This window comes from Liolophura sinensis, chromosome 13 (genome assembly GCF_032854445.1).
Source record: "Liolophura sinensis isolate JHLJ2023 chromosome 13, CUHK_Ljap_v2, whole genome shotgun sequence".
Lineage (NCBI taxonomy): Eukaryota > Metazoa > Mollusca > Polyplacophora > Chitonida > Chitonidae > Liolophura > Liolophura sinensis.
In genome coordinates, this window is record NC_088307.1 from 29,128,021 (window position 1) to 29,270,101 (window position 142,081).

General features: G+C 42.2%; 5 protein-coding genes across 6 annotated transcripts; 1 reads left to right on the forward strand and 4 right to left on the reverse strand.

Annotated features, from left to right (window-relative positions):
• Positions 1-11,016: 11,016 nt before the first annotated feature.
• On the reverse strand, positions 11,017-27,451 carry LOC135480171 (sulfide:quinone oxidoreductase, mitochondrial-like). The gene is given in 15 exon segments (XM_064759937.1): positions 11,017-12,180; positions 14,446-14,564; positions 14,566-14,607; positions 14,609-14,626; positions 15,748-15,815; positions 16,421-16,492; positions 16,495-16,603; positions 17,417-17,454; positions 17,457-17,524; positions 18,357-18,460; positions 18,797-18,889; positions 18,891-18,995; positions 20,235-20,288; positions 24,053-24,223; positions 26,821-27,451. Coding segments are annotated over 15 exon segments (1,461 nt in total). The 5' UTR covers positions 27,160-27,451; the 3' UTR covers positions 11,017-12,119.
• A 16,794-nt stretch (positions 27,452-44,245) lies between these two features.
• LOC135481050 (uncharacterized transporter slc-17.2-like) lies at positions 44,246-58,964 on the forward strand. Its single transcript, XM_064760980.1, has 11 exons — positions 44,246-44,306; positions 46,106-46,377; positions 47,339-47,572; positions 48,268-48,365; positions 50,109-50,203; positions 50,299-50,429; positions 54,178-54,333; positions 55,207-55,339; positions 56,143-56,293; positions 57,517-57,607; positions 58,655-58,964. The coding sequence occupies exons 1-11, from the start codon at positions 44,246-44,248 to the stop codon at positions 58,844-58,846; spliced, it is 1,614 nt and encodes a 537-aa protein (XP_064617050.1). The 3' UTR covers positions 58,847-58,964.
• Positions 58,965-66,486: 7,522 nt separating this feature from the next.
• Positions 66,487-78,867, reverse strand: LOC135480158 (transient receptor potential cation channel subfamily M member 6-like). The gene is made up of 7 exons (XM_064759922.1): positions 78,729-78,867; positions 76,794-76,947; positions 75,863-76,047; positions 74,486-74,609; positions 72,510-72,588; positions 70,959-71,030; positions 66,487-70,594 (listed from the first exon to the last, which is right to left on the reverse strand). The coding sequence occupies exons 2-7, from the start codon at positions 76,913-76,915 to the stop codon at positions 70,430-70,432; spliced, it is 747 nt and encodes a 248-aa protein (XP_064615992.1). The 5' UTR covers positions 76,916-76,947; positions 78,729-78,867; the 3' UTR covers positions 66,487-70,429.
• Positions 78,776-85,953, reverse strand: LOC135480159 (transient receptor potential cation channel subfamily M member 2-like). Of its 2 annotated transcripts, XM_064759924.1 has the most exons (7): positions 85,858-85,953; positions 85,229-85,447; positions 84,137-84,194; positions 83,128-83,189; positions 82,521-82,649; positions 80,472-80,692; positions 78,776-78,902 (listed from the first exon to the last, which is right to left on the reverse strand). In XM_064759924.1, exons 2-6 carry the CDS (start codon positions 85,328-85,330, stop codon positions 80,495-80,497), a joined length of 549 nt encoding a protein of 182 aa, XP_064615994.1. In that variant the 5' UTR covers positions 85,331-85,447; positions 85,858-85,953; the 3' UTR covers positions 78,776-78,902; positions 80,472-80,494. The 2 variants fall into 2 exon arrangements, with proteins under 2 accessions (XP_064615994.1, XP_064615995.1); XM_064759925.1 differs by lacking the exon at positions 82,521-82,649.
• Positions 85,954-86,324: 371 nt separating this feature from the next.
• LOC135480715 (uncharacterized) lies at positions 86,325-120,665 on the reverse strand. The gene is made up of 14 exons (XM_064760628.1): positions 120,400-120,665; positions 106,027-106,145; positions 101,226-101,291; positions 97,487-97,676; positions 96,427-96,563; positions 95,917-96,070; positions 92,648-92,755; positions 91,851-91,918; positions 90,988-91,173; positions 89,975-90,061; positions 89,281-89,427; positions 88,483-88,530; positions 86,976-87,057; positions 86,325-86,428 (listed from the first exon to the last, which is right to left on the reverse strand). Exons 1-7 carry the CDS (start codon positions 120,410-120,412, stop codon positions 92,703-92,705), a joined length of 732 nt encoding a protein of 243 aa, XP_064616698.1. The 5' UTR covers positions 120,413-120,665; the 3' UTR covers positions 86,325-86,428; positions 86,976-87,057; positions 88,483-88,530; positions 89,281-89,427; positions 89,975-90,061; positions 90,988-91,173; positions 91,851-91,918; positions 92,648-92,702.
• Positions 120,666-142,081: the final 21,416 nt, after the last annotated feature.

Sequence of the window (142,081 nt, forward strand, 5' to 3'; positions counted from 1 at the left end):
CGAATGAAAGACGCTAATCTTACATGTGAGGTTTTATGAGTAAAATTTCCGCAATTGTAGCGCCTGCAGTGGTACAGTGTGATGGTTTAAGTGTGCTGAAATTGTTGCCTAGTTTCGTACGTGAAGAAAATGTTTAGTTTCGTGTGTCCCAATGTTGTTGTCTGATTTGGTGTGTCCCAATGTTGTTGCCTGGTTTGGTGTGTGCTGAAATCTGTCACCTAGTTTCGAGCGTGCCGACGTTCTTGCTTTCTCTTGCGCTTGCGGGCGTCGTTGCCTAGTTTAGTTTGCCCCGAGAGCTGAAATCTGTTGCCTAGTTTCGCGCGCGCTGACGTTGTAGCTTACTTTAGTACGTGACGATGTTATTGCCTAGTTTCGTGTGTGCCGATGTTGTCTATTTTCGTATGTGGTGAATTCTGTTTCCTAGCTTCGTGCGTCCCGATGTTGTTGCCTAGTTTCCAGTGTGCTGAAATCTGTTGCCTAGTTTCGTGCGTGCCGACGTTGCCGCTTACTTTAGTACGTGACGATGTTGGCGCCTAGTTTCGTGTGTGCCGATGTTTTGTGCGCTCCAGCGTTGCTGCTTAGTTCCGCGTGTCCTGATGTTGTTGCCTAATTTCGTGCGTTCCGACATTGTTGCTTAATTTCGTTTGTGCCAAGGTTGTTGCCTAGCTTCGTGCGTTCCTACGTTGTTACTTAGTTTCGTGTGTGCAAATATTTTTGCTTAGTTTGTGCGTGACGACACTGTTGTATGCTTTTCTGAGTGCCCATGTTATTGCCTAGTTTCGTGCGTTCCGACGTTGTTGCTTAGTTTTGTGTGTGCCGATGCTGTTGCCTAGTTTCGTGTGTGCCGATGTTGTTGCCTAGTTTCGTGTGTGCCGATGTTGTTGCCTATTTTCATGTGTGCAGATGTTGTTGCTTAGTTACGTATGTGCTGAATTCTGTTGCCTAGTTTCGTGCTCGCCCACGTGGTTGCCTACTATAGTCTATTTCCTTTAGAGAGTCACCTACTTTCAGGTCTGTGTTAAAACCAGTCATGTTCGATAGCAAAATTGCCTTTAGCCAGTGACACGTGACAACCCAAGCTCGACAACCCAATGAACGTCCATTACATTGAAAATACTGTTAAAACCCTTTTTCTCATTCGTAATGTTAAACTTCATAATCCTGGTTTCGACACCAAAAACTCATTGCTTCGAGTGACGTTATAACTGTTCAAAGCCAAGTTGCATGCTGGACAATGGGCATGGTGAGTAATTTGTTATACGACAGCTCAACCAACAAGTAGAGCCCGGGAGAAACTCATGAACATGTGCAGGTTGCTGGCAGACCTTCCTACGTAGGGCCGGTCCTTGCAATAATATACTTCCAACAAATCCATGTGTAGAGATTGCGTTGTTACTTGTCACTATCGAAAGGCAATTTTGTAGCCAGTGTCACTGATTTTTCAGAGATGAAATTAGGCCACTCCCTAAAAAATAGATCATAGGTAGTAATTCAGTTATTGTTCGGGCTATCTAAGTATCACGTCACAACCGGCTCATCAACGTGCATTTCTTCGAAAATTACAGGACCGACTCGTGAATGCGACTCTGCATGATTACTTGCAAACTCATGCGGAAAGAAAACATTTCTAGTTTGTGTTCACATTCAATAATTTCCACGAGTATTAATAAAAAAATGGGCTGTATATTGCGCGAATTACTCTGTTGATCGTGACGTAAACGTAATTCTGGCCACTGACAAGTGATTGATCCCCCCCCCCCCCCCCCATTCCTTTCCCTTGAGCTTCATATAACTCTAACACCCCTAACTTCCACGAGTCACTGCTCGGATTGATTGTGACCTTTTATTCTCCATGTAGAGATTCACTGACCAGATGAAAGAAACTCTCCAGGGGCCATTTTATAGCTGCGCACAGATGTGTGTGCCAGTATGAATTCTCCTGGCCCGGCTTCACCAAATGGTCAGACAGATATAGCGAGAGCCATAAAAAAGGTGACAGTTATAACCTTGCATTCAGGCTCTATGGACAGCTGGTATACAAACACACCGGTTTTGTGTGGGTATACACTTTAACCTGGCATATGCTAGATCACTGAGGTCAGATTGTGAAGGGCGGTATATACTGGTAAGTCCCTTACAGTTCCACTACACGACCACTAATTCACTAATCAGAAATCGTATACCGCACATCAGTCGTGTTAACGACAAAAGGGAACGCTTCGTCTTGGTTCATTTTTCGGCATTTATTTCACGAGGGTTCGAAAGTACTGAGTGAAAATAAGGCATTCTGTTTTCCTTGTTTATTAGATAAAAAACGTACCCGCATAATTATTGATTTGATTCATTTAATTGGTGTTTTACGCCGTACTCAAGAATATTTCTGTTCTACGACTTCAATATGGAGGGAGGAGACCGTCGCCTCTAGGTAAGGCGGCTTGACAGTTAACATGGTTAGGATCTGTCCGTTTTTCGGCTCCCCATAAACATGTCATAAATCACTATCGACTTAGTTTGTGCGTGACGAATCAAGAATATTTCACCTTTACGACTTCGGTCAGCATCACAACGACAGAATAATACATATTTCTACTTTTGTGTCGTTGCTTGGTTTTACAGGGCTTCTTTTCTGACACAAAAGCAGAGTAATGGCGGAGATTGAGATTCGACCAATGAGGCTTGAAGACGAGGAGGCGGTGAAAAAGCTGATGTGTAAGGAGTACATGGTCCGGGAACCGCTGGAGCGGAACCTGGAGGTGGACCCGGTTCGGGACGGAAACGTCAGGTTCGACATGATATTTCCGGTCTGTCTGAAGGAAGGGCTATCGGTGATTGCCGTGGATTCTGTCTCCGGAGAGGTGGTCGGTTCGGTGTTTGCAATATGCCTCTGCCGGGACGCTGCGAAAATTGTTCAGTTTTCCATGTCCGATCCGACCACTAGAAGCTTGGCTTTGACTTATGAAGCTGCCTATAATCTTTATGAAGGTTTGGACATTTTTGCAAAATACAGCGTTGACAAATATGTGAAACTGACAGGTCTGTGTGTGGCCCGGAAATGTGAACGAAGAGGGATCGCTGGGCAAATGGTGGCAATGACCCTAGACTTTAGCCGAAAACAGAACTTCCGGTTGGCGACGGCGGAAGCGACTAGCCGGTTCTCAGCTCGAGTTTTTCAGAAGTTGGGATTTGAGAAATTGGTAGAACATCCATATGAAACAATGGTGCTGGATGGGACACCCATGAAAATGACAGATGACATGAAATACCATTACTGTCTCTCTCTCAACGTGAAGAGGCTTTAGTTTTGACGACTTTGCTTGATTACTGACTTTCGGATAAACTTATCTCTGAGAAGTCAAGTTACTTAATTGTATAATTCATGTGACGTCTTCGTTTGACTTGTTATTTCCTTTTCTGCTTTGTTTTGCTCGACCTATGGTCAATTTTCTGGAGATAAAAAATGTTAATTTGCTACTTAACATCCTACTCAGTAGTTTATAACTAACACGATAGCGGTCAGTTTAACGGACGGAGGACATTAGAGGATAAAATCACCGACCTTTGGCAAGGTACTGACGAACTGACGAGCATACTCCAACAACACAACAACGAAGGACAAATGCCCTTCAACAAAAGTAGCTCAGGCACTTACTCTCAGTTTGCCCCTCAAATTGCGAGAGAGCAACACGGTAACTAACGCATGTGTGCATCTTGAACATTGACGGTTTGTATCCATACCTCTCAGACTTGATTATTACATTTACCTCTTACAGGGTGCTGTAAATTATACAGTGAACACTGCAGTTTTGTTAAGGTACCTACGGCTTAGGTCAGGGTTCACATGTTGGGTCAGGGGTCATATTTTGGGTCAGGCGGAGCGTGTGGGGTCAACGTCACAGCTGAGAAGACAGCGATTCATAGTTGACATCTATATACTGAGAACGATAAACATGTTCCATTTACTTATTTTTTGATTCATGTATTTATTTATTTATTTACTTGCCTGGTGTTTATAGGTTGTAATCATTAACTTTCCACTTGATGACGGCACTCACTTGAAAACCGGAGTGTCCGGATTATAAACTAGGTACCTTCACAAGGTACCTGTCAGTTCTCCTGACTCAAGACCACATACAAAGATTCGAGGACTGGATTCGAACTCGTGACCTCACTGGTCAAGGCCATTTCAGTTCCAAGTTGTCATATGATAAAACATCGGGTACGATATCCATGTAGTAAGTACTATAATTATTTTAGTTTGTTTGCTTTACAGAATTAATAAAGTGACATTTTCACTGAATTTTCGCTTTTTGCACCCTATCCGTTAGCAGACGTCACCATGTTTTACTAAGCAATATTAACTTTCACTTTGTTCCATGCCTGACAACAAATGATTCTAGATATATGCGTGGAAAAATTGGTATACCAGCCGTCAATCAAAGTAGGGGTCCCTAAATGCACACGTTACTAAGGCAACTGCGCTTCACATTCAAAGCTGTTGGGAATCTGCTGTCGGCGTCAGTGAATTGCATTCAGAGGTAGTTTGAACATCCGTATATTAACCTCTCTTACTTTGAAATGGTGTTGATCAAGGTCAAGTATTGTGACGTTAGTTGAGTTGTATGGGATAGGAAAATCCGAAGTATAATAGAACTTGTAATGTATGTATATATGTACGCTTGGGTTTAACTTCGAGCTTAACGTATTCTCCACGGATAATGTGTAAGATAATGTACAGTTAAAGTAATGTGAACCATTACACAGGTAAAATAATGTGGAACACTGCACACCTAAAATAATGTGGGAGACTGCTTAGCTAAAATAATTTTCAGATTGCACATGTAAAATAATATGGAACACTGCACACCTAAAAATGTGGAACACTACACACCTAAGATAACACGGTAGATGACGCAGCCAAAATAATGTGGAATACTGCACATCTAAAATGACCATGCCTTCAATTCTCCTATCGTCTTCGTTTTCACAACTCGTATTTACTCTCGTAAATACATAAGTTATAGGTTAAAAGCTATCCATTTAAAGCTTTTAGCACATCGTACAGATCTTACACGGAAATGCATTAGACTTCCAGGTCATGTACAGCCACCAAATGTAGCGCCATTATATCTACCCTTATAGGAAACGTGTCCGCTACACATCGAAGCCATAATGCAGGGAATTTTATGAATATGGTCTTCGGGCGTTGCATAAAAACGTATTCGCAATGGTTTATCAGGACAATATGGTTCACACTTTTACAGAGATGTACAAGTTATCAGTGGAATAATGAGGTAATAACCAAGTGAATCACAAACACCACACAATCCTGATTCCTTCTTCTTAGTGTTCACCCATCACCCGTCCAAAAAACGGCAGCAAGACGAGATAGGCTACCGGTAGTTCTTTGTCTAATTTTTGTACTGGGGAACGGCGTATTGAAGAGATGAACAGTTCCGACTGCTTATATATATATATGACAAACGAATCCTGTTTTCTAAAAATTCCCCTCATCAGTGTGATTCATGACTTCGTCTAGGGCATAGACTTCGTAGATGGGTGTTCATGGGGTCGTTAATGGCATACGGCTCGTGGATTAGTGTTCATGGCATCGTTTATGGCATACGACTCGTGGATTGGTGTTCATGGCGTTGTTCAGGGCACATTGTTCTTGGATTGGTGTTCATGACATTGTTTATGGCATACGACTCCTGGATTGCTGTTCATGGCATCGGTTATGGCATACGACTCGTGGATTGGTGTTCATCGCGTCGTTCAGAGAACTTGGTTCGTGGATTGGTGTTCATGGCGTCGTTTATGGCACATAATTCGTAGATTGGTGTTCATCGTGTCGTTTAGGGCACATGGCTCGTGGTTTGGTGTTCACGGCGTCGTTTAGGGCACATGGTTCGTGAATTGGTGTTCATGGCATCGTTTAGGGCATATGGTTTGTGGATTGGCGTTCATGGCATCACTTATGGCATATGCTTTATGGATTGGTGTTCATGGCGTCGTTTAGGGCACGTGCTTCGTGAATTGGTGTTCATGGCGTCGCTTAGGGCACATGATTGGTGGATTGGTGTTCATGGCGTCGTTTAGGGCACATGGTTCGTTGATTGGTGTTTATGGCATCGTTTAGGACATATGGTTTGTGGATTGGTGTTCATGGTGTCGTTTAGGGCACATGATTCGTGGATTGGTGTTCATGGCGTCGTTTAGGCATATGGTTTGTGGATTGGTGTTCATGGCGTCGTTTAGGGCATATGCTTTGTGGATTGGAGTTCATGGCATCACTTATGGCATATGGTTCGTGGATTGGTGTTCATGGTGTCGTTTAGGGCACGTGGTTCGTGGACTGGTGTTCATGGTGTCGTTTAGGGCATATGCTTTGTGGATTGGTTTCCATGGCGTCGTTTAGGGCACGTGGTACGTGGACTGGTGTTCATGGCGTCGTTTAGGGCATATGCTTTGTGGATTGGTTTTCATGGCGTCGTTTAGGGCACGTGGTACGTGGACTGGTGTTCATGGCGTCGTTTAGGGCATATGCTTTGTGGATCGGTGTTCATGGCGTCGTTTAGGGCACATGGTTTGTGGAGTGGTGTTCAGGGCGTCGTTTAGGATACAGTGTTTATGGATTGGTGTTCATGGCGTCGTTAATGGCATATGGTTCGTGGAGTGGGTTCATGGCGTCGTTTAGGAGACATTGTTCATGGAGTGGTGTTCATGGCGTCGTTTATGTCTCATGGTTCGTGGAGTGGTGTTCATGGCGTCGTTTATGTCTCATGGTTCATGGAGTGGTGTTCATGGCGTCGTTTATGTCTCATGGTTCGTGGAGTGGTGTTCATGGCGTCGTTTATGTCTCATGGTTCGTGGAGTGGTGTTCATGGCGTCGTTTATGTCTCATGGTTCATGGAGTGGTGTTCATGGCGTCGTTTATGTCTCATGGTTCGTGGAGTGGTGTTCATGGTGTCCTTTAGGATATATGGCTCGGTAATTAGTGTTGGCCATGAAGTACAGACCCATATTTCGCGGTTATGAAGCTCCTTTAACTGCCGAACTGTTTGGGGAAGTGAGCCGAAAGGGATTCTGTTAACCAAAGTCCGTCCCTCGTCCTGTATTTTATGTTGCCTTACTCTTATGCCAGTAATTCAGACAGAAAATGTTGTGTTCCAGTAACTCAGGTAAATTGACAAGAGACGGGATTTCACCGGTTACGTGTGACCATTTGACAATTCTACGTGTAATTCAATCTCTATGCTGTAGTATTTAAGAGATGTGTATTGAGATGTCGCGCATAAACTGAAGCATGCATTCTCTAATTTTTTTGATGCAATTATCTAAACACCGTCTTCTTGTACAAATATTTCAAGGGACTCGTAGCGAAAACATCCACTAATGCGTCATTCACTTGTTGGTTGTGGGTATTCTGTGGCTGGTTTGTAGCGGTTACGTGGTAGGTCTGTCGTCAGGATACGTGTAGTACGACTCCATTCGGCGTGCGTGGGCTGTCAATGACCTTAGTTAGTTACCTCACAGTAACCAGAGTTTGGGGCTTTTCATCCTTGTTGTTAAAAAACGGTTTGTGCACGTGTGCCAGAATTAAGCATGCCAAAACGGTATGTGTGCAAGCGCGTCTGCCAAAACGATATGTGTGCAAGCGCATCAGCCAAAACGATATGTGTGCAAGCGCTCTGCCAAAACGATATGTGTGCAAGCACGTCTGCCAAAACGATATGTGTGCAAGCGCTCTGCCAAAACGATATGTGTGCAAGCACGTCTGCCAAAACGATATGTGTGCAAGCGCTCTGCCAAAACGACATGTGCGTAAGCGAGCCTAGCAAAACGGTTTAGTATGACCTGAGCCTGGTTTGATCTGGAGTATCCAGACTTCGAGGCGGACGCCCTAACCACTGGGCCACCGAAGCGGTCAATATATACATGTGGTAATTGAAGTCATAATAATAAGTTATATTTCAGTATTTTTGTGCCATCGTCAGGAAATTTATTAATTTTTTTATTTATTTATTTGATCGTTGTTTTACGCCGTAATCAGGAATTTTTCACTAATACGACGGCAGCTATCCTCATGGTGGCAGAGCACGGGGAAAAGTGGGACCTTCCGCAGGTTGCTAGCAGACGTTTTCACGTACGGTCGGAGAGGAAGTCAGCAAGAGCTGGGTCACTGAGCCGCACTGGCACGCTAACCACCTCAGTCGTCAGGAAATACATAGGCTTGTATACATGTACATGTAACTGTGTTGGTTAAATTGCATGCAGGTAATTAAAACAGAACAAAGCACGATAAGTTTATAGCTGAAAGCCAGAAAACCCTGCTTTGTTTTGTCAGACATAAACCATACGGTCGTGGGTTTCCACCAATCAAATAAATAAATACAACCATGCATTTTAAACCTTCACGGTTGCACGCATACACATTGGTGTTACTTTTGCTTCTATTTGATGCACACTCATGTGTGGAAGCCACGATAATGCTGGCCGCCGTCGTATAAGTGAATTATTCTTGAGTACGGCGTAAAACACCAATCAAATAAATAAATAAATCAACACGAAAAATACATAGCCCGTAGCCCAGGGTTAATTTCAGTTATGTTTATCTGTAATACATTCACTACAGAGCAAACTTCAGTGAAACAGACAGAAGAGTGGACATAACAAGCTTACACATATTTGCCTATCCCGGACCCTGAACTGAGGTCTCTTCGGGGCAGACATGTCGCCTGTGTGACGAAAAATACACATATCGGTATGTTTAATTGATCATTAACACAGTATATATTTCCCTGGTGTTTTATACGAAGGCGGCCAGCATTATGGTGAGACGAAAGCGGGCAGATCTTGTGGTAGTCAGTATTCATAATTTCATTTGTAGAAACCTGTGCGCGATGCAGTAAAAATTACCGCCAGCACGAAACTTGTCGTATCCGCTAGTGACTTCCTGTGCTCTTATTGGCTATCCTGGACCTGAAGCACTTATAGAACATAAATTTGTCATTGAACCTTCTTTTGAATAATTATGACGTCACGCGTGGCATTGTGTTCCTGGTGCAGGAACCAAACTGACGGGAGTTTCTAGTTCCAGCCGCAAATGTTCCAGCTGCAAATGTTCCAGCTGCATTTTCGTCGTAATAATGTGGACATCCAACATATTAATGTGTAGGGCCTTTGGTGTTATCCGTCACTGACTAAAGGCAACTTTGATATGACAGGTAGCTAAACATGGTCAACTGGCTAAAAGAAACGGTCAATAGTTCAGTTGTTTTATTGGGGCTTAGCGCCATATCCTCAGGGTTACTTCCCTTATGTGACTGCGAGGTTTATAACTGGGGCATTCCACGGCCATTCAGACCCCGTACCTGACGATTACACTACATGAGCCGAGAGTAAACGAGAGAGTATAGAGTAAACGAGTCCAGAGTAAACCAGAGAATCCAAAAGTAAACCGGGGAGCCCAGAGTAAACCAGAGAAGCCCAGAGTAAACTGGACAGCTCAGTAAACCGGAGAGCCCAGAGTACACCAGCGACATTCTACATCTGGATTTGAGTCTACCATCTCATTGGTCAGACACTTACCGGTTGCAGCGAGAGCGGCCCTCTTGTCGAATAAGCCACGGAATGGAACTTGCGTTGTCACGTGGCTTAAAAGATCACCCATGGTAAGCTACCACACAAAACGATCGAGGGCTGCTACATTATTAAGGCCTACAGCATATAACAAGCGAGGAGTTCATATAATGCCACATCACGCTACATAGCGGGGTTTGCAAGTTATAAGGAAGAACCGAGTCTACATGTCAACCATACTGTTTTGAAGAAATAAAATTTACACCGAGAAGCGGGATTTTGCATTACATGAACCGTATATCCAGCATAGCGGGTAGAGAACCAGGGCAGAAACGACAGTGTGACGATTAATAAAATCACACGTTAAACAAGGCCTCTTCTTGACCTGGCATAACTGACACGGACACATTTGTACCATGGGAATCAGTTTGAACGCTTATCTGATCGCATGAGGAAACACGTTGTGCTATACACTTTTTCCGATACGGTTTTGGGGAATTGCAGGGGTAGTGATACCTGATTTAAGGGACCAAAAACGAACTACACAACATTTTTAAACAACAGAAATGTTATTATTGGTTAAGGGTTAAATTATCACACGCTAAAACGCCTCGTGAGCTTCGTTTTGCATCTGAGTTAATCGTTAAGTGAATGCGCAACATGTCATACGACACTTCTGCAAGAATAACAAGCGTGTAAATGCGTAATTGTCATTGGTTAACACTTACTACACTGAGTAGTAACTTACAGTCTCATTAATATGCAAAATTTTGTCACGTTAATATCACCTTTGATACAATTCAAATTTCAGAAGTCTAATTTATCACACGGATAAGAACAACTTTTCAAATTCAAAAATACTTTTCTTTTCTCGTAATGGAAAGGTGGATATACTATATGAGGAGCTTTAGAACATGTAAATCGCAAAATATAATATTTTCATGAAAAAATACAGCCGTTTATCTCATTAAAAGTACTCTATTATAGGGAGATCTTTGGTACATGGAAAGAAGTTTTCTACATGATATGTTGATCAAATCATACTTTAACATATTTCATGACTTGGGCTAATATGGAGAAAACCAGAAATTGGCAAGTTACTGTTGGACATTACCACATGTGGCATGTTACTGTTGAACATACTGATGTGGCAAGTTACTGTTGGACATTGCCACATGTGGCAAGTTACTGTTGGACATTACCACATGTGGCAAGTTACTGTTGGACATTACCACATGTGGCAAGTTACTGTTGAACATTACCACATGTGCCACGTATATCACTTGGTTAAAAAATTGGATAGTTTCTTAAATATACAACATTGAACACGACATCAAACAGAAAGGAACCGGCAAAGTAATTCGCTGTTGAAATACACAAGTGAATAGAGACCATCCAATTTCAGAGCCACAAATACTTTGGTCAGGCATTTTTACCAGAAATAAACAGGAGGAGTTTCTCAAAAGCAAGTGGAATCTGCATCTTCACATTACTCAGGCACAAACTTCACGAGCGGTTTCACCGTTTGTACCGGTCTTGATGGCACAACAGATAGCAAGCGTTCGAACAATGATACGAATTCAGCAAATAGTAACGTCGCTTTGCTTGCAACTGGAAAGTAACTCAGCCAATAGGCATTAGGCTCTCATCTGTCATTAGGCGCTATCCTCAAACCCTGCAAAGTTTAGTTTTTGTACGAAAAGAAAACGGATTATCTAACATGAGCTTGCTTTTCAAAGCCTATTTATAAGAGCAATTCTTAATGTACCACCCAGACTGCACTCAACAAAAGCAGATAGAATATAAAAGACATCCAATAAACATATTAACACATCACACATAATAAAAATACAAACAAAATCATATAACGATCTGTGGACTAAAAAAGCAAGAATAGCTGACACAACTACTGGAATTCCAACGATTTTAGATTAAAACACACCCCAAAACATTTCCATATAATACTAGACCCTTCCTGTGTGATGCTACTGTCGTTTGTCCTCTCCGGTTTCATTGCAGCACTTTGTTATCACATAAGTACAAGGGCACACATTGACTTTTCCAGACTCCTGATGAACATTGCAGTCACTTGCGAAAGTTCTTATGAAATACTTTGAAATGGAAATTCAAAACCGGAAGTCAGCTTCCAAAATTTTAGCTGACTACGGTCCTGCCTATAGATTTAAAGCAGTCTCAAGATAAGCCAAAGTATAAGAAATCATAAAACAAATGTTCTGTTGTAAGCAAGACAAAAGATGATTAGAACATCTACTGTACGACCGAAATACCCCCAAGACGGCTAGTACTCAAGGGCAAATAACTCTTATATATTACTGCATCACAGCTGTCAATAACATAAAATAAAAGAAAGCCACACACCGCTTTGCTCATGGGACATGAACAAAGTTGATTTGAAACACCAAATGAATTGTTGGTTATCACTCACATGTAATGAGAGTCATAGAAATATCTTGTTACTGTCTGTACAAACAGTTAGGATCAATCTGAAACTTCTGACAGAAAATTACAACAATCGATTTCTACTTTTTTGTTCCTAGACTCAACAACTTGCGGTATATTGCAGGTCCTTCCCATATGCCTCTGTAAAAATGAAAAAAGACAAAAAACAAATGTATATAATTTTACAGTTATTTGACCGCTCCATTTTTAGGTTTTAAAAGTAATGTGAATAACTTTCAAGAAGACAAAAAACACAGCACTTTGGAAACCTGAGTTGACATGTTACGTCATGAGTAGACAAACATGATAATGATTTGTCTGATAGCTGTGGGCATACTCTGTATGACCATGCCAGATTCCCCCCCCCCCCCCCCCCCCCACACACACAGCGGAATTGTGTGAAAATGAGGCTGTTATGATTTATAGACAGATTTGCCAACAGCCAATCAGAAAGCTAGCTCAGATGCAATGGATGTGGTATGTTTGTGAACTTGACCCTACATGTTAAAGCGTCAAGCCTCTGGACAACAAAGCTCGGCCATGACATCAACATGATCTAAGGTGAGATAACTTACTTGTGGCAGAGATACCAGTACTGCTTGGCCATGACATCAACATGATCTAAGGTGAGATAACTTACTTGAGGCTGAGATACCAGTACAGAAAGGCCATGACATCAACATGATATAAAGTGAGATAACTTACTTGAGGCTGAAATACCAGTACAGAACGGCCATGACATCAACATGATCTAAAGTGAGATAACTTACTTGTGGCAGAGATACCAGTACCGCTTGGCCATGACATCAACATGATCTAAGGTGAGATAACTTACTTGTGGCAGAGATACCAGTACCGCTTGGCCATGACATCAACATGATCTAAGGTGAGATAACTTACTTGAGGCAGAGATACCAGTACAGAAAGGCCATGACATCAACATGATATAAAGTGAGATAACTTACTTGAGGCTGAAATACCAGTACAGAACGGCCATGACATCAACATGATCTAAGGTGAGATAACTTACTTGTGGCAGAGATACCAGTACCGCTTGGCCATGACATCAACATGATATAAGGTGAGATAACCTACTTGCGGCTGAGATACCAGTACAGAACGGCCATGACATCAACATGATATAAGGTGAGATAACTTACTTGTGGCAGAGATACCAGTACAGCTTGGGCATGACATCAACATGATATAAGGTGAGATAACTTACTTGAGGCAGAGATACCAGTACAGCTCGGCCATGATATCAACATGATATAAGGTGAGATAACTTACTTGATGAAGAGATACCAGTACAACTCGGTCATGACATCAACATGATATGAGGTGAGATAACTTACTTAAGGAAGAGATACCAGTACAACTCGGCCATGACATCAACATGATATAAGGTGTGATAACTTACTTGTGGCAGAGATACCAGTACAGCTTGGGCATGACATCAACATGATATAAGGTGAGATAACCTACTTGCGGCTGAGATACCAGTACAGAACGGCCATGACATCAACATGATATAAGGTGAGATGACTTACTTGTGGCAGAGATACCAGTACCGCTTGGCCATGACATCAACATGATATAAGGTGAGATAACTTACTTGAGGCTGAGATACCAGTACAACTCAGTCATGACATCAACATGATATGAGGTGAGATAACTTACTTGAGGAAGAGATACCAGTACAGAACGGCCATGACATCAACATGATATAAGGTGAGATAACTTACTTGAGGCAGAGATACCAGTACAGCTCGGCCATGACATCAACATGATATAAGGTGAGATAACTTACTTGAGGAAGAGATACCAGTACAACTCGGTCATGACATCAACATGATATGACGTGAGATAACTTACTTAAGGAAGAGATACCAGTACAACTCGGCCATGACATCAACATGATATAAGGTGTGATAACTTACTTGAGGCAGAGATACCAGTACAGCTTGGGCATGACATCAACATGATATGAGGTGAGATAACTTACTTAAGGAAGAGATACCAGTACAACTCGGCCATGACATCAACATGATATAAGGTGAGATAACTTACTTGAGGCAGAGATACCAGTACAGCTCGGCCATGACATCAACATGATATAAGGTGTGATAACTTACTTGAGGAAGAGATACCAGTACAGCTTGGGCATGACATCAACATGATATGAGGTGAGATAACTTACTTAAGGAAGAGATACCAGTACAGCTCGGCCATGACATCAACATGATATAAGGTGTGATAACTTACTTGAGGAAGAGATACCAGTACAGCTTGGGCATGATATCAACATGATATCAACATGATATAAGGCGAGATAACTTACTTGAGGAAGAGATACCAGTACAGCTTGGGCATGGCATCAACATGATATAAGGTGAGATAACTTACTTGAGGAAGAGATACCAGTACAGCTCGGGCATGACATCCTTCTTCATGTGATACATCGTCCGTCTTTCCTTCCCCTGATCGATCGGAAATGTCTCCAGGGGTTGGGCGTTAAAGTCAAAACTCTGCCAGGATGCACTTGCCATAGCCTGTGATCAGTGGGCAGGGAAGTGTAGCCATCATACTGGAACAGAACAGGTAGTGTAAAGAACTCGGTGGCTGAGTCGTCCAAAATAGTATATGTATGTATGCTTAAGATATTATCTTTTACTTAAAAATGTTTCACCTCATATGACGAGGAGGAGTCATTAGGTGTCTGTACATATCCTGCGACTCCAAGCTGCCGCCCACTTACACATGGTCAACCAGTCCCGTTTCCTTGCTATAACCTTTCAGCGCCAAGTGAAGCAGCAAACAGGTATGATTTTTAAGTCGTTGGTATGACTTGACTCTGAAAGTCTCTGGGCATCGAGGCGAACGCCCTAACATTCGACCAGTGAGACTGTCCTAGTTATTAAAACTATGCAATGAGTAGAAGTGTAAGTTACCAAAATCTCCATGAGAAGAAGTGTAATTTACCAAATCTCCATGAGTAAAAGTGTAAGTTACCAAATCTCCACGAGAAGAAGTGTAAGTTACCAAATCTCCATGAGTAGAAGTGTAAGTTACCAATCTCCATGAGTAGAAGTCTAAGTTACCAAATCTCCATGAGAAGAAGTCTAAGTTACCAAATCTCCATGAGTAGAAGTGTAAGCTACCAAATCTCCATGAGAAGAAGTGTAAGTTACCAATCTCCATGAGTAGAAGTGTAAGTTACCAAATCTCCATGAGAAGAAGTGTAATTTACCAAATCTCCATGAGTAAAAGTGTAAGTTACCAAATCTCCAATGAGAAGAAGTGTAAGCTACCAACTCTCCGTGAGTAGAAGTGTAAGTTACCAATCTCCATGAGTAGAAGTGTAAGTTACCAAATCTCCACTGAGAAGAAGTGTAAGTTACCAAATCACCATGAGTAGAAGTGTAAGCTACCAAATCTCCATGAGAAGAAGTGTAAGTTACCAAATTTCCATAAGTCGAAGTGTAATTTATCATGTTTACCCAACGAATTTCATGAGATATTGGCCAGGGTTTTCATGTCATATTTATACAACATATAGGAAAACAACCAGAAGGAAAGCCTGCAGTGATGAATGTCAAAAAAAAAACAAAACTACTGCTAATATAATTAAAATAACCATTAAAAAATAAACAAATTACAAATGTAAAGCAAAGTCATAAATACCTTGAAGACAATTAGAATATTTACCCGTTTTTGGGGGCCTTTCCCTTCCATAAAAGCATCCAAGTTCTTCTTCAGGATTCCACTCTGAGCAGCTAGGAAATGAAGACAAGACATTGTACACAATGCACACCAGGACATGGGGCTGATTAGTTCGTAAACACATTCTCAACACAATTCTCTGAAAACAACACTGCATACTTGCGTTTTCCCTGAAAACAACACTTCATGCTTGCATTTTCCCTGAAAAACAACACTTCATGCTTGCATTTTCCCTGAAAACAACACTGCACGCTTGCGTTTTCCCTAAAAAAACAGTGCACACTTGCGTTTTCACTGAAAACAACACTGCACGCTTGCGTTTTCCCTGAAAATAGTTTGACATATTGTATTTTTGAAATTATCACCACATATTTGTATTTTTCTTTGAAAACATCACCACATACTGTATTTTTTAATGAGTGTCAGTCTGTGGTACTATGCCATATATTTGCTTGGGTTAATTACATGGAAGTGGTCCCTGTTGGGTGGGTGGGGTTGGAGGAAAGCACCACTCTCCAGCAGGTATGCTGACATAAATTTGTGGCTAATCCAGCCAGAGAAGCAGGATTGAACCTGTGCCCTCACTGGCTATTGAGAAGTTGACTTCTCTATCCATTTGCCACTTGTGACAGTGCAGATATACATTTATAAGGCTCACCAGCGGCAGCTGCTGTCTTTGACGTGGGTACATTGGTACAGTCTCCTATCCCGAAGATGTTAGGAACTCCAGGTGTTGTAATGTCTCCTTGTTCACATTTAGATACCCAGTGGCATCCACCAGGGGGCTCTGCTTTAATACGTCCGGTGCGGACATAGGCGGGGTAATGTGCATGAAGTCGTACTGGGAAAATAAACATTTGATAAATACATGTTTTTTTTATAAGCTATTATGCTCATCATACACAATTCTGAAGCAGCCAATGCAGGAAATGTGGCATGACATTTTCTTCGGTCTGTGTATATTTACACGTACTTAAAATATCACATATAAAATTCCACTAAATAAAATAAAGTCTAAACACATGCCTTACCAGAAGCCAAGTTAACAGCTGTGTAAACAGAGAGGTGTAAACAGTGAGATGTAAACAGTGAGGTGTAAACAGTGAGGTGTAAACAGTGAGATGTAAACAGTGAGGTGTAAACAGTGAGATGTAAACAGTGAGGTGTAAAAAGTGAGGTGTAAACAGTGAGATGTAAACAGTGAGATGTAAACAGTGAGGTGTAACAGTGAGATGTAAACAGTGAGGTGTAGGGACATATTTATGATCACAGTATCAATCTTACAACAACAAAAGATACAGAAATCAAATCAGAAGGAACACTTTTTTCAAAACAGCATTTTCAAGGCTACAAGTGCTGTAGACATACAAAATAATACATGCTAGGATATTTAATCTGAAAGATTTCAGTAACTTACCTAATATTTTTGCCCTCAAAAATAAACAGATTTTTAGAGGCAAATAAATGGCAAAAAATTACTTTTGGTGATGAAACTTACAATTTACCTACCTTCCAAACACACATCAAAACGCATTTCTTATGTCATTCGTGGAAAATGCGTAACAGTCATGGGCGAAATTTGAGGACATTTGTACAGCATAAGCGTCTCAGATAAGACAGACGTCTGTCTTAAACCCAGTTAGATCAAACTCACTTTATATGTTTCTGTCTCTCCTGCTTCACTGTCCAGTTTTTGAAAACTGCTTCACTTGCTTCTGGTTTTACCTCTATTAATTCCCTTTTATAGTTTACAGTAATATTCCTACAAAAAATAAAAGACATCTTCAATGCATGGTGCTAGCACAGTGGAGATACATGGCTATCTCTGTGTAAGCAGACTAAAGGGGAATAACTCTTAATGTGAATTACAGCATACTTGCATACATACTTGCCAGTACCGGGAGCAGTACAGACTGAAACGAGCATAACTGTTTTTCAGCACGGCTGACCGCTTGTTTTTACACAGGCCTCCAGAATACAGCTATATTCTGGCATTATCTGGGATTGAACCCTTAACCCTTAGCAATTCAAATGCAGACATCTCCACCACACAGCCACAACTCAACTTCTGAAATAGTGAGTGAGTGAGTGAGTGAGTGCTTGGGGTTTTATTACAGTACTATAACAATTTTTCAGTCATATGACGAGGGTGCATGTAATGTGCCTCCTTGTTGCAGGGACGAATTTCCACTGCTCTTTCATCTAGTGCTGCTTCACTGAGACAACTTACCGAAGGCAAGTAAGCCGCCCTGTCTGAGCCATTATACTGATACGGGTCAACCAGTCGTTGCACTATCCATTTCATGCGGAATGCCAAGTGAAGAAGTTACAACTTCCTCTCTTAAGGTTTTAGGTGTGACCCAGGAATAACCCTGGATCTACCATTCCTGAAGAGGACGTTCTACCAACTGTGCTACTGGGGCGGTAACTTCTGAAATAGGATACGATCCTGTTTGACTGTGCCCCTAAATTCAGCAGTTTGCACAGAATGAATTTCTGATGAACAATTGTTATGTCATAAATATCCATTGAACATAATCAATGAATAAACAAATGGCTGATTGAATGAGAGGGACAATGAAAGCAATGCAAACCTTTCTTTGATAATTTCCAGTAACCTCTCAGCATATTTCTTCACTCCAAATATAACACCTAGGGAAGAGTTGAATATAACATTGGCCTTTTCTCTCTTTCCTTCCTGTCGAAAGAAAATAAAGATTAAATATTTTGTTTCTTTTACAGATTTCAGTCATTAGATGTGAACCTATTTCATAGGTACACACGTACTTGTACCTACCTTGATCCTTGTCATACTAAAACAGCATTCAAATGGCCTTAATTATAACCTGAGCATTTAACATTTGTGGCCTTTACAATTATCATCATCCACTTTAATTTATATTATTTTCTTTATTCCCACAATACCCACAGCTAGATGGAAACTGCCAAATGGCATAAAAGTCATAATCGTTCATTCATTTTTATCCACACTATTCACTGTAAATCATTCAATCAGACATAACAATGATCAGACCTTCCTAAAGAAATGCTCAGCCAGGTACATGATTTTCTGGGGGGCACCTGCACATTTGATCGGTGTATTAGGGAAGGTGAAGATCGCATTTCCCTCCCTGGAATGCCTGAAGTGCTGGGAACGTTTTCTCCACGGTGTCACACGAGTAGTTAGAACACAGTCTCTTATCCACATCAAATGCTTCAGGAAGCCCCTTGATCTACAGTGAAATCAATGTCAAATGAATTATTTAGGATTTCAAAGAATGAAATATTAATTTATCCAGAAAGATATGGATAATGGAAATAAGTAACCAGTCATATTAACTGCAAATTGTGTCATTATTTCTGCAAAACAGAAGCTGCCAGAATGTTCCACATGAGATTGTTCATTCCCACATGAGATTGTGCATTCCCACATGAGATTGTTCATTCCCACATGAAATTGTTCATTCCGGGTTTAACACTACCATCAATATTACTCTGATCACATTGCCACAGAGTCTCAGTGCTTCCAGCAGGTCGATTATAAAGCTGACCCTCCTTAACTAGTGCTGTCTCAATGACATGCCATGCTGAACACACCAAGCCCTGATACAGTATCCATGTACTGACATCAAGCCTACTAGCATTTAGCTTATGCTCAGCTGCAAGCAAGACAGCTAGTACTAAGAATGCTGACCTTCATGTATCAATAGTGGAGGTGCCTCACTGACATGTCATGCTGAGGACACCAGACATGGTGCTAAGTCTAGACACAGAGTATACTGACAATGGACTGACCAATGTTCAGTGTAAAGCTCTCATGCTAAGCCGCTAGTAAGGTAGTACTAGTAAAGAGCACTGATTGAATGATTGATTAAGGTAGTACTGGTAAAGAGCACTGACTGAATGATTGATTTATTGAATGTTTATGCCACACTCAAGAATTTCTCTGCCTTTACATACTAACACTTTACACACTCAAGCAATTTACACACTCAAGCAATTTACACACTCAAGCAATTTACACACTAGCAGTGCCCGGGATTAAACTACCGACCTCCAGCAACTTAGTGACAAACTTTCCAACATTTGACACTGACCTGCACACCACACTTGTGGAAGACAAGTGGTCTTCATTGAACATACATGTAAGACTGTGCAAATTACACTTAGGAGTGCCATCAACCATATATTGTCACAAAGGTCCAATAAAGACTGAGAAAAGCGGGACTGGGTTCTGAGTCAGCTTTCATATTATTTATTTATTTATTTGATGGGTGTTTCACGAAAACGGCCAGCATTACTATGTATTATGGGAGGAAACCCCGCAGAGAAACCCATGGCCACCCATGGGTAAATTATATCATGCAGTTTAGTACATAGATATAATGAGGAGACATTTACAGTTACCTGAGCTGTACCAGAACAGGTGTCTGGCAATAAACCAGAACAATAGCTCCATTAGAATAACTTACCCAGTGATAATTGAGCTGTATTCCCATGGCAACCACCAGATAATCATAACCGATCTGGAAAATAAATTATGTTCAAAATTTAAAATAATTGATACTTTTATCACATACATATTCTTTCAAAATTTTTGTTATATTTGCAAATATCATTAAAAATATGTTCCTTGGGTGTAACCTGAGCGAGCCTTCAAAAATATTTTTTGGGGATTTTGATCCCAGTAACTAGTTTATAAAACTGTGTTATCTGTTATCAAACTTAAGTCGAATTTTCTACCACTCACCTCTCTTCCACAAGTCAGATTTACTCAAACCACCACCCACCTCTCTTCCACAAGTCCTGTTTTCATGCAAAACCATCCACCTCTCATCCACAAGTCCAATTTTCATGCAAAACCATCCACCTCTCTTCCCCAAGCCACACCCTCAAGCACCACCCCTCACATTTCTTCCCTAAGTCATACCCTCAAGCACCACCACTCACTTCTCTTCCCCAAGTCATGCTCTCAAGCACCACCACTCACTTCTCTTCCCCACGTCACACTCTCAAGCACCACCACTCACCTCTCTTCCCCATGTCACACTCTCAAGCACCAAGACTCACTTCTCTTCCCCAAGCCACACCCTCAAGCACCACCACTCACCTCTCTTCCCCAAGTCACACTCTCAAGCACCACCACTCACTTCTCTTCCCCAAGCCACACCCTCAAGCACCACCACTCACTTCTCTTCCCCAAGCCACACTATCAAGCACCACCACCCACTTCTCTTCCCCAAGCCACACCCTTAAGCACCACCACTCACTTCTCTTCCACATGTCACATTCTCAAGCACCACCACTCACCTCTCTTCCCCATGTCACACCCTCAAGCACACCATTCACCTCTCTTCCCCAAGCCACACCCTCAAGCACCACCACTCACCTCTCTTCCCCAAGTCACACTCTCAAGCACCACCATTCACCTCTCTTCCCCATGTCACATTCTCAAGCACCATCACTCACCTCTCTTCCCCACTCACCTCTCTTCCCCATGTCACATTCTCAAGTACCACCACTCACATCTCTTCCCCATGTCACACCCTCAAGCACCACCATTCACCTCTCTTCCCCAAGCCACACTCTCAGGCACCACCATTCACCTCTCTTCCCCATGTCACACCCTCAAGCACCACCATCCACCTGTCTTCCCCATGCCACACCCTCAAGCACCACCACTCACCTCTCTTCCCCATGTCACACCCTCAAGCACCACCATTCACCTCTCTTCCCCAAGCCACACTCTCAGGCACCACCATTCACCTCTCTTCCCCAAGCCACACTCTCAGGCACCACCATTCACCTCTCTTCCCCATGTCACACCCTCAAGCACCACCACTCACCTCTCTTCCCCATGCCACACCCTCAAGCACCACCATCCACCTGTCTTCCCCATGCCACACCCTCAAGCACCATCACTCACCTCTCTTCCCCACTCACCTCTCTTCCCCATGTCACATTCTCAAGCACCACCACTCACCTCTCTTCCCCATGTCACACCCTCAAGCACCACCATTCATCTCTCTTCCCCAAGCCACACTCTCAGGCACCACCATTCACCTCTCTTCCCCATGTCACACCCTCAAGAACCACCATCCACCTGTCTTCCACATGCCACACCCTCAAACACCACCACTCACCTCTCTTCCCCATGTCACACCCTCAAGCTCCACCATCCACCTCTCTTCCCCATGACACACTCTCAAACACCAACACTCACCTCTCTTCCCCATGTCACATTCTCAAGCACTACCACTCACCTCTCTTCCCCATGTCACACCCTCAAGCACCACCATTCACCTCTCTTCCCCAAGCCACACCCTCAAGCACCCCCACTCACCTCTCTTCCCCATGTCACACTCTCAAGCACCACCACTCACCTCTCTTCCCCATGTCACACTCTCAAGCACCACCACTCACCTCTCTTCCCCATGTCACACTCTCAAGCACCACCACTCACTTCTCTTCCCCAAGACACACCCTCAAGCACCACCACTCACCTCTCTTCCCCATGTCACACCCTCAAGCACCACCACTCACCTCTCTTCCCCAAGCCACACCCTCAAGCACCACCACTCACTTCTCTTCCCCATGTCACATTCTCAAGCACTACCACTCACCTCTCTTCCCCATGTCACACCCTCAAGCACCACCATTCACCTCTCTTCCCCAAGCCACACCCTCAAGCACCACCACTCACCTCTCTTCCCCATGTCACACTCTCAAGCACCACCACTCACCTCTCTTCCCCATGTCACACTCTCAAGCACCACCACTCACTTCTCTTCCCCAAGACACACCCTCAAGCACCACCACTCACCTCTCTTCCCCATGTCACACCCTCAAGCACCACCACTCACCTCTCTTCCCCATGTCACACTCTCAAGCACCACCATTCACTTCTCTTCCCCAAGACACACCCTCAAGCACCACCACTCACCTCTCTTCCCCATGTCACACCCTCAAGCACAACCACTCACCTCTCTTCCCCAAGTCACACTCTCAAGCACCACTACTCACTTCTCTTCCCCAAGACACACCCTCAAGCACCACCACTCACCTCTCTTCCCCATGCCACACTCTCAAGCACAACCACTCACCTCTCTTCCCCATGTCACATTCTCAAGCACCACCACTCACCTCTGTTCCCCATGTCACATCCTCAAGCACCACCACTCACCTCTCTTCCCCATGTCACACCCTCAAGCACCACCACTCACCTCTCTTCCCCATGTCACACCCTCAAGCACAACCACTCACCTCTCTTCCCCAAGTCACACTCTCAAGCACCACTACTCACTTCTCTTCCCCAAGACACACCCTCAAGCACCACCACTCACCTCTCTTCCCCATGCCACACCCTCAAGCACCACCACTCACCTCTCTTCCCCATGCCACACTCTCAAGCACAACCACTCACCTCTCTTCCCCATGTCACATTCTCAAGCACCACCACTCACCTCTCTTCCCCATGTCACACCCTCAAGCACCACCACTCACCTCTCTTCCCCATGCCACACTCTCAAGCACAACCACTCACCTCTCTTCCCCAAGCCACACCCTTAAGCACCACCACTCACTTCTCTTCCCCATGTCACATTCTCAAGCACCACCACTCACCTTTCTTCCCCATGTCACGCCCTCAAGCACCACAATTCACTTCTCTTCCCCAAGCCACAACCTCAAGCACCACCACTCACCTCTCTTCCCAATGTCACATTCTCAAGCACCACCACTCACCTCTCTTCCCCAAGTCACACTCTGAAGCACCACCAATCACTTCTCTTCCCCAAGCCACACCCTCAAGCACCACCACTCACCTCTCTTCCCCACTCACCTCTCTTCCCCATGTCACATTCTCAAGCACACCACTCACCTCTCTTCCCCATGTCACATTCTCAAGCACCACCACTCACCTCTCTTCGCCATAGCACCGCCATCCACCTGTCTTCCCCAAGCCACACCCTCAAACACCACCACTCACCTCTCTTCCCCCTGTCACACCCTCAAGCTCCACCATCCACCTCTCTTCCCCATGTCACACCCTCAAGCACCACCATTCACCTCTCTTCCCTAAGCCACACCCTCAAGCACCACCACTCACCTCTCTTCCCCATGTCACACTCTCAAGCACCACCACTCACCTCTCTTCCCCATGTCACACCCTCAAGCACTACCACTCACCTCTCTCAAGCACCACCCCTCACCTCTCTTCCCCGTGTCACACTCTCAAGCACCACCACTCACCTCTCTTCCCCATGTCACACTCTCAAGCACCACCACTCACCTCTCTTCCGCTGCCTGTGGTCACAATGTTCATCTTGGGGTTAAACTTGACAACTTTCTCTCGTATCCACTGGCAGTTTCCAGGGAGCACGGACTCCATGGAACGTGCGGACTGCTTGACCGTCTTGACGCCTGCCCCAACCAGCGTCCACATGGGCTGATAATAGTGAGTCTGACAAAGGATGGAAAGCAGTTGAGGATGAATGGAGTGAAATTTTAAACACATGCACATCAAAACCTATACATCAATCCAATAAGAACAATAAAAAATGTTGACAACTGATTAATTTTAATCCTCCTTGAAAAAGAAATAATTTGTTCATTAATTTGGTTGATTTATTTATATGATTGGTGTTTTACGCCATTCTTAAGAATATTCCACTGATACAATGACATCATTATGGTGTGAGGAAACCCACAACCATCCCCACATTGAAGACAGACCTTCCCACATACAACCAGAGATTCATTAATTTGTTAAAGCCTGTAGTGACTGCAGCCTCTTGACCCTCACCTAAACACATTAAGATAGAGGTCAACACTCAATTGTCCCAAATTAAGGTGTTCTGGCAGATCTATATGTTATCTGTAAACTTGTATGTACAGGTACATGTGTACTGATTATGGGCAGTACAACTGCCACACACCGATGTTCATTTTTGGTCAGCTATAACAGAACAGATCTACACTGTACATCTGCAAGGACTGGACTGGTACATCAGGCCAGACTGTTCACTCATGCTGGAGTCACGCACACATCCACAACAATCAGTCTGCTAAAAGCCCACTTTATTCAGCTCTGTTTGAGGATGTTTGTAATATATCTACATGTAGGTCAGTCTGGGGCCTATTAGCTCAGGTAAATGTAAGACGCTGACAGATACAGGTATGTTTTGACCCCACAGGCAGCAGCGGTGACCCAGATAATATATTACGTGTTATTATATAAATGCCACATGGCAGGGCTTCCATCCTACAGGCATACCTTCTGAACTCTGAGCCTAATTTAGAGAGGGACCTTTTTATATTCTGACATATCCTGTCTACATAACACATATGCATGCACGTTTTTTTCATTACACTGTAGATATGATATACCGGTATACTATTACTGAATGTCTGTATAAGTTGCTATGAGTGCACTATGTACATTGTTACTTTATTACATTATATTGTGTTACATCTACATCATTATTATCATACTTACAGTGTACACAATATTTCCTTATTTCATAATTGTTTAACATCAGATTCATCAATTTTCCCCTTAAACAATGGCAGCCAGTTTCATGGGTGAAGGAAAGTAGAGAGCCCACTGTAAACCACAGACCTTTGGAAAAGTACTGGCAAACTTTTCCACATGTGATATACTAAGTTGAATGCCATATTTACATCTTCCATGTTTTTTGTCAACAATGCTGTATAAATTCTGAGAGCTGAGGAATGCATCAGGGGCCTTACTACCATTGATAACCTTACACATCTACATATTCTGAAGGCATTACCTACCCTGTGTTGACTGATAAAATTTTTTTTTTAAATTACTTTTTTGTGATGCCCAGAAACTTTCCAATCCAATCAATGTAATTTTGTCTCCAAAATCAAATCAAAAATGTGCATAAATTGCCCTGGAAGTTGCTCTTTCACATGTGAAAAGGTTAATAAATGAATAAGGGTATTATCAGAATGTCCATTGCAGAAAAAATAACAGTTTACAATGTGTGATATTGTGATCTTATTACATTTAGTGTGGTATTTCACAGCATGTGATATCATTTTACACTTGATCTGAAATGTTGTTATTACACCATATTAGCTGTGATATTTATTACACACTGTGTAATGATATTCTCCTATTACACTCAGTGTGATATTTTACACTATGTTACTTACTGTACATCTTCAACCTTTTGGACCTGTAAAGCACTTCTCTCAGTGGAATATATGCTTATAATTATTATGAAAATGAGACCAAAAATGTCAGCTTCATAAAACTGTGCAGATTATTTCTCTACAACCCATAGTTCACTCAGAATGTTTCAAAATATTGTTCGTAGTGGTGACAGAAAATGTTGAAGAATTGCGGTAAGCCCTACATCATGCTGATCTTTAGGACCCTTCATTGATGAGTACAAGACTGGATCTTGTACAGCAAGCTTATGTAAATATTCAAAGCTGTATATATGTATATCTTCTAGCAAATATTGCACGGTAGAGTATATGAGAATATTAGTACTGCTACTGGTACCTGGCAAACCTTAAGTGAAATGAGTTATACTTAGTGAGGTTTAATTCACCTCCTACTTGACGTGAACACTTACTGAATTACAACTCCACATCTCAGTGAAAATATCGTCCAATCTACGTACTGATTAATACTGTGATGAAGTTCAGCCAGAAAGAATGTCAATAAATGTAACGATAAAGTGAAATTAAAGAAACTGAAATTGATCAAAATCACTGATTTAAATAATTAGTAAAATTCAGCATATAGCTCAAATGAACATAAGCACTAAATAAAATGAACACTAAATGAACATAAGCATTAATTAAAATGAACACTAAATGAAATAAGCACTAAACAAATCAATTGGACGTACGAGGCCCTACATAAAAAAAACAAAACATGCAAAACAAACTATTTTTATCATAACGATTATGAATTAAAAACAAACGTAATATAAATGATAGAATGGGTCATTAAGCACACCTGAGTATTTAGTCCGGTTCACTTTCGGCCTACCTGCTGACCTATTGCATAAGACTTACGTCATTAGGTTCGATGACAGCGACTTTGCCGGGTCCGAGCTTCCTGGCATACTTTGCGGCCACACTACACCCGCCTGTCCCCCCTCCAACCACAACCACCTGGTATTTGTTATTGTCAGGGTCAGACTTCGCCAATAACGTGTGTGAGGAGGTGAATTGTCTGGCGATAATCCCGTTCTTTGCGGGCCGGTAAGCCGTTGTCTTCATGGATCGACCAGTCTGATGAAATCTCGTGTATGCCGCACGTGTACAAACAGTTCTGCCATTCCTCAGTTCGCCTGGCTTGACCAATCTCAACACCAGCAACACATCACACTTTCTACATGCCTGGAGAGCCATTGTCAACGGTCCTGTTAGCTGTCACCATCTACCATTGACCAACCTCGAGTTTACGATCTAGGCGGCCCATGTAAATCCCTCACCTAACGCCTCTCTAGGCCGAGCCGTGGGTTGTGTTCTCCGCTGTGACGTCGAGAACCTGAACACGTGCGTCCGTGCCGCTGTCGACGTGCGCTGAGAGCTGCTGGGGATTGTCTGCGAGGCTCTCGTGGGTGAAATCCGACTGTCGTATAGCTCATCTTTATCATTTATCATATCATTTTATCAAGTAAGTCCACATTGTCTGTCTTTCATAACAGTTTGGTTTATTTTCCACCGAACCGAATCGGTAACAGAAACTCAATAAACAGAACACACACATCTATAGATGTGCATAGGCTATATATGCATACCGGTATCGTTTATTTCGTCATCTACACGACTGATGTTTACTTATGGATACTTAAGGATGAATAATTTCTTTCTTTCTTTTTTTTTTTTTGGTACTCACACCGACGATCGTGTTTAATATTGGTAAAAAAAAAAGAAAAAAAGAAAATGCCCCCAGCCAAGAAAAAACTACCGCCCTATTTCGCCAGGTACCTGACAAACCGCCTGACTTAAAGCCGAAGTAGAACTAAACATGCGCTGGGTATGAACCTGTGACTTCCTTGGTGAAAAGCCAGTTTACACAGTGCACGTTGAATAACGGCTTAGACTGCTGCGCTCCTATAAAACGGGATAAATAATAAATAGAGATCTTTACACCGGCTAAATGGCGTACCTGATCGTGTCAATGACAATTTGGGGTGTACCTGATCGTGTCAATGACAATTTGGGGTAGGCCTGTAGGACATGCTGACATTGTACTCGTCACGTCCGCACTGTCACTAATAGATCCTGATGTATGTGATAACAAATCCGGCATTTTTTTTACTTCTCTCTCTCTCTCTCTCTCTCTCTCTCTCTCTCTCTCTCTCTCTCTCTCTCTCTCCTTTAATCGTGTAATGTTGTTCACTTGTCACGGTCTATGTCGGCCCAGATAATCTGACATACAACGTAGGCCTACACGCACATGTAAGGTGCTCGCGTCAGTCCATGTATGTCAGCTTTCTTAATTTCTACATGTTTGAACATTTTTAAAAATATATTTATCAAACTGTTTTTGAACACCCAGTACAAGCTTTGCCGGGATTTGGTTGAAGTTCGAATTCAAAACATGGCGGACTTTGGCTGGTATTGCAGTTAAAAGAGCAGTTTACTCATGCTGGCTTTCATATATCTGCTCTTCAGATGACTTACGGAACCAGCACACGCCACATGCCAGGTAATTATGGGTGGCACTGTAGAGTGTTCAGCTAGCTTGGGTTACCGTGCACTTGCGCTAGTGAAGCACCTTGTTGTAATACAGTTGTAAGTTGCATGTCGTTAGTCTCAACGTCGATACGTCATTCGAGTGACGCAACCATGAGTGAGTGAGTGCTTGGGGTTTAACGTCGCACTTATTTATTTTTTTAGTCATATGACAACGAAAGAGTCTTTAGAGTGTATGCAGTGTGCCTCCTTGTTGCAGGACGAATTTCCACCGCTCTTTTATCTAGTGCTGCCTCACTGAGACGACTAACCGAAGGCATGTAAGCAGCCCCGCCCGAGCCAATACACTGATAACGGGTCAACCAGTCGTTGCACTATCCCCCTTCATGCGGAACGCCAAGCGAGGAAGTTACAACTTCCTCTTTTTTAAGGTCTTAGGTGTGACCCGACCCAGGATCGAGCCTGGATCTACCGCTTCCGCGCAACCATAAGAGCAACTGTTAGAGCCTAACACTTATGAATGTGTCCTAGTGGCCGAAGAAGCATATTTTTCTAGTGATTTCTTCAAGGCATAATCATTCATACATTCATTCATTCTTCTGCAAGATTGTGAAAATCCATATAGAATATGTTATTGAAACTACGTGAAATATTTCTTCTTGTAAAGTAAACATGCTTTAGTGATTTGAGTTTGTTGATTGTGTCATTTTCTGTTAGTTCCCATGCAATGACCGATGACTTTTCCAAAGTACAGGTGCAGTGAGATTCCTATGATACGTAGCTGCAATGATTGCTTAACCATTCTGTGTGTATATAATCTAGGTTTTATTTAAGTCTCTGCAATTATCTGCATTAATTATAACCATGTTTAATCATCAAAGTACAAATGCGTCCAACACAATGAAAGTTGAAGAGAGATTGATTGATTGTGATCAATGTTCCAGTGACATCGAATTAACATAATATATATCGATCTCATAATTGTGCCTTTATGTGGACTCCAAAATAATCTGTTATTTATTTATGCTAGAAATTCTATTATATTCCAACAGACAATTCTGTTACATATAGCACATGTAGGGGCCTTACCGTTTCCACATTTAACATTATAGTAAATATGACACAGCATTACGTTATAATAACACAATAGATTCAAACATTCCATCAGTGGCTTATATTGTGTTGATAGCGATGATTATCATCACCTGATAGAGGTGTTTATAGCGATGCTTTTCGTCACGTGCTGATAGAGGTGTTTATAGCGATGCTTTTCGTCACCTGCATATATTGGTGTTTATAGCGATGATTATCATCACCTGATAGAAGTGTTTATAGCGATGCTTTTCGTCACGTGCTGATAGAGGTGTTTGTAGCGATGCTTTTCGTCACCTGCATATATTGGTGTTTATAGCGATGCTTTTCGTCAACTCCTTATCACCTCCTTATAATGGTGTTGATAGCGATGATTATCATCACCTGATAGAGGTGTTTATAGCGATGCTTTTCGTCACGTGCTGATAGAGTTGTTTGTAGCTATGCTCTTCGTCACCTGCTTAAAGAGATGTTTATAGCGATGATTATCATCACCTGATAGAGGTGTTTATAGCGATGCTTTTCGTCACGTGCTGATAGAGGTGTTTGTAGCGATGCTTTTCGTCACCTGCTTAAAGAGATGTTTATAGCGATGATTATCATCACCTGATAGAGGTGTTTATAGCGATGCTTTTCGTCACGTGCTGATAGAGGTGTTTATAGCGATGATTATCATCACCTGCTTAAAGCAATGTTCATATCAATTTTTAATGTCAAGAGAGCTGTATATAGCGATGTTTATCGTCACCTGCTTATAGAGGTGTTTATAGCGATGTTTTTCGTCACCTGCATATATTGGTGTTTATATCGATGTTTATCATCATCTGCTTAAAGGGATGTTTATATCGATTCTTAACGTCAAGAGAGGTGTATATAGCGATGCTCATCCTCACCTGCTGATATTGGTGTTTATTTCGATGCTTATCATCACCTGCTTACAGTGGAATTTATAGCGATACTTATCGTCGCATGCTTGTAGTGGTGTTTATATCAATACTTATCGTCGACTGCTTGTAGTGGTGTTTATATCGATACCTATCATCACCTGCTTGTAGTGGTGTTTATATTGATACTTATCGTCGACTGCTTGTAGTGGTGTTTATATTGATACTTATCATCGCCTGCTTGTAGTGGTGTTTATATCGATACTTATCGTCGACTGCTTGTAGTGGTGTTTATATCGATACCTATCATCACCTGCTTGTAGTGGTGTTTATATCGAAGCTTTTCGTCGCATGCTTGTAGTGGTGTTTATATCGATGTTTATCGTCGCATGCTTGTAGTGGTGTTTATAACGATACTTATCGTTACCTGTTTGTAGTGGTGTTTATATCGAAGCTTTTCGTCGCCTGCTTGTAGTGGTGTTTATATCGATGTTTATCGTCACCTGCTCGTAGTGGTGTTTATATCGATACTTATCGTCGACTGCTTGTAGTGGTGTTTATGTCGATGCTTATCATCACCTGCTTGTAGTGGTGTTTATATTGATACTTATCGTCGACTGCTTGTAGTGGTGTTTATATCGATACTTATCATCACCTGCTTGTAGTGGTGTTTATATCGATACTTATCATCACGTGCTTGTAGTGGTGTTTATATCGAAGCTTTTCGTCGCCTGCTTGTAGTGGTGTTTATATCGATGCTTATCGTCGCCTGCTTGTAGTGGTGTTTATAACGATACTTATCGTTACCTGTTTGTAGTGGTGTTTATATCGAAGCTTTTCGTCGCCTGCTTGTAGTGGTGTTTATAACGATACTTATCGTTACCTGTTTGTAGTGGTGTTTATATCGAAGCTTTTCGTCGCCTCTTGTAGTGGTGTTTATATCGAAGGTTTTCGTCGCCTGCTTGTAGTGGTGTTTATAACGATACCTATCGTTACCTGCTTGTAGTGGTGTTTACAGCGATGTCTGTCGTCGCCTGCTTTTAGTGGTGTTGATATCGATGCTTATCGTCGCCTGCTTGTAGTGATATTTATATCGATGTTTATCATCACCTGCTTGTAGTGGTGTTTATACTGATATTTATCGTCACCTGCTCGTAGTGGTGTTTATGTCAATACTTATCTGCGCCTGCTTATAGTGGTGTTTATGTCGATGCTTATCATCACCTGCTTGTAGTGGTGTTTTTATCGATACTTATCATCACCTGCTTGTAGTGGTGTTTATGACGATACTTATCGTTACCTGTTTGTAGTGGTGTTTATATCGAAGCTTTTCGTCGCCTGCTTGTAGTGGTGTTTATGTCGATACTTATCGTCGCCTGTTTGTAGTGATGTTTATATCGATGCTTATCATCGCCTCCTTGTAGTGGTGTTTATATTGATACTTATCGTCGCCTGCTTGTAGTCGTGTTTATGTCGATGCTTATTGTCGCCTGCCTGTAGTGGTGTTTATGTCGATACTTTTCGTCGCCTGCTTGTAGTGGTGTTTATGTCGATACTTATCGTCGCCTGTTTGTAGTGATGTTTATATCGATGCTTATCATCGCCTCCTTGTAGTGGTGTTTATATTGATGCTTTTCGTCGCCTGCCTGTAGTGGTGTTTATGTCGATACTTATCGTCGCCTGTTTGTAGTGATGTTTATATCGATGCTTATCATCGCCTCCTTGTAGTGATGTTTATATTGATGCTTTTCGTCACCTGCTTGTAGTGGTGTTTATATCGATACTTTTACTGATGCTTTATTTAATGGTGAGCGCTCAGACGTTGGTTTGGGGCCATCCTTAGCCGAACAAACGTCAGGGCAATCTACAGTTATTGGTTTTGGATCACTGTTCGCTGTATTTAAAGTAAGAGGTACGTATATATTTACAACCTGACTTATTGCACGTCGTTGTGATAGCTGACAACTGCCGCAAACAGACAACCCAGAAATAAGATTTTCATTCTGGACGCTGTGTATATCCGAAGTGTCAAGTCGACATGTTCACCTGTGGCCGCTTTCTATGCATGTTCAGCTGGTAAAGTCGGTTCCTCTGGCTTAGATACCTGAGACGCTAGCACCTGCGAGTTCGTCGAATGAGGCCGTTGTTCTCGGATGCGGATTTCAGTCCGGAGGATTGTCAAGAGCACAGGTTCTCAGTTTCCCCCTCCGTTTCCTTCACTCATAGACCTGACCGCCGTCGTATAAGTGAAAAATTTCTGAGACCGACATCAAACGTTAGGAATCCAGCAGTCCGTTATTATACGAACAAGTCTACTGCATGTACAAGCTCCGCAGGGCCTCCGTGGCCTAGTGGTTATTGTGCTACTGCAGCACATTGAGTCAGGAACCTATCACCCAATGCGGTTTTTCTGAGTTCGAGTCCAACTCATGATGTTTTCCTCTCCAGCTGTACGTGGCAAGGTCTGTCAGCAACCTGCTTATGCTCATGGGTTTCTCCCAGGAAATGCTGGCCATAATGTTGGCCGCTGTCCAAAGCAATTAAAATATTTTTGAATACGGCGTAAAACTGTCATCAAATAAATATGTTGAAATTCCGTCTCTCGAGCATCTTCTTCGGTTAACCCGCCAAGAATGCGGCTTACGAAAAAGAAAACATTTTACCGTACTTTTATACTATAATGGAAATGTTATGCGCGTGAGACATCATCATTACTGGGAGGCGTGTTCCACTCATGGTTGTTTTGAAGTTTGAAAAAACAAAAGGTTGAAAAGAGCCGAATATAACAAAAAGAAGAATAGAGTTTTGCAACCCTTGGTTTTTTGTTTTATTTACATTTATACATACACTCTGTGTCTGTACATGTTTTAACTGCCTTCTATTTTATACCCCCAATAAAGACTGAATATTTATACCCACATGAATAGATTCAAACAGGGCAGTCAATACCAGGCTATTACAAGTACTTTTGTTATCTTTATCGAATTGCTACGTATATAATTATCGAAACAGTACCTGGTAATGTGGAAAAGAATCTTTTATTGTTTCTGCACATTCAAAATTAGCAGTATGTAAATTAACAGTGCCCTTGTATTTATAACAATTAATTTGTTTCAAACAGACGCATCCCTGATTAGAACGGATTAACAACATGCCAACCTGTCAATAGACTCACGTGTAGGAAAATATGCGTACCAAATATCTGTCTGACTTCGTTACCTTATATACCAAATCGTGCTAGCGCAGCGTTATGCCCCAGGAGTCTCTCACCGATGCGGTCGCTGTGAGTTCAAGTCCAGCTCATGTTGACTTCCCTCACAGCCGTACGTGGAAGGTCTGGCAACAAACTGCGGATGGGCGTGGGTTTCGCCCGGGGCCTTGCCCGGTTTTCTCCCACCATAATGCTGGCCACCGTCGTATAAGTGAAATATTCTTGAGTAAAACACCGATCAAATAAACAAATAAATATATACCAAATCTCTGTTCTGATTGGAGAAAACTGTCAAATATACATTTTTACTTCTTTACGACTTGTTTAATATCCCGCTCTGTGTCACAGTATCCCTGACTATCCTGGGTGAGAAACATGACGTCTTAATATTGTGCAAACCAAACATCAAATCTTCAGGGTTTGAACTGTCCTAGATACAATGGACTGCCACATAACAGCAAGCTTATAGACAAGGCCGGTGACCAAAGGCCTAATCCTACAAAAACCCAAAATTTGATCCTTAGTCTAGAGCCACATTTGAAAAATTATTTTTGCTGTTATCTCGGTTATCTCCCTTGCCTTTATCACCGTTATCCAACACAGAATGGCCAGAAACGATTTTTTCGTTCATCGAACTATTGCTGTTTGCGTCCGGAACTCTTCCCTTGCTCTTCAGAGAAGAGTTTTCCGTGACTGCTCCGTTGGCGTCACCAATTCTTGACACCGTTCCGATAGGCAGGGTGGTGCTTCCGTTATGTTTTCCTGTTCCGTTTGCCATCAAAGCATCGCTTGTACCCACGTGCTTCCCAGTGTCGCTACCCTCTGTCTCGGTCCCGTCTTCGAATGAAATGTACCCTGATCGTTTGTGCGTACCATCAATGTCCGATTCCTGCGGAAACCCATCAGTAGTGCGAGTTGGGCGCGTGGACTGATAATAAATATTGCCAATGATGGCGCAAATGGTGACGGCGGCGATGTTGATGATGAGAATGAAAGGCCAGAAGAAGCAGTTCTCTTTAATCGGATATTTCAGGAATCCATCCTCGCAGTCGTCGTAAATCAAACCAGCAATGACTTGTATAATCAGAACGCAGATTGCGGCTGTGCCGAGGAAGAGCCCGAATGTGAACGAGTAGTAAGCCTTACCGAACGTGTACGTCAACATGGCCACGGGGATGACGAACAAAGCACCCACGGACATCCCCGAACCGATGGCAAACGGAACGGACAAGTCGTCGATGTCTATGCCTATCGCGTACATTGTCATCACTGCGAGGAAAAAAGCACTGAAGCCAACTTTAAGATAGAGTTTTCTGCGCACGCTCACGAAGCCGGATGTGTCCATCACCATGCCGACGAAAATCCTGACAACGGCGTTAGCGACGGAGAAGACGGTAACGATCGTGCTGGGTTTAGTGTGCTCTTCCGGCACAATTGTCGTAAGGTTGTTCATAATGGTGACGCTACAGGAGTAGATGAGGACCGCTGGCCAAAACGTCAAGTGAAACAGCGAGCTGCCCTTTAAGCTGTTTATGATGTGTTTCAAAGGGACAATCGTTTGAGTGTTCCTGGCTTCCAAATGGTCGTTGCCCTTGGTTACTAAGCTGAGTTCTTCGGATTTCTTCACGGGTTTTGGCCTGTGGAATACAGCACTGAACACCATCAAGACAAGAAAACATATCCCCGATGTCACGAAGAAACCGCCCAGGTTGTCGTCTTCTTCAAACGCCAGCTCCAATAGGTAGATGAAAAACACTTTGCCCAGTGCGTACATAGCGGCGTAAACCGCCACAATCTTCCCGGATGAGGAGAGGTCAAAATGGGACACGGTGGTGGAGGCTGTCATTGCCGCTGCTATGGCGATCCCGGAGCCTGCAGGCAAAGAAAGTATCACAAGAAATATTTATTTATTTGTTTGTTTATTTATTTATTTATAAAACACAAATGCTTGTAGAACGATAGCAAGTGAACTTAGATGTATGTAGGTATTTATTAATTAAAATAAACGAATGTAGTGCGTCATTAATTAAAGTCGATTGTTATTTAGTAAACTAAGATGTACAAAGGGGCTGCCCGTAAAACTTCGTTACTTACAAGCGACTAGTTGGAAAATTGTCACCAGCAGGAACATGTTTTTGAAAATGTCCCGTTTCGCACAGGCCAGCCAGAGTAGCCATAAGCCGCCCGTGCCGGCGCTGCCCGATATGACATAGGTCAGGGTCACACCGCATAGCTTCACCAAGGACGGCTGCACTACGGAGAATCCGAAACCTATGATTCCAGCTGATGCTATCACCTCCACTGCAAACAGAGACCAAATAATGGAGAAATTCTTCTGATTTTGTGCGAAACATAAAGTGAAGTGGTACAATTATATAGGCACAGTTACACAAATCTTAAAGAGTTCTGTCACAATCAAGTTGGACATTGCGTGTAGAAATATTGGAATATTACGATATATATATATATATATATACAATATAATATTGTATATATTTATATACATTACCAGCACATTATATTGTCTGTGTAATTTAGAGACTTCTTGAATGTGTCGCCTTGTAGCAGGAAGTCACCAGCTCTACATATGTATAGTGCTCTCTCACTGAAACGCCATGACCATGACACCAGACATAGATGACTGACAATGCGTTAGTTCCAGACATCAGCTTTGCATGAAATAGATGGAAAGTAACTCCGAGTATTAAAGTCATGTAGCCATGGTTGTCAATCTACACTTAGGTCTGTGTGTTTGTGTCGTTATTTAGTAAGATACGGAAGCAGTCGCCGAAATATAGATTGAAAACTATAACTTCAATACTCAGAGTTACTGTCCCTCTATTTTTGACTGACAACGGACCGACCAGTATTTACCATGGTGTGGCCTTCAACTGATCGCCATGCAAGATATGAAAGCCGATAGAGGACACATCGGTACTTGGACCATTCCAGCACAGGGCGAGGTGGAGTGGTAACGAGGTAGCGAAGCGAGGTAACGAGGTAGAGAAGCGAGATAACGTGGTAACGATGAGAGGCAGCGAGGTACAAAGATTAATATAACCTCACTACATCGCTGCCTCACATCGCTGCCTCGCTGCCTTGCTACCTCAACCTTTGTAAAGGTCAAGGTAACGAGGTAGCAAGGCAGCGAGGTGACCAGTCAGAGAGGTAGCGAAGTGGGAGTAAGTTGGGGGGCCTTAGTCGCGTTCTTCAGGCACTTGGCCGGAAGCGATGCCGGTTGAAATCAAAAAACTCTAATTGCCAGGCTCTAGATATTTTACATAGGTAGATCAGAACTTTTGTTTAGCCGATTTGTGCAAGGAAACCATGCGAATTGGGGTGAAAAGGGGTTGGGTGAGGGAGGTGGCGGCGGGACAGGATTTTGCAAGATGGCCTATATCTTTATTTACACAAAAAGTATGTTTCCAAACGAAAAAAACTCTTCTTTGAGGTGTAACCCGTTCTCCACAGTGACTTGGTTGGTTCACTGTACTATGAAGTATGCCTGACAAGATGGCAGAAATACGGATTTTAAACTTGCCAAAACTTGCCATAACCAAAATTTATCACATTATAAGGTTTATGTTTTACATATGAAGACAAACTTTAACCAAAACAAAATATACACACATACAAGTTTTAGTAAAGATATGTTTTGATTAACGTTGATATTCATACTGTAAATTGAAAACACAGTATCTAGTACACGGTGTCTTATTTGAACGAAAAATTGGTCATAAAATTGGCCATATTACCCATATAACTTGTATGGGTACTTCCGATTTGGAAATTTACACAGTCGTGCTGGGATTTTGTAATTTGTACTTTCTTATCCTGCCTCTCGGGGGCCAATTCTTCGTGATACCTTACCAGGTCCTTTATTTATTTATTTATTTATTTATTCTACTCAATTGTTGTTTTATAGTTAACATTATGGTGGAAGGAAATCAGGCAAAGCCTGCGGAAAACCTACGACCAGCAGCAAGTTGGTGACAGACTGTAGTGGAAGCCAGTCAGAGCTGTTCTTGAACTCACAGGGACCGCAATGGAGAGAGGCTTTTGGGTCGTGTTGAGTGATGCAATACTTAACAAGGCAATGGGGTGCAAGAACTGATCTCATCTTATAATAACTGCTCCACACCTCGCCAGCTCTCTGCCTCGTTGCCTCGCTGCCTCTTTACCTCGCTAGCTCGCTGTTTCTCATCGATAACTGGCTACTTCGCTATCTCGCATCGCGGCCTCGTTACCTCACTGCCTCGCTGCCTTGATACCTCCTACCTCGCTGCTTCTCATCGATACCTCGCTACTTTGCTATCTCGAAACGCTGCCTCGTTACCGCAATACCTTGCTGCCTCGCTGCTTATCATCGATACTTCGTTACTTCGCTGTTTCTCATCGATACCTCCCTACTTCGCTGTCTCGCATCGCTACCTCCTTACCTCACTACCTCGCCACTTAGCTATCTCTCATCTCTACCTCGCTACCTCCCTACCTTGCGGCCTCGTTACCTCACTACCTCGCTGCCTCGCTGCCTCGCTGCCTCTCTACCTTCTCGTCGATACCTCGTCACTTCGCTATCTCGCATCGCTACCTCATTGCCTCACTACCTCCCTACTTCGCTATCTTGCATCGCTACCTCGCTGCTTCGCTGCTTCTCGTCGATACCTCGTTACTTTGCTGTTTCTCTTCGATACCTCCCTACTTCGCTATCTTGTATCGCTACCTCGTTACCTCACCACCTTGCCACTTATCTATCTCGCATCTCTACCTCGCTACCTCGCTCTCTCCCTACCTCGCTGCCTCGTTACCTCACTACCTCGCTGCCTCGCTGCCTCTCTACCTTCTCATCTATACCTTGTCACTTCGCTATCTCGCATCGCTACCTCGTTACCTCACTACCTCGCTACTTCGCTATCTCGCATCGCTGCCTCGTCACCTCACTACCTCCCTACCTCGCTGCCTCGCTACCTCACTACCTCGCTGCGTCGTTACCTCACTATCTCGATGCCTCGCTACCTCGCTACCTCGCTTCGCTTTCGTGCTTGGTAACTCTATAAAGCACCATTTAATCGAGAATTCCCACGAGGTCATGTTAGAGCAACCGGAAATTACTCATGACACACAACCACATGCTTAAAGGCAAAGCAGTGTTCCGATGACGTCAGAGTAAACAGCTGTGTGCTAGGGTTACCAAAATAATCCGCATCTGAATGGCTAAAACTGGTAACATGGCGGTGGCTTCAATTGTCTCAATGTGCGCGAACTTGCTTACTTTGAACAGCGATGTCTTGGTTGTGAAAGAGAAAAACATCTGCCTTGTATACTACTTGTGGGAATTTATCGATGTATATATAAGTTTGGTCTCATGCTTCTTTTCTTCTAAACTTCCGCCCTTCGCCAGATATTTGACACATATCCTGACTAATTCGCAGTCGATCTAGCGAAATCTGGATTTGAGCCTGGGACTGCATTGCCCAGTGACCACGTCGCTTAGGCAAATGAGTCAACGAGCGAGAATCCTAAGAAGTAAATCAGTGATCTGCGTATCAAAACAGAAGTTTACAGCAAGCAGTAAAAGCTTTATGTGACCAACACGTATAAAGCAGGTATCCTGAATTTCAGGACTGTTCAATTCGCGGTTTACTGTTTAAAATCAATGCAAGAAAAAATACTACAATACCTTGTGTTTGGGTGTAGTTGAAGTGCTCTTTCAAGGGTACAGCGTACACAGTGAAGGCCAGGTCAAACCCACAGATGACGGAGAGTGGCAGGGAGATTAACACACCAGTCCATTTTCTTACTTCCTTCCATTCAAAACTACCCATAATCCGTAAAGTTTGAGAAAACCGGGAGCTAATTTATCCAGCCAAACCACACCTCTAAAACGACTTTCGAGTGAAAAGAAAAACTACAATGCTCTGATTAACTGTGGGAGGCGTCATCTCTTCAGGTGCTAAATATGACGTGCGCACTGACATTAACAAAGTTCTCTGTTTTGACAACAGCCAATAAAATCATGCACAAACTGCAAGGAAAATATACAGGATAAACATACGTGATTGTCTTTCTCGCATATGTTTAGGTAGCAAATTGGTTTTACTGTAAATACGATATTGTTGTTATATAACCCTATCTACCCACACCAAGCACAAGTACCCAGTATGGCAGTTAATGTGTCACGAGCACCAACCGGATTGGGAGGTTGGTTTCGGTGGTTGTTTGTGTTTCTGCAGCAGGTGGTATCACAATGCATAGAAATTCGGGCGCACTCCACCATGGGTTCAATATATAAGGCAAAATTACCAGGTTGCAGCGAAGTATCTTGTCTCCCATACTTTGGAATATATAAAGCAGATATCTACCACCAAGGTACTGGCTTCAGAATTGCTCCCTATGCTAATATGCATCATGACCAATGGTTGACCGACTTGACGAGCTCAACATAATGACTACTGCTCGACCCACTTCGAGCTTTGCATGAGACCCGCTGGTCGGCTCATTTCGAGTTTAACACAATGACCAATGGTCGGCCCACTTGGAGCTCAGCATAATGACCACTGGTTGGCCAACTTCGACCTTAGTATGAGGACTACTGGTCGGCTCACCTTGAGCTTAACATAATGACTACTGGATCGCTAACTTTGACCTTAGTATGAGGACTACTGGTCGGCTCACCTTGAGCTTAACATAATGACTACTGGATCGCTAACTTTGAGCTTAGCCTATGGATTACTGGTCGGCTGACAATGATGTTTCCATATTTTACTTTGCTGTACGTTAGTAGAATCAACCGTCAAGTTTGCGTAGATGACTGGCCAGCAATGGAGAAGACATCTAGCCCCTAACAATCGTGATGCCAATAAAATTTGAAATATACGTTGTAAGCATGAAAATGCCGGTCAAATTGATATCCATATACCCAAGCTGTTTTCTATATAAACAACTAACAACAGCAACAACAACAACACAGTTAGTACCATTCATGAGACGAACACAAAGATTCCCCACCCCTACACACACTGGTCGATACTCTAGTAACTATAAGGCCTTTTTACCCTGCTGTTACATTCGTGGCTGTTTCCAGCTTTACTGCAGCCGACCATGAAACCCAAATATACATACATGTACATATGCATACACCCAAAAAATTAATCTGTTAAGTTTTACACAAAGTCTATTGTCTGAGATATGCTAGAATATATTTTGTTATAGCAACAGATTATTCTGTTAAATATAACACACAATGTAATCAATTCATCACAAAGACTCTATTAGACTAACAGGATGCTATTTTGAATATGGCGGAATATTGTGTTATAATAACAAAATACGTTCAAGCTTCACTCAGACAACAGATTTTCTGTTAAAAAGAACAAGTTAATTTTTTGAGTACACATAGTTTACTGCAGACCAAAGACAAATAAAGGGAATAAGCATCACTAGAATACTAAGTAATCAGGCGATTTGCTTTACTGGCTAAAAACGACTGTGTACAAGTGTACAGGATGTAGTGGCAAAAACGCACATCCACATAAGAGCACAAGAGTACACAAAGTATGCACCATTGATACACTTATCATTGTGGATGTGCAAATTTGTACAGAGTCATTTCCGTAGAGTACGCATTGAATAAAGCGTTGCTAAGACAGTGTAACAGCACTGTGTTATTATTTATAAACACGCTGCTTCGCAAGTGTATCAGAAACAATAGTTATCTTTGATGTATAGGAGATAGAGGTGTGTAGGAGATCGTAAATGTTGATAATAAAGTGTAGTTTTCTGTTTCTGCTAACATATACGTATGCTTTCTTTTACATTTAATAGCCAGTTTTTTAACACAGGCCATTGAAACGAATTTGCAGTATATTATATTGTGTTATATCTAATTATTTTCTTATCTGTAAATTCTACAGTTAATGGAAAAAATTTATCACCACATTTGGGAAAAGCCATGTACTATATACACTGGATTTGAATGAACTGTATCTTTTAATTGTTATTCATTTTGACTTTTATCCAACTTACCCGAGCACATTGCGTGAGATAATTTCACCACACACACACAGAGGACAGACGAATAAGTAATCTTCCCATACACATTAGCTCGCGCGTGGTGAAATCTACATATTCCGTGTAAACTCACAATTCTCGCAATAAAACCCATCTCGCAAAATCCCATGGCTCTCTCGAGATTTCAGCAAAATTCAGACAGAAGAAGAATAAAGCATAAGACTAACACGACAAACAACAGAAAACACGTTTCTTCTCCAGCTGATAGCTTAAGATAGTGCATATAATTCAGACGAAAATACCTCCGCTTTTTCTCCGTTATCGAGATGTAAATTACGGATGACTACGTATTTGTTCAGCATAGGTTTTTCTGCCAGTTGTCATTGATTCTCCTGTCCGGAGGTCACAAACGTCAAGTATGCAGAACTAAAGTCTTTCCCTATTTATAGCAATTTCACGTAACAATGCCAGGAGTATGCAAAAATTTACTTATCTGTCTGATTGTTGTTCGATGTCGTGCTCAAGAATTTGTCAATGATAGTGGTTAGGTTTGTCAGTGGAGAAAACTTGAGTGCCTGGAGTAAACTGGAGTGTCTGGAAAAGCCGGAGTGCCTGGTGTAAACCGAAGTGCCTGGGGCAAACCGGAGTGCCTGGAGTAAACCGGAGTTCCTGGAGTAAACCGGAGTGCCTGGAAAACCGGAGCGCCTAGAGTAAACAGGAGTGCCTGGAGTAAACCGGGGTGTCTGAAAAAAAAACGGGGTGACCGAAGTAAACAGACGTGTGGGGAGTAAACCGGAGTGTCCAGAATACACCGGAGTGCCTAGGGTAAACCGGAGTGCCTGGAGAAAACCGGAGTACCCGGAAAAAAACTGGTGTGGTTCGAAGTGAACCGAAGTGCCTGGGGTAAACCGAGGGCTTGGGATAAACCGGAGTGCCTGGGGAAACCTGGAATGTCTGGAGTAAACCGGAGTGCCCGGAATAAACCTGAGTGCCCGCAGAAAACCTGAGTGCCTGGAGTAAACCACAGTCCTGGCTAAAATCTGACTTAAAATCATAGCCGAGCCCGCGAGAGCTGGATTCGAACACACGACTTCGCAAATGAATGGCCTTTCATGTTAGTGCAAGAGCTTTCACAGCCTGAAGACTGTAGAGAACCCGGCGAGCACCACGCTGGTAAAGGATTAACCCCAGCTCAACCCACCAACTTCATCTCGGTGATCAGTTGGCCGTATGCAAGTTATTTGGACTCTTTTTAAATGTTCGGCCCCTAGATTGAAAAGGTCGAGAGAAACATAAATTCTTGAATGCGGCGTTAATAGCATTAGTCAAATAAATAAATATATTAAATATGGTACCCTTCAAGAATCTATGTAATTCAACGTACATGCATCCATTCTCGTTTGTTTAACTTAAAACTGCAAACTGCCGACGACAAAAAAGAACACACAGCGAGCATAACTGTTTTATCAGTACAAATGGACGAGGGGACGGTCCCAACAAGAGATTTGCTGCTAAATTTGATTGATTGATTTATTTATTTATTTGATTGGTGTTTTACGTCGTACTCAGAATATTTCACTTATACGACGGCGGCCAGCATTATAGTGGGAGGAAACCAGGCAGAATCCAGGTGAAACCCATGACTATGCGCAGGTTGCTGCAAGACCTTCCCACGTACTGTCGGAGTGGAAGCCACCATGAGTTGGACTTGAACTCACAGCGACAGCTTTGGTGTTAGAGACTCCTGGGTCATTACGCTGCGCTATCGCGCCAACCAACTGAGCCACGGAGGCCCCGCTAAATTTGATGGTTGACTTTTACCTGTGTACAACATTCTAAACAGGCCTGCGTCTGTATTGTTTGGATCAAATCAAGTTTGTTAGTTTTTACCGTCCGTTACCACGTTTGTATTTTATTCGCTTTCTATTATTATTCTTTTTGTTAGTATTCCCTGTAACACATCCAGTATGGGTCAGAAAAAACAACGACAAAATGACGAAGTATAATTCGGGTGTGGGTTGCTGCTTTTTATTATGTAACTCTTCGTAACGTAACACTACAACTATTGTGTGTTATTATACTTAATATATGAATAATTCCATAATTTGAGTCACGGATTATTCATATCGGATTTGTAACACCTGTATTGGCAAAGGCTGACATAACGGACAACAAAAAGAAATGTTTTGACATCTGTTCAAATGTCACATCGTTTTTTGGGATTCAGATATCACGTACGCTGATTTAAATAGCCTCACACAGCTAGCGTTAAACGTCGAGCATGTTACATTATTTTGAAGTACAATGGGGCAGTGAAATCGTGTCGAGACAAATGAACATAGCTGTGTTTCTGTTATGGCTTGGCAAAGTTAAACACACGGAAAAGTGACATCGCTCGACAGTGGAGCGGAAGTAGAAAGAAAAGCCTGTAAAATTGACGTTGGGACTAAATGAGCTAATATTTGCGCGTGTGTTGCCTGAGGCTCCCTGCGTAGAGGCCTTCACCTTTCACCCCCAGTTACATTTGGGTCAAGAAACTCCTCTTCCTTTCCCTTTTCACGTATGGTGGACTCTAGGCTGGGTGCATGTGGCTGTCATGGATGAATGCACCGAAACAGTCATGGAGGAAAGACAGGAAAAGGAGACAAAATGCAACCGTAAGTTAGTCAAATGCCTGCAAACCTCAGACTAATGCATGCAGTTTTGAAGCCCCGTTTGAGTATCAATGAAGCGGCGAAGCTGCTGGAACGTGTACACAAGCACTCAGCCCCTTTAGCTATAAATACTAACCAGGCCACGACATCTGACAATACTCGGCTACCTTTTTCACGTACAAAACCAGACATTCCTCTCTGCACCGGCTGATGAGGAGTGTCAGCTTGGCAAAACATGGTTAAGAGATGTTATATAACTAAGGCATTGCCATGCTGTTTGTTTTTTCTTGCACTAGCCGTATCTCTCTGATACAACAGTGTAGGATGTATGCTGGCTAAATGGAGACCGCCCGGGAGATTTTCCATTAGCTCAATGTAGTGACAGAAGTGCAGATTAAAGTCCGAAAGATCCTATTTTCGAATCCAGAGAGGTTACCACGGTACTTTGTTCGCTCCCAGCTGAATTTTGGTAGTTTAAATGCATCTTCTGATTGGACGAATGAATGATTACTGTAATTGTTTAACATTTTCACATGTTTGCAAGAGTCTATTCAAGCACATTTTGATGGCGTTTTTCTGGGTAGACTGATAAAAATTATACCTTCTTTGAAGCAGTGAAACTTGCAGGCCAGTTGTGTCTCCAACAAATTGATCAAATTCAAAAGGCACTTAGAACGCACTCAAAGTCGGTCTTTTATATGCGAAAAGACTGAGGAATTTGGGTATGGCTTGAGTGGAAGCTGGTAATATTTCAGCTTCATCGTCGACGCAGCTTTAGATGATGTTTAGACCTGCTATATGTCCAACTAACTTCATTCACGAATATAAAACATTCCCCCCACCGCCGATGTTATGGGGATAGGGCCACTACCAGCGTACACCGGAGTAGTCATGAGAACATTTGACTCTACGGCACTTATTTGAGCCAAAGAGCTAATTTCATTTCAAACAAGAATTTGCAAGCATGAATTCGTTTTAACTGACGGCGTGATGAGTGAGTGAATAAGTGCTTGGGGTTTAACGTCGTACTCAACAATTTTTCAGTAATATGATGACGAAGGAATCCTTTGGGTGCATGTGCGTGTAATGTGCCTCCTTGTTGCAGGACGGATTTCCACCGCTCTTTTATCTAGTGCTGCTTCACTAAGGCGACTTACCGATGGCAAGTAAGTTGCCCCGCCCGAGCCATTATACTGATCAATCAGTCGTTGCACTATCCCCTTCATGCTGAACGCCAAAAAGAGGAAGTTACAACTTTCTTTTTTAAAGTCTTAGGTGTGACTCGATCAAGGATTGATCCTGGATCTACAGGTCCCGAAGCGGACGCTCTACCAACTGTGCTATCCGGGCCGGTAACGTGATGAGTGCAGGTGTTTGTTCAGATTTATATAGTCAGTCATAAGTTATAGTTTTCTAAACGGATAACTCAAGAATATTACAACCAATTCTCTTCTGAGCATAGGATTTCTTTACCTGCTATTGCTAGGTAACTAACACGAAACTAATGTGACATGTAATTTTTTCTTTACTCAGGTCCGTACGTGGGAACGGTCTGTCAGCAACCTGCGGATGGTCGTGGGTTTCCCCCGGGCTCTGCTCGGTTTCCTCCCACCATAATGCTGGCCGCCGTTGTACAGGTGAAATATTCTTGATTACGGTGTAAAACACCAATCAGATAAGTAAATAAATAAAATTACTCGGGCCATTCTCTCATCCCTTTGTGCACAAAGAGAAAAACCATCAACAAAACAACAAAAGAAAACTATTAAAAGAAAGTTTAATATTTTGTTTCTCTTTTTCAGTTCGAGACGCCATCTCTCGAAGATATCAGATCTGCTTCATAAGTATGACTGGCTGTATGTTCGTCTTAGCTATGAGGGCAAATTTAGGTTTCGCCATCGTCTGTATGGTGATCCCATCCAATGCCACAAGCTTAATTAGGGAACCAAACCTTTCTCAGTATTCTCCGTGGATCGGAAACGATTCCGCTTTTGTGCCGATTAACTTCTCGATCGTGGAGAATTACCGGATGTGTGGTTCGGAAGCGATGTCTGCAAAATCCTTGATTGGTCAGGTATGTGCGTTTTTGAAAAGCAATTCATTCAAAGGGCAAGATTTCAACAACTTTTAGCTTTTTATCCAATTTCGACACTATATGTTTCTGTTTAAGACAAGAAGTTCTGTAAATCACTCGGTCACATTTTACATTCTATATTTTATTTATTTGATTGGTGTTTTACGCCATACTCAAGAATATCTCACTTATACAACGGCGGCCAGCATTGAGGAAACCGGGCAGAGTCCGGCGGAACCCCTCGACCTTCCGCTGGAAGACATCTCAACTTACGACGGAAGAGGAAGCCAGCATGAGCTGGACTTGAATTCACAGCGACCGCATTGGTGAGAAGCTCCTGGGTCATTGCGCCGGTCTGGCGTGCTAACCTCCTAGTGTACGTTACCTGATAACTCTTGCATTTCTTTATTTATTGATTGATTTGATTGGTGTTTCAAGCCGTACACACTAAAGTATCTCATTTTTTCAGTAATCGCAAAACTCATTGCCACAACCACGTTTGAAACGAACCAACGACCCTCCCCAATTTGCTATTTGATCTTCTCACGTACGACCGGAGAAGAAGGCTACCATGAACTGGACTCACTGGGGTAGCACTGGTGAGAGACTCCCGAGTCAATAGGCTTCGCTAGTTCTCTAACCACGATCTTTCTTGCTCAAAATTTGGGAAGCCTCCTACAAACGCACTGGATGAAACATCATGATATACATCTGACCTTTATCACCAAAAGTTGGTGGGTTCTAATCTTGTTCCCATCGACAGTTTGGAGCTCATCTGGCAAAGTGGCCTATTTTCACAGCGAAGTTTCCTCCAAGATTGGCTTCTCCAAATCTAACCGTTAAACTCAAATTTATTTTTATTAGTAAATGAATGTATATACCAGTAATTTGTGATTTTCAATTTGATTTCGCCAGTTACGTGTACAACTAACAAACTGTATCAAATACCTTTTTGTGGTAGGGTGGAGAATTTACGTGGGATCGGTCCCTTCAGTCCAAGCTTCTGGCCTCATTTTATTTCGGTTACATCGTCACTCAGATTCCTGGGGGCTGGCTGGCACGACGGTACGGCTCACGTGACGTCATAGGCTACAGCTTTATTCTGCTGGTCGTGGCCACCATCTTGTTTCCAGTGGCGTCACGTGCTCACACGTACCTTTCATTTGCACTAAGAGTTGTGGCGGGTCTCGCATCGGTAAGTTAGCCTTCCCTGGCTTGCAGATGAAAATCGTCCAATCAGACGTCTAATTGTCTGTAAATGAAAATGGCTACGTTAAACAACCACAAGAAGATCAGTGATTTAACCAATCAGGTACCTTGTCTGCAGATGGGTGTCGATAAGGTGACCAACCACATGCCTTGTGCACGGATGGAAATCCGTAAGGTGACCAACCACACGCCTTGTCCATAGATGAAAATCGACAAGCTGAGCAACCACACGTCTTGTATGTCGATGAAAAGTTGGCCAACCACATGCCTTGCCTATAGATGGAAATTGGTATGGTAGTCAATCACATGCCTTGTCTATAGATGGAATCAGTAAGCTGCCCAGTCTCATGCCGTGAGTATAGATAGAAATCGGCAAAGTGACCAATCACATATGCCGTGTCTGTAGATGAAAATCGGTCGCACGTGTAATCTGTAGATGGAAAGCTGCAAATGAAGATGGGCAAGGTGATTTCCCCATCAGATGCCGTGTCTGTGTTTAGCACCACTGCACATTAAACTGTAGTGTTATGCATAAAACACATCCCTCAGAATACATAATTACATAATTCTGTAGAAGAAAATCGTAAAGAAAACTTACATACCTGTCAGTGGCGTGTTATATTACTGAAGTCATGTGTTACTTTCATGATGTCAGTATTTGTTTTATTTCTGTTGTTTCAGGGCATGGTTTTCCCTGCTATGTCCTGTCTGTGGGGACGCTGGGCACCGCCCCTAGAGAGGTCCAAGCTGTTTGCCATTCAGCAGTTAGGTACGTTCAGGTATTTTCCAATGTCTCTACAGTTACGTTAGGTCTGCACAGGCCTATTGCAAATGTCTCAACAGTTACATGTAGGTCCGCACAGGCCCGTTCCAAAACTCTCGACAGGTATATGTGGGTCCGTACAGGCCTATTGCATATATTCCAACAGTTATACTACACAGACCTATTCCAAATGTCTCAACAGTTACATGTAGGTCCGCACAGACTTATTCCAAATATCTCAACACTTACATGTAGATCTGTACAGGCCTACTGCAAATGTCTTAACAATTACATGTAGGTCCGAATAGACCTATTGCAAATGTCTCGACAGTTACATGTACATGTCGGTCCGTGCAGGCCTATTCCTAATGTCCCAACAATTACCTGTAGTTCCGTACAGGCCTATTCCAAATGTCTCAACAGATACATGTACATCTGTACAGGCTTATTCCAAAGTTTCTCTAACACCCCGGTTTCTCTCACTCATAAACCTAAGTGAACAATTCCTAAACACTACTGAATCAATCATTCAAAAATGCGTTATTTGATTAAATTGATTGTGACTTCCTTGCCACCACACGCTGAAAGACATGTTTTCACTTTAGTTATTGCGCAAATAATAGCTTCGTGGTTGCGGGCCTTGCGGTGTTTACCTAACTGTCCCCCGCTCGTGGATGCGTGCCTTGCGGTGTTTACCTAACTGTCCCCAGCTTCTTGGATGCAGGCATTGCGGTGTGTACCTAACTGTCCCCAGCTTCATTGTTGCGGGCCTTGCGGTCTTTACCCAATTGTCCAAGCTTCTTGCTTGGGGCCCTTGCAGTGTTTACCTACCTGTCCCCCGCTTCTTGGATGCAGGCCTCACGGTGTATACCTAACTGTCCCCCGCCTTCGTGGATGCGGGCCTTGCGGTGTTTACCTAACTGTCCCCCGCTTTGTGGATGCAGGCCTTGTCGTGTTCATCCAACTGTCCCCCGCTTCTTGGATGCAGGCCTCACGGTGTATACCTAACTGTCCCCCGCTTCGTGGATGCGGGCCTTGCAGTGTTTACCTAACTGTCCCCCGCTTTGTGGATGCAGGCCTTGTCGTGTTCATCCAACTGTCCCCCGCTTCTTGGATGCAGGCCTCACGGTGTATACCTACCTGTCCCCCGCTTCGTGGATGCGGTCCTTGCGGTGTTAACGTAACTCTCTCCCGCTTCGTGGTTGCGGGCCTTGCGGTGTTTACCTAACTGTCTCCCGCTTTGTGGATGCGGACCTTGCGGTGTTTACACATCTGTTCCCCGCTTCTTGGGCGGGCCTTGCGTGTTTACCCATCTGTTCCCCGCTTCTTGGATGCGGGCCTTGCGTTGTTTCCCTAACTGTTCCCCGCTTCGTATATGCGGGCCTTGCGGTGTTTACCTAACTCTCTCCCGCTTCGTGGTTGCGGGCCTTACGGTGTTTACCCAGCTGTCCCCCGCTTCTTGGATGCTGGCCTTGCCAGGTTTACCAAACTGTCTCCCGCTTTGTAGATGTAGGGCTTGCGATGTTTACCTAACTATTTCCCGGTTGGGTTTAATGTTCAACCTACTTTTCCATGCACTTTTTATTTGTTACATTTTCTTTTTCAATTTTTTATGCTGCTTTCGTATTTTTATCTCATTTCGTATATACGTGACATGTTAATTTTTTTATTTTGATTTTAATTTTAATTTGGGGGGAGAGGGAGAGATATTTTAATTTTTCTTTCAAATTTTTCATCTGTGGAATACCTTCATTAACAGGCATTCCTCTTGGCAGCGTACTGGCCCTATTCATCTCCGGATTCTGTGTGACTACGGCTTCGATAACGGCTGGGGATCAATATTCTACGTTATCGGTAAGGTAACAACTCTATTCCCATGTTAACCATAGAAAGTAACAGATTTGTCTACTCTGTTTCTGAACCGGTTTCTAAACTCTCTACGTTGATAGGTCTGTGTGGGTTAGCCTGGGTTGTATCCTGGTTCCTGGTAGTGCACGATTCTCCATCACGTCATCCTAAAATATCAGACCAGGAACGGCAGTTTATTGAACGAGCGATTGGGGACAGAGAAGCGGCCTGGGTGAGTCGATAGTTAGATAATCAGTCCGTTTTTATATGATGCAGATTTCAAAATCGGCAGTATTGGAACATCTTGGTACTTCTTGGCTGACTTATTAACTTGACAGTAAAGGCTTCATATGCACGATGATTTATAAACAAAAATACCAGGATTATCCCATAAAATATTTTCAAAAAAAATTTAATCCAAATTAAAATTGTCTCCTGCAAGAAGCTACACATCATTCCCATCGGTAACCTTTTCCACGACTTGAAGTCACTTTTCCGAATCGCACATCATCGTTGCTCTTCACTCCGAGCCATTTTTGTAACAGCACAGATTAAAAAAGTACAAAAGTCACAAGAAATTTCAGGACAAATGAGCGGATGCTGCCTACATGATTCATGTGTCTGTTTTTACCTTTGCCTAAATAGATTTGGACCTATACACATGCGGCCAGGGTGTGTTTTGACCAAAACTCGTATTCATGTACTATGTCTGCGGTACGCAACGATTGCTTTGGGCAAGAACTAAGTAAAGGCCACGCCCATCACTGTCTTGCATGTGGGAAATAGCAAAACCTCAATGTACAACGTATATAGGTCTTGCAGCAACCTGCGGGTGGTCGTGGGTTTCCTCCGGCTCTGCCCTGTTTCCTCCCACCATAATGCTGGCCACCGTCATGTAAGTGAAATATCCTTGAGTTCGGCGTAAAACACCAACGAAATAAATAAACATAACACATATAGGCCTAAATGTATAACAATCAAAGATCAAACGATGAGTGAGTGAGTGAGTGAGTGCTTGGGGTTTAACGTCGTACTCAACAATTTTCCAGTCATATGACGACGAAGGAATCCTTAGGGTGCATGTACGTGAAATGTGCCTCCTTGTTGCAGGACGGATTTCCACCGCTCTTTTATTTAGTGCTACATCACTGAGACGACTTACCGATGGCAAGTAAGCCGCCCGCCCGAGCCATTATACTGATACGGGTCAACCAGTCGCCGAACGCCAAGCGAGGAAGTTACAACTTCCTCTTTTAAAGTCTTAGGTGTGACTCGATCAAGGATTGATCCTGGATCTACTGGTCCCGAAGCAGACGCTCTACCAACTGTGCTATCCGGGCCGGTTCAAATGATGAAACTTAGATACTTGTTGTTATACGTTTTTGTGTGGAGGGTATAAAGATAAACTGGTTTCTGCCTGGGCCAGCCTTTTGTAATTGAGGCATTGGATTCAAATTTTGCTTCAAGTCAGGGAGTGTGCAGGGGAGGTGGTTTTTCCCTCACATCAACCGAACCAAATACCAGTAAAACAAGCAAATACGTTATGAACTGATGATAAATAATTGTGAACATCGGTAACACTATTTGACAAAACTGAAGTATATGACCAGTTAAACAAGGATTGTGGGAATAGGGACACTAACCCTAACCGACCTAAAGTAGTTCGTGCCCACCCTTAGTAGCCTGATTCCTGTCTCGCCACAATAAATATAAGCGTCATGTCCGACATTCATATACCATTCGTAGTCCGTAAAGGGCGTTCCAAGTCGATAATCGCAAGATCCATTTCCAAAACAACGTTTTAACACTAGCTCCCAAAGACAAAGGTACGTAAGAAATTATACAGATAGGAAATAAAGCGGTAACACACAAGAGAAAAGCGGTCATCAGTTTTCAATGATGCCTGGTAGACAGTCGATATTACAGGCATGAATTCCGTATCAAAGTTCAAATTCGTAGTCATGAATGAGTTCCAGGTCAAATAACAATTAAACAAGGTATCTCAGTCGCTCTTTGATTGCAACTGTTCATAAAGGCATCATGCAGATGTAATGAGCATGGCTACCTTTACGGCCCCTAGTCCCAGGTTAAGCGGTATTAGATACAGTTCGAAAATGACGAGCGTTACAGACCTTAACCGAACAGATTGTGATTCAAAAGTAACGAATGATTATGTCTTTCCCGGTAATATGTAAAGATCTCATACAAGAGGCGCCATCTACGATGTTACACATGGCATACTGGTCTGTATAAAAGCTGTCTACAAGACATACGGTTACACTGGGCAACCGGTGCCATCTATGTTGTTAAATACCATGTACGCGATAGATATGTACATTAGGATAACAGCGCCGTCTATGCTGTTGATCACAATGCAGATTGCCAGAGATTCGGAACGCTCTGTCCATACCTGCCAAAGAGAGTGTTATACTCATTGTAAAATCTGAGAAACTTAGAATGAAGGCGTTTGATGGAGTATCCTTGACAAACTAGTTTTTGAACTAACAAATTGTTACGCAGATTAAAGTCATCACAATTAACGCAAGATCTGACAGATGCTACAAGGCGAGATATGTCTAGCCATATGCAAGACCCTTTGGTATATTGCTATCCAAATAAGGATAATTTACAATACCAAAATTGAAATTATCCCTTTTGTCGTAAAGGCGACGTGAAAGGAGACCTTGTTCGTCTTTGTACAGATATAGATCCAAATAAAATGTACCATCAGGACTATCTTTTGTCTCCTTTAAATCCAATGAAGGCGGATAGATTTCCTTCACCGCTTCAGCAATATGGGGGTTATTTAACGCCAGTAGATCATCAGTATACCGCTTGGTAAATGAAATGAATCGAGCTTTAAAGATATTACTTTTAAGTAATTTCTGCATATAGTCGTATTCATATGAAAACAGGTATAAGTCTGCCAAAAGAGGTGCACAACTGGTACCCATTGGAATGCCTATGCACTGTTGGTAAATGGTATCCCCGAATTTCACATAGATGTTATTAATGAGAAATTCAAGTAAATCAATAAATAATGTAACATCCCATGAGTGGTAACCTTTATAAATAGTAGAACTAAAGAAAGCCTTATTGCTTCTGACGTTAATGTAACGGTGACCTGTTTTAGTAAATAAAGAGACAATTAACGACACTATTCTTTCAACAAGACCTTTGTGAGGAATTGTAGTATACAGAGTAGAGAAATCCCATATGGATACGTCTTTGTACGGTATATGCATATGAGCATCAAGTTCTTCTTTAGGACGTTTGGAGTTAAGAATCCACATGTAGTTGACACCTGAATTTTATGTTATGGCACAACAATACTTATTCCAAAATGACTTTACTTCTTGTAACGCTCTCGTAAGTAGGGTTGACAAGAGCTTGGTGGTACAACTTCTTGAACCCGCAATAAATCGAGCCTTGTATGGGGATTTATGCATTTTAGGAATCCAGTAAAGCTGTGGTATTTCTGTTTGACGGGTAAGTATATTTATGCGCCTTTCTTTAAGAAAGGTTTTGTGTTTGTAAAATAGTTCCTCCAGAGTACATGCAGTAGCAGAATACGAGGATGTTGTTGTAGATCTACACGGCTCTTGAACAAGAATTTGATAATAACAATTCTTGCAAATAAAGATGAGATTATTAGGAGCCTTGTCTGCTACAGTGATGACAAATTTAATATGAAGGTCAGTGAGTGTTTCTTGCACAGTGGGACCCTTCAGAACCTGTTTAACTTTAGGTAGAGCATCAATGTCTAGACGGTGTATAGCTAAACTAACCTGAAAGCTGAAATATTGCCGAGGTGGCGTTAAGCCACAATCATTTATCCATTCGTGCCTGTGTAATGTTGCTTTGTGTGCAGAGTGGTAACATGGTACTCGTGTATTACAACAGGACAATGGCCAGTCCTACTTGGCCCCTAGCCGTTGCGGGAAAAGGCGACCTCTGAAGATGTGGTTTATGTTTGACAGAGTAAAGATGTGAAGACGCCCTGGCGGAAGCTGCTGACGTCATCAGCCGTGTGGGCGGGAGTCGTGGCACACACGGGCACAAACTGGACAGTGGCCACTCTACTGACTGGTCTGCCCACATACATGAAGGAAGTCCTCGCCTTTGACATCAAACAGGTCTGGTTACACAAACAGTCAGTGTTAGTGAGAGTGGCGATGGGGGTGGGGCTCTTGGGAGTGTGGAAAGAGTGGTTGTGAGACAGTGGCGACTCTGCTGACCGGTTGATCTTCCCACATACAGGAAGGAAGTTTTCGCCTTTGACACCAAACAGGTGGGGTTACATAGACAGTCAGTGTTAGTGGCGGTGGTTGTTTGAAGGGGGGGGGGGGAGGAGAGCTGGTGGATGGGGACGGTTGTGATACAGTCGGGCACAAACTAGACTGTGGTCTGCGCACACACATGAGGGTACGGGAGGGGGCCGATTATCAAAGACAGAGGCTCACGCTGGCGAAATACTTGAATAAAGACTACACACAAATCCTGAAGCAATGTGTATAATGTAGACAATATATCCAGTTTTCAGTATTTTATGGTAATTCATTTTAAAACTGACTATAATCTGTTACGGCCGTACGTGGGAAGGTCTTTGGTTACTCCAGGGCTCTGCCAGGTTTCCTCCAACCATAAATCTGGCAGCCATCATATAAGTGAAAATTACATGAGTACGGCGTGAAACATCAAATAAATAAATAAATAAATAATCTGTTATGAGCTATATCTGTCTATTTAAGAGATGTATGTAAATATTGCAAATGCAATAAGCAAAACCTTTGTTACTACATCATGAATGCCATCTTCACACAAATTTGTCAGAACTTTCAAATTCCTGCACGATCCGTACCGTGCAGAAAGCAAGTATTCTGACGAAGTTTCGAGGTTTCATTTTAGTCAAAAATGGCTTTATGGAATCGGCGGCTTGGCCCGGAAGCTGTATTTTACAACATCCTGTATTTTTTCAAGATGTTTTACTTCGTCCGTGACATTTTCAGAATGGCGTCTTGTCGGCCGTTCCAGCCCTCTGCGGCGTTTCCGCCATTCCTCTGATTGGCTACTCGGCTGACGCTCTTCAGGAACGAAACCTGTTAAGCACTCAAAACACCAGACGACTGTTCGAGTCCATTTGTAAGTTCACTGTTCACGTTTGATTTCTTCCCCACTGCAGTGCCATATAAAGTGAATGTCTCGATACAATTAAAACATTCTACACAAAAATTACAAAACACGTTTGGTTTTGAATACCGTTCGCTTGGTATTTCGTGGCTGTTTTGTTGCCTTCCAAAATGTCGCCATGTCAACAGTGCTGTCTCACTCTCGCATCATTTTAAAGAAAACTGACACGTTCCAGCCAGCACCCGACTACAACTCTAGTAACACTTGTCCAGCCAGTACAGTTGGACCTTAATCAAAGAAAACTGGCCCAGACAGAAACCATTTGCTTAACGCCATATTCAAGGATTTTACACTTTTATAATGGCGGCCAGTGTTATGGGTGGAGAAAGCCCAAAGTGGTAAACCAGTGACATTTGACAAATTTCTGACAAACTGACGCAAAGGTTTGCATTTCGTATCAGCTGATGGCAACTGGTTTTTCACAAGCATTACATTTCGCAAATGGCCACACGAGTGTCGTCCACTTCATTGTCATCAAAGAATCACGAACAATAACTGCAGTCATAAAATGTGTTGTTCATCTGTATGCAATTACTGTTAATCAGTTATAATGCTTAACGTGCGGACTGTGGATGGTTTCACAACAATGTTCTCTGCCTACTTAACTGGACATTTTTGTTTTGATATATTTGCACAATAACGTGTATTTTATCCCAGATGAAGGCGGCTTGTGTCCCCTTAACCTTTAATTCTAATGTGATTTTCCAGCAGAGTTGTATTTCACATAAAGCTGGTGCCGTTATGTTTAATTGTAGCTGGTATTGGCGGTGCCCTGTTCATGATGCTGACTGGGTTTGTTACCTGTGAAAACAGGCTTCTAGCTGTCGTGTATCTGTCCCTGGGGACCGTTTGTCTAGACGCTGTCAAAGCTGGACAGGGTCCTAACTCCTTAGACATAGCTCCTAGGTAAGTGAAACAAGAGGGGTTTTTTGGGGGTTTTTTTCAAACGGCGTAAGCTGAATATTAATTAGGCTACTCTCCGCCCTCAAAGTCTATGGCGTATGGTCCCGTCCTTATGTCTTTCGGTGCTTCCGTCCATCTGCCTGTCTGTGTGCCCGTCAGTCTGTCTGTCCATGCGTCCATTCTTCTGTGTGTCTGCACTTCAGTTCTTCTGTCAGACCGTGTTTCCTTTGTTATGACTGCCCGTGCTCCCGCCCTTATGTCTTTCCGTGCTTCCGTCCATCTGCATGTCTGTGTGTCCGTCAATCTGTCTGTCCATGCGTCCGACAGTCAATTTGTCTGCTGGACCGTCAAATTGCCCCCATCTTCGTGACAGCCATAACCCTGAACCTAATGAAAGGAAATTCCCTTTTGCTGAGATAATCATTGTGACTCTTGTGACTCTGACATGTCTTCGTGCATTGTTGTCTAAAGTTGCGTAGAATATTTATTCATTTATTTGATTGATGTTTTACGTTGTACTATTTCACTTATAAGTGACGGGGGGGGGGGGGGCAGCATTATGGTGGAGGGTGTTGGCAGATCTTACCACGCACGGGAGGAAGCCATCATGAACTGGACTTGAACTCACAGCAGTCTGCGTGGAACCGAGGAGTGTTGCAATTCACTGCTATCTTTTATTTATTACAGCTGAATATAAACATTCAGTCCCGCAGCGACAAGCACCAAGACAAACCTGATCAGTTATTTACACTTACCCTGTTCACATTAAAAAATTAATTCTATTAATGACTTCATCAATCCGTGTCTATCTCACATGAACCGGACGTGCGAGAATAAAATAACTTCAGCTCCACAGAGTGCGATCGTTTTACGCATGAATAGTGTATAGAGCAATGGAACGGGCTGTGTATACGGCACTTGTGCTTGGTCAAGCCTGAATGTAACATCTGGTGCAAGTAGCCCACGTGGCATTTAGAACGGTCTGTTTTGTTGCAAAAGTTCACTCCCTTGCAAAAGGAAACAAATGCTGCGATTGACAAAGAAACGCACGGCTTGATACACGTCACCCTTGTCCTAGTGAGGTGGTGTGAGAGGTGACATGTTTTGTTTCAAACCGGAATTTTTTTTTGTGATCGAGACATGTTAAAGATTGCGTCCTTTCGCTTTTATTTCGGCTAAATTTTAGTCAAAAATATAACTTTGAAGTGATTTGCTTATATTTCTAGGTTCTCTGGCGAAATCTGGGGTCTGTCCAACACCGTGGCTACAATGCCCGGAATGATAGCTCCTATTGTCAACGGCGTGCTGACACCGAATGTAAGTTTGGTCTGTGCTACAATACATTATCGTGTTTAAGGCCAGTGTAAAGTGCACATATTTTCCCGCACATCCCATTTTCCGAGGTGTCTGGAACAGAAATAAAAGGAACAAGCCCCCCCCCCCCCCCCCACCTCCCGCCGTTTACCCACACCACTAGTTGCGTTATCCACTATGAATGTGAAATATAACAGGTTTTGGTTGAATACAGTTACCCACCTTGCAGATGTAAAATCGCCACAGTACGACCATCGTACAGATTAACATTCAAAGAATGTTTAGTAGGGGTTTTTTAACCGTCAGCTTTTCAGAGGGTTGCTGAGTGGTGCCTGGTGATATAACGTCCAGATCTGCACGGTAGGTAATTCCATGAAGAGGATACATTTTCACAAAAGTTGATAGATTCCACGTTTATAATGTATATGGCCACTAGTGGTTATGATAAATGTGGTTTGGTTCCTTTTATTTCTCATTTTCAGACATCTTTCAAAATGTTAGTGCTGGAAAATTTGGTCATTATACTATTATCTTCATTGAATGTATAAAGAGACGGCTGGTGATCGCCTTGCAGAAAGTATACTTACCACATTAGTTTTGTATTTGTTTTGTTTGTTTTCTAAAATGTATTTGATTCCATTGATTCAGAAAGTTCTCAAGAACATGTTGCTTCTGCCAAAGACGGAGGTTAACTTTATGCCAGGCGAAACCACTATGTGGAGAGACATTTTCTTGTTAAAAATATGAATCGTTACTCATCTTTATGCTATTTATTTCATTGGTGTTTTACGCCTTATTCAAGAATATTTCACTTATACGAAGGCGGATAGCATTATAATTGGTGGAAACCGTGCAGAGCCCGGGGGAAACCCTCGATCATAGGCAGGTTGCCGGCAGACCTTCCCTGGTACGTATGAGAAAACTTGACGATAATATTTGGGATTTCGCATTACATAAATTATATCTTCAAAGAAGTTTTATTTATCCAGGACAATGAGTGTAATTTTGCTAACATTCCACATATATTGTCTTGTTTTGTTTTGTGTTCAGGGAACGCAAGAAGAATGGCAGACAGTCTTTTATCTTTGTGCTGGATTTTCTCTCCTCAAGACCGTCGTATTTGTCATATTCGTCAAAGGTCACGTGCTGCCATGGGCAACCGGAAACGTTTCCGTGGGAACGGAGATAGCCTCACCCATGTTAACAGAAGTGGCATTGAGGACGTCTGTGGTTACAGCGTGACGATAACGATTCAGATAAAGTATACACCGGTACCTGTATTACATAACTACCCTTGCCAGAGAAATGGACTTTTCAAGATTTAGTCTCATTTATTGAACATTCCTCTAGTGATATCCACGACATTCCACAATCGCAGTTTTGTAAATCTTAAAGATCCCACATAAAGCAGGGTATAAGTAAGTTGCACATCTACCTCCAGGGAACTACATTACTAGTAAATGCGCGTTCATATCAAATGATAGCTGTGTGCTAAATATATACGGATTTTGTCCATCATTCTACCTGCCATTCCCTTGATTTGAAGAGTAGTCTGGTACAAGTATGTCCCTATGGGTGTTGGTTTCAGTGCTCTAACTGTCCTCCCAGGGGTAGAAGTGAATGTGCTCTAACTGTTCTCCCAGGGGTAGGAGTGAATGTGCTTTAACTGTTCTCCCAGGGGTAGGAGTGAATGTGCTCTAACTGTTCTCCCAGGGGTAGGAGTGAATGTACTCTAACTGTTCTCCCAGGGGTAGGAGTGAATGTGCTCTAACTGTCCTCCCAGGGGTAGGAGTGAATGTGCTCTAACTGTTCTCCCAGGGGTAGGAGTGAATGTGCTCTAACTGTTCTCCCAGGGGTAGGAGTGAATGTGCTCTAACTGTCCTCCCAGGGGTAGGAGTGAATGTGCTCTAACTGTCCTCCAGGGGTAGGAGTGAATGTGCTCTAACTGTCCTCCCAGGGGTAGGAGTGAATGTGCTCTAACTGTTCTCCCAAGGGTAGGAGTGAATGTGCTCTAACTGTTCTCCCAGGGGTAGGAGTGAATGTGCTCTAACTCTTCTCCCAGGGGTAGGAGTGAATGTGCTCTAACTGTTCTCCCAGGGGTAGGAGTGAATGTGCTCTAACTGTTCTCCCAGGGGTAGGAGTAAATGTGCTCTAACTGTCCTCCCAGGGGTAGGAGTGAATGTGCTCTAACTGTTCTGCCAGGGGTAGGAGTGAATGTGCTCTAACTGTTTTCCCAGGGGTAGGAGTGAATGTGCTCTAACTGTTCTCCCAGGGGTAGGAGTGAATGTGCTCTAACTGTTCTCCCAGGGGTAGGAGTGAATGTGCTCTCTGTCCTCCCAGGGGTAGGAGTGAATGTGCTCTAACTGTCCTCCCAGGGGTAGGAGTGAATGTGCTCTAACTGTTCTCCCAGGGGTAGGAGTGAATGTGCTCTAACTGTTCTCCCAGGGGTAGGAGTGAATGTGCTCTAACTGTCCTCCCAGGGGTAGGAGTGAATGTGCTCTAACTGTCCTCCCAGGGGTAGGAGTGAATGTGCTCTAACTGTTCTTCCAGGGGTAGGAGTGAATGTGCTCTAACTGTCCTCCCAGGGGTAGGAGTGAATGTGCTCTAACTGTTCTCCCAGGGGTAGGAGTGAATGTGCTCTAACTGTCCTCCCAGGGGTAGGAGTGAATGTGCTCTAACTGTTCTCCCAGGGGTAGGAGTGAATGTGCTCTAACTGTTCTCCCAGGGGTAGGAGTGAATGTGCTCTAACTGTTCTCCCAGGGGTAGGAGTGAATGTGCTCTAACTTTTCTAACAGGGGTAGGAGTGAATGTGCTCTAACTGTTCTCCCAGGGGTAGGAGTGAATGTGCTCTAACTGTTCTCCCAGGGGTAGGAGTGAACGTGCTCTAACTGTTCTCCCAGGGGTAGGAGTGAATGTGCTCTAACTGTTCTTCCAGGGGTAGGAGTGAATGTGCTCTAACTGTTCTCCCAGGGGTAGGAGTGAATGTGCTCTAACTGTCCTCCCAGGGGTAGGAGTGAATGTGCTCTAACTGTCCTCCAAAGAGTAGGAGTGAATGTGCTCTAACTGTTCTCCCTGGGGTAGGGGTGAATGTGCTCTAACTGTTCTCCCAAGAATAGGAGTGAATGTGCTCTAACTGTTCTCCCAAGAGTAGGAGTGAATGTGCTCTAAATGTCCCCTCATGGGCCGGAGTGAAAGTGATCTAAGTGTTGCTTCATTGTCCGGAGTGAATGTGCTGTAAGTGTTCTCTCATGGTCTGAAGTGAATGTGCTGTAAGTGTTCTCTCATGGTCCGGAGTGAATGTGCTCTAACTGTCCTCCCAGGGGTAGGAGTGAATGTGCTCTAACTGTCCTCCCAGGGGTAGGAGTGAATGTGCTCTAACTGTTCTCCCAAGGGTAGGAGTGAATGTGCTCTAACTGTTCTCCCAGGGGTAGGAGTGAATGTGCTCTAACTCTTCTCCCAGGGGTAGGAGTGAATGTGCTCTAACTGTTCTCCCAGGGGTAGGAGTGAATGTGCTCTAACTGTTCTCCCAGGGGTAGGAGTGAATGTGCTCTAACTGTCCTCCCAGGGGTAGGAGTGAATGTGCTCTAACTGTTCTCCCAGGGGTAGGAGTGAATGTGCTCTAACTGTTTTCCCAGGGGTAGGAGTGAATGTGCTCTAACTGTTCTCCCAGGGGTAGGAGTGAATGTGCTCTAACTGTTCTCCCAGGGGTAGGAGTGAATGTGCTCTCTGTCCTCCCAGGGGTAGGAGTGAATGTGCTCTAACTGTCCTCCCAGGGGTAGGAGTGAATGTGTTCTAACTGTTCTGCCAGGGGTAGGAGTGAATGTGCTCTAACTGCTCTCCCAGGGGTAGGAGTGAATGTGCTCTAACTGTCCTCCCAGGGGTAGGAGTGAATGTGCTCTAACTGTTCTCCCAGGGGTAGGAGTGAATGTGCTCTAACTGTTCTTCCAGGGGTAGGAGTGAATGTGCTCTAACTGTCCTCCCAGGGGTAGGAGTGAATGTGCTCTAACTGTCCTCCCTGGGGTAGGGGTGAATGTGCTCTAACTGTTCTCCCAAGAATAGGAGTGAATGTGCTCTAACTGTTCTCCCAGGGGTAGGAGTGAACGTGCTCTAACTGTTCTCCCAGGGGTAGGAGTGAATGTGCTCTAACTGTTCTTCCAGGGGTAGGAGTGAATGTGCTCTAACTGTTCTCCCAGGGGTAGGAGTGAATGTGCTCTAACTGTCCTCCCAGGGGTAGGAGTGAATGTGCTCTAACTGTCCTCCCAGGGGTAGGAGTGAATGTGCTCTAACTGTTCTCCCTGGGGTAGGGGTGAATGTGCTCTAACTGTTCTCCCAAGAATAGGAGTGAATGTGCTCTAACTGTTCTCCCAAGAGTAGGAGTGAATGTGCTCTAAATGTCCCCTCATGGGCCGGAGTGAAAGTGATCTAAGTGTTGCTTCATTGTCCGGAGTGAATGTGCTGTAAGTGTTCTCTCATGGTCTGAAGTGAATGTGCTGTAAGTGTTCTCTCATGGTCCGGAGTGAATGTGCTGTAAGTGTTCTCTCTTGGTCCAGAGTGAATGTGCTTTAAGTGTTCCTTCATGGGCCGGAGGGAATATGCTCTAGGTGTTTCCCATGGGCCGGAGTGAATGTGCTGTAAGTGTTCTCTCTTGGTCCGGAGTGAATGTGCTCTAAGTGTTCTCTCTTGGTCCGGAGTGAATGTGCTCTAAGTGTTCCTTCATGGGCCGCGTGAATATGCTGGAAGTGTTTTCCCATGGGTCGGAGTGAATATGCTCTAAGTGTTTTCCCATGGGTCGGAGTGAATGTGCTCTGTGTATTACCCCATGCATCGGATTAAGTGTGTTCTCACTAATCCCTACAAAGTCGGAGTGAGTGTAATCTAAATATTCCCTCATGGGTCGGAATGGGTGTGCTGTAATTATTCCCCCATGTGTGGGATTGACTTTGTTCTGACTATTCACACTTGGGTGGGAATGAGCAGGGTCTAATGATTCCCCCAAGGGTCGGAGTGAGTGTACTATAAGTATTCCCTCATAAATCGGAGTGAATGTCCTCTAACTGTTCTCCCAGGGGTAGGAGTGAATGTGCTCTAACTTTTCTCCCAGGGGTAGGAGTGAATGTGCTCTAACTGTTCTCCCAGGGGTAGGAGTGAATGTGCTCTAACTGTTCTCCCAGGGGTAGGAGTGAATGTGCTCTAACTGTTCTCCCAGGGGTAGGAGTGAATGTGCTCTAACTGTTCTCCCAGGGGTAGGAGTGAATGTGCTCTAACTGTCCTCCCAGGGGTAGGAGTGAATGTGCTCTAACTGTTTTCCCAGGGGTAGGAGTGAATGTGCTCTAACTGTCCTCCCAGGGGTAGGAGTGAATGTGCTCTAACTGTTCTCCCAGGGGTAGGAGTGAATGTGCTCTAACTGTCCTCCCAGGGGTAGGAGTGAATGTGCTCTAACTGTTCTCCCAGGGGTAGAAGTGAATGTGCTCTAACTGTCCTCCCAGGGGTAGGAGTGAATGTGCTCTAACTGTTCTCCCAGGGGTAGGAGTGAATGTGCTCTAACTGTTCTCCCAGGGGTAGGAGAGAATGTGCTCTAACTGTTCTCCCAGGGGTAGGAGTGAATGTGCTCTTACTGTCCTCCCAGGGGTAGGAGTGAATGTGCCCTAACTGTTCTCCCAGGGGTAGGAGTGAATGTGCTCTAACTGTTCTCCCAGGGGTAGGAGTGAATGTGCTCTAATTGTTCTCCCAGGGGTAGGAGTGAATGTGCTCTAACTGTTCTCCCAGTTGTAGGAGTGAATGTGCTCTAACTGTCCTCCCAGGGTAGGAGTGAATGTGCTCTAACTGTTCTCCCAGGGGTAGGAGTGAATGTGCTCTAACTGTTCTCCCAGGGGTAGGAGTGAATGTGCTCTAACTGTCCTCCCAGGGGTAGGAGTGAATGTGCTCTAACTGTTCTCCCAGGGGTAGGAGTGAATGTCCTCTAACTGTTCTCCCAGGGGTAGGAGTGAATGTGCTCTAACTGTTCTCCCAGGGGTAAGAGTGAATGTGCTCTAAATGTTCTCCCAAGAGTAGGAGTGAATGTGCTCTAACTGTTCTCCCAAGAGTAGGAGTGAATGTGCTCTAAATGTCCCCTCATGGGCCGGAGTGAAAGTGATCTAAGTGTTGCTTCATTGTCCGGAGTGAATGTGCTCTAAGTGTTCTCTCATGGTTCGAAGTGAATGTGCTGTAAGTGTTCTCTCTTGGTCCGGAGTGAATGTGCTCTAAGTGTTCTCTCTTGGCCCGGAGTGAATGTGCTCTAAGTGTTCCTTCATGGGCCGGAGTGAATATGCTCTAAGTGTTTCCCATGGGCCGGAGTGAATGTGCTCTAAGTGTTCTCTCTTGGTCCGGAGTGAATGTGCTCTATGTGTTCCTTTATGGGCCGGAGTGAATATGCTCTAAGTGTTTTCCCATGGGTCGGAGTGAATATGCTCTAAGTGTTTTCCCATGGATCGGAGTGAATGTGCTCTGTGTATTCCCCAATGGATCGGATTAAGTGTGTTCTCACTAATCCCTACAAAGTCGGAGTGATTGTGATCTAAATATTCCCTCATGGGTCGGAATGAGTGTGCTGTAAGTATTCCCCCATGTGTGGTATTGACTTTGTTCTGACTATTCACACTTGGGTGGGAATGAGCAGGGTCTAATGATTCCCCCAGTGAGTGTACTATAAGTATTCCCTCATAAATCGGAGTGAATATGCTTTAAGTGTCCCCCATGGGTCAAAATGAGTGTGCTGTAAGTATTCCAATAAGGATTGGCGTGAGTGTGCTCTTAGTATTCCCAATAGTTCTGAGCGAGTATGCTCTAAATATTTCTCTTGGGTCTGAGTGAGTGTGCTCTAAGTATTTCTCCATGTGTCGGAGTCAGTGTGCTCTAAGTATCTCCCAATAGGTTGGAATGAGTGTGTTCTAAGTATTCCTAATGGGTCGAATTCAGCGTGTTCTTTCAAAGTTTTCCCCCATTTGTAGAAGTGAGTGTGCTCTAAGTATTTCCCTAGTGGTCTATGTATTCCTTCACGGGTCAGAGTGACTATGCTCTAAGTATTCCTTCACGGTCATAGTGAATGTGCTTTAAGTATTCCCTCACGGGTCAGAGTGACTATGCTCTGTGTATTCCCTCACGGGTCAGAGTGACTATGCTCTAAGTATTCCTTCACGGGTCAGAGTGAATATGTTCTAAGTATTCCCTCACGGGTCAGAGTGTCTATGCTCTGTGTATTCCCTCATGGGTCAGAGTGACTATGCTCTATGTATTCCTTCACGGGTCAGAGTGAATATGTTCTAAGTATTCCCTCATGGGTCAAAGTGACTATGCTCTTTGTATTCCTTCACGGGTCAGAGTGACTATGCTCTATGTATTCCCTCACGGGTCAGAGTGTCTATGCTCTATGTATTCCTTCACGGGTCAGAGTGAATGTGCTTTAAGTATTCCCTCACGGGTCAGAGTGACTATGCTCTATGTATTCCTTCACGGGTCAGAGTGACTATGCTCTATTTATTCCTTCACGGTCAGAGTCACTGTGCTCTAATTATTTCCATGTGAGCAAAATGTGTTTGATTCCCTAATGTTGGAGAGGTAGTGTGCTTTAAGTGTTTTCTTATGGGTCAGAGGGACTGTGCTTTAAGTATCTGCCCATAACTCTGAGAGACTGTGCTTTAAGTATCTCCCCATGGGTTGGAATGAGTGGTTTCTAAGTATTCCTTTATGTGTCGAAGTGAGTGTGCTCTTTCAAAGTTTTCCCTCTTATGTAGGAGTGAGTGTGGTCTAAGTATATCTTCTATTGGTCGGAGTGATTGTACTCTAAGCGTTCCCCCATCGGTAGAAATGAGTGTGCTGCAAGTATTCCCATATGGGTCGGAGTGAGTGTGCTGCAAGTATTCCCATATGGGTCGGAGTGAGTGTGCTGCAAGTATTCCCCCATGGTTCGGATTGAATGTCCTCTAAATATTTTGCATGGCTCGGAGGTGGCTGTGTTCTAGGTATTCCCATATGCGTCGGAGTGTGTGTGCTCTAAGTATTTCCCCATGGGTCGGAGTGGGTGTGCTCTAAGGGTACTCTCATGAGTCGGAGTGAGTATGCAAAATGTGCTGTCAGTTTAGACATACTGATTTATTTACTTGATTGAAGTTTTACGCCCTGCTTAATTAGTGTTTTGGAAACTGAAGTGAGCTCGAGCAGTTGCCGAAGGGAACAAACGCATGAAAGGAGAAGAAGCCATCATGAGCTGGACTTGAACTCACAGTGATCACATTGGAGAGAAGCTTTTAATTCACAGTGCTGTGCTAACACGACACGGAATTCCTCGGTCATTTTAGTGCTTTAAATCATAATTTTGCGTAGAGGAATATTCGCTTTGGATTTCGTTTGCTTTTATCGCAGTTTTCTTGGAATGCTTGGTTCGGGAGATTGACATAAAATACATCTGCATATGTTTGAGTATCGACCTTGAACTGCGGAAACAGACCATCGTGTGACCTTTACAACTTGTTATCATGACACTACGACAGTGAGAGTGAGGGAATCTTTACACCCGCTGTCCAAGGCCGTGTTTGAATCCGCACCTCTCTAGTCTTGTGATGGAACGGCAATCACTTTCACCACCCTGCCAGATGCTGCTCATTGAACACACACGTTGCAGACATGACACCGTTATATGTATTAATGAGACAGCCACTATTATTAACAAGTATCTTGATAATGCCGGGCATAGTTCCAATTAAATAAACAAATTTTTTTGATAATGTGCGACATTTACACATTACGATCAACTGAAATGTTTACAATCAGTTTACTTCCAAAGAAAATCTGAAACAAGACGCAAGATGTTATAGAAAGGCAACACAAAAGCACTGATGTTAAAGCAAGCGCGTTTATTCATCGAACGTAATGTTTTAATACTGATGCAACATTGACAGTCAGGGATCTGAATCTTTGTACGAAAATCAAAAAATATGTATAAAAATGTTCGACAATCCCAAAAGTGTGTGTATCAAAAGTAAATTTAATAATTCTATATTTAATTATATTTTATCAACTATCACTTATCGCATTTAATAATAGCATTCATATGGTATATATGATTAATAAACATGTTCACCAGTTGTGATATATGTGCATAGCAGTAACAAGGTTTGTTAACACAGCGCCTAAAAGGGTAAAAGTCTTACCCAGGATTGTCCTGCGATATCGAATTACGAAGTGAAAAATGTGTTTGGAATGATTATCAGCATACCGAGTTTATAAATCTACAGTTTTTGTGAAATCATAGGCCTACTGTTTACACATTGTTTCTTTGGAGATGTATCAAACTAGTGCGTTCATAAATCCAGATGTTTAATCGTAATTTTATAAAACGTCACGAAACATTGACTAAATCTCCGCATACATGCGTCTTTAAGACGCGATTCGTTTCAAACTCAACTAGTTGTATGCTAATGGCCACAGGACTTCGCACGGAACCGGCATGCACATAACTACTGGAGTACATCTCAAGTTGAGTGGCGTCGTTATTTGGCAAATAGGAGTGCGACGAAACAGTCGGGTTGACTTGAGTTCGGTCTTCTGCTTCTCTGTACGCCGAGTTTAACAATATATGATGATTTTCAGATATATAGTATCCCGTTTGAAAATATTATACAGCTGCGCACTTTTCAAAACTTCACAAAACAGCTGGTAACATTAATTCTGCATTACAAATAATTCCATCTCAAAGTTTATAAAGTGTTTAGCTAAAATGAAGTAAATAAAGTTTCGTAAAACATTCCAGATATCTTAAAACCGATGTCAAAAAAAGTCTAAAAATGCGCCCCTTCAGTGCGCTGCTAAACATGTAAATATTATAAACAGAAACGGTCAGATTTGCTCATTAATATAAAACTGCGAAATTACTGTTCCCAGGGAGTAAACTTACAGAGTAGATTATCACCTTAAGGCACGTAAAACTCGTATGAGTACGGGTACATGTACATTTATATTGCATTGTAGCTATAATGTTCCGTTAAACATAATGTTATAAATAGTTGCGTAAATATTAGTCTCATTTACGGTAATATCAAAATATATTTGCTCAAAGCTATGTTAAAATATGGATACCTTTGTGTTAATGATTCATCTTGTGTAAGGGTGTGGATGGTTCGCCTTGTGTAAGGGTGTGGATGGTTCGTCTTGTGTGGATGTTTCATCTTGTGTAAGGGTGTGGATGTTTAATCTTATGTAAGGGTGTGGATGGTTCATCCTGTGTAAGGGTGTGGATGTTTCATGTTGTGTAAGGGTGTGGATGGTTCATCTTGTGTAAGGGTGTGGATGGTTCATATTGTGTAAGGGTGTGGATGTTTCATCTTGTGTAAGGCGTGGATGTTTCATCTTGTGTAAGGGTGTGGATGGTTCATATTGTGTAAGGGTGTGGATGGTTCATCTTGTGTAAGGGTGTGGATGTTTCATCTTGTGTGAAGGTGTGGATGGCTCATCTTGTGTAAGGGTGTGGATGTTTCATTTTGTGTAAGGGTGCGGATGGTTCATCTTGTGTAAGGGTGTGGATGGTTCATCTTGTGTAAGGGTGTGAATGGTTCATCTTGCGTAAGGGTATGCATGGCTCATCTTGTGTAAGGGTGTTGATGCTTCATCTTGTGTAAGGGTGTGGATGGTTCATATTGTGTAAGGGTGTGGATGTTTCATCTTGTGTAAGGCGTGGATGGTTCATCTTGTGTAAGAGTGTGGATGTTTCATCTTGTGTGAAGGTGTGGATAGCTCATCTTGTGTAAGAGTGTGGATGTTTCATCTTGTGTGAAGGTGTGGATGGCTAATCTTGTGTAAGGGTGTGGATGGTTCATCTTGTGTAAGGGTGTGGATGTTTCATCTTGTGTGAAGGTGTGGATGGCTCATCTTGTGTAAGGGTGTGGATGTTTCATTTTGTGTAAGGGTGCGGATGGTTCATCTTGTGTAAGGGTGTGGATGGTTCATCTTGTGTAAGGGTGTGAATGGTTCATCTTGCGTAAGGGTATGCATGGCTCATCTTGTGTAAGGGTGTTGATGCTTCATCTTGTGTAAGGGTCTGGATGTTTCATATTGTGTAAGGTTCTGGATGTTTCATCTTGTGTAAGGGTGTGGATGGCTCATTTTGTGTAAGGGTATGGATGGTTCATTTTGTGTAAGGGTGTGGATGGTTCATATTGTGTAAGGGTGTGGATGTTTAATCTTGTGTAAGGGTATGGATGATTCATCTTGTGTAAAGTATAAATGTGTCATCTTGTGTGAAGGTGTGGATGGTTCATCTTGTGTAAGGGTGTGGATGTTTCATCTTGTGTAAGGGTTGGATGTTTCATCTTGTGTAAGGGTCTGGATGTTTAATCTTATGTAAGGGTATGGATGTTTCATTTTGTTTAAGGGTGTGGATGGTTTATATTGTGTAAGGGTATGGATGTCTAATCTTGTGTAAGGGTGTGGGTGGCTCATCTTGTGTTATAGTATGAAGAAGAAGAGGTAAACAGAGCAAGCCATTTTTCCTCTGGAAAATACACAACCAAGTCTCACACCCTTTGTAAGACGATTTCCCTCCTTCCTTTATGGACAAACCGTGTCCTCGCCACCAAATGGCGTTATAGGTGCTCCAGTTCTCCAGTGCTTTGTCGAAGGAAGAGTGTGTAACCTATAGCAGAAAATCTCCATATTTTTATCCCACGCTAAAAATTTCAAAATGTTTTTGCACTGAGGCGTTAATGTATGATGAAAATTGCAGGTTGAACATGGGTATAGCTATGTATTCGAGCAAAATGTGGCCTGTAGTCGGTGACATCCTCTCCATCAACAACACTGCTAAAATCCTACAGACAAGTCTCGTCTGTGCAAGACATGCACTCCATCAGGGACATTGGTGAAGTCCTACTTATAAGTCATTTGGCAAGACAGGGACTCCATCAAGAATAACGCAGATACGGCGCAAAAGTCTAACGAAGTATTAGAACTGTATTATCACATTGTAGATGCTCCAGATGGCGTAGCTCACACCCTCTGTCTGATGAGCTATACAGCATCACCGGCGATGGGGAAATCTCCTCACATTGTACGCATTCCTCATAATGTTACAGGGTCTCATTTTAGCATCACGGGGAAATGTCAAAACGTTGAACATTCTGGAAGTTGGCACATTGAAGAAGGCCGTGGATTTCACTAGTGAACTGGTCACATTTACGTCAGGTTTGTGACGCACAGCAAAACGCACACAACTCAAGCAGATCCTAATCATACTAAATGATGAAGCCTGGTTCACGACGAGAGAATAGCTAAACAGGCCTCTCTAATCGTTTCGAGATGAAGAAATAAAGACAAAAGTAGATCTCCGTGACGATTTCGATGAACTGGCAGCGTTTTGCGATTAGTAGGTGACCTGATTTTGTCCCACAACCTACGTCACTAACTTCAAGATCGGTTTTGTTTCTGATGCAGTAGCACGGATAGGGAATTCACACTCTAGAATGCCTGTCTTACAAGAGTGGACAAAACATAACACATCAGTTCACAGACACCATCAGGTAATCGCCTATTAATGACACGGATGTGGCTTTCTTATGGATAACATCTCTTTGGTTAATTCCACGAAAACGTTTCGGCGTAGTTCTTAATATGGTTGTCGCTTCATGAACTTCACCCAACCACACGGCAACGATTCTGGTAACGACCTGTAGGCCTACTTCAAACTGTCGTGTACCAATGAGCCATAAAGCCCTACACTATAGGAAAAACACCCTATTACACTTTATCTCCCAACCATATGGGAGAAGTCCATATAAATAGGAGCATTTGTTCTTTCACCTAGCAGTCGTCAGAATATTGTCTGCCTTTGTCAGCGTATCTGTTCCGTCTCAGAGTTGCCCGACCACCGTTTTGCGTACAGTGGTTTAGCGTCATCTTGATATCCCGGGCATTGGCTTGTATCTGAGACTCGACTCTTTGTAATCTATCACTGAGGTCAGCCATCTGGAATTATGGTAAAATAAAAGACTTCAGAAACAATAAAACTTCGGCACTTTAATGTGGTTTAGTAATTGATGTTTTGTCTGATTAGTGTTTGAAATGAGCAGAGGCTCAAAAATATTTTCACTTATACTACCTTTCCTGTCAACTTTTCCTGTCTTATCTCGTAAAGAAAAGCATCGCCATATTTAATTCTATCCCAAGTATTCACCAGATAGGGATTCACGAAACTGTGAAATTGAGCATACCATTTGAATCTTTGGCATAAAGATTTGTCGCCCAGGCCTACAGTTTTCTTTTGTATAGTGATGCATGTACTTGCGGTCGTTCCGAATTAAAGGGTTGCCAAGTAGTTTTGCCGTTTTACCTGTCTGAGAAAGATTCTTCTGAAGGAGATGAAATCGTCTGACGAGGCCGTCATGTCCTGATAAATCATACTCTGTAAAACAGAACAGTTTCTTGTCAACAATCACATATATATGTAACTCATAACTCTTTTATACTCATTAACGTACAATACAACATCTGCTTTGAACATCCTGAGCCCTTCAACAACCAATTTTGTGTACGTAACTACCATATTCACGTAAACACCACCGGAATAGTTGTAACGGTAATTACCCCCCACAATATCACCTGAATGTTACTCTCATGGTGTAATAAAACACTTCAGCACAGCCTCCCACCGTAATTACGTGCAAGTAACGTTACTGTAGGATTACAGACATGTAGCTACCATGTTGACATCAAACACCACCACAATGACGATATAAACCACCACCACAGAGGCGATATAAAACACCACCACAGTGGCGATGTAAAACACCACCATAGAGGCGACACAAACCACCAACACAGATGTGATATAAAACACCACCAGAGTGGCGATATAAAACACCACCACAGAGGCGATATAAAAGACGACCACAGAGGCGACACAAACCAACACAGATGTGATATAAAATAGCACCAGAGTGACGATATAAAACACCACCAGAGTGACGATATAAAACACCACCACAGAGGCGATATAAATCACCACCACAGTGGCGATGTAAAACACCACCATACAGGCGACACAAACCACCAACACAGATGTGATATAAAACACCACCAGAGTGACGATATAAAACACCATCATAGTGGCGATATAAAACACCACCACAGAGGCGATATAAAACACAACCACAGAAGCCACACAAACCAACACAGATGTGATATAAAATAGCACCAGAGTGACGATATAAAACACCACCAGAGTGACGATATAAAACACCACCACAGAGGCGATATAAATCACCACCACAGTGGCGATATAAAATACCACTACATTGTCGGTACAAAACACAACCACAGAGGTGACAAAAACCACTAACACAGATGAACACCGCTAGAGTGACGATATAAAACATCACTACAGTGGCGATATAAAACATGTATAGTTGACATACATGTAAAATAACACCTCCGTGATTACCACGTATCCATCTGTGCATAAATATGATAAACAGCATGCTTTTCCTCAAAATGTAGCCTGTGAGGCTCGGGTTTGTACATACTATTAGCATTCTGTTTCTTTTCTTCATTAAAACAGATTATTATGTATACTATGCTTTCCACTGGCAGTTTCAACTGAATGTTTGGGGTTTTGGCAACGCGCTTAGGTGGTAAAGTTTTAGGGTTTAGTTAACACTCTTTGGTGTTGATGTTTGGGGTTTAGCTAACACACACAGGGTTTTACGTCTGGGGTTTAGTTAGTAGGCTTAATTTTGATGTTTGGGGTTTAGCTAACACACACAGGGTTTTACGTCTGGGGTTTAGTTAGTAGGCTTAAGTTTCGATGTTTGGGGTTTAGGAAACTCGCTTAGGCTTTGATGTTTGCGTTTTGGGGTTGATGTCTGGGGTTAAGCTAACACACCTCTTTCTTCGCCCAGGAGAATGTGTTGGATTGTCTGGGTAGTGTAGACATTGTGTACTTCTCATCATAGCCAGCAGATCTGAAACAGACAAAACTCCGTGTAATGAACATATTGAAGCTACATTACAGCATGTTCAATAAAAAACAACTAAAATTGACATTTTTTCATTTATTTATTTAATTGATGTTTTAAGCCGTACTCAACAACATTTCACTTATTCGGTTTCATGGAACACTCTTGCCCATATATGACAACACCCATGTCCAAATACGGCAACACACATGTCCTTGTATGCCAAAACTTCAGAAAGATAAGCATTCCAGAAAGGCATTTTTCCCATCGCTCAGCTCATATGCTGAGTGAGATGGAGATCACATGGTTGAACCATCCAATAATATTTTTGGTAAAAATTTCCCTTCCCTCTGAGGAATTTCGGCAATTTGATTGGATCGCTGATAACTGGCTGTAATAACGGAAAGCAGGCTACATTTACCAGTGTGTGTACTGGAGTGAAACAAAATACTGGAGTGGGAGATGATATTGGCGGGGATTGTGATCCTGGAGTGGAACATAATACTCTAATGGGAGATCATACTGGCGGGGAATATGATCCTGGTGTGGGCATATAATACTGGAATGGGACATGATACTGGCGGGGAATATGATCCTGGAGTGGGAACATAATACTGGAATGGGAGATGATATTGGCGGGGAATATGATCCTGGAGTGTGAACATAATACTGGAGTGGGAGATCATACTGGCTGGGAATATGATCCTGGAGTGGGAACATAATACTGGAGTGGGAGATGATACTGGCGGGGAATATGATCCTGGAGTGGGAACATAATACTGGAATGGGACATGATACTGGCGGGGAATATGATCCTGGAGTGGGAACATAATACTGGAATGGGAGATCATACTGGCTGGGAATATGATCCTGGTGTGGGAACATAATACTGGAATGGGAGATCATACTGGCGGGGAATATGATCCTGGAGTGGGAACATAATACTGGAATGGGAGATGATATTGGCGGGGGAATATGATCCTGGAGTGGGAACATAATACTGGAATGGGAGATGATACTGGCGGGAAATATGATCCTGGAGTGGGAACATAATACTGGAATGGGACATGATACTGGCGGGGAATATGATCCTGGAGTGGGAACATAATACTGGAGTGGGAGATCATACTGGCTGGGAATATGATCCTGGAGTGGGAACATAATACTGGAATGGGAGATGATATTGGCGGGGAATATGATCCTGGAGTAGGAACATAATACTGGAATGGGAGATCATACTGGCGGGGAATATGATCCTGGAGTGGGAACATAATACTGGAATGGGAGATGATATTGGCGGGGAATATGATCCTGGAGTGGGAACATAATACTGGAATGGGAGATCATACTGGCGGGGAATATGATCCTGAAGTGGGAACATAATACTGGAATGGGAGATCATACTGGCTGGGAATATGATCCTGAAGTGAAGTATGATACTGGAGATAATTATCATACTGGAATAAAATATGGTAATGGAGTGGAACATGGTACTGGATGGTATATTATAATGGAGTGGTATATGATACTGGAATTATGAGTGTAAAAAGACCGAAGCTTCACACTTTGTGGCGACGCTCAGACACCTTTTTGGCGACGCTCTGACAGCTTTATGGCGACGTGTAGACAGTTTTATGGCGACCCACAGCCAACTTTATGGCGACGCACAGCCAGCTTTATGGCGACGCTCAGACAGCTTTATGATGTCAAGAAGATACTTTATGTCTACACCCAGACTATTTTGGCTTTATGTCGATATTCGGACTATTTTGCCACAAAGGAAACATCGTCATATGACTGATTTAAACATCAAAAACCATACTAAACGTCTTCTTTGCCAACACACAGGCAGATGGCACTCTATCATGCATCATACCAGAAAAAAAAATCTTGTCATATTTACCCGATGGTCAGTTCTCGCTCCTCGATTTTCTCAAGGTAGCGGTCCTGCATCGTCTCTTCCCATTTCAGGTCCTCTTTGGTTTTGTACGTCTCCATTCCTTCGTCAATGGCCTGACTGTGGATGTCTGCCAAGAATGAGGGCAACAAATGAGCGCCATGTAAAACAAAAGAACGTTTACATTCTATCACCAGAATAACTACGCTGCACAGATTCATATTCAACCACCACAAAAACTAAACGTCACAGATTCACATCCTACCACCAGAATAACTACGCTTCACAGATTCACATTCTACCATCAGAATAACTACGCGTCACAGATTCACATCCTACCACCAGAATAACTACGCGTCACAGATTCACATCCTACCACCAGAATAACTACGCGTCACAGATTCACATTCTACCACCACAATAACTAGACGTACAGATTCACATCCTACCACCAGAATAACTACGCGTCACAGATTCACATTCTACCACCAGAATAACTGCGCGTCACAGATTCACATCCTACCACCAGAATAACTACGCGTCACAGATTCACATTCTACCACCACAATAACTAGACGTACAGATTCACATCCTACCACCAGAATAACTACGCGTCACAGATTCACATTCTACCACCAGAATAACTGCGCGTCACAGATTCACATCCTACCACCAGAATAACTACGCGTCACAGATTCACATTCTACCACCACAATAACTAGACGTACAGATTCACATCGTACCACCAGAATAACTGCGCGTCACAGATTCACATTCTACCACCACAAAAACTAAACATCACAGATTCACATCCTACCACCAGAATAACTACGCGTCACAGATTCACATTCTACAACCACAATAACTAAACGTCACAGATTCACATTCTACCACCAGAGTAACTACGCGTCACAGGTTCACATTCTACCATCAGAATAACTAAACGTCATAGATTCACATTCTACCACCAGAATAACTACGCGTCACAGATTCACATTCTACCATCAGAATAACTACGCGTCACAGATTCACATTCTACCACCAGAATAACTACGCGTCACAGATTCACATTCTACCACCAGAATAACTGCGCGTCACAGATTCACATTCTACCACCAGAATAACTACGCGTCACAGATTCACATTCTACCATCAGAATAACTATGCTGCACAGATTCACATTCTACCACCAGAATAACTACGCGTCACAGATTCACATTCTACCACCAGAGTAACTACGCGTCACAGATTCACATTCTACCACCAGAATAACTACGCGTCACAGATTCACATTCTACCATCAGAATAACTACGGACCACAGGTTCATATTCTACCAAAAGGATAACAGCGTGCAAGGTTCCTCTCGGAGTAACGGGATTTACCTTGGGCCAGTTCTTCAAACGTGCTTCCTTTACACCTGAGACAGCGCCTGACAAGTGTGAAGATGTTACCAATGAGAGACAAGGGCGGGGGGAAGTAAGAGCGAACAGCGAACTCCATGGCCAGGCGGTAACTCTCATAGTTCAGGTAACGGACGGCGCTGTTCTCCACCTTTCTGTACGTCGAGCTGCAATCACATTTTATTTACTTATTTATATGATTGCTGTTTAGGTCTGTACTCAAAATCGTTTCACTTTTACCAGGGCTGTCAAGGTTTCTAGGTAGAAAAAGCCGGAATGCACGGAGTCAGTCATGGACATTTACTGGGTGTCTGGGAAATCCTGTTGATTATGTGTATTAAACCACTATTTTCCTAAAGCTAAAAGACCTATAGGCCTACTGCAACATGCGTGAATGAGGACTACAAATCCAGGCTCCGAACCTTTTGAGTAAATGTTTCAGTAGGTTTATGCGTGAGCGGAAACGTTTACCAAGATAAATGTTAACCTTTACATTGCAAAAGTAAACGTAAAGTTTCATGTGAAGTTCATCTTTACTTAATTGTATGCAGCCTAGCTGCACCATTTTCTGCAAAGGTTTACTGAGAACATTTAACAGGGCAGCAACGTCCCGTTATTATTCTAACCTAAAGTCTCTAAAATGGATAAAGCGCGTCGTATTATGTTTGAAATTTTAGAATCATTTTAACACCAAAAATGATACAGGTACGAGTCTGATACGTACTGAAAGGTAATAATTTGAACTATTCATGGAAAATAAGGAAAATTTGAATTGATTAGCGAGTATGTATTTTCTTCATAAATCTCCAGTATAGCATCTTATTATGGCAATATTAAGGCTAAATATTATGGCTAAATTGCGGCGAATTGCATTTAAAGAGTAGATGAACTTAGGATCGTTATGCACACTTACCTGAATATGGCAATTAGTAGATTGAGTAGCAGAACGTTTGTGATAAACATGTAAATAGCTGTCATGGCCGGAGCTAGCCTCCGACCCAAAGGGCTAGGACACATCTTCTGATACTCGTCCATTTCCGTCCGATTGCTGGCACATTCCTGTGATCCTGCAATTCGATAAGATAACGGACTGATTGTTAGACTGACTGACTCATCGAATGACTGATGTGCTCAAGAGTTTATCAAAAGTATATAACGACGGTAAAGTTTATGGGGCAAAGGAAACCAGAGCACCCGAAATAAAGCAGGTAACCTTAATAAGTTAAAGCTACATGTGACACTTGGAAAACCTGGAACGACTGATTTACTGATGACACAAGAGTTACGAAGATAAAGTTCCGTCAAAAAAGCTCACCTATGCAAACGAGTTGCCATGGTTACATTATAGTGACATGGCGCAGTTTTATGTTAACGGTTCCAATAAAAACGCAGCTGAGATTTTCTTGCTCTACGTGACCTTGCTGTGGACTACGTACTGGTTTTGACGGACCATATATTACCCACGTATGTCTTTCCGACATCATTAAAACCTGCTGACTTTTCTAAAACCAGGCAACTATCTTCCGTTAAAATTATATACCTTTTTAAAAGATTATGATGTTAATTTTATTCAATGAGTAAAATGGTCCCTGGGAAATTCAGTGGATATTGTTTTACTAGTTGATGGCCGGAACTGTGATTCGGACATTGTTTTGCTGGTCGACGGCCGGAACTGTGATTCGGACATTGTTTTGCTGGTCGACGGCCGGAACTGTGATTCGGACATTGTTTTACTGGTTGACGGCATGAACTATGGTTTTCACACTATTTTACTGGTTGACGGTCTGAACTGTGATATGGACATTGTTTTACCGGTTAACAGCCTGGACTGTGACGGGGCAATTTGTTTTAAAGGTTGACGACCAGAGCTGTGATTTGAATATTGTTTTACAGACTGACAGCCAGAACATTGATTTTAATAGTGTTTCACAGGCTGACGGTCAGAACTGTGATTTGGATATTGTTTTACCGGTTGAAGACCAAAACAATGATTTGAACAGTGTTTTACATGTTGACGGTCAGAATTGTGATTTGGATATTGTTTTAAAAGTTGACGGTCAGAAGTGTGATTTGGACACATCACTTATCATGTGCAAGGCTCACGAGTTAGGCATCAAGGTAAGGTGAAGACGGGTTGATGGATTCATTTACTGATTGGTGTTTAACGCCGTGTTCAATTTTTCACTTACACGACTGCCTTAAGGTTTATGAGTGTAAGAATGCGGAGAGCCCGGTGTAAGTCATCACACTTTTGCCAGGTAGGTGCTGACAAACCTCCTTACCTAAAGCTGCAGTAGAAAGCACCGAGAGCTGGATTCGAGCATGCGAACTCATTGGTCAGGGGCCTGATAGTTGCAGAGAGCCAGCGCTTTAACTGACGCATACAGCGTTTGAATTAGTTAAGAATTGGGGGTGTGCAAAAGTGTATCACAGAGGACGGACACACATGTATCTGATGTATTTCATCGTTCCAGGAAAGGAGAGCCATAATGTGGCCATTCTGACAGGCCTGATATGATAAGTCACCGCCGTCACCACATGCCATATTTTCACAGCATTGTAAACGCCATTTTAGGAGCCACGTACACAAGTGTCTGCACTTGTACCTTGGGCAACATTCTACTGCCATTTCAGCAGCTATTTACTAATCGCTTTTTAGCTCATATGATGCTTTAGATTAGGGTGATCCGAGTTCAAAAACAGTTGTAACCCACGAAGTAAACGCTTTATCTGTTTAAATGTTACCGCGAGGCATGGGTGTATCGTCGTGGAAGCGCGGATGTGTTATGGGAGGGGAGAAATTACATAAATGTGTTAGTTCTAAATCCTCTAACCATTGCAGACTAACCTTCGATTTCGTCAGTAAGAGTTCTCCGAACAGTTGCCAGACCGGTCGGCGGAGAAGATTCTTGGCGCCATGCTCGGCAATAGTGGCGTTAGGGAACAAGGTCACCTCGATGGCGATTCCGTAACCAAACATGATCGTTATCATGATGATCATGAAAATTACCATGTTAAACATCTGTAAGAAACAGCAGGAATGTGACCTTCAGACTGGGTAAAAATTATAAACATCTGTAAGAGACTGCAGGAATGTGACCTTCAGACTGGCTGAAAATTACCAGGTAAAACATCTGTAAGAGACTGCAGGAATGTGACCTTCAGACTGGCTGAAAATTATAAACACCTGTAAGATACAGCAGGAATGTGACCTTCAGACTGGATGAAAATTACCACGTTAAACCTGTGTAAGAGTCAGCAGGAATGTGACCTTCAGACTGGGTGAAAATTCCCATGTTAAACATGTGTAAGAAACAGCAGGAATGTGACCTTCAGACTGGCTGAAAATTACCACGTTAAACACCTGTAAGATACAGCAAGAATGTGGCCTTCAGACTGGGCGAAAATTATAAACATCTGTAAGAGACTGCAGGAATGTGACCTTCAGACTGGCTGAAAATTACCATGTTTAACATGTGTAAGAAACAGCAGGAATGTGACCTTCAGACTGGGTGAAAATTACCACGTTAAACCTGTGTAAGAAACAGCGGGAATGTGACCTTCAGACTGGGTGAAAATTGCCACGTTAAACACCTGTAAGATACAGCAGGAATGTGACCTTCAGACTGGGTGAAAATTATAAACATCTGTAAGAGACTGCAGGAATGTGACCTTCAGACTGGTGAAAATTACCATGTTAAACATGTGTAAGAAACAGCAGGAATGTGACCTTCAGACTGGCTGAAAATTACCATGTTAAACATGTGTAAGAAACAGCAGGAATGTGACCTTCAGACTGGGTGAAAATTACCACGTTAAACATGTGTAAGAGACTGCAGGAATGTGACCTTCAGACTGGGTGAAAATTACCATGTTAAACATGTGTAAGAGACAGCAGGAATGTGACCTTCAGACTGGCTGAAAATTACCACGTTAAACATCTGTAAGAAACAGCAGGAATGTGGCCTTTAGACAGGGTGAAAATTACTATGTTAAACACCTGTAAGATACAGCAGGAATGTGGCCTTTAGACTGGTTGACAAATTCCAGGCTAAACATCTGCATGAGAAAGTACACGTAGGACAGAGGAGTCCACAAAGGTATTGTACATTCAAATTGAGGAAGCCTCTGTGAAAACGGTTACTTGTTGGCAATGTGCATATTTCTGTTGGAAGTCATTGTATTTACATAAATTTATACGTTTTCGCTTTAAACTCTAGTATAAAACCAATGGCTGGTTTATTATCACGCTTCAAGTTGTAAAAGAACTGAACAATGTTTGTCTGTAGGTTTTAGTAACTAGGCCTATATAAATCTGAACAAATCTTTGTGAGAAGACATTTATTTATCTATTTCCTGTTAGCACGGGTCAAATTTATCAAAGCATCCAAAATTTCATCAGGAGCGTATTATTTTTATGTACTACGTGTTATAAAAGGTGTAGGATACAACAATCCTTCCCCCCCCCCCCGCCCCACACTCCCCGTCAAAATTGCCGTATATATGCAAAGTAAGAGTGACATCTTTTTAGTTTACGTTGGTTTTTTTACCAACGTAGTGTTGGTTAAACTCTGATGGACACAAAACTTACCATTTCTCTCATCATCACAACCTTTATCCCAATGGCCGAGAAGCCAGGAAGAAGCGCAGAGAGTTCAGGTAGAAGAAGGAGAGAGCGATGCTCAGGATTAAGGTGCCAATCTCATAGTGGATCACGTGGTGTGGGTTGCGAAGAATGAAGCCCACGACAAATAATAAATACGGCACAAAGATTAACGCTGTCATCAGAGATACCCCACGGAACCGGATTACCTGGTGAAAACATAAAAGGTATAATAAATACGCCACACAGATTAAAACTGTCATCAGGCATACCCCAAGGAACCGGCTTACCGGTGAAAACATGAAGAGTATAATAAATACGCCCACACAGATTAACCCTGTCATCATGGATACCCCACGGAACCGGCTTACCGGTGAAAACATGAAGAGTATAATAAATACGCCACACAGATTAACGCTGTCATCAGGGACACCCCACGGAACTGGCTTACCGGTGAAAACATGAAGAGGATAATAAATACGCCACACAGATTAACCCTGTCATCATGGATACCCCACGGAACTGGCTTACCGGTGAAAACATGAAGAGTATAATAAATACGCCACACAAATTAACGCTGTCATCAGGGACACCCCACGGAACTGGCTTACCGGTGAAAACATGAAGAGTATAATAAATACGGCACACAGATTAACCCTGTCATCTTGGACACCCCACGGAACTGGCTTACCGGTGAAAACATGAAGAGTATAATAAATACGCCACACAGATTAACCCTGTCATCAGGGATACCCCACGGAACTGGCTTACCGGTGAAAACATGAAGAGTATAATAAATACGCCACACAGATTAACCCTGTCATCATGGATACCCCACGGAACTGGCTTACCGGTGAAAACATGAAGAGTATAATAAATACGCCACACAGATTAACCCTGTCATCATGGATACCCCACGGAACTGGCTTACCGGTGAAAACATGAAGAGTATAATAAATACTGCACACAAATTAACGCTGTCATTAGGGATACCCCACGGAACTGGCTTACCGGTGAAAACATGAAGAGTATAATAAATACGGCACACAGATTAACCCTGTCATCATGGATACCCCACGGAACTGGCTTACCGGTGAAAACATGAAGAGTATAATAAATACGGCACAAAAATTAACGCTGTCATCAGGGATACCCCACGGAACTGGCTTACCGGTGAAAACATGAAGAGTATAATAATTACGGCACAAATTAACGCTGTTATCAGGGATACACCACAGAACTGGCTTACAGGTGAAAACATGAAGAGTATAATAAATACGCACAAAAACTAACACTGTCATCAGGGATATCTCAGGGAACGGGATTACCTGGTGAAAACATGAGAATAAATACGTATACGGCACAAGATCAACTCTGTTATCAGGGATACCTCACGGAACTGGAATACCTGGTTAAAAACCTGAGGTGTATAATAAATACCCCACACAGATTAACGCTGTCATCAGGGATATCTCACCGAACCGGATTATCTGGTGAAAAGAGTAAACAATCATAACAACATGACATTGCACGTCAATGTGTGGAACTGTTTTAAGGGCAGGTCAAGGTGGTGGGATTTTTTTGTACGTTGCAACAAATGATATTTCACAGTTGTGCGGAAGTGGTAACCAATTTATTTATTTGATTGGTGTTTTACACCGTATTCAAGACTTGAACTCACATCGACCGCATTGGTGAGAGACTCATGGGTCATTACGCTGTGCTAGCGCGCTAACCAATTGAGCCACGGAGGCCCCGTAACCAATTTAGAGAGGAAGAAACCAGATAAATGCTTTCACGTCTATGACTCAGGCGCCTTCCACCGATGCGGTCGCTGTGAGTTCAAGTCCAGTTCACGCTGGCGTCCTCTCCGGCCGTACGTGAAAATGTCTATCAGCAACCTACGGATGGTCGTGGGTTTCCACGAGGCTCTAGCCGGTTTCCTCCCATCAGAAAGCCGACCGCCGTGATGTAAGTAAAATATTCTTGACTACGGCGTAAAATTCTAAATAAATAAATAAATTTGTGTGTTGTCACCTGTGTGAGTTCCTCAATGAACGCGGTGACAACCCAGGTAGCCACGATCCAGCCCAGGGCGGGGAAAGCTTCGTCCCGACCCAGTAACAGGTTTATCGTGTACATGGTGAGGAAGGCGAGGTAGGACAGCTGGCAACATTAAAACAAGAAGACGACGATATTACAGGCGTACATAGCAATATAGTACATGGTCAGTCATTTAGAAGGGAGGTAACTCCTCTAACCAAAGGAAGGCAATATTTACACCCCCTCTAGCTGTCAAATGTTGGGCATGTGTTTTGGTTATAAGTATTCATTTTTTTCAGGACGTCTCCACTTAAATGTTTCTATTTATAATAAGCCTATCTATTTCTTTAACCATTTTCTATTTCCAACAGAATATCACTGTGACGAGGGCGACTTTGCTAATTTACAGAAGAAAAGCAAATAGGTCTTAACGTCGTCGATCTTCCAATTATTCGTTTGTTTTCAAGATTTCTGTTTCTTTCATCTCTTTTTATTTCATCAACATGATACTGTCAGATTACAGACGAGAAGTAATTTCTTCGTGACACTGTTTCTAAATCAAACCGTTGTACTCAAGTATGAGAGTGTTAAGAGAACGTACCATGAACCGGAAGTACTTGATGACAGGGGCTGCTGCTGAACTGCGGCACATTTCCCGTAGCCCTAGGAAACAATAATCAGACCCATTACAGGAAATCGGGGATTGTCATTGCCGGCGTGTGTGGCAAAAAATACCCCACTCGACCGCCGTCGACCACTGCACCTCGAATTAACAAAAATTAACAACACAACATTTATAATAATAATGTAATAAAAGAAAACATGAGTATTACAAGCAATAAATAAGTTTACTGAAGCATCACGTCTGTCTCGGTATCTGGTGTCAAGTGAGCATTCTGTTAGTCGAACCGTTCTCAGTATCTGGTGTCAAGGGAGCATTCTATTGGCCGAACCGTTCTCAGTATCTAATGTCAATTGAGCATTCTGTTAGTCGAACCGTTCTCAGTATCTGGTGTCAAGTGAGCGTCCTGTTAGTCGAACCGTTCTCAGTATCTGGTGTCAAGTGAGCATTCTGTTGGCCGAACCGTTCTCAGCACCTGTGTCAAGTGAGCATTTCGTTGACCGAATCGTTCTCAGTATCTGGTGTCAAGTGAGTATTCTGTTGACCGAATCGTTCTCAGTATCTGGTGCCAAGTGAGCATTCTGTTGACCGAACCGTTCTCAGTATCTGGTGTCAAGTGAGCATTCTGTTGGCCGAATCGTTCTCAGTATCTGGTGTCAAGTGATCATTCTGCTGACCGAATCGTTCTATCGTTCTCAGTATATGGTGTTAAGTCGGCATTCCGGTGGCCGAATGGTTCAATAGATTTAACTAATAATGATATAAGTGAATTATGACTGGATTGTAGCTCTACCACCTGAGCTTGTGTAATTCTGCTGGAGAGAAGAAAGTGCCCGAACATGAGACATCCCGTGTAGCCAGCCGTTGTTCACTAACGTGATGTGTCACCTTGTCACCTATAAGACTGTCCTTTTGACGCCATGTAATGCCAGACAACATGAGACTGTGTAAGACTAACACAATACTAGTGTCTTACTTCACTCCTTACCTTTGGCTCTTTTGTACGTGAGACAGAATCTCATCTGAAGCAGGGAAAAACAGAAGACCTACAAACAAAAGAATAGAACAGGCTGAAACAAACAGGTATGAGTTATAAAGAAAGTTTTGAAAACAAGATACAACTCGAATTCTCGAATTTCCCTGTGACTCACAATACTGTATAAATCAGACAGGTCACACAAAGAATTATGTAGGAAAAGAAACACATGTGCTTTAATATTAAGAAAAGACAAGCTACATGTATCTCTTTCCCCGGTGTTCCTTAACCTTAGCCCTCAAGTCTTTTCGTCCTCCCCACACTTTACGTTATCCACCCTTTATTGGTGTGACCATTGGTTTTACCTTCCACCAACAGCTGCACGTGACCCTCTCCCGCATTTAAACTTCTTTCTAGTTGTTCTCCCTAATCCAAAGTCCTCTATTTCTACAGCTGTCTCTTCCATCGACTATTAAGGTTAGCCCTAGGTCTCTCATGTCTGCTTCCTAAATTCCACCGGCTGCTGTTGTCGACAACCTGGTGAAGAACTTTGATGTGGTTCAGGCCCAATGCCAACACCTGGACTTCAACACCTTTCACCGATTACAGAAACTATACAGCTCTTCCAGCCACAACTCATCCAACTATACTATCCTACCCAGTATCTCCCCACCTCCCCTCTATCATGTACCTTCCATCGGCTTTGCAGTTCGCCACGTCTCCCATCCACACCTCGATTACCTCTCACCCTCCCAACTTATCACTTCTGTGACGTATATTCCTCCGGATCTGTAGTTTGTCCACATCCTCACCTCGTTGACCCTTTCCAACCTGTCTCACAAATTCCAGTTCTGTGACGCAGCTTCACACCGGCTTTGCAGTTCGCCATGTCCCCCATCTACACCTCAATGGACCCCATGCTCCCTCCCTCCCTTCTATGAGGTACCTTCCACGGTATCGCCAGGTCACCCATCCACACCTTGTTAACCCTTTCCTACCCATCATACATGTACCATTTCTGTGACGTAACTTCCACCGGCTTTATAGTTCGCCCATCTGCACTTCGTTGACCCTCCTCTCCCATTACCACTTTCTATCACGTACCTTCCACCGGCTATTGCAGTTTGCGAGGTCCCCCATCCACACCTCGTTAATAACCGGCTCGAAGGACTCGTGTGACATGACAGCCTGGCTGTCGATGGCCATGCGAAAAGAGGATACCTTGCCCCAAGCCTGACTCTTCTTACTGAGCACGGCCGGTGTGCTCCACGCTTGTCTCTTGGTACTGGTCCCAGTAGCTGCACAGCCAGGGTCTCAAACATGCTGCAAACACGGAAATTTGAACATTTGTGCAGGACTGGTTGTTTTATACAGAAAAATCGATTACGTTTTCTTCAGATATTTCAGAAGTACACTAGAATAACGTTCAGATCATCACTAAATTCATAGTGGTGGAATAGTCATAACCTCTGTTCAAGTCCAGCTCATGCTGCATTACCTTTCTGGCCATACACGGAAGGTCTGGCAGCAATCTGCAGATGGTTGTGGGTTCCCTCAGGGCTCTGTCCAGTTTCCTCCCACCATAATGCTGGCTGCCGTCTTATATATGAATATTCTTGAGACGACGTAAAACACCGATCAATAATTCAAGCCCTTTTTTCGAAATATTTCGCTACTATGACGGGTGTCAGGTATATAATCTAACTTAAAATCTGTAACATGATAAACCTCACCTTGCATGCTTCTCCAGACCTAGCTTTGGTCTGTTGAACTTCTTGGATTGCTGTGTCAGTATTGTGTACGCGACCAATGCTGCCAGCAACGGTTCCTGGAAATTGACATAATATAGGACATTATTTTTATGCCGCAATAATAGTGAAACGTTCCCTTGTGTTTTTCTTTGTCCATAAATGTATTTAGCGTATCTCAAGCACTAGAAAGATGAAACGTAACAAAACACTGGTAATATCCAAAATGTCCGGGAAAGGTAACCAATACATTCCTAGGATTATCATGATATGTGGTGAGGAAAACTTTGTTTTATAGAGTGAATTACGAGAATACGATGTCGCCAGACTTTGTACAAATATCTGATTAGACATCTTACGAGGAGGGGATGGTTGGTGTGTTTGCGGGCGGGAAGTGTGTGTGTGTGGGGGGGGGGGGGGGGAGGGGGGGGGGGGGGTTAGTGTTCACTTACCGGAACTTCTCCCACAATACCCTGGACACGGTCTCTCTGTTACTGAGGACGGACCACAGAAACAGGTGAATAATTTTCTCCTCGGGAGGAAGACGGGCTGTCACCTTCACAACACAGAGCGGTGGCAATAATGAAAAAAAAAAAGATGCAGGTTAATGAATGGATATACGGATTGGAGTTACTGAACTTAACAATGCGTGATAATGAATATAACGATGCGTGTTAATAATAATGAGCAGAAGGAAGCTTGTACATGAATATATTAATGAATAATTGGAATGTTTCATGTTAGCTGCTTAGTGCGCTTGTAAAAACTGGACGGACAAAAGGTATGAAACCATCAGTTTTGGGGGCAGGGGGTAAATTTTTGGGGGCAGGGGGTAAATTTAATGACAAAATTAACCAGCTCGAATAAACCACAAACGAAACATTTAACAATTTGTATCATCTGTAACAGGATAACGCTATCCCGATATTTGAATCACTTAATGTTTAGATTTCAAAAGTGGTGAGTTAAGAAGAATACTTAATTTAAACGTTTTTCTAAGAATGTGCCCTAAATTTTCGGTTTTTCAACACTTGAAGAATCGTGACGAAGGCTTCACTTCAATATATATATTATGATCAGTTGGACAATAAATGTGTGATTACCTAACCGGTGGAAGTAAAATCCTATGGATTCTAGCGGAGGATATAGACTCTTCAGAAGTTCTTTGATTTTTTGGAACGTCACCTGTCAGAAAGATAGACAGGAATCAAAGACAATGATGCAGATTGAAGATGATGGAAGATAGTCACATTAGATGGCCGCCGACAAAACTGTACAGTAATCTAATTAGCTGATTCTACACAGATGAGTACACGTTCACGAAGCCCCGATATCATCGCGAGCTCGCCCCTGCCACGGCGACGTCATACATACAGTGCTGGTTGCCATGGTAGCTACATGCACATAGCGACCGCCTCGGTGCCCTAATGGTAAGAGCCTCGGAGCCCGGGATCAATTCCGGGTCGGGCCATATCAAAGACTAGATATGGTATATGTTGCTACCTCGTTTGGCGCTGGGAACCGAGAGGTTATAGCAAGGAATTGGGACAGGTGTCAGTATAATGTGACTGGATGAGGTGTCATGATTGGTGTAATACTTCAGTGGCGGCATAAGACTCTCTGTGACAAGAAGACACAGTATATGTACACACACTTTGTGACTCCTCATCGTCATGAAACTTTGTTAAGTACGACGCAAAACTCATCAGTCTTATAGCATTACACTATTACATTACGTGCAAATAACGCTATTAGGGATTCGTGCAACGACCTAGGCATAAAATCGCGGATAACATAGAGAGGAGAGATATGATAACATAGCGAGGAGAGACATGATAAAATAGCAAGGAGAGACATGATAAAATAGAGAGGAGAGACATGATAACATAGCAACCAGAGACATGATAACATAGAGAGGAGAGACATGTTAACACTCAACACAGTCTTCACACAATACAACTAACACATGTCATACATACTGTGGTAAAGGGTGAAGGTAACCCTGAAAATCACACAGTGTACACAGTAAGGGAGACATCAATATCACGTGAACAGCGAGGAAGGCCAACATTTAGCGCTCTCACTGGTTCAGTCACGGATGTAAATCAGGAGTTTTGAAGGGTAACTGGCACGGGCCGGTCGTTTGCCCTGGGGTGTGCCCGGTTTCGGTATCGTCGTCAAGAGAGAACATTCTCCATAACGGCTACAAACATCGCTTTGAATAAATCTATATGGTCTGACACATTTAGCAACATCCCTTAGCGGCCCATGGCGTGCTATTATATACTGTATATACATAGACGTCTCTTTATGTATATGGTTTGAATGCCGTTTATTTATAGCAATTCACAAGAATTTTCCAAGTGTATGGCGGCGCTCAGCGTTGAAGTTGAAGGGAACCGGTTTGGCTGGAGAAAAGCACCGCCCTTCCCCCAGGTACCTGACATATATCCTGACTTACAGCCACAGTCTTAGCAGCAACAGCTTTATTGGAACACGCTACCCCATTGGTCAATGACCTGGCCATTGAGGGAGCAAGCCCTTTCATCGTTCAAACCAACGTGATGTTACGTGAGGTGCGTAACGCCATTAAGGCTCTTGTAGACTTACCTTCCATGGGGCTGTGGTAGGGTCAGGGTAAATGACGTCCTTAGACTCCTGCAAAACAATAACAAAATCATTAATTGATTTATTTACATGTTTGTTATTTATTTATTTGATTGTTGTTTAACGCCGTAATCAAGAACTTTTCCCGTATACGATGGCGGTCAGCGAGAGCGGCGGAAATTAATTTCATATTAAGGTACGATTTGTGCTTGTGAAACTGTCTTTCTTTGATAGCCTGCAGAAATTCAGTACCAAGGTCATAGCCGATCGCGGACAAACATGTTTTTCTTCTTTGTACTGGTAGCTATTGGCACCTTTCTCAGCCATGGTGTTTTAATCAAAAGGAGCTCGCAAAATTAACAATATGTCTGTGCGTTTGTTAAACGACTAAAATAATACGATTGAAATTATTACTGTGATCACTTTTCGTTAACTTTCCTTAAACCTGAATGTATGTTTTTAACTCTGGCCATATGCAGGATTGTAAGCCTATAATATCAAACTTTGATTTCCGTCACTTTGGACATTATCGATGTGGTTGTCCTTATGTCAAACCCAATCAAAGTATTTAACAATAAATTCATATTTAGGCCTTTAGTAAGCCTTTAGTAAGCCTGTAGTAAGCCTTTAGTAAGCCTTTAGTAAGCCTGTAGTAAGCCTGTAGTAAGCCTTTAGTAAGCCTTTAGTAAGCCTTTAGTAAGCCTGTAGTAAGCCGTGCTTACAGATATTAAATGAATAACTATCACAACAAAAATGTATCAAAACCAACGCCAGACAACGCGCGTTGATGGCTAGGCCTACCTGATACAAAGCTTGTATGTGGCTGATCTTCAGAAAGGACAAGATCTTGGTGAGGAAATGCCTCGTAAACAGAGCGTTCTTCAGCATGTGACCCAGCAGCTTGGGTTTCTGTGTCACCAAGGCGTCCATGTCGACGTCTTGAAGAAGCTGACGGAAAAGAGATGGACGAAGTTTGGCACTGACTGATGTCAATATGTACATAAAACATCAAGCTGTAAACAGAGTTTTGGTTATGTCTGTGGATGTAGCAGAAAAGACAGAAGGTGATACAATCCAACGCAGATCGTAGATTATAAGTTGCCACACAAATTTGGCTAAAATTGGAATTGTTTTTCTCCTCTTAAAGATTTTCGAACGGAGGGCGCCGCAGAAATTTGCAAGGGATTTGACAAACATCCTAAAATTTGGCCCGTGAAAAACTGTGCATGTATATAATTTTCTCATTTTCGCTTTAAACAAATATATATATATATATATTTGATTGATTGATGGGAGGAGCGTTATATATATATATATATATATATATATATATATATAACGCTCCTCCCATCAATCAAAACAAAGCATGCTTGTATTGACTGCAATAACGCCGACATGTGGTGTAAAGGCATAATCATTCAAACATTCATTCATTTAAATAGGTCATTCCTAAGTGTGAGTGGTATAAGCCATCGGTTTATCGTGTTGTACATACCGCTTGAGACAATGTCTGAAGGCTAGATAGATCATGTTCCCAGCTCAGGAATGAAAAAAACCTTGTCTTTGGTGTTCAAACGAGGACCTGTTCAAAAAAAGTACTCATTTTACACGGAAACATGACAATAAATCTTCGGGTTTTAAAATCACCCTTCTTAGTTGAGTAGGTTCGTTCCAAATAGTTGAATAACGAATGTAAATGACTTTGTAGAAATCCATCACTGCGGAAGGCTCTCCCTCCCAAGGATCATGAAACTGTCTTAGATTTAAGTGATACTTAGGCTTCCCTTCAAAACGCTTAACAATATAATAAAAATTTTACTTCATTGTTTATCGATATCGTAATATTTCGTAAACTTGAAAAACAGCGTTTAAAGCTAAGTTCAAATCTAAGATAATGAATCATGCAATAAGTTAAGACTAAGTCAGACTTAAGTCTAAGATTTTCTTCATGACCCTGGGGCAGACAAATAAATGTCATTAATCCTCCAATCACGGATATATTGCAAATTCTGAAAAGCATCAGTCAGCCACTGTAAATGCTTACCGAAACGTAACTTAGATATCGCCGCTAACGCTAAAAGCCACGAGAAGTTTGCCTGAAAGGCTGCAGCAGAGACTACACGATCTAAACTTGTCTGGGTATATGTTTCCCAATAAGAACCAATATTCATGACAGTTTGAATTACAAATGTAAATGACAGAATGGCCCGTTTTGAAATGGTCGGTCATTACTGCCTGCCAATAGCGCTTTGTATAAGGAATGAACTGAAAAAAGACCACAGGCCACGGGCCCTTGCGATGACAATTCTGTCTTCTAGAATTGGAAATTACGGTCTATATAGTAACAACATTATATTATATTTCAAAATGATATATATGGCTACAAGAATTGTTCATGTAACGCTTATTTTTGGCTATTTGCATCGCTCAAAGAACACTGCGTAGATAGACACACAATCGGATGTAGCATGCAGCTATGTGGTGCTTTATTCTGTCGAATTATCGAACCTCTTAAGGCGGATTAAAATGGCGATCTGTAAAGACGGCGCTGTTGTGACGTCACTGAGGTCGATCTTCCAGAGCAGATCGGGATTGTTTTGACAGAAAGACACTGTCTTGATAGCCTGGAGTTTTAGTCTACTTCCGGTTGTGTTATCCACCTCAGAATTCCCTTGATGTTCTTCGTCCTTCTCACTGCAAACAGACGTGCATTGAATTACATACCATTGGAACATTATCTCATTAGCAGCCAAATATAATAAGTATACAGTAAATTTAAATACTTCTCCCAGCGTCAACCGCTTCAGTGGATGAGAGGTTAAAGTGTCCATCTACAAGTCGGGAGACGTGAGATCAAACCCGGATCGAGTCATACCAAAGGCTTTGAAAATGATGCTTGATCCTGCCTCCCTTTTGGCTTAACACTGACGGGTTTAGGGCAAGGAAACTTGACTGGATGATCCGGTCGTTATATGAGTGGAAAATGTTGCGCACCAAGAGCCCAAATATACGAGCATTACCCAAAATTCAACTCAAAGGCTGGAAATCAATAAGAGACTGCACAGCCAAACATTACATTCCCAATTGCTCAGATTACTTAAGGCGAGAGAGTTCCCCTTTGGCTGTGGCTTTTCACCTTTTCAAGGATAGTGCACTTATATGACAAGTGCTATGTTTATCACTGAGAGAAACCGGACAGGGCTGCTCGGAAACTACCGTTCTGCACGCCAGACAACTGACAAACTTCCTAACGCACTGAAATTAGTAAGACTTTCTGTATTAATCCACACAGTATTCATACAGTGCATCTAACGAAGAAAACTAGTGAAACTGAGTACATGTATGCACAGTTAGCGTTTTAATAAATGTACCTGTCTGAAAAAGCGACGTCTAACTCGTCCATTGTTTCCGCCAAGACATCGGCGGCTCCTCCAGTACCCTGGCACGATAAAGACATACCGCCTATTATTAATGTCAAAGATTTAAATAAAGAAAACCGGAATGGTGATGAAGGAGATTTTGCTAGATCATAAATCAGTTACATCTTACAGATCAAAGACATCCAAGAGTTGTAGCTGAATTTGTAGAGCACGATAACGGAACTTTGAGGTCTGTCCTGTCAAATTAAAAAATCAAGTGCAGAAAGGAAGAAGGAAATATTCCTAGGATCTAAGTGGTGGTTTAATTGTGAGATAAGTTAATTGTAGTTGAACACATAAAAGTTTTCGTGATGGTGTCTGACGTTAATCACAGCAGTATTTCCTTGTTGCAGTTTGTAAGTCCGGCTCTCGTCGCACGCGAGGCTCTTATCTCAGCCCCATTTTTACTTTTAATGTCACCACAACGAAGAGCTATCGGCTCAGCAATCTGCTGACTACTGCGTCAGCTGTGTTAAGGTTGTATTATTCTGGCTTCAATAATCACTAACTTCATGTAAATTGGCAAACAGCTCCTTTAGGCTATGACTTCTCATGGGCAAGAAGTCTGTATTTTTACCCTGTGCAGTTTAAGCAGCGTAGAGAAACTCTCTTATCAGAATCAGCATCAGAATCCAGACAAAAACGTACTAATATTTTTTGCTTGGATTACTTCTGTCAACAGTGTGATTTCTTGAAGAAACGGTGTCGTTAAGGATGTATCAAACGAAGGGAGATAACTACGGACCCACCTTCAACACGAGGACTGGGATGTTATTCTCCACCGCCTGCTGGACTCTCTGAAGATCAGACAAACTTCCGCCGAGTAACAACTTTACAAACCGGAAGGGGGCGGAATGCTACGGAAATAACCGAGTTCTTGATTACGGATGTGTAGTGGTTTCTGTTACGCCAGGTGTCTATCACATGTACGTGTACAGTTACATTCTAAACAGCCAGCATAATACATGTAGGTCATGATACATGAATCAGGGAGTTCAGAAACAAAACCTGGAGGGGAAGCATGTGGTGGCAATAACAAAAATGTGTAAGTCTGATAAATATTAGTGATTACCTCTAGCCGGGATAGATGGCACTCTGGGCGAGAACAAAATTAAATAGAGCTATGGTAAATGAAAGTAAAAGCAAAAACAAATATTATTCATTCACCATATTCGTCAGTCTTCCCAAGATAGAAAATTAAAACGGGATATTAAAAAAAAACGTTTATGTACTTGTGGAGTGTTTTGGGGTATTCAGGCAGCATTCTCAGTCCATTTCAACAAAAACGCAGGTGTTTTGAATGAACGCATGAATGAATGTTATTTATTTGATTGGTGTTTTTCGCCGTACTCAAGAATATTTCACTTATACGACGGCGGCCGGCATTATGGTGGGTGGAAACCGGGCAGAGCCCGAGGGAAACCCACGGCCATCCGCAGGTTGCTGAGGGACCTTCCTACATACGGCCGCATAGGAAGCATTGGTGAGACTCCTGGGTCATAACGATGCGCTAGCCCGCTAACCAACTGAGCCACGGATGTCTCTCATGAATGAATGAATGAACTGATTGACAGGTACTTAATCGTGGGTGCATGGAAAACTGTGGATGCATGGAAAACTGCGAAGGTATGGAAGAACTGTGGATGCATGGGAAGACTGTGGATGTATGGAAAACTGGGGATGCATGGGAAACTGCGGAGGCATGGAAAACTGCGAAGGCATGGAAGAACTGTAGATGCATGGAAAAACTGTGGATGCATGGAAAACTGCGGAGGCATGGAAAACTGCAGAGGCATGTAAAACTGCAGAGGCATGGAAAAACTGCGGATGCATGGAAAACTGCGGAGGCATAGAAAACTGCAGAGGCATGGTAAGCAGTCGCTGACCATAGGTGGGATTGAACTATCCATCAACAACAATAAGCTTATCTTCGCTGAATATTTAACTGCGTTAAACTGTTCATGAAGCACATCTATGGATTAAATGGGTGTCACAGGGGAGATAAACGCTATCAAAGTCCAAGGTGTGGAATGTTATCAGTGTGCTATCGCCCATGAGTCGGATTTCTGTGGTATTCAGTGCTCACTCAAAGCAAAAAGCAATTCAAGATGTCGAACTAAAGATTAAAAATTAGATCATTATGACTGATAACAAAGGAGATAACAAGGGCCCCCTGCATAGAATTGTTGATCGAGTTTTCATATCATTACTGACAACTGTAAAACGACACCTCCTGGTAGAAGTACAAAAGTAGTTTATTGGGGACATTCTTTATAAGTGTTTTACGTCACTACTGCTTCACAGACGAGCAATCTAAGCATCAATTCCGATATTCGTTTACCAGCCGTAAATCATAAAGGGGCGTTGCTAGTCGATAATAGCAAGACCCATTTCCAAAAGAACCTAAAATAACAGCCCGTAGACGAATACATAGGAATAAATACACATATAGTAAATAAAGGTGGTGACTTGTTAAAGAGGAGCAGTTATGAGTTCTCGCTAGTGAAGGGAAGACAGAGGATTTTGTAGGTAAGACATCAATTTTCCGTAAATAAGTTCCAGACCGAATACAAATTTAGATATTCTAGTCAGGCTTTGATAGCAAATATTCATAAAGACATCATGTTGATTAATAAAGATGAATGCTCACACAGCCTCTAGTCCTGGGTTAAGCGAATACTATGACAAGAACGAATCAAATCACAAGGGGTTTTGAACGATCTGCCCATATCTGCCAACCAGAGTGTTGTACTCATTATAGAATTTAAGTAACTTGAAGTGAAGGCGTTTGATGGAGTATCGAAGACACAAATGAAGACACAAATGAACTCATTCACGGACTACGAATTTGAACTTTGATATGGATTTCATGCCTGGAATATTCATTGTCTGCCCGGCATCATTGAAAACTGATGACCGCTTCTCTCTTGTGTGTTACCGGCTTTATTTCTTATTTGTACAATTTCTTACATACCTTTGTCTTCGGGAGCTAGTGTTAAACGTTGTTGTGGAAATGGATCTTGCGATTAATGACTTGGAACGCCCTTTACGGACTACAAATGGTATAGGAATGTCGGACTTGACGCTTATATCTAAAGGGTTTCTCCCAGAACGCTCCCTGATGTAATCAACCAAATTAGAACTCTGTGTATACAAGCAATGATGTAGTCTTAAGTGCTCATGCAACCCTTATTTAATTTCTTTATTCATATTAACCCCTTTATTCATATTAAGGGATTAATCCCTGCGTAGTCCCTTCGCAATGTTCTCATGTTACTGTTTATTAAATGTGACCAGTGACGTCTAATAACTTAACATCACTGCATTTTGCCCCCTAATTCTGCCTAAGCCCTAGTGCTAGGGGGCGTGTAATTTGTTATGATTTAAGCATTTACATGAATGAAGCCGTAACTAAGGTAAATTGATTAGAGGTTGTGTGTCACCATTTACACGTATGTGTGACCATTTGCCAGCTATCACTCTTGACGCTGCTCTGGTCTGGTCCATATATTTTACTAAATCTTTTATAAAAAAAAACTCTGCCTGAGGTTCGGCAGAGTGTGGAATGGAAGTGGATTGTTGTCTCACTATCTGGAAAGTATTGTAGCAAGTTTACACTCTCGACACCTGTCCAAATCTAGTATAACGGTCATTATAAGGGCTCACTACTGTAGCAAGTTTACACTCTCGACACCTGTCCAGTTCTAGTATAATGGTCACTCAAAGGGCTCACTGCTGTAGCTGTACTGTAGCAAGTTTACACTCTCGACACCTCTCCAGATCTAGCTCACTAGTGGTTCACTAGAGAAGAGTTGCTCGGCATATGATTAAGATGCATTCCTTTACAGGGTTCTGTGGATCCGATGCAGTCTAGATCCAGACAGCTCAGCGGTGGAAAAGATACCGTATTATGAATGACGGTTATAAGCTGCACATGTTGACTTTTACGATGAATAATAAATTGCATGGGGAACCATATATATCTGTGTATATATGAACTGTGTAGACTGTATCTCACCCATGCGTGCCCGTTGTAGGAGGATTATCTCCATCCGAATACAGAGATCTTGTTGAGGTGACAGACGATTCAAACCTTTCTCGAAGAACATAAACATAGAATGATTTGTCACGAGATACTGCTTCTTTTCGTCACGAAGTGTAGCCGGTGTGTTCTGAAAATAAATCAGCAATTTCAGTGATCATAGATATCAGGCTTTGTATTTCGTGGTACTGTCATGGCTTGTTTTATGCTGTTATCTGATTTGCTTCCAAATTCAGGATAAATCCCAATATAGGCCTAATGAACAGGAAGATATCTACGTCTTGTGACACTGATCCTGTCTTCATTTCTAGATGTTGGCAATTTGTTTTTGTTACCTGGCTAGGGTATTGTTACATTTATTGGTTCATTTTGTGAACCGATGAGCCATTCAAGTGAATAAGGAACACTTCTTCATGAGTACTAGTTTTATTATTATCAATGAAAAAATGACCCAAATTTATCTAGGGTAAGAGCGCTCGTCTTTACCTCTGTCCGTCTCAGGAGCGGTTCGTCCCACTGCACAATGCCAACGGCTGGGACGACATCTGAACGCCTGGACCTGTGAGCGTCACCTACGATCACGTTCAGCTGGTTATCCAGTCCGTTTGTGAGAGTCCAGGCCCCTGCAACAGCACACCAAAACGATGCCAGAACAGCCAAGAACGAATATAAAATAGGAAAATGATTGAATTTTTCGAAGTTATGAGCTCTAGTGGCTAATTCTTAGGTGGAAATGCTGTCCTTCGGTTTTACAGAAAAGGTGAGCAAACCGCAGATTCGGGCAGATTAAAAATGCTTTACTGTCAACCCAATGGTGAACCGCTAGCCTGCCAGGTCTGTGCCTGTTGAATGCAGATGGAATTATTGTACAAATCCACATATCCCGGACGGCTATATATATTCACAGCAATGATGCCACCCAGCAGGTGAAGGGGAATTGTGCTAAAAGTAGTAGAACGTTGGCAGTACGCCTCATGTACGCTAAAGATGTAGTGGCGCGCTTTAGCCTGGTGGTCAGTGTAGACAAGCTCCGTATCAAAACAGAGGAAAGCGTTAAGGAGCTCAAACACAATCGACGGTTATTTAAAGATATTTTGAATTCGAAACACTGAGAGTTTGACTTATTGTGAATACGGCGCCGTTGAACACTGGAGGTGATCGAAGAGCCCACGAACCGTGAGAGCTGGGACGGTCTGTGTAAAGTCTACTTTAAGCCATGTTATTTGTCAATAACACAAACAGTACCAAGTATATTACACCTTCTTTATGGGCAACAAAACTGAATGACTAGCTGAATCTTATGTTAAGTTTCCACATCTCTATCACAGTTCGATCCCAGTTAGATCACAGTAATACAGCTCTACGTGGAATTGTTATGTGTGTTACTTTACAAAGGCTAGTGGGTTTGTCCAAACCATTGGTATCGTGTAATAAATGAACCTATCAGCCCTAAGAATGTTATATCTTCAAAACTGACCAAAAACTCAAGCCAAGCTAGACCAAATCAGTATTTAACTAAGTCTGTTTAAATTGAGCGAAGTCTGACCGGTAGTCCTGATGGTAAGAGAGAGAGCGTCTTGGAAAGTGTTCATAGTCCACTGTAGGGAGAGGTCATCTGTCAGCTCGCCGATCACAGACACAACCAGACCCGGTTCCTGGAAGTTAAACTTTGTTTTGAGGAGCTTCAGCGGCTGCTCGATACAGTCCGCGGTGGCTTGTGGGAACATGACGGCGTACTGAAAGTGAAAGTGATAATAAGTCCGCTTGATCACAATTCAGCTGGACCCCTACTTATCAAGACTTAAGTTCAAACGCAGCTACAATTAGAATATTTTGCTCGAGGTAGTTTAAAATTTCTACATTGATTCTTCACTGCAGAACAATATATCAAGCATAATTTGATCTATTTTCTGTTCTGAATTCAGCTTTTTGAGCTCTCGCAATTTTTAACTTAAGCTTAGTTACTTGGTAAAGACGAGTGGGTGAGAGGAAAGTATGAAAATCGTATACCAGCCGTTGACCAAAGAACACCTTCATGGTTAATAATCACAAGGTCAGTTCCCAAAACGACGAATAACACCAAAGATAAAGTATGAAAATAGGACGGAATCATGCAAATAGAAGCGGTGAGCAGTTTTCACTGATGTAGGAAAGGCGCATCATGTATGTTCTAGGCAACTGAGTGTAATCAGTATTCAAATCGTGTACAATGCTAGAATATCAGTTGTCGATAATAAAATATATATCTCAGTTATGCTTTGATTGTAACGGTTCATATATTCAACGTAACGATCTAATTCAACACGATGGATATTTATCCTCTAGCCCAGGTTTAAGAGGAATTAGAAGGCACTTGATGGAATAACTTTGACACACTAGTTTTCGCAACAAGAACTTGTGAAGTTGATTGAAATCGTCACACAACACACAGGATCTAACAAATGCTACATGGCGAGATATGTGCACGCCATATGCAGGAAATATTGCATATATATTATATTATAATATTGCAGTATATTGCTGTCCAAGTAGGGATGATTTACAATGTCAAAATTAAAACTGTCCCTCTTCACCAAGAGAGGAAACCCTTTTGGTCTTTGTACAAATATAGGTGCAGATATGATGTGCCCCATCTGGAGAGTCTGTGGTTTCCTTTTAATCCAGCGAAGGTGGATAAATATCTGTCACAGCCTTTGCTATGTACGGTTTGTTTAAAGCCAGCAGATCATCAATATACAGTTCAGTGGATGAAAACAGATCGAGTCTGGTGAGGGTTGCTCCTTAATGGTTTCTGCATACAGTCGTATCCATGTGAGAACAAGTGTCGGTCGGGGATTGTACCCATGGGAATACCTTTACACTGTTGATATATGGTTTCCACGAATTTCACATAGATGTTATTAATGAGAAATTCAATCAACTCAATGAACATGGAAACACCCCATGAATGGTAACTATTGTACGTGGTGGAACTGAAGAAGGCTTTTTTGCCTCTGACTTTAACATAGCGGCGACCGGTTTTATTAAACACCAAAAACAGTTAGTGATGAAATTCCACCTATTAAATTCGCGTGAGGAATCGTAGTATAGAGAGAGGAGAAATCTCAAGTAGACATGTACTTATGTACCTTATACGGTATGTGTATTAGAGCGTTCAGGTTTTCAGTGAGACGTTTAGAGTATTTTAAGTCTCCACATAAAGTTGAGGCCTGCATTTTTTGCAATTGCAGTACATGTACTTGTTCCAAAATGACTGTACTTCTTATAGTGCCTTCTTTAAGAGATTTGATACAAGTTTGGTTGTACAATTTTTTGACACCGCAATAAAGCGAGCTTTGTAGGGGGATTTATGAATTTTTGGAATCCATTAAAGATGTGGTATGCCGATGTGACGGGAAGGTACGGATATACTGTTTGAAAAAGGACTGATGTTTTTTAAATAGTTCCTCCAGAGTATAGGTCGTGATGGATTACGCTGATGTTGCGGCAGTTGTAATATGAAGCTCCTCCACAAGAAACTCATAGTAATAATTCTAGCTGACAAATATAATATTATTAGGGGCTTTGTCAGCAGGAAGAATAACGTTTTTTTCTCTGAATATTATCAAGTACCCTTCACACGGTAAGACCCTAAAGAACTTCCTTGGCTGTGACATGAACATTAATAAGAATACGGTGGATAGCATACACAACATTTTTCTTCACTAGCTCAAGCCATGCTTCAAGAACTGAAGTCTCTATCTTCTCCATTTTAGACAATTTTTAACCAAATTTCCAAGTTTCGGACCTCTCACCTTCGTAGATCATCACTGTTTACAATATCTAGGTTACCCGTCATGACATGTTCACATAGATTGTAACCCGTCATGACATGTTTACATGGATTGTAACCCGTCATGACATGTTCACATAGATTGAAATGAAGTCTGACGATTCACAGTCACAACTGTGTCTACCAGATATATAATCCGACATCTCAAAATCTTTCGCTTTCGTATAGTTAAATGTCTCGGATGTGGCAGGTTTTGAATATTTATAAGAAATGCACGGGGCTCTCGTATGCTGAAATAATTCGGCACAACAATGCAAACCTCTGGATTATTTAAAATCCATGGTACGTTGAGTAAATCAAGACCCTATCTAGGTACTTACATTTTACGAGCAGTACTTTTAGCAGTATGACCTGTCCTGACTGGATGGTAATGTCGAATATAGCATATTTCTGACATACATGGATCACATGGGTGGTACAGAAAGCGTAGAAGTAAATGTTACTTTTGTAGCTATTTTACTTTTTAAAGGGAAGTGCATATAATACTGTGCGTAGAGCGTCCATGATGTTAATTGTTTTAGACAAACCTACCAGATAGTTGACAGTTATGTTGCCATGAGTCGGCACCTTACTAAACTTCCTCCTACCATGACTGCGTTGATTTCTCTGATGGCTCTTCAAAAGTTGGGTTATGTTAGAAATGTGGTTAACTGAATGTTACGTTGCCAATCCCCACATCATTGTCATTTAAGCCATAAGGAAAGACTGAACCAGTATCCAGCATCCAAAATAGTTCCCCATCGCGGGTCCCAGTCATGGTCAAAGGCAAAAAAAGATTTGCCTATAAGCTGTTGTTTTTTCCGGACAGATTTTTTACCCCTAGATGTAATTTCTGGGTCGCCTTTTCAACGTAAGCTTGACCACACAGTTTGCACAAAACCAAATAAATGCAATATGATGATATACAACCAAGATTAACACAACATTGAACACGATATGAGTTACCAATTAGAGATGAATTAGAGCAGTTTTTTTAAGTGTTTAAGAGTGGACGTGTTGGCCATTTCCTATGTGCACACCTGGAAATAGTACATTAAGAACTTTGGGAAGTATGTGTTAAGCAGTCGTTTAATTGCATATTACCAGGTTTGTTTGAATCCCTTGTTTTGCCCTGTCATGGAACTTGACCCTTGTGTTGTGAAACCGTTTATGCACAGAGAGGGTCCCGTTGTAAAAGTGAAAATATAAGAAGCCTACGGTCGTGTAATCAATGAAGAAAGTCAGTCAAGTATGGACGAAATCCCTTTGATGAATGCAACGTAGTGAGAGCAAAGTGACACGAAGAACTTTTGTGCAATATACCTTAAAAATATTTGTATATAACAAAAACCAAATGGAGTCAATGCTGAATAAATACTGTTAGTCAGTGTACATGATTAACTGTAAATGATAAATTTTCACCATGTTTACTCCATGTCGATGACATGAGAATACTCTGTGCCGTATAACCTACCCCAAATGTTCGATCGCCGGGAAACTTCGAGAATTTTACCGACCACCCATGGATAGTTTTATCGTTCTGAAAAGGAAAACCAAAAAATTAGAAATACACAATTTATATCTTACCGTCTTTGTGTTGACAGACAAAAATCAAAAAAGGAATAAGCACGTTTCATGTATGTGCCCAATACGCATGCAAAGGTGATCACATGCAATCGCACAGGCCTTTGTATTATCCCATTGCTGATATAGATACTGTCAGAAAAACTGACGTTACGCCGCGTTGACGCGCTATGCTACAGAATACAAACAATAACAACAACAGCATGGATAGCGATGACAGTGTAATAGATGACAAATGGTCACAAGTAGCCCGTGAAATGCGGCGTCTTCTTAATTTACTTCAGTTACGTATTTATTTGCATTTAACTGTTCATGTAAATGCTTCAGTAGTAGGACCCTGCACACCTTATACACGTAGCACCTAGAAAATTGCACACCTTACATACGCAGCACCTGGGAATCTGCACACCTTACACACGTAGCACCTGGGAACCTGCACATCTTACACACGTTGCACCTAGGAACCTGCACACCTTATACACGTAGCATCTAGGAATCTGCACACCTTATACACGTAGCACATAGGAACCTGCACACCTTAGACACGTAGCATCTAGGAACCTGCACACCTTACACACGTAACATCTAGGAATCTGCACACCTTATACACGTAGCATCTAGGAACCTGCACACCTTACACACGTAGTATCTAGGGATCTGCACACCTTATACACGTAGCATCTAGGAATCTGCACACCTTATACACGTAGCATCTAGGAACCTGCACACCTTACACACGTAGTATCTAGGGATCTGCACACCTTATACACGTAGCACCTTGGAACCTGCGCACCTTATACACGTAGCACTGTCGATTAAGTACACCTAGAACCCATGAATTTAAAAATATGGTTATTGTGCAGTGGAATTTCAGGGTTATAAGGCTTTAGCCGCATGAATGTGAGTCAACCGATCTAACAGTGCACTGACGTATCGAGCAGAACTGATCCACACTGACTAGTGGTAGGTCCTCTGGATATCGGCTGCAAACATTAGTTTTTATACCATTATTAGATTTTTAGGACCTACATGAATTTTCTTTCGACTTCGGTGAGAGCAAATATGCAATACCGTACCTAATTACAGCAAATTCGAAGCGGTGCAGTGGTTTGTGTTCGCCAATGTTTGTCTCTGGAAGAGAGCAATTCCCCCCAAAAATGGAGTCGGCCCGAATTTAGCGACTCGATCCCGTTAGCGGCAACAAGCAAATTTTCTTTAATCACGGTCAGGCTGAATCATTGGAAATGCGACAATTTTCCATCATGCAGCCAAAAAGAGCGAGCAGACAACACTAAAATTTTATTGTAAAACAAAAACACAGTTTGACTGGTATTTTATGAACTAAGTACTGTGCCTCACAATAACGATGCCCTAGGCGGTTTACATACTCAAATAGAAGAAAGCCTCACGGAGATGCTGAAACACACCGCGGCTGTACACTCTAAAACTGGAACTACTTCGGGAAATCGGTGACAATTTTCACCACCTTTGAAATACTCTCAGGAATCTGTCCGCTTAGCTCCCAGATGCCCCTCCCCCCCCTAAAAAATGTACTATTTATTCTGCAGTTTGTTAGACGTCACTGGTCTGCAAAGCTTTGTGCGTTTTCCCACCTGAACGCGTTGATGGTTCATTAGATGAGCTTGGTAATAGCTAGAGAGACGTCACTGGACAAACACACTAGTACATTTACCTTGATCGTTAAGATTACATGTGCCACTCCTTGCCGAATTAGATCGTTAGATTAGGGAATACGGGTAGTAAAGACTAATTAAACATTAAGGAAATCAATCTTATAAGATTAAAAAACGCGTAGCCTAAGTAGTTCTTTTAGTTACCCCAAAAAACATTTATATAATTTCTGGAAAAATTTTGTTTATTACATGACAGAGATAAAAAATATGGGCTAGAATCTTTTTACGGCTCCTCTAATAAGTTTTACAATAGACTTTGCCGGCAGTTTGGTCCACGATGGTACATTTTCTTGTAGATAATCATCCCTCTTCCGACTATATTTACAGAAAATTACGTAGTTACATAAGAAAGGTCCTAGAAATGTACAACATCGTTCAATATTTTTTCACAGCCAAACTGCAGCAAATTGTACACAAATACGGGCCAACACATGACAAAAAGTTGCACCTAAAAGGAGCGTAGGTAATTCGATGGCCAGAAAACACTGTAAACTTACTTATATAGAGTATTTTTTGCAGGTCTTCAATTCGTCAATGACAAGTATTTATTGGATTTTCACTGTTGTATAAAGTATGCGAAAATATTGTGTATATAAATAGAGATTTTATAGTTTTACATTCGTGACAATTTAAATTTACTCTCGTAAAATCTCGTTTTTCTAGCGTGACCAGTCGTCCAACGAACAATCTGGTGACAAAAGGTTAAAATGTTTCCAATACAATAACTACATTTCACTGTTCATAACGATGACGTATCGGTTGACTAAAATTTTCATTATGGAGAAGAGCAACATTTTCACTTTTTTGCATGTCATCCTTCACATCAAAATCCATTAGCATCGTGTGTACGTTATTGTAGTCTGGCCAGTTTTACTGTTCTGTGTCAGGATTGTCGACTGGACGCCAGTGAACGCGAGATAGTACGTGGTTTTACGAGTATGATTCAAACGTAGACGTTGTTTAATTCGACAGGGAAAAATCGCCGGGGATTCCCCGTACACGGTTACTTAATAATTCATTCTACACAATAAAATGTAACGTGTCAAAGATGTGACCTAAGACCTAAGTTCTGCTCCGATGACCGCTACTCTGAGAATCTTCCTTAATCTCGTGTGAAACTGTCATCCGCGACCTGAGTCACAGAAGGGTCGTGCAGAACAGGTTTTGTGGGTATTCATCGTGTTATAACCTGACTACAGCTTTTATTAATTTCACTGGTTAAGGCATACGCCCGATGCTATTCGTGCCCTATCATCATGTGACAGTAGATAATAGGCCTACTGTGTACTAGGGGATCCGTCTCAAGTCTCTACCAAGAAGACCCGCTACCGAAGGGGACAAAGCTACAGGCACAGCCCAAAAACCTTTTAAAAATTTTCCAGAAATACATGTCCTTGCATTTCATAAGCTTTTATACTCAGTGTAGAATGCAAAGAAAGGCGTGTGGAGGCCCATATAGGTTGAATCTATGATCAATGTGTTCTTCACACGTTTATGTTCAGAAAGATTTCAGCTATATGGTGTCGCTCGAAGCGGAATATATCATTAGAATGCCTTTTACGCCATTCAAAAATATGTCACGTCTGAGTGATGCTAGAATGTGTTCTGCTTTTACAGTGGATTATTCTGTTAAATATAACACACATGTTACATTAATTTTGGATGTTATGTGTCAATATTGTCAGAATATCGTGTTAATATAACAGAAAACACTCTAGCATCACCCAGATAACAGTCTCTCTGTTCAAGTTACTGATTATTGTTTTGAGTGCAGAAGAATTAGTTCCAAGAAAGGAAGAAGACTTTTCCCCCAGTAAGCCTGTGGATTTGTGTCATGTAAGATATGTCCATACTTTCTCTGAATATATAACATCCACAAGCTCAATAACCCTTAACTGTCTTATTTTCTACCCTGTTTGGCGAAACCATCATTAAATATAATAGCATGTTAAATTTGATGGCATGTTAAATATGGCAGTATGTTTAATATGATGGTATGTTAAATATGATGCTATCCTAAATATGATGGTATGTTCAATATGATGGAATCCTAAATATGATGGTATGTTCAATATGATGGAATCCTAAATATGATGGTATGTTAAATTTGGTGGTATGTAAAATATAACGGTATGTTAAATATGATAGCATGTTAAATATAATAGTATGTTAAATATGATGCTATGTTAAATTTGGTGGTATGTAAAATATAACGGTATGTTAAATATGATAGTATGTTAAATATGATAGTATGTTAAATATGATGGTATGTTAAATTTGATGGTATGTAAAATATAACGGTATGTTAAATATGATAGTATGTTAAATATGATAGTATGTTAAATATGATGGTATGTTAAATATGGTGGTATGTTAATATGGTGGTATGTTAAATATGGTGGTATGTTAGATAAAATGGTATGTTAAATATGATGGTATGTTAAATATGATGGTACATTTATGTGAAATATGATGGCAGACAGTACCCTGAGTAATTCTAAGACAGTGACGCCTAGTAATTTGCTGCTATCGTCATTGCCGTTTATTTACCTAATTCTGTTTAGTTCATAGTGCTAAAGAGGGTGTGCGTTGCTTTTTTTTTTAGCTTAGGCCACAGTGCCAGAGAGGGTGTGCGTTGCTTCTTTATAGATTAGGCTACAGTGCTGAGGAAAGTGTTCGTCGCTCCTTTATAGTTTAGGCCACAGTGCTAGAGAAAGTGTTCGTCGCTTCTTTATAGTTTAGGCCACAGTGCTAGAGAGAGTGTGCGTCGCTCCTTTATGGTTTAGGCCACAATGCTAGAGAGGGTGTGCGTCGCTTCTTTATGGTTTAGGCCACAGTGCTAGAGAGGGTGTACCTCGCTTCTTTATAGGTGAACATGAACAGATAGAATCAAACCCTGACCAAACACATACCCAGCCATCTTACTGCCCTGCTCTGTATTTTACTCTCTGTGCTGTAAGCGTGTTATTATATTGTATAAGGACAGTGTAGACTTACATTTTGTGTTTGTCCCTGGTTTTGATAACGGGACCGACGAGGAATCCGGAGGAGAGGAAAGATGCCAGAGGTCGGACGTTCGTTCTCCGCCATGTCTCCGTGCGTCTCGCCCTCTGCATCTGTGGGTGTAAACAAGAAACTTTTGGTGAGCTGCAGAAAACAGAATAGGTTTGAAAACTTTTTCATCCCTTCTAAAAACGACCGGAGAGATGATTTAGTATGAAAATTGCGATTTGTAAACATTTGCTCCGAACCTCTTTCAATAGTCAGTTGTTGTAGAGACGCCATATACGTCCATATACAGACAAGAAAATACTGACATCAAGCAAACCAGAGCATTTTCTACCAGTCATTCTCACGCCGATAAAGTCACGGGAACAAGTCGATCCTGATAGGAAACCACATAGAACATACAGTCAGGTCCTATTTCACCAGGTATCCCATACGTCCTACACATCAAAGACACCCAGCGCAAACGTCATAATACTGAATCAAAATTGCACTTATCATGGTTTAGGTCCTAATAATTATATTTATCTCCTAGACACAACAAAAGTCACCCAATGTAACAGACACCGATCAAAACCTGTGTAATACTGACTGCCTGAGAACCATTGCGTAATCCGCTTGTATCCCCTTTTCTTCTGACAGATCGGTGCAGAGATGGTAGGGTCTCTTCTCATACGTGCTTCTCTACTGTCAATTGGCATGGCCATTTCAGACCGAAGACAAAAATCTTCGTTACGGCAGCTAATCAGTGGCTAGCACTGTGCATCGGAATGGTCCCTATGGCAGCATATCCGTGTATGTCTAGTGTATAACAGCAAATCACAACTGGAACACTCAAATCCACGAATCTATCTGAATGTTCTACAAACACTTAAACAGCCACATAAATAACATGTACACTTAATGCCTCTCATGATCACTGCAGATAATTTATGGAGATGGGGACATGTGTGTTTAGGTATCACTAACTTACTTTAACTTACAGCCTCCGTGACATAAAGTCAACGATGTTAGCATCAGATGTGCATGTATATATGAGTGAAACATGAGGGAGCTTTGCCCTTAGGGAAACAGAAGTGGAAGGTTTTGTTTGTTGTATCCTTGGTTACCGTCAACATTCCTGCGATCTTCGTCAGAGGAAATGCAGGTCTTATCACCGATATATGGAATGTCATGCAAAAATGTTAAATAATCTGTTAAATTTAACAAAAAGTCTGCTGTCTGAGTGATGCTAGAATGTATTCTGTTATTATATCATAATGCTGTGTCATATTCAACACTGTATCCCGTTAGTCTAGTCCAAACTTTATGTTGACTTGTTAGAATATACGTGCTACATTTAACAGAATAATCCGCAGTATTAACAGAGTACATTCCAGCGTCACTTAGACATCGGAATTTCACGTGACGCTATGAGTACGGCGTAAAACATTAAATGAAAAAATATATAAATGAATAATCAAGACATAAATTTATCTGTTTATTTATTTATTTATATTTGTTACTTCCATTAAAGTCACTCTGAGACGTGTTTCATATAAATGGTGGCAGAGAGTTTAACGAGTTGAGCAAACCTGAGTGTTCAGTGTAAACCACCGACCTTTGTCCAAAATCCAGCGGACTTCTCGTTTGATACCAGGCCTCCCAATTTCAAGGCGGACGCTCTAACTATTAGGCCACCGATGCGGTAGATCTTCATATACAACCGATCATCTGAATGTCTTTATGACGGCTAACTGACACCAAATAGTTTCGTACCGAGTCAAATCCCGAGAATGCCCAGAATACGATAGATTTGACACGGTGCGAAACAAAGTTCAGCGGTATTGGCTTACACAACAAACACCGATACAGCGGTGTTAAACACTTTAACGTGAAACTATATATTCCTTGATCTAAACTGGAAGACATAACGCACTAATCCTAAGCCCAATATTCCGTCTCAGTTTCCGTTATGAAGATGTGCTGTGCAGATATGCAGAGATTCGAAAGGCTACACCCTACCTAGTTAACTACCCCCGTCCCTCTTCAAATAGCTCTACTTGAAGACAGAGCCTCTGCTGAATCCACAGGAAGACAACACTTCAAGGGGAGCCGGGCGGCAAAAGCCGACAGCCGGTGTCATGGGGCAGACTGTTTTCCTCCTAAGATTGATACAATCTTTAGACGATCCCTAATACCCTCTTCCTCACAGACGTTTTGATTTGTGTGTGTAGTGAACATATGTGTGTACAAGTTACACTGGGGTTACAACATGTAACCGTATTCTGTTCCCGTAAATTTGCCAGACCGCATTTGTTAGGCGTCATTGTTTATTTACAAAGTCCTTGTCATCCCGAGAGAGGGCGATATAGTAGATGAGGGTTGATATGGTAGATAAGTGCTGATATGAAAGATAATTAAGGGCTGATTAATGCAAGCCGATACAAACGACTGTATACAGGTACGTGCATAAGGAAAATATACCATTATTAATAAAATCAGAAAATAATTCAGAGAAATTCACCATATACACCATATACACACGTGTCTCTCTAAAACAGAATTGCCTTATATGCCACACTTACGTCTTTGATCTACCAGGAGGATTTTGTTATGTTGAATGATGGGTATCTTTATTCTTTCACTTTACTTTGCTGTATTCCCAGTGGACTTGAAACTGTTTGGTTTCACAATTTAAACTTGTCTGACATGAATATTACCAACCTGACCAGTTCTAATGTAGGGCAAAATGGCTTGAAAAGAAATCGCCTTAATTCCAAACCAGTACAAAAATTAAACGGGACAAAAATATCACATGTTTACATGAATAAGTCTGAGCACAATTACATATCATTAGACACGGAAAGAAAACATGACATCTTCAAAGAAAATCTCATGCATATGCCTACTGATAAAGTCCATTTTTTAAAGTTTTGGACATACAAGTGTTTGAAATCAATGCGTAAAGTGTGTATGCTTCCATGCCTGTGGTAGTTACCGTTTTACGCATCATCCACGAGACCGTAAGTCGGTAGAAGGTGCTTTTCGTTCAATCGCTTGGCCACGTGACATGAGTTAAATCCGATTTTCAAACATGGAGTGTTTCGATTACTGACGGAGAAAGCCCATATGGGTTAACGGCTGGTACGTGGATTTCGACGCATAGATTCATTAGAAAGAAAACAACGGTGAACATTTCCCGAATTTTCACAACAGATATATGTGCCAAAGTAACTACTTCCGGTGACCAGTGTGATTTCCGCTTGTAATATCTGTAACCGCCATTTTTCACACGGCCCTGTATAGCTCCAGTCTTCACGTCGCATTCAAATGACTAACGTCTTATGACGTCAGTGTCTCCATGCCGTAGATCTGTACATTTACAGCGCTGCGTCTTAAGAGCGCGGCCATGTAAATGGCTACAGCATGGAGATTTTGTCTAAAAAGCTACGTGATGCCAATTACGTATACATATAAAATACATATATAATACTAAAACTACGCAGATAACATACAGTTATTAATACGTCTGCGACATCTGTACACACAAATAATGATTCAGCGTATGTAGTATGTAATGTATGTAGTTTATCATCACAAGATAGAAGCTCTAGAGAAATGAGCACAATCCTACAAGGTTTATGCCTGGTTAATGCATGACATCCAGTGGTGTTATGTAGAACGTCATTGCAGAAAAATTTGGAGGAATGATCAATTTTTCTTATATATTGAATATTGAATATTAATATTGAAAGTATTATTTAATTTGGGATTTAAAGCCCAGTGTGTAACAAATTGCAAATGGCCACACCTGGGTCTGTCTCCTAAAACACGGCGTCCTGTCAGTGTACTCTAGTGAGAGGGTCAATATTCACAAGGACAATTCTCCAAACGAAGTTTAACACAAAGATAAAAAAGACAAAGTATATAAAGTAATACATAATGCTTAGGCAGAAGCAACTTACGCAGCCCCTAGCACCATGGTTCAACCAGAACAAGATAAAAAATGCACTGATGTTAATATCATTTTATTAGACGTCGCATCTACTTGAAATGCCGCGCATTCATCACATATTAAAATAGCAACATGAAATGAACATGTAATTTGCTTCGTCACGGGAAATCATTCAGTGGCAGTACACTGATCACTGACGCTGGACACCAAGCAAATATTGGACGAGAAAGGCCAATTCTATAGTCCTTCACTCCTGACGGCAATCGGGATAGAGCTTATGTTACCTACCCGCACGTGTGTCCAATGCCATAGTTTAGTGCTCAACCCACTTGATTTAACCCACGCCCTTCATAGATATGGCTTGTATCAGGTCAAGATATATAAGCAAGGACTCAACCGTACTTGAAACCCCGACCCTAAGTCTTGACTGATAACAAGACATAGCTATACAGAGTATTTACAAACAATATGTCATCCCTGTCACTGACGGACGAACCCCTTGCATATTTCAGCCTGTTTTATTATGACCTTGGAAATATCCTCACAACATGGTTTATGGTTCATATTCATACAGCTTAGGGACGTAGAAAGTCGATTTTATTACAAACATTTCTTGTACCGCGATGTAAAGTCTTTTAAAAGCTAGCATAGACCGTGGACGCTTGACTATGTATACACCAGATTGCGTCGTTGTATTGGTTTGACTGTATATCTGTGCATATCCGGCTACGCTGTGTACCCACGGTCCAATAGACCTACCCCACAGGCCTACCTGACCTTGTGCGACTTCAGCATACAAGCAGGGTGTGGTGTTGGGTCAAGAGAACGTTTACCAGGTACAAATACATTTATACAGGAAGTAAAAATCCAGAATAAAAAAATAATACAACAAAACCACAAAGCATGGGTGGGGTGTCATGTCTGGTGTCATGTCTTCGACATGCGGTAACACTTTGGCGGCATGGACTAGACCTATCACAAGATGACCCCTCCTTGCCATACGACTGGACAATGGTAAAGTACGACGTAAAATCCCAAGAATACATACATATTCTATGCCAATTGCCCACCTACATGTAAAGTTGTTGTCTTGTCGCATGCCTGCAGATCGTACTAATGTTTAAGGTAATCGATGAACTGTTGAACAAGGTGAAACGTATACATACCAGCGTCATTTTATATTTATTGTACACTACTTTAATTTTCCAGAGACAAATCATGTAGAAATTTAGGGAATACTATCTGTTTGTTCTATTCTCTTGACGATGATTGCAATTAGCTTTCAAAACAGTGAAGATGGCTGAGCTGCTTACTGATTTACTGATTGGTTGATTTGTTTTTTGAAACAGTGACTATGTCCATATTTTCCTGGCAAATTCATTTTCATCCTCATTTAGTTTGCTTTTGTCTTATTTCATTTCTTAAATCAAGCTGGTCGGTTAGCGCGCTAGCGCAGCGTATTGACCCAGGAGTCTCTCACCAATGCGGTCGCTGTGAGTTCAAGTCCAGCTCATGCTGGCTTCCTCTCCGGCCGTACGTGGGAAGATCTGCCAGCTACTTGCGGATGGTCGTGGGTTTCCCCGGGGCTCTGCCCGGTTTCCACCCACCATAATGCTGGCCGCCGTCTTATAAGTGAAATATTCTTGAGTACGACGTAAAACGCCAATCAAATAAATAAATAAAATTAAATCAAGCTGAATTATTTTAAGCATATCTTTTATTTAATCTTTTATGATCGGTTATTGGGGCATGCGTGCTGGCCAGAAAGTGAATCAACTGTGTTCTGCATAAATTTGTTGTCGTGTGACGTAGGTGTTCTACTCCGAATACTATAATCAACACCATGTATGTAGCGTCAGTAATTTATACACCTAACCCATACACGGATGCTCTGTATACAAGTACAGGTAAAATACTTCTGCATGTTTAATTTGTTACGCCCCTGCACTTCGAAAAAATTTCTAGCATTTCACACGCATGAAACAACTCTTGGTCGAAACCTGTGACTTGAAAGCCGTAACGTTCTGCCTGAGTGTCCTGTTCGTGATACAGCTTCTATGTCGTCAGTAAGTCTTGTGCTCCCTATGTGGTGTTGAACTTGACAGTAGTGATTGACCAGAGCACTCTCTCTATCTCTGCGCCAACATTATCCCTGAAGGCTTCATGTTAAAATGGTACATTAAACGTCAACAATAGAACCAGATTGTTTAAGTTTTCTTACAACTTGAGGGCTAATTTTACGTGTTATTTTGCATGGTCAAGCTTATTTGTGAAGAAAACACAGTCGCTTACATCTTGGGACATAAGCCTGACCTCAATATATCCTGATCTTTCAAATAAGGCAGCATTTTTTTACCGACAATTATATATACATGACAGCCAGAACATCGACAACAAATGGTGCAAGCGTTATTAAACTGTTCTGAGAAAGCTGAAGATCTCGTCATGATCTGGCCAGATGTTACGTTATATGGGCGTATAAATTATATACTTCTCTATGACAGAATAATGTCCTATTTTAAATGTCAATGGACGACATATTTGACGTCTCTCGAGCTCCTAAGCACGTACAGTACCAAACAAGGGGCCTCGTTGACCGAGTGGTTAGCGTTCTGGCATAGTCGAATGACCCTACAGGTATCCGCTGTGAGTTCAAGTCCAGTTGAGACAGACTTCCTCTTCGGTTCTACGTATATAAGTGGGAAAGTCTGCCATCAACCTGTCTTATTCTGGGAACATTTTATAACACAAGCAGGTTTAGAGCATGCGCGAAAGGCTTCACTGAGAACAGCTTTGGCTTTTCAGCTCGTCTCCGACAAAAAGGTGTTATAATGTTTAGCTTATTCAAAAATTTACAAAACATTCATGACAACATCTTTAATTTTATCCTACATTAGGTACGTCACAGAGCGCCATACCTTGAGCTGAATTAGGTGCAACGAGAAAACTAGGTTTAAAGTGCTTTCTCTTTTGGACAGATATCACCGAACAGTTATCTCCTAAACGGGTGGTGTATTTTCATTTTCCTATGTGGCCCTGGTTTACTTGTGAATGAAAACAAAAGCATTGTATGGTAGCAAGTTAATACTTAGATGTGCCAAAAACATATGCATTTAGATGTCTGCTTACAGCATACCTGTCACATGATCCTTTTTTAACAAGATAATAAATGATGAGCAAAGTTAGTCATCGGATTATGTCACGTACACCATTGTTACAAAGAAAAAGTGAAAGCGAAACGCCAACCTGGTTATCAGTTTAACCGAATACAACAGTCATATCCAAGACAATACGTGTTCACGTCTACCTCGGCGGAAAAGGAAATAATCCTAGACGTACAGCCCAGAAAGTATGACCAGAGCAGCGACGACAGTGTGATAGACGTACATCTCAGAGAGTATGACCAGAGCAGCGACGACAGTGTGATAGACGTATATCTCAGAGAGTATGACCAGAGCAGCGACGACAGTGTGATAGACGTACAGCCCAGAGAGTATGACCAGAGCAGCGACGACAGTGTGATAGACGTACAGCTCAGAGAGTATGACCAGAGCAGCGACGACAGTGTGATAGACGTACAGCCCAGAGAGTATGACCAGAGCAGCGACGACAGTGTGATAGACGTACAGCTCAGAGAGTATGACCAGAGCAGCGACGACAGTGTGATAGACGTACAGCCCAGAGAGTATGACCAGAGCAGCGACGACAGTGTGGTAGACGTACAGCTCAGAGAGTATGACCAGAGCAGCGACGACAGTGTGGTAGACGTACAGCTCAGAAAGTATGACCAGAGCAGTGGCGACAGTGTGATAGACGTACAGCCCAGAGAGTATGACCAGAGCAGCGACGACAGTGTGGTAGACGTACAGCTCAGAGAGTATGACTAGAGCAGCGACGACAGTGTGATAGCTGGCAAATGGTCACACCTCGTCGGTGAAATACGGCCTCTTTGTCATTTTACCTCAATGCAAATTCTACCGCATTGCAAATGCTTAAATAGTAGTAAATGACACGCCCCTATCACCATGGCTTAAACAGAATTGGGTAAAAGAAATAAATAAAGTGAAGTTAATTACTTAAAATAATTTATACACCTAACCTTTAAACTGCCTGCTTGAGATTTGATCTCCTGTCAAGAGGTGAGAGGGTTCACTTCCATAACCTGATTTCCTTCAACCAGACACCTGACCGATCGTACAAGTCAAAAGTCCCGAGTACACCATTAAACATTTATACGAAGAGTAAACAAGCAAGTTTTTTAGAGAAATGTCATTCACCAGGGTCAGTTAATTTTCCCTCGCCCCTTATAAGCCTTGGGCAGTTGTATATTTTTTCCCACTAGACTGTGCAACATGGTCAGTTATTTTGCCTTCACGCATTATAAGCTGTGGGCAGTTGTATATGTTTTCCCACTAGATTGTGCAACATGGTCAGTTATTTTGCCTTCACTCCTTATAAGCCGTGGGCAGTTGTATATTTTTCCCACTAGACTGTGCAACATGGTCAGTTATTTTGCCTTCACGCCTTATAAGCCGTGGGCAGTTGTATATTTTTTCCCACTAGACTGTGCAAAATGGTCAGTTATTTTGCCTTCACGCCTTATAAGCCGTGGGCAGTTGTATATTTTTTCCCGCTAGACTGTGCACCATGGTCAATTATTTTGCCTTCACTCCTTATAAGCCGTGAGCAGTTGTATATTTATTCCCGCTAGACTGTGCAACATGGTCAGTTATTTTGCTTTCACTCCTTATAAGCCGTGGGCAGTTGTATATTTTTCCCCACTAGACTGTGAAACATAGTCAGTTATTTTGCCTTCACTCCTTATAAGCCGTGGGCAGGTAGTTTTTCACTTACACGGGGGCAATCACTTTTATGGCAGGCGGAAGCTCACGAACCAGGTGTAAACCACCGCCCTATGGCCTGCTGCTGACCAACATTGCCACATGTGATGTGCAGTTATGCCGGTCGTGAGCTCTCGGCCACCACCCACCCAGTTTGTGGTACGTGATATCGGGGTGTACAAAGCGCTATGTGTTGTTACATGTGCATGGTGACGAAAACGAGCAAGGACATCCCCGGCAGATTTTACACGAATCAATGGATATATGAACTCTACAACATATTCACTTATTCAGTCTTGAATAGGCTGCGTTTTGTCTATTTACAAAAGAAACCTATTTTCACAAATAGCCTACAGAAGACTAACTTCCGTGTTCTCCGTTAGCGCAGGTTTCCATTAAGATCCTGTCGTTTGCAAACTTTTCCTTGAAACCACAAATTATTATTATATAGCGTGTAGCGTGCATGGTGATCCACAGCGCCGTATGATCAGGACAAAAGGTACCGTATATAATGATCCACAGCGCCGTGTGATCAGGACATAAGGTACCGTATATAATGATCCACAGCGCCGTGTGATCAGGACATAAGGTACCGTATATAGTGATCCACAGCGCCGTGTGATCAGGACATAAGGCACCGTATATAATGATCCACAGCGCCGTGTGATCAGGACATAAGGTACCGTATATAGTGATCCACAGCGCCATGTGATCAGGGCATAAGGTACCGTATATAGTGATCCACAGCGCCGTGTGATCAGGACATAAGGCACCGTATATAGTGATCCACAGCGCCGTGTGATCAGGACATAAGGCACCGTATATAATGATCCACAGCGCCGTGTGATCAGGGCATAAGGTACCGTATATAGTGATCCACAGCGCCGTGTGATCAGGACATAAGGTACCGTATATAATGATCCACAGCGCCGTGTGATCAGGACATAAGGTACCGTATATAGTGATTCACAGCGCCGTGTGATCAGGACAAAATGTACCGTATATAGTGATTCACAGCGCCGTGTGATCAGGACATAAGGTACCGTATATAGTGATCCACAGCGCCGTGTGATCAGGACATAAGGTACCGTATATAATGATCCACAGCGCCGTGTGATCAGGACATAAGGCACCGTATATAGTGATCCACAGCGCCGTGTGATCAGGACATAAGGCACCGTATATAGTGATCCACAGCGCCGTGTGATCAGGACATAAGTCACCGTATATAGTGATCCACGGCGCCGTGTGATCAGGACATAAGGTACCGTATATAGTGATCCACAGCGCCGTGTGATCAGGACAAAAGGTACCGTATATAGTGATCCACAGCGCCGTGTGATCAGGACAAAAGGTACCGTATATAGTGATCCACAGCGCCGTGTGATCAGGACATAAGGCACCGTATATAGTGATTCACAGCGCCGTGTGATCAGGACAAAATCTACCGTATATAGTGATTCACAGCGCCGTGTGATCAGGACATAAGGTACCGTATATAATGATCCACAGCGCCGTGTGATCAGGACAAAAGGTACCGTATATAATGATCCACAGCGCCGTGTGATCAGGACATAAGGTAGCATGCATGGTGATCCACAAGTTACAGGTTCAGCAGCATCCAATAAGATAGAGGACAGAACTCGGTCGTATTCAGAACAAAGCATATATAATAAACCATTGGCGACATTTCCCTGTTTCATCCTTATACATGCATTTTCTGTTCAGTCTTCAAACAAGATTAGGCCATGCACCAAAGCCGTTGCGTTAGAATATAAGACGTATTAAACCAATACAGATACCGTCACATTTAAAAGCCTAACTTAACATGCGTAGTCATACGGTGTTAGGCATTGTTTGTAGTCCTCTGTTTTGTAGCTACGTAGCAAATGACTGGTACATTTACACACAAAGCTGTGTAGTATCTGGGAGTTGTTTTGTTAGCGGATTTGCGTCTTTATTGTCAAGTGTTTCACTCTGTATATAGGCATACACATGGCTAGTCCATGCGTAAGCCGGATACCGCATGTTTTTTAAAATCTACATCCTTAGCAATATTACAGTCTGTACAGACCTTCGTATAAATTTACACACATGGCCAGTCACGCGTTTGAGTTATACAAAAATATATATTGAGTAATACAAAAAGACCCCAAAAATGGTGAATAACAAGCGTTGGTACCAGAAACACCTTGGTATCATTCTACAGCACGATGGTAAATGGGACGAACATATAATATCACTCGTAAATAAATGTAATAAGAAATTAGGTATTATAAAGCGAAGAGGATATAACAAGGAAGTGTTTAATAACTTCATAAAATAGCCTCATCAGATCTACAATAGAGTATGGCGACATACTATATCATAACTGTAGTATTGCGCTTTCCCAAAAACTGGAAAATGTTCAACGGCGCGCAGCTTTGCTTTGTACAAGTGGAATGCGTCGTACATCAGATAAAGCTCTGCTGAGTTGGACACGACTATATGTTCGGCGTAGACAACATAGAATTCTGCTATTTTTTTTAAATTGTAAATGGACTCTCCCCGCCTTACCTACAGTCCCTATTACCAAGACGATCAACAGAGTATAATACATATAACTTAAGGTATAATGAAAATTTACGTATATTTAGATGCCGCCTAAGTATATACAAATCTTCCTTCTTCCCGAAAACAACTAAGGACTGAAATAATTTACCAAAACATATTCGCCATTCTTCAATTAAAGAACTTCCAAAATTTCTATCTCCATCAATCATTATTACATCTAGTGATTTTATATTGTCATATAATAACTTTAGCAACTTTTCATCTGTCCAGCACTGTTGAATGAGAATGGGACTCAGTGCTCTTCGGGCAGACCTTTTTAAGTATAATATTATTGAAGATACTACTTGCCATTACTGTAATGATACATGTGAAGATACCTTTCATTATTTTCTTATTTGCCCTCAATTTGCCACCCATAGGAAGCACATGCTATATACTCTCACACAAATTATTTTACCGGGTGAAAATTATTGTTTTTATTCTACAATGTTTACGATATATATGTAGTATACTTTTGTTTGGCTCTAAATATCTAAATTACGAAGATAATAAACTTGTTTTTCAATGTGTTCATAAATTTATCAATGATACGGAAAGGTTTTATGACCATGGTAACGGTAATAACGATGTTAACATTGTAAATAATAATTAATTTATTTCAACTTTTATTCCGTTATCGGAAATTTGTATTCCCATATTTATATGTATGTATTTCGTTAGCTATTAAGTTGTTAATTGATGTTTTGAGGAGATTTCCGTAGTAGCCATTAGGCTGTGAGAAATCCTCGTTAAATAAATAAAGAATTAAATTAAAAAATTAACAAAGCATGTGAAAAATGTACGACTAATGACAAATGACTGTCAAAACACAATTAAAATCCGCAGGCCATTTTTGCTGCACGCATGCGTTCAATCAATCCCATTTTGTAAATCGCTGAGCATATTTCTCCATGATCACAAGGTGTATTTGGGTGAAAATGTTAGTCTAATATAAACCTGGGGCTGATTCAACGCTGCCACTCCTGACTTAAAAACTTAAAAACCTCGTCCCAATACTTCGTGTTTGGCAATGAAAGATTAAATTTGGACACATTTCTTTAAATAATATATATGAGGTTGTCAAAATATTCTCGTTACAAAAATACGTTTTTTTTTTAAATCATATACAAATTGCTTCGTAGAACTGGTCCCACTTCTGTTGTAAAAGTAAAGTGGCTGACAGGTTGAAGGTCAGTTACTTGTGAAAAGTATGTTAGGAATGTAAAGGTCGGCCTTTTTCACTGGTGCTAAATACCACTGTCAGACAGTCTTCACCTATACAATATTATGGATCGAGGAAGGCGAAGAGGCCACGAGAAACCACGAACCTTTGGCAAGTCACTGACCAACTTTATTTGTAGTTGCTGTTCCCTTATTTCGGAGCGAGTGACTTTCCTATATTGTTTCCCCTCGTGGATTGCCATATGTACTGAGTTTCTAGGGCAAGTGAAAATACCATAGGTGTCAAGATCGACAAGGCCTAAATGTTACCGGTATGTAGACGTGTAGTCTGTTGTCTGTGTCTACACAGAAAACACAGCCAAGCTTAACATCCTAGACAACGTCAAGACCATGTCTTGCTAAATAAATCAGTTGTGGGGCGATATCAGATGTAAATATCGCAGCGATGTACAGCATGTTGTCAGTGGGGCGAGCTGCGTGGTTTACACTTGTCCTAAACCAGATAAGTCGTAAAGCTAACCGTGACTTCTGAGGGTACGTCCGAGGCTGGGTTAGATACAGTACTGTTTACTGTTGTTACTGTCCTATTTTATCTGCTGATGGACCGAGATTGGACACGTAACTTAACTATTCAGAAACAGGCCCGACACATTGCAGAAAGAAATGAAGGGCTCACCGTTCAATAAAACAACTGCTTTCAATAAATTTATGCCATGCGCCGCCTTCCAGAATGCGTTATGGTATGCACCGCCTTCCAGAATGCGTTATGTTATGCACCGCCTTCCAGAATGGGTTATGCCATGCGCCGCCTTCCAGAATGCGTTATGCTATGCACCGCCCTTCCAGAATGGGTTATGCCATGCGCCGCCTTCCAGAATGCGTTATGCTATGCACCGCCTTCCAGAATGGGTTATGCCATGCGCCGCCTTCCAGAATGGGTTATGCCATGCGCCGCCTTCCAGAATGCGTTATGCTATGCACCGCCTTCCAGAATGGGTTATGCCATGCGCCGCCTTCCAGAAATGCGTTATGCCATGCACCGCCTTCCAGAATGGGTTATGCCATGCGCCGCCTTCCAGAATGCGTTATGCTATGCACCGCCTTCCAGAATGGGTTATGCCATGCGCCGCCTTCCAGAATGGGTTATGCCATGTGCCGCCTTCCAGAATGCGTTATGCCATGCACCGCCTTCCAGAATGCGTTATGCTATGCACCGCCTTCCAGAATGGGTTATGCCATGCGCCGCCTTCCAGAATGCGTTATGCCATGCGCCGCCTTCCAGAATGCGTTATGCCATGCGCTGCCTTCCAGAATGCGTTATGCCATGCACCGCCTTCCAGAATGCGTTATGCCATGCACCGCCTTCCAGAATGCGTTATGCTATGCACCGCCTTCCAGAATACATTTTATTCACCACATCTTTCATATACAACCAATATTTCTCCTCAATGCAAGATATCCCCTCTCCATTTAAAACCGGCCATATTGCTTTATTGCCTCGCTTTTCTTTCTACGGAGTTTTCTCTCCGTAGCTCTCCGTCCAGCATAAAGTAGAAGAGCTGCACTGCTGTATCTAAGACAGGGTGTGTTGAAATGTACACCTGTAACTGACTTGTTGAAATGTACACCTGTAACCGACTTGTTGAAATGTACACCTGTAACCGACTTGTTCAAATGTACACCTGTAACTGACTTAACAACACAGGCCCTGGGGCCTATATGTGGTGTGTGGTCTGGGGTCTATGGGATGATTGAGGCTTGTGGGTGGGAGGCAGGGGGTACAGATTATAGAAGCATGGTAAGGCTACTCACCTGAGGTATCCATGCTGCGGTATTCGAGAGTCTCCGTGTCACGTTAACACGTCGTTTAACCGTAGCCTTCCGACATTTCAGTATAAATCTCACCACCAAACTGTAGACGTACCGACTGAAAACGTGTACTCCACAAGTGTTCTGCCTTCTTATAACTACACGTCCTTCCTGTCTGCACACAGACTCTGCCACTAACTCGCTACTCTCTAATTTCACAACTTTGCCCTATAGAGTCCACTTCACAGTTTGGGTTGATACAGACGGTACTATTCGTTAGCAGCCTGAACGCGTACTGATCACATCCTCGTATACTGTGTATACTCACACTCTCAGGCGACATGAAAGCCCAAACAATGTAGACCTACTCTTAGTCAAACGCGCATGACCTGGTTTTCTCTATGGAGTGTCCATAGATGAATGGTTTCGCCAGTCCGTTATACCTACGCGCACCGAAGCAGAATAGCAAGTGTCTATATACTGTCTGTATGACCGGTTTATGCTCGAGTGCATCTAAGTACACATTACCATGACCAGGCGGTTTTTTTTTTTTTTGAAGATTTAAATAGACTTTACCGAAGAGATTTGGCAAAAAATCCATCAGTGCAAATCCAATCGAATTTTATTTTGCTAATTTTTAGGAATACCCAAATAATTACCTTTCGCAAAACATCAGCCTCGTCTGTCCCATGTCTTGCATTTCAGAATCGGTAACAAAGCTCATGAAGCTTGTAAAGTGAGTCTCCCTGTAACTCTTTACAACATTAGAACATTTTTAACATCTCATGTCTAAAGAGTTCGGATGCGAATATAACTGAAAGCAAGGGAAGAATGTCGACGATACCAATAAAATGGAATTCTAAAAAAATTGAGATGTCTAAATTATATGCATAGTAACTAAAAGAGATTTGCAAATGTTTTTATTATTTGTTTGAATATTTTACCGTAACTTTCCAGATGTCAAGAAAGTGTATTTCTTGATTCAAACCATATTGTTTTAACGAAGCCAACGTTTTCTTTGGAAATATTCTTATTTATTTACTTGATTTTATGCCGTATACCGAAGACTGTTTGACTTTTGACAATCTCATATATACGATGACGGTGAAAATTATTGTGAGAGGAATCTGGATATAGCCCTTTCCGGAGGTAAGGCAGGAATCAAGCCAGCTGGACTTGACCTCACAGCTATCGATGAGAGACTTCCTGATTGCTGCTATAGCATGCTTACACCCTCTCCCCCCCCCCCGCCTCCCCCACCCCCAGGGTACGAAGGCTCCTTGGTATTCGTGTGTACATGCATACAACATGATCGCAATCCATACAAATATAGAGGATAAAAGCTACAAAATCCTAACTTCTAAAGTTGTACAGTTCTACGCTTTTAAGCATGCTTTAGGATAGGGAAATTTCTTATTTATTCCTAAACCTGCTTTTAAAGACGCTGTGTATCCACGTGTCGAAACAGATATTCCTATACCAGCGGTGAACGAAGACCATGTCAATAATTGACAATAATTGACAGTTCCGATAACGAGGTTTAACACAAACTATCAAAGAACTAAGAAAGTATATTAAGAATCAAAATAGGACGGAATCATGCAAAGAGAAACACTCAACAGTTCTTAATGATGTTGGAAAGACGCAAGGTATGTTCCAGACAAATAGTTGACATCAGCATTTCACAATCTGTAGGCCTCATATTACATTTACCATAGGGGAAAGTTGTAAAATATATTTTTTATTTTCGTAATGTCGCATTGCGACACCAGAGAAACACATGCTGTTATTCTACATGTATAATCCAACCCTTAAGGACCAGGTAACCGTGATCTAAATTGTCGGTCGTTGTCATAATAATACCTATATTTAACAAATCTCTCGACAGTTTTGATACTTTCCCACGGGTGAGCAATGCGGGACAAGAAGAAAATTGAGATCGTTTTCCTTATCTTGCGAGTTAATTTTAAGGCTTATTGGTTTCGTGAGAAGCAAATCAAGGACAATTTTATTGTTGTTAGTGCATGAAGTTTTAGTGAGCGATGCTTTCTTGAATACTTTAAATCTGTCGTTGTTCTTACAGTTGAGGAATGCACACGTTGTGACTAACGCAGTAGTCTCCCTTGATCGTCGACTGTTCGTAAATCACAACGCTGTAATGTAATGTTTATGTGTCACGTGAAATTTTAACGTCTCTTTCAGCAGTATTTCGTTCATAAGCCAGAGGATTGGAATCACCCTTCTAGCAGGCCGGTACCGATATTCCCAGTCCCGCACCTCAAGTTATTGACAACTGAGGTGACACAGCACTCTTACAACGTACATCGATTCCGTGCCAACCAATAGCTGGTGTGTCTCCTTGCGTTTAATTTATTGATGTATTTTTAGGGCAAATACATGAAGCGTAAACCTAGGTTCGAACCTGCCATAAAAGATAAAAGTCAACATGCGACTAACACAATCCCTGGTGTACATTTCATTTCTGTATTTATGAGGTACGGAAAGAAACGTATGAATGAGACTAATATCTCAGAGGGCGGAAGACGAGCGCTGGGGTCTTATAAATGTACGAGTTATCTACCTTTGGTCAGCGTTGTCAAGCCACAAGATACAGCTGGCAATGAATTAACACAAAATTGTAGACGCCAGCAGCTATTTGCATAAGCTCACGATGACTGAGTCTTGGCTCATATCGATAAGAAAAATGCCACCGGTCAATGTTTAAGGATGTTGTGCTTGTCCCTTTTTTGATTGTTTTTATTGTTTTAGACACGTTTTTGTGGACTGTGACCATAGTTCATAATTGTATATTAGTTACATATACATGTCATAGGTCAATGACACTTATATACAAGTGACCTACATATACACAGATAAACAATACTTAAATACATGCCATTTACACATACACAGGTAAACAATACTTAAATACATGCCAGTTACATATACACAGGTAAACAATACTTAAATATATGCCAGTTACATATACACAGATAAACAATACTTAAATATATGCCAGTTACATATACACAGGTAAACAATACTTATTCAAATCTGCTACATCTATTAAGGAGCCTCCATCTCTGAGCTAGTTAACACGCCAGCACGGCGTAATAACTCTGGAGCCTCTTACAAATGAGGTCCCTGTGAGTTCAAGTACAACTAATGGTGGCTTCATCTCCGGCCGCTCGTGGAAATGTCTGTCAGCAACCAGTGGATGGTGGTGAGTTTTACGCGGGGTCTGCTGGCCGCCGTCGTATCAGTGAAATATTCTTTAATACGACATAAAACACCAATGGGCGTAAATTTGCGTCAAACACCAATCAGTACGGCGTAAAACACCAAAAAAAGTGAATTTGAAAAGTATTTACATAAATAAGTAAATACATATACACAGTTAAGCAATATACAAGCTAAGCAATGCTTATATGTATAGAACAGTTACATTTACACAGATAAATGATACTTATGTGCAACAAGACTTACCTAATTGACGAGAACCTGTCGTGAGATAATCTTGCTCGATAGCTCTCATCATCTTTGAGAAACTGATGAATTTGTAACACGGAAATACTCTCTCTCTTGGTCTGGCTGAAAACACGGCTTCAAATCAGTCGCACTTGCAAAGACTGGCACGAACGCAGTACTCCTCTCGTGATAGTAAGCTGAGTACCTAGATTTTACACTCCACTCTATCCTAAAATCATGTATATGGTTCAAAACGATTTTTGTATCATTTCAGGTGTGTATCAAAAACACGCACCGCGTAAAGTAAATTCATCTTTTATTTCTTTTCAATTTTTAACGAGATGAAGAAATATCACGGAAAAATGAACGTGTAACTTTTGTATCGTGCATTAGAGGCGGTGGTTATGTAAGATGTAAACTGTGACGTAACACACAGCGCGTGCAACACGTACTCTAAGGCTGAGTAATCGATTGAAATGAAAAAGAGACAGTAAAGATTTTGTTCTGTACTGAAGCTAAAGAGGTAATTACTACCTCATGCAGCGACTTTTACTTAAAATACTTAAAAGCACCTTGCGGGCAAAGGACAAATGTAAATGGTATAAATACTCCACACTGATTGACCGACCAAACGAGTGGAGCTACCCGCATAGTCTTATAACAATAAAACTATAGCCCCGGGACGAAATCTATATTGTCAGGTATGTTCTGTAAGTATGTAATCGTCTTCAAGTCTTACTCCAGCGAATTTAGATGTCATAAAAATAAAAGTGAGATGTATGGTTTTCAACGTGAATAGGATAAAAATTGATTTGGGTTTTATTTTAATGTTGTTGTTTTAACTATTTCTGCCCTCGTTGCCCTCGGTAGGCACTCGTGAATGACATAACATGTAGACACCTGTTGTCATTGGGATGAAGTAAGTTTTAGCAATTAAAATAAGTTCAGAAATTTTTTACCCACGACTGTTACCCATCACACACACGGACCAGACATCAGAAAAAAGCGAAGCTATTCACAAATTTTACCCAATACACGCGAGCCCACGAGGCCGCACATGATACCCACCCATGAACACGAATGACTGTAGAATTACAGGGATGCGTTATGCGACGGTAGACCAATAGAACACCGAACTTGACCTCAAGGGCCGTACGGGTTTCTTCATGTATAATGCTCACAAAGTCGTTTCTGCCCATTTAGAAAGGAAGTGTTCGCTGAAAAAAATCTCAGTAATCATATAAAGCGATAGCTTTATTTCTCAACTGACGATTGCGGACCTCGCAGTACGCTGCACTTTGACAACTTTACTGTATATTTTAAAAATAAAATATACAAAATACAACCCTGGTACGCCGAAAAGAAAATTGAAATAAAAATGAATTTTCTTTGCCTTAAAACCAACATTTCAAACGATCAGCTCCGTGTGATCAGCTCCGTGTGATCAGGGCAGCTGCCATGTTTGTATCTGACTGTGTCAAACGCGACATAGTGACACAAAAGTGACTCAATGTTTATCTCGTTAAAACATATTCTGTAATGTAAAAATGTTTCATTAAGATTAAATTATAACCAAGTTGGTTTTATGGCACTTTATATTCAATAAGGCCAGTTATTCAGTGCCAAAATCCACAGGTGTCAACACAGGTAGTTTTACAAGAGGCTGTGTTTCACCAGTTACGTGTAAATAATCTGCCAGCTATCACACCGTCGCCGCTGCTCTCCTTTTTATCTATGGTGTACGTCTTAATTATAGTGTACTTCTTCATAAACCATGATTCTTCTGGTGGACTAAGCATCCCCGAAGTCTGGTCCCGTTGCATTGTTTGAATGTGATTTTATGTTAAACGTGATGACAACGCAGCATTTTTAGTAGCTCTGTATCAGTGACATCTAATAAATTGCAATTAATATCACTGAATTTTTTAGCCACTTCTGCTAAAGCCACGGTGTATAATAAAACATTTCGTTTTAATTTACTATGACGGATACTATATCTTTCTCAGGTAGAGGTAGATTGCTGAGGGAATGTAGAATGCGAGACTCCTATAACCACACTGGCTGGAGGTTCAATCCCGTTCCTTGAAAATCATCATTTCCTTAAGATAAACATATTATTCTAATTTTGTAGGATTTGTGAAATAATTATAGCCAGATTACCACGTCAGATCTAATCCCAGTGCTCTATGGCGGTTCCACATTCAATTAATTAAATATCAGGTAAACATTTCCTGTCAAGCTCGGAAATGAGCTATACGTGAAAGAAAAGTCCATTACCCTGAGGAATAAAAGAGAGCAACAATGATATTGATCCACGTGATCTTACACAAGTTTCCATGGCTACTGGTTTATTTTCAAAGCGAACCGTTTGCACTCTTGCCTTAACAGAGTCATTGGATTTACCTGGATAATACCTTACCAGTCCCGTTATCCTAATTAATTACAGATAAATACCTCTGAACATAATGAATGTGATGAAAGATAATTCCGCTTTGTGGTTTGTCTGTATAGTATCGAACATTTCGTTCTAAGCAACCTAAGTCTGAACGTTTAAAATCACTCCTTCAAAGGTGTCCGTGTCAGGAGATTTTCCCAGAAGCTAATAAAGAACGCCGTACCATGTGTTTCACTAATGGACGTGATTTCACTTTACAGTGGCTTATGTGGACTTAGCCGGCTTCGGGGCGGATACCCAGTACATCTCTACACTCGGTATATTAGTCTTGCCATACGCAGGAAGGTGTTTCAGCAACGTGCGGATGGTCGTGGGTTTCCATCCTCCCACCATATTGCTGGCTGCCATCGTATAAGTGAAATGTTCTTGAGTACATCGTTAAACACCAATGAAATAGATAAATAAATATATTAGGCTGAATACATATTTAATATCCGTGCATGTCTGTTACTGCTCTATTCAATACATTCGCTCTATAGGTCGGTTAACTTCTAAAACGACATAAGAAGCTCACACAGAATTTATCATTACTATCATTACTAAATTGTCTTATGCGTTTATATAGGCCTATTTTTTTCTGTCTTTCTATTTTGGTTATCTGTTTGTTTGTATATTTATATTTTTTTCTTTCTTCTTTATTAAAGAGAAAATTTCAATTGGTTTAAGATATTAGCACAATGACATTTCGTAAAATTAAATTCTGACACTTAATTGTTCCTAAAGGCAATCAGGTACATCTGGCCCTAAACAGTAGCCGAATATAAATAACCTATCCCATTGATCTGTGTCTTAAAAGCACGTGATCCCTGAGAGTTCATACACCGTTGGTACAAGAGCCACGCCCCGTCCCTACGACAGCGCTCGTTAAAGCACAGGGGAGAGAAAGACAAGAACCGGTGGCATGCAGCACAGGATGATAAAGGTAGGATATTACCTGCATTAGTTAATAGCTCAATACACTGTAGATCAGTGTAAACGCCAGTTTTTTCGAGTCACCGTGGCGTTAATTTGCAGTGCTAACATCATCGTTACCCAGAAAATTGTCTTTACTGAAACTGGTGTGTATTTCTACGTGCTGTCAAACTTTAGTTTTGATTAACGTTTATCTTTATATGTAAAAAATAAACTTTATAATGTCATAAGTTTTGTCGTATTTTGGCAAGTTTAAAATCCTCATTTCTGGCATAGTCCGTCAGGCATCCCTCATAGTACAGTGAACCAACGAATACTCTATGGAGAACAGGTTGCACCTCGAGGGAGACATTTTGTGTGAATAAAGATATAGGCTGCCTTGCATTAAATAAGTGTTATCAGGAATTAGAGGGGATAATTGTTAAGCCATGGTATTACGTAGCGTGCAACAACTATACCAAAATCATACGTGAATCTTGACTGAGAGCACATGTGGTCCTCTAGCTATCATTAAATTTAATGAGTGGCGAAAGTATTAGGCTGAACATGTATTATATATGTATTTAAATAATTGGTGCATACCTGATCAAGTTATATTTGTAGTGCAGTGATTTCCCAACCTCTACAGTGTCTAATCCAGAACAAAACAAAAATATTTCACTGTGACTGGACCAAGCTATCATTTTTCGATTTCATGACCCATACATTGCTTCAACGCATGCTACCCATATAACACGGAAAGGAGTGTAAAACAGGACTGAAAAAAGAAATAGCCCTATAAGTGGGCCAGCAGCTGTCAATTACAGGTATAATCGGTTTCGCTTCTTGAGGTGCACAGCTTCTTGCACTGGAGCCTAATCCCCACCATTCCAATACAGGTCCTTTTCTCCTTCATATGTTACAACAGGCCGAATTCCCACCTTTCCATTACAGGTCCTTTTCCCCTTCATATGTTCCAACAGGCCGAATCCCCACCTCACCATTATGGGTCCTTTTCTCCATCATATGTTACAACAGGCTGAATCCCCACCTCACCATTACAGGTCCTTTTCTCCTTCATATGTTACAACAGGCTTACTCCCCACCTTTCCATTACAGGTCCTTTTCTCCTTCATATGTTACAACAGGCCGAATCCCCACCTCACCATTACGGGTCTTCTCCATCATATGTTACAACAGGCCGAATCCCCACTTCACCAATACAGGTCCTTTTCTCCTTCATATGTTACAACAGGTTTTCTCCTGTCACATGTTAACATAAAGCCGTAGTCAAACTTATATATAAGACGCTGCCTCACTGAGCTATCATGCTGAAGAGACCAGGTATACAGAGGAACAGGTAAGAGCTATGAAAGACACAGATTTAATCTTAAATCTGATCAAATCTAAGATTTTTACACGTAAAAAAATACAAAAAATAAACATCACCTGAAAGACCTTGGAAATCTGCATCCAAAAATATCAGTGTACATGCCAATTTTTCAAAGATCGTGTTTTTCTGAAAAAAAAAGTGGAGATAAAGGTTTAGTCCCAGGCTGTCAGAAATAAACCATCTGAACAAACTACGGAGAACTGGTTCCAAACCTAGGACATTATTGGTGTTTGTGTGGGTTAGTTACCTGCTTTATTTATTTATTTATTTGATTGGTGTTTTACGCCGTACCGAATGTTTTGATGTGTCGCTGCCTCGTTGTGGACATTCAATTAAGAACTGTGTTGTTCCGAGTGTACACCATTGTGCACATCCCAACGGATGGGTAGTTTTCATTTGTCTCCTTAACGACCGCGAATAGCTTTATGAATGAGGACTTATCGCGAGTGATCTATGGTTGTTGTCGTCACAAGGATTTTGCCACGCCTGGGGCTGTCACGGGCTATTCACCTTATCTGCTCAACATCTATCATTCAGACGTTCAAACAATGCGAACAATGATTTCCATCAGGAAATAATAGCAACAGTTTAGTTCCTTTGCGGGAATACGTGGAACATTAATTTTCCTAAAACAGAATTGCCAATTTGTAGCATTTCTGTATTAACCACACACCCAAACGTTTTCCTTTCAGCCCAATTAACTTCTCTCATATTAGTTAGAAGGTTTGTAGGCATTTATCGTGAGATCAAAAAAGTGAATAAAAAAATGGGGTAACACAAATGTTGTTTTCTCTGACCAGCATATAAAAGCCTTCACGAGGAAGAAATGTATCTTCCCATCCTGACCCCATATGTATAACAGCATGTATGCTATATACTGTACACATTTATAATATTTCTTCACACACCTCGAATCTTTTAAACTATTTCCTGACAATGAAATCATCACTGGAACATCATCACTGAACTACTACTTTGTCCAACAATGCAATTTTAAAATGACTTAATTTGAAGATAATAAACCCAGCGATATTGAAAGGAGCGCAGACAAACTTTCTCATAAATTGGACGATAGATTCATCAGATCCACCGGGCATAGCCTAACACGCTTCACCCACCGGGCATAGCCTAACACGCTTCACCTATCTGGTATACTCCAATGCGCATCTTACACTGGTGCACGCATGATCCATCGGACATAGCCTAACACGCTTCACCCACCGGGCATAGCCTAACACGCTTCACCCACCTGGTATAGTCCAATACACATCTTGCACTGGTGCAAGCATGATCCATCGGGCATAGTCCAAGACGTTTCACCCACCGGGCATAGCCTAACATGCTTCACCCACCTGGTATAGCCTAACACGCTTCACCCACCTGGTATAGTCCAACACGCATCTTACACTGGTGCACGCATGATCCATCGGGCAAGGTCTATCACGCATCGTCCACCGGGTATAGCCTAACACGCTTCATCTACCTGGTATAGTCCAATATGCATCTTACACTGGTGCACGCATGATCCATCGGGCAAGGCCTGTCAGGCATCGTCCACCGGACATAGCCTAACACGCTTCACCTACCTGGTATAGTCCAATATGCATCTTACACTGGTGCACGCATGATCCATCGGGCAAGGTCTGTCACGCATCGTCCACCGGACATAGCCTAACACGCTTCACTTACCTGGTATAGTCCAATATGCATCTTACACTGGTGCACGCATGATCCATCGGGCAAGGTCTGTCAGGCATCGTCCACCGGACATAGCCTAACACGCTTCATCTACCTGGTATAGTCCAATATGTATCTTACACTGGTGCACGCATGATCCATCGGGCAAGGTCTGACAGGCATCGTCCACCGGACATAGCCTAACACGCTTCACCTACCTGGTATAGTCCAATATGCATCTTACACTGGTGCACGCATGATCCATCGGGCAAGGTCTATCACGCATCGTCCACCGGGTATAGTCTAACACCCATGGTCTAACACGCATCATCAACCGTACATGGTCTAGCACGCATCATACTCCGGGCATGGTCAAACACACATCATATGTACACTGGGCACAGTCTAATACCCATCATACACCTGGCATGGTCTAACATGCATCATACACCGGACATGGTCAAACATGTATCATTCACCAATCATGGTCTAACACTCATCATTCACCAATCATGGTCTAACACGCATCACTTACCAATCATGTTCTAACACGTATCATTCACCGATCATGGTCTAACACGCATCATTCACCACTCATGGTCTAACAGACATCATTTACCAATCATGGTCTAACACGCATCATTCACCAATCATGGTCTAACACGCATCCTCCACCTGTCATGGTCTAACACGCATCATACAGCGGACAAGGTCTAGCACGCATCCTCCATCTGGCATGGTCTAACACGCATCATACACCGGGCAAGGTCTAACACGCATCATGCACCTGGCATGGTCTAACACGCATCATACAGCGGGCAAGGTCTAACACGCATCATGCACCGGGCATGGTCTAACACGCATCATTCACCAATCATAGTCTAACACGCATCATTCACCAATCATGGTCTAACACGCATCATTCACCAATCATGGTCTAACACGCATCATCCACCTGGCATGGTCTAACACGCATCATTCACCTGGCATGGTCTAACACGCATCATTTACCAATCATGGTCTAACACGCATCATACAGCGGGCAAGGTCTAGCACGCATCCTCCACCTGGCATGGTCTAACACGCATCGTACAGGGGGCAAGGCCTACCACGCATCATACACCAGGCATGGTCTAGCACGCATCATACACCAGGCATGGTCTAGCACGCGTCATCCACCAGTCATGGTCTAACACGCATCATTCACCAATCATGGTCTAACACGCATCATCCACCAATCATGGTCTAACACGCATTATACAGCGGGCATGGTCTAACACGTATCATACACCGGACATGGTCTAACACGTATCATTCACCAATCATGGTCTAGCACGCATCATTCACCAATCATGGTCTAACACTCATAATTCATTAATCATGGTCTAACACGCATCAGTCACCAATCATGGTCTAACACTCATCACTCACCAATCATGGTCTAACACGTATCGTTCACCTATCATGGTCTAACACTCATCATTCACCAATCATGGTCTAACACGCATCATTTAGCAATCATGGTCTAACACGCATCATACACCAATCATGGTCTAACACGCATCATTTAGCAATCATGGTCTAACACGCATCATTCACCAATCATGGTCTAACACGCATAATACAGCGGGTATGGTCTAACACGCATCATACACCGGGCATGGTCTGGTACACATCATCCACCTGGCACGGTCTAACACGCATCATCCACCTGGCATGGTCTAACACGCATCATCCACCTGGTATGGTCTAACACGCATCATCCACCTGGCATGGTCTAACACGCATCATACACCTGGTATGGTCTAACACGCATCATCCACCTAGCATGGTCTAACACGCATCATCCACCTGGCATGGTCTAACACGCATCATCCACCTGGCATGGTCTAACACGCATCATACACCAGGCATGGTCTAACACGCATCATCCACCTGGCATGATCTAACACGCATCTTCCACCTGGTATGGTCTAACACGCATCATACACAGGGCATGGTCTAACACGCGTCATACACCAGGCATGGTCTAACACGCATCATCCACCTGGCATGGTCTAACATGCATCATACACCGGGCAAGGTCTAACACGCATCATCCACCAGGAATGGTCTAGCACGCATCATCAACCGGACATGGTCTAGCGCGGGGCATCTACCGGGCAAGGTGTAGCATGAATTATGGTTTAACATTGTTGTTTTAAGCAGCACTGCTGCAGTCTGTTTATCTAGTTCTGCTTAAGACATGGTCCAGAAAATACCAGTAGGACACTTGAAGGTGAATCCGTGGACCAGCATTGTGGATATCTCATATTTGAGTCATTGCAATTGTTTGTGAAAGGCTCATCTCATATATACGGATGCATAAACAACCTTTAGTCCAGGTTTAGCCCCACTGAACACAAATGTATAACTGTAGTCACTGCTCTGGTTTTGACCTCTTTTCTGGAATCTTCTATAATGTTGTATTCCTTCAAAAGTCGCTTGTGGGCTAGGCATATCCCTGCACTGGTCCCTTTCGTTGTTTTAAGCAGCATTGCTGCAGTCTGTTTATCTAATTCTGCTTGAGACATGGTTCTGCGGGGTGGGGAGGGGGGTGGTGGCCGTTGCTACTTGCTTGTCAAACTGACAAGAAATCAATTCACCACCTGAAAAAGCTTCAGAACAGCCATTACCTGTGCACGGGTCAAACCTTCAGCTGACTCTTAGTTTGATTTATTTTGTTTATTTGACCACGGTCGTAATGAACAATAATCACCTGGTACAACTAAGAAGAGACCGTCGTTCATCACCTGACAAAACCTGTTTAATTACCATTGACATAGAACCTAAAGGAGCTGGGTTCAGTGGAACGATCTCTTTAGTCAAACGTGAGTGGATTCCATGGAAAATCAGCTATGTACCAAAGAGGGCCGCTAATGGCCTTCCGGTGGTGACTTCAGAGGAAGATTGATGTGGTGACACACTGATCTTTTTAACGCGAAACGTTAGTGCTCTTGTCTTCAACCAACTACTTCCCACACACTCTCCATGTCAGTTCATTTGCGGAATGGTTTGATGTGATAACGGATTCGTCTTTTCATAGGTAGAGTTACTGGTGAATGGGTTTATCTTCATATAATACGACACGTTTTCGCTTCAATGGCACGTCCTGTTTCCGCGCATTACAAATACATGTCGTCCGCACTTTATGTGCTCAATTATGTATCGATTTGAAATTCCTTATAGTCCCCTCATCTCATCTCGTCCAATATGCATGAAATAATGTATAATAACATCACTATGGGATCGTGAAGCGCAACGTTCCCATGCTCCCCTGAGATTTCACAAACGTGTTAACCAGATAACCGTCCTCATTTATCTCTCTGATTTTGCTTTCAACTCAAAACGTGGTAGATGCACAACATGTAAATACAGAAGTGTCAGAAGTTTACGGAAACAATACCGTCAACCATTAAATGGTCGGAAATGTAGGTTTAGTTGTTGAGAGTCGCAGAGCGAGACGGTGTAAAGTTCTGTCAAAGGCACGATTTTGTTTGCTGTTTCTGTTACCAGGTAACATCGAGGCACTTTGAGTTTTTTGCAGCGAGTACCAATAGAGAAGTCTATGGCAGCAGAGTACAGTTTTGCGCGAATATTTGCAGCCTGTTGACGGCCAGTGTATTCGTAGAAAGTGTCTCACTCTAGTCACTGGACAGAGTACATTTTGGATATTTTCAACAGCCGTGTTTGAGAGAAGGGAACATGGATCCTTCGAGAGGGAAATATCCGTAGAGTGGTCGTTTAGAAAAATTTCTATAACTTCATCATGAGTTTTCTTTAAACAGTGTTGTACTCAATATTGCCAGGAAAGGCTTCTGAGGGTTTCTCTTAGTGAGAAACGGTAGGGTCTACAAAGGGCGCTACATTCAGGAGTGGGCGCTGGTGGCGATGTTAGTCGACCATTTATCTATAGACAAACAGGAACGAAGCGGACTCCTTTCTTCTTTCAATACGAGGTATGCATCCAATTTCTTAACATCCTACATTTCATGACAGTAATGCTGTTAATTAACAGCTATTGGAGCTAGACTTGTAATATTTCCGCCTGCGGCATAATCGGAATCTCAGCTCTTCGGGATCAAATCTCGGAATTAAATTGGTAAGCAAATTTGCGGGATAGCCGAAGGACTTTACCGGTACGCGGATTTAGAGTAGATTGTTAGTATTTGATAAGGGTTTAACCTACACCCATAGACAATATATAAGGATCCAGTGGCCTGGCTGAGAGTCTGCTGATTCCGACATGACAGGATATCAATAAGTAGAGGCTACAAGGTCTCTCGCTTCACCGTGCCCAACAAAAAGTCGCTGATTGATAACTTTTACCAGAGATACCGCGCAGCAAAACGCATCATACCACTGATGGCTGGTATGAAGCCGTTGAAGATCCCTTGGCTGATAAGCGGACAATGGTGGTCTTAACACTGTATTATCAGCTTAAATATCATCTAAACTGAACGGAAGCACCGGATATATTTACCTCCAAACATCATCTGGACTGATCCGAAATTCCGAGATAAATTTATCTTCAAAGATCATGTGCAGGGGGATACGACACTCAACTTATTTACCGACAACACAAGGAAACACGTGACAGACCAATATCTGATGAACAATTGGATTTCCATTTCCCCATGGATAACATTACCAACAACACCTCCTTAAACCAACCGGAAGTGGTTTTGGTCCCTCAGCCCGTGCGAATTGTAGTGATCCTCGTGGTCTCTGTGACTGTGGTCCTCACGAACCTGCTCAATTTGATCGTGCTACAAAAGACACGACAGATTCCACCCACCGCTAAGATCTGCGTGCTCAACCTGAGCGTGGCCGATCTGACATCGGGTGTCATGTGCATGCTGCCCTGTGTCGTGCCGGCGGTGACCGGCTCCTGGCCGTACGGTACAGTCTTGTGCCAGATCGCCGGGATCTTCCACGGGACCTGCTGTGCCGTTTCTATTTGGAGCTTATCAGTTGTTAGCGTGGACAGGTATCTCGTGATCAAGTTCCCCTTGCGGTACCACACCTTGATGACTCCTAGGCGCTGTGTGACTGCTCTGTTGGCCTTGTGGGCCCTGGGGGTGGGCACGTTTGTCTTGCCAGTCTTCATCTCTAAAGACTTGATATACTACGAGTTCTCAAGCGCCGCGGTGATTTGCGGACTGTACTGGAAGTACAGATGGCTGTGCCTCGTCAGTGGGTTGTACATTCCAATCGCTTCCGCATCGATCATAGTTTTTACGTCCATATCCGTTATACGAGAGACGAGAGTTCTTTCCAAAACCCGGGTAACACCTGCTGGTGGCCGAAATAACACCATGAAGTTAGACACACGAGCCATTAAAGTACTCGCCGCTACTGCAACCGTTTATTTCACCATCTGGGGCCCTTACGTCGTCTCAGAATATACGTTAATATTTGCTGACCTTACAATCCCTCCCGCTGTCCAGTTTTCGTTTATGTGGCTGGCTAATAGTAACAGCTTTATGAATGTGTTCATCTACTCTATGATTTACAAATCATTCCGGGCCAGGGCTGCACAACTGATCCGTTCTGTTTTACTTTGCAGATTTCGAGAATTTCAAGAGATGGAGTTAGATAACAGCTTTACAGGTGAAACTTAAAATACTCAACCTGAATGCTTTGTTGTTCTAAACCATATCACTATGTATTCGGTTAACCAGGGAATCAGTTGGTCTACTGCAGACACCAGCATGTTTTTAAGATGAAGCTGACACTTGGAATTCACTCTGACTGAACTCTTTCTAGGCTTTAAGCAACAGGTCAAAGTTAAAGAACTGTTGTTGTGCTCTGAGGTCATTATATAAATGGGATACAGACATCAGACACCGCCTTCTGAACGCGTGATGGTACATGGTCCCTTGTCTCTGTCCACATCATGTCAATGTCAGGTGAATTTCGGTGGAATATTTCTTCCTAAATGGTGATTACAAATGTGTTCCAATTAGGATCTGTAATGGCACCCGTGCGTTCGGTAGGAAAAGACACGCTAAACGATCGTGCTTTGTATCACAGAATATGCGTTGGTATTCATTTTGATCAGACTAACCACAGAGATCTAGTCGGACAAATGCCGCTCCTCACAGTTGTCCAAGATAAATGTTGTTCTTTAATAAATGTGATGAAAAGACATCCTTTTAGTTATTCTAGGCCAGTGACGGTTCATGAATTAAAATGAACTTACCTACATTTTTAATGGCTAGTTTTACTGGCTGGAGCTGTAAGTTGTTACTATTTAGACATTTACATAAAGAGTTACACCAAAATCTTAACTGTGCTAAACTGACAAGGGGCTGTTTTTTACCGATTATGTGTGACAATTCGCGAACTATCAGACTGTCATGGCTGCTCTGGTGGGTCAGTGGTGGCTTCGCATGCTGTAAGTCTATATCCTCAAAAATTAATGATTTCATGTCTGGAGATATTTACACGACATGCTGCGTAAATATCTCCAGAGATAGAATCAGTGATTTTTGTCAACTTGACTATATGGGCCTCTGTGGTTGGGTCGGTTGGCGCTAGTGCAGCGCATTGACCCAGTAGCCTCTCACCAATGCGGTCGCTGTGAGTTCAAGTCCAGTTCATGTTGACTTCCTTCGTCGTGATATGACTGAAAAATTGTTGAGTACGACGTTAAACCCCAAGCACTCACTCACTCTCCAACCTCATGACAGTATTCATTCCAAGGAAGTATACAAACACAGGATTTATGTAGCATCGCGTGACAAGCTTCTTGGGGCTCGTCTTAAACCAAGGACTCTCCAGATCGTACATCTTATCTTACCAAAACTGTTTCATCTCTCGCAGGGTTTACGACAGTTTCAATAATAACATTGTTATTGAATCTAATTGAAGATGGTTTCAATTTCAATTTTGATAATTACCTTCACTTGGACAGCAATAAACCAAAATATTTTGAATATGACCTGTGCATTTCTCGCCTGGTAGCATTTCCCGTGTGTTATGTGACGAGTTTAATTAACATCACAATTTATTACTGCAAAAACGAGTGCGCCAAGGTTATTCTATCATACGCCTTCCCTCTGTTTCAGTTTCTTAAAAAAAGTTCTAAAATAAGTATAATTCTCTTGTTAGGTAGTATGACCAGACCGGCCAGAAAAGGAACTGGAGGGGGTATATTCATCGTTTTGAATTAGATCGCAATGCTGGATGTTTGACCAGTTGCACATTTTATTATATGCAAATTATACCCTAGCACGTGGCGCGGTTTGAATACAGATTTCACATATTTGTCTAGAGCACGTCTTTTGTCGTTTCAACATAATTGAAAACTGTTGCTTCTCTTTACGTGATTCTGTCCGGTTTCCGAACTTTATATTTTGTCTTAGTTCTTTGGTAGTTTGTGTTTCTTTTGGGGGAATTGACCTTGCCATTATTGACCCGCATCCTCAATTTTGGTTCACGCCTGATATACAAATGTCTGTTTCCACGCATGGATTGGCCTCATTCAAAGGCAAAAAGGATTTTCTTTCAAAGCAGCATATGCGAGCTTTCTATTGGTAGGACTAACTCGGACTAGCTATACCCCCGACATAATCAGCCAATCAAGACATCCGCAAGACAAATCCCGGCCAGTAAAAAAATTTCTTTGTCTCTGGTGTACAGAATGTAGGACCCCAAGACAAATCCCGAACAGCCAAAAAAACCTCCTTGTCTCTAGTGTATAGAATGTGGGACCGGACGATAAATCCCGGCCATCCAGACAAATTCCGGACAACCAGGCAAATCCCGGCCAGTCAGACAAATCCCGGCTGGCCACACAAATCCCGGCCTGCCACACAAATCTCGACCAACCAGACAAATCCCAGACAGCCAGGCAAATTCCGGACAGCCAATAAAGATTCTTTGTCTCTGGTCTAAAGAATGTAGGACCAGAAGAAAAAATCCCGGCCATTCATAAAATTCCCGGTGAGCCAGACAAATCCCGGCCAGTCAGAAATCTCCCGGACAGCAAAACAAATCCCGGCCAACCAGACAAATCAAAGACAAGCAGACAAATCCTGGCCAGCCAGACAAATTCCGGCCAGCCTGACAAATCCCGGACAGCCAGACAAATCCCGGCCAGCCAGACAAATCCGCACAGCCAAACAAATGCTGAACAGCCAGACAAATGCTGAACAGCCAGACAAATCCCGGACAGCCAGACAAAGCATTGCATAGCCAGACAAATCCCAGCCAACCAGACAAATCCCGGACAGCAAGACAAATCCCGGACAACCAGATAAATGCCGGCCAGCCAGGCAAATTCCGGACAGTTACACAAATCCCAGCCAGTCAGAAATCTCCCGGACAGCAAGACAAATCACGGCCAACCAGACAAGTCAAGGACAGGCAGACAAATCCCGCCAGCCAGACACATCCTGGCCAGCCTGACAAATCCCGGACAGCCAGACAAATCCGCACAGCCGGACAAATGCTGAACAGCCAGACATATCCCGGACAGCCAGACAAAGCCTTGCACAGCCAGACAAATCCCAACCAACCAGGTAAATCCCCGACAGTCAGACAAATCCTGGACAGCAAGACAAATCCCGGACAACCAGACAAATGCCGGCCAGCCACACAAATTCCGGCCAGCCACACAAATTCCGGACAGCCACATATATTCCGGCTAGCCACACAAATTAAGGACAGCCAGACAAATTCCGGGCAACCAGACAAATACCGGACAACCAGACAATCCCGGATAGCTGAACAAATCACGGACAGCCCAAAAAATTCGATGTATTGTGCTGTAGGTGAATCACACTGTCGTCACTGCTCTGGTTTTACTATCTATGGTGTACGTCTACCACACTGTCGACGCTGTTCCGCTTTTCTCTCTATGCTGTATGTCTATCACACTGTCGTCGCTGCTCTGGTTTTACTCTCTATGCTGTACGTCTACCACACTGTCGTGGGTACTCAGGTTTTACCCTCTATGCTGTACATGTATCACACTGTCGTCGCTGCTCAGGTTTTATTCTTTGTGCTGTACGTCTTTATTTATATTATATTTTATTGTTCACCTGCGCGTGCTTTATTTATCTTAATGTCCAGTTCTTAAGACATTCATTGGCATGAGAAATGAATTAGCATGAATGTTATTTTCTTGAATATGTAAGCGTGATTTAGTGGGAGACAGTTTGACTTTGTCGGACGTACCATATTATGCATGTAACGCGACAGCAAATTCAAAACCTTCATTTGGAAGCTACATAAACTGATACATAGATGTCAACAAACAGTCTACGAAACAGTCTACTATGAGCCTTAAGCTCATACCTGACCTGATTAAGGGTATCCAAATTATGGTATTTATCAGGAAATGTGCAAATCTGTTCTGCACTTTGAGAGCGAAGATGAAATACCCCAGACTAAATACATGTCTTTGAAAAATTCTATTTTCTCAGTTTAATTTCTACATTTTCAAATAAAAATCATTAACTGCGATAGAATAATGCTGGATGAGTAGATTGTTTTCACTTTTATTTCACACTCAAACAAGTCAAACAGATAGAATCCCCAAATATTGACTCGGAAATGTATTAAGAGTAAGTGTCGTTCAGTTCGTAAAAAACGAGCAGTTGGTGCGACCTGCGTGTAGATTTACAAAGCCTGACGTCATACACGGATAACGATGACGTCACTCGTTATTGGTACATCATTCAAGAGTATCTTTGTTTCTGTGAAATGAAAATTCCAAAAATCCTGGTGTACTGACTTAAGAACATTCTGCTAATTTAAAAGCTGCTTACCTCCTTTTAACTTCCACACGCTGCGGTGAGTAAAGCGTAGAAACTGTACAACTGTGAAGTGTGTATATTTGCTTATACAATAGTTTACGTGGCTCAGACGAGGGCATAACATGGTCATCTTTTCACCTTGTGAGCGACAGAAATTTGGAATGTAGACGCCATCTTTGATAAACACACCTGTGTGGTCTGGATCTCTATATCACACAGTAAATATGGTCTAATTTATATTCATATCCATAACTATGAATACTTTGATGCTTTGGCGGAGCGAACTGCTTGTTAGCTGTAAGTTATGAAACTGTAGTTTAATGGAAACCCGTCACGGGGGTTGCAATGTTTTTTTGCTGGTCTTATTTCACGTGTAATGGCATTTTAGGGTCACGCCGGTCACGCATTGTCAAATCTCCTTGTATTCAGAATATGGCATTTATGTCATTCGATCTATGAATTGTTTTATATTTCCCAACTTAACTTTCAGAAATAAACATCTGTACCCATCTGTTCATTGACCTAGGACTCGGTCTTTGTGCGCGTGCTATCAAAGATATACACTACAAAAAACATGTTTCCTTTAATTCAACAGTAATTCAGATTACCTAATTATGTGTGAAAATGAAAGATAATACGGTCACAATTAACGCACGGTGCATTGGAAGCAAGCAGAACATTCACTAATGACCAATTTCGGAAAAACAATCTTAATCTAGGTAAGAACAGCCGATCGAGTCCACCCTATCCACGTAATAGCGTGATTCGTGAAGACAGAAAACAGATGTTGTCCAAGTGAATGCCATCCATAGCGGTATACTGAGGTGATATGAATTCAGAATTACTTTAAGATCATAGGAAACACGTTTTGATCGCGTCCAGCTTTGACTCATCGAGGACAGCATAAGAACAGACCCGAGTTCCAGATTAGTGAATGTAAAGATTCAGAACAGTTAATGTAGGAGTCGAGCTGGGAACATTGGTCAAACGAACTCAGAACTATTCCGTCATGTAGTCTTTGCATTGATTTTGTACGCTTGAACAAGTGGTGTGGTTTTAGTGCCAGAATAAAGCAGTATTTTTGAAAGTTATAATATTACAGGATAATTCGTGCGCCTTTTAAAAGACGTTTCATTGGTGTCCTTTTACCACTAAATATGTTGAAAAGAAATTAAGGAAGGAGAATACAAAGATACTCCAGCCGCACTTACCCTGACTTGGCTTCCATGCTTCCTACCAAACTCAGATGTGTGGCCATGCGTGTTTGTGTGTGAACAGTTTCACCATATTACGAAAACACCCCGAAAGCCAGTGACAACGCAGTTTCCTGCCGCCTTGTCTTAGTTCCAATCCGTCTACACAGACACAACAGTTTCAGCATTATTACAAAAACATCCCAAAACCAAGAGACAACGTAGTTTCCTGCCGCCTTATCTTAGTTCCAATCCGTCTACACAGACACAACAGTTTCAGCATTATTACGAAAACATCCCGAAAGCCGGGGGCAACGTAGTTTCCTGCCGCCTTGTCTTAGTTCCAATCCGTCTACACAGACACAACAGTTTCACCATATTACGAAAACATCCCAAAAGCAAGTGACAACGTAGTTTCCTGCCGCCTTGTCTTAGTTCCAATCCGTCTACAGACACAACGCCGATGTAGATTCAAGATAAGTCACATCTGTTTATTTAATTATGTATTCAATTGTTCTTTAAATATAGAAATCAACATAAAGAGTAAAACCGGGACAGTGGCGAACGGGTTATGGTTTGTAGTTTATCACTCGCATTATCGGTGAAATCTGGCCTTCGTCGCCTTATGCCTTCATTTCTGGTTCATTGATCCATCGTGATCCATCTCCTGCCCACAACTGATAACTGTGTATGATCAAGTTCATGATCCATCTCCTGTTAACAACTGATACATGTGCATGATCAAGATAATGATCCTTCTCCTGTCCACAATTGATACATGTATATGATCAAGTTAATGATC

Bases quoted from the DNA above. Each gene is read 5' to 3' on its own strand.
- LOC135481050 (XM_064760980.1), top strand. From the start codon at position 44,246: ATGGATGAATGCACCGAAACAGTCATGGAGGAAAGACAGGAAAAGGAG. The intron at 50,204-50,298 runs GTAAGGTAACAA...CTACGTTGATAG, and splicing joins ATCAATATTCTACGTTATCG to GTCTGTGTGGGTTAGCCTGG. The intron at 56,294-57,516 runs GTAAGTGAAACA...TTATATTTCTAG, and splicing joins TCCTTAGACATAGCTCCTAG to GTTCTCTGGCGAAATCTGGG.
- LOC135480158 (XM_064759922.1), bottom strand. From the start codon at position 76,915: ATGGACGAGTATCAGAAGATGTGTCCTAGCCCTTTGGGTCGGAGGCTA. The intron at 74,610-75,862 runs GTAAATCCCGTT...CATTCTTGGCAG, and splicing joins GTTTGAAGAACTGGCCCAAG to ACATCCACAGTCAGGCCATT. The intron at 72,589-74,485 runs GTAAATATGACA...TGTCTGTTTCAG, and splicing joins GAGCGAGAACTGACCATCGG to ATCTGCTGGCTATGATGAGA.
- LOC135480159 (XM_064759924.1), bottom strand. From the start codon at position 85,330: ATGGCCATCGACAGCCAGGCTGTCATGTCACACGAGTCCTTCGAGCCG. The intron at 83,190-84,136 runs GTAAGGAGTGAA...ATTGTTTCCTAG, and splicing joins CACGTACAAAAGAGCCAAAG to GGCTACGGGAAATGTGCCGC. The intron at 82,650-83,127 runs GTACGTTCTCTT...TAATGTTGCCAG, and splicing joins TCAAGTACTTCCGGTTCATG to CTGTCCTACCTCGCCTTCCT.
- LOC135480715 (XM_064760628.1), bottom strand. The intron at 101,292-106,026 runs GTAAGTCTACAC...TTTCCTTTTCAG, and splicing joins ACCAGGGACAAACACAAAAT to AACGATAAAACTATCCATGG. The intron at 97,677-101,225 runs GTAGGTTATACG...TTTCACTTTCAG, and splicing joins CCGGCGATCGAACATTTGGG to TACGCCGTCATGTTCCCACA.